The sequence below is a fragment of the Adiantum capillus-veneris genome, chromosome 2 (assembly GCF_014529385.1).
Source record: "Adiantum capillus-veneris isolate H3 chromosome 2, ASM1452938v2, whole genome shotgun sequence".
In the NCBI taxonomy this organism is placed as follows: Eukaryota; Viridiplantae; Streptophyta; class Polypodiopsida; order Polypodiales; family Pteridaceae; genus Adiantum; species Adiantum capillus-veneris.
In genome coordinates, this window is record NC_140932.1 from 147,883,466 (window position 1) to 148,027,644 (window position 144,179).

The following is a 144,179-nucleotide window of genomic DNA, read 5'->3' on the forward strand; positions in this document are numbered from 1 at the left end:
GTACACATTTCGTTGGGTTGTCTCTATACATAGCCTCAATATCCAATTGTTTCCTTGCTTGTATAACCTTCCAACTATTAGCACTTGTGTCTGTGTTTGATGGCTACCTTTCAATCTGTAGTGAACCAATGGTGAGTAGAGGTATGACTGGTACCATTTCAATGTTGAAGTCTGGCAAGTCATCATCAACTCCCTTGGGTGATTTTCCATGAGTCAATTTTCACAAATGGTTAGGCCTCCGGTGTGTGGTTCATTTCTTGACTACTATGGTAAAATCAAACTCGAGCAATATGATAAACCAATGAACAATACGTCCTGTATTGCAAGGTTTTCTCACCAAGTATAGAAGTGCTTGGTGATCTACAAATAGCACAAACTTGTTGGCAAGAAGGTAGTGTTTGAATTTCTTCACAACATAGACCATTCATAATCCTTCTCTCTCTAAGATCGTGTAATTCTTTTCTGCATTGTTAAGCGGTTAGCTAGAGTAACATATGGGAAAATCCATGGAGTTATCTCTAGATTGTGTTAAAATGCATCCGCTTGCATAACCTAATGCATTGACCTGGACATGAAAGATCTTTGACCAACACGAGCTTTCAGGATTGGTATAGAAATCATGAATCCTTTATAGTAACCGCAATGGTCCATGAAGGATTGTATCTCCCTAACTTTCATTGCTCTTGGTAAAGAGACAATCACTTGAATCTTCGCAAGATCAGTGGAAGTAGCTATCAATACTTTCTCTTCCTCCTCCTTGAGGTCAATGGAAATGTATGCCGGCTTTGGTTCCTCACCAAGTTCAGCTAAGTCAATGAGCTTGGCTTTCTCAGGTCCATCACAAGATGTCCATGGTTCTTTATGTTCTTGCATCAGTTGTTCAACCACGATCTTTCAATCCTGGATCGTGTACTTTTTGTAGTGAGAGGGTGTGTCAAATTTGTCTGTCTCCCATCCCTCTTCACACTCTATTTCAATCGTCCAAACTTCTTTCAAAGTTTGCTTCCTTATATTCTTGTTTGCGCTCAGTTTTGCATTTTTATGACATCTCAACCATGTCCTTGATTTCACCTTGCTTCATTTCTTGGGCTTTGTCTTTGTTGAAGTAGGTTTTGTGTATCCTCATGTCACTTTGTCTTTAATATAATCAATTGCTCCTACGAGCATCAAATACTGCGTTTTGTTCTTCATCAGAGGCATCGATTTTCCTTACATATGTTTATGTTTACTCACTCGTTTTGCATTGTATCTTTCTTGTCTTCTAGATTTTTAGTTAGGGAAATTATAGAAGATCACCTCTTTCTCGTTTAGTTTTGTTTCATTGTCAGAGCTATTGATAGCTCGTCCTCTGCTTCTATCTCAAGAACATTGTTAAGTGAGTCTTAAAATTCTCCATCACTTTTGTCATCAGATCTCCGATGGAAACCTCATCAACTATGTATTTACACTCGTCTATTTCCTTAGCGTCGAGATCGTCATTCTCTGAACTTGTTTCCAAAATAACACTCACCATTTGGAAAGTGTTATTTCAAAGCCCTCTTCGTCTCACAGAACTTCTTTGGGATTGCTTTGTTCATGCATACATCTAGAGTAGTCAGTACTTGATCCCATATGTTGGGGTAAATGTGTTGTGCCTTTGCCCGGGGCCAGACGTCCGGTGTCCGATCGCCCGCCCGCGTGTGTGCATATCCTTATTCTTACTATATGAAGAATAAGGAGCTCCTCGCTCACACTTCCAGAGGTTGCTCCACCCACACACTTTCATGCTCCTCTCCTTCCCTGGACGCACCACACCGTGCACACTCACAAGTGGTATCAAAGCTATAGCTTGGTGGTCGACAGTGCTCCCTCGGTGGCGACGAAGTTCGGTGCTTGTCGGCGTCGGATCTGAGGCGGTTCGGCATGGATCCGAGAAGGATCAGTTGCATCAAGAGGAGATTCGGTGCAACCAGGAGTGGATCTCTCGTGTCTGCAACTCCTCTTGAGTGGCATGGAGTCTTGAGGAGAATTAGAGCATGTGCAACGGATGGAAATTTATGTGTTTTGTGTGTGGACAAACAAGCCAGGAGCAGTAGGAGTTGAAATCAACAGCGGTGTGTGTAGCATCCAATCGGGGGCACACTCGGGCTAAAGAAAAGTCTGGCAGCCAGCAGCGAGCCTTCAAAAGAGGAATCGGGCAACGGGTGTGTGTGTGTAGTTGTGTGTATACACACACACGCACACTATGGAGGGGAATTGAGCAATAGATAGCGTGCAGCAGTTAGAGCAAAGGAGGAGCCGTGAGTTGCATGCAATGAAGCGAAGGCAAGCAAAGTCGACATGAAGCTTGTGTGGAAGCTTCAGAGGGAGTCAACGGGTCGGCCAAGAGTTGCAAAATTGAGCAAACAGAGAGCTGACAGCATTTGAAAATTGAGCAGGAGCGCACACACACATACACTCCCCATCCCCCGCTAGTCGATCCTGACAGGCAACATTTTTCAACAGTTGACAGGGTTGCTGGTCCGACACAGAGCAGCAAAAATCGATTATTTTTTAATTTGGTTACACACCTATTGTGTGGAAGGGATCGCTCCCACAAGGGGGGCCTTGAAAACCCCAACTCGCCGCCCCGCTCACTAACACACCCCGAGCTTGGAGATAGAGCAAGAAACCCCAAGAAAGAGTGAGAGAGTGCAAGTGAAAGAGAGAGAGTGTGTGAGTTGAGAGAATGAGAGAGAGAGAGCAAGCTTCGGCAAGTAAGCCCGGGCATTACCCAACATCGGTCCAATTTTCTTGACGTTCTCCTCGGCATCGAAGACTCCCGTCCGACGGTGGGATGCGACCTTGACATTGGCGATTAGAGCCATTTTTGACACGGACTTCAGGGATGTGCACCGATCCACATCTGTTCGGCACTGACGGTCCATTGCCTAGTTGAGGATGCTTCTCCCGGATGATTTTCTTTGGATTTCTCATCTACGGCTTTGAACATCGGCTATTGGCATCAGTGTTCAACACTGATTCGGTGACTTGGCTTTGGCAACAGGCTTTACGGCATCGACTCTCGGTGATTTTCCTCTATGACTCGACATCGGCGGCTGAGCACAAGCTTTGAGCATTGACGGCTCGGCGCATTGGTTTCGACACCGATCAGGCCGCTATTCGGCTAGCGTACTTCCGCCCGACGACAGAAGACGGAATCGACGACGATTTCCCGACCTCAACACAGCAAGAGACCATAGAGAGAGAGCAGCATCGGCTCTCCTCTAGCCCCCATCCGGAGCGGTCTGGCTCCAACGTAATCTCCACGGCGTTTCGAGTTCTCTAGTTCTCCAGTTTCCAGTTTTGACGGCACATACCGACACATACGGCTCTGACGGCCCATTCCGGAGCGGGTTTCTCCCTTGAGCGCGCTTAAATCTTGGACAATGTTTTTGTTCGACGAGTTTACCAAACAATGAGGTACTGTGTGCCAATTTCCTAGTGGTTTTGCTCACTATATTCCATGGTTTTTGCAGTACAACTTATGCGGCACATGTACTGCCATGTACGAGTGTGTGGAGCACTCCAACGATATTTTTGGCACCATCTTGTGCTTTCATGTTATGTATGCATTATGCTGATATAGTTTGAGCTAGATATAGCTCGCAGGTAGTAGGTTCGTAGATTTACAAGTGTTTTTAGATATGTATACGTCCATAGAGCCACTCGATCAAGAGTGAGCTATTTTGCCAGGGTTTTGGCAGTTTTATGTATGCCATTTGTGGATTTTGCTAGTGAGACACTAAGTGTCTATCTTCATGCGTATTTGGTGAGATTTTGGAGTTTTTGCTCAGTTTTCAAGGGAAACCCTGCCATATTTTTCTTAGATTCTTGCCATGGTTTATGCGTATTCGCAGTTGGTTTAGTGGTCGATTTGACCCCCACTCTGGTAGTTATCTGCAGTTTTTTGGCTTACAATTTGCGTTGAGTTTGAACTCATTTTGCAAAGGAAATTCTATTCGTTTTTCCCCGTCTTCTCGGCATAAAAGTTTGCACTGTTATGCCACCTTGTACAATGGTCGATATATTCCCAGTTTGACTGTGATCGAGTGTTTACTCTCACTTTTGACAGGTTTTGTCAGCTTGGACACAGTTTGGTGTTCTTGTACCCACTCTTGTAGGTGTAAGGATTGCATATGCTTGTGTGGCTACACATAGAAAACCACACGTTTCATGGGTTTTTGCAAATTTTTGCAGATAGTTTTTCTTGTGGATGCGTTTTGAGCTAGTTTGCTCTCTACTTGCGTATATGGTTATGCGCTTTATGCTCGTTTGAGCAGTTTGTCCCAGTTTATGCTTGCAGATAGTAGATTGTGGAGTTGTTTTTTGCATATGTGAGCATCGATTTTGATGCAATTGGTCATGGTTTTCACGATTGTGTAGTGGCCGAGTGATCTCCCACTTTGTTGCCATTTTGGCATTCACTTATAGCAGCAGACATGTGTGATATTGAGAGATGACGATCTCGTTCTTGTCGATACGTACGATGTTGGCATTGTGGTCACACAAGGCACATTAGGCGCCATTTTTTCAGGCGTATGAGACATCAGCGAAGATCTATGCATGGTGCACATGAGGTTTTGACACATGCTAGAGCAGTGGCTTCATATGCCAGTGACGGTGATGTCATGCTTGCCTCGAGTGTACCTCTTTGAAGATATGTCTATGGATAGCACACCTTATCCACGTTGGTTGCTAGATGAGGATGCAGTTTTCCATGTCACACCACATCGTGTCTTGTTTAGCACCTTCTCTAGTGGGATTTTTGGTTGTATACACTTGGCTAATAGTTCGTCGTTTGACAGAGGGTGCAGGAGACATTTGTTTGTCTTTGCCTAGTGGTGCGTCATATATGCTATGACATGTGCGCTACATTCCTCAGTTGATACAAAGCTTGATCTCAGTGAGACAGCAAGCAGACTTTGGTTGTCAAATATTGCTTAGAGCAGTCTTTCCATATGCATTGCGGCTCATCAGTGATTGCTAGAGGAGCCCACAACGGCTTGGTATATCCTATGCATGTGTCTGAGGTTCGAGACCACGTAATCTCAATTTTGTTGCTGGCATGAGCGACAGTGCTTTGGTGAGACACATCATGCATTGTCAGACTTTGTGCAGGTGGAGGTAGAGGAGGTCTACTCCCTAGAGACACAGACAGAGCTGACACATGGAGTTCTTTGATATGCTCATGTTAGAGGTTGATGAGTTGGTACCACAACGCACAGTTTTGCCTATGGGTGAGAGGGACGTAGCTTTTCCAGTGTCGATGTTGACACATCCATACGCGATGGGCAGTCCTGATGATGTAGTGATTGTAGATAGCACAAGAGAGGTGAGCACAGCCAGGTTTGCGCATATTTTTTCAGCGTTCGGGCATCTCATGTTTGGATTACTAGTGTCGAGGCCCGACCTAGCAGCTGTAGTGGGAGCATTTGCAGTAGGGATAGTCAATCGTATGGTGACTGACACTAGCATGATGCTTCGTGGAGTTTTACAGACTATACAAAGTAGTTTGTGGGATTTACATGCAGGCTCTAGCGTGGGTACACACACTCGCCTACCCCACCAGAGCCAATGCAACTGCGTGTAAATCGATAGAGTGAGCCAATCAGCATAGGTTGAGAGAGTCTCTCACCTAGTTTCTTGTACATACTAGTAGTTTAGCTAGTAGGTCTCACTTATTGATGCATTGCCTTTAAGTGGGACTTTGTTGGGGTAAAGGCATTGCGCCTTTGCCATGTGTCGGACGTTCGATGTCTAGCCGCCCATGAGCCGCCCGTCCACGTGTGTATATACCCTTATTCTTACTATATCAAGAATAAGGAGACTCTCACTTACACTTCCTGAGGTTGCTCCGCCCACACACTCTCGTGCTTCTCCCCTTCCTCGCATGCACCGCACAACATACGCATACTCACACCATCCAAAAGGCTCAAGTTGACTCTTCTAGAGATGGCTTTGGAATACGGTCTTTGTCCTCCACTAGTCTCTCTAAAATGCAATCTTCTCTAAGCAGGCTCTCGCATTTAGACGCTCCACACATCCAAAGATATGCTTTGGCTTGTAACCATGCAGATATTTCCTTTTCATTAATTGTTGTTGAGTCAAATTCCTCAATAGTAGTTCGGCTAACATCCCTATAGTTGTGGTCCTTTACGCTAATCCTCATTGTAATCTCCTTATGCCGCAAGTAGATGTGGTCATATCCCCAATCTTGCACCATCTTAAGTTGATGCATGAATGGTCTTCCCAAAATGACATCAAAGTTGTTGCTCTTGCCAAAATCCATTATAACAAAGGTATGATCGTACTCTATTCTGCATGAGGACACTGTGATTTGTTCCAACATACCCACTGATCTTTCTAGGTACCCATCCGCAAGTTGTAGTTTCATTCGTGTTTTTTTGAGAGCTGGTCTCCCCCACTTTTCCCATTTCTCTTTTGTGGCAATGGCCACTCTAGCCTTGCTATCTAGTATAGCAATGGTTTTGACCCCTGTGTGTTCTAGTTGCAAGGTGGTGTTTCCCTCTTCCCCTTCACAGTAATCGCCCACCTTGTTCATAGGTACTGGTTTCCCCTTAGGTTTTTTGGGGGATCTTTTACTCCTGTGTTCATCTAAGGGAATGCCTTGATGAGGAATTTTCAACCCCATCTTCTCCAAGTTTTTACCCACTTCTTCCTATAGATGCGGTCTAGTTTGCACCAGTCGAGAGATTTATTGTACACTTATAGGAGTCGACATTACTTCATGAAAGCTATCGGTGTCCATCATCTTTGGATTTGGCTTCATTGAGAGGGCACTACCTTGACCTCCGATTTTGTTTCATGCCGTCCTATGAAAGCCGATAAAGTCTTTAATGTTTCAGATTTGCTCTCTGCAAATACTTCTACTCCTACATCACCGTACAGAGATTGTATATCTCCAGGGTAGAACTCATGATCCATGTTGAATTTGGTGATAGGTGTAGGCTTAAAAGTTGCACTACCATCCTTTCGGTTCCTGATCGTCTCCCATAAGGCATGTGGCCATGCTCTTCCACTTCTGGAATAGGCATCATCACTTGTGACTTGGCTTCATCCATGGTATAAGCCACTACCCTTGTGTCCAATAGTGTTTCAATATAAGGCTTCATTTGATCGATCATTTTATACCCTCTCGGGCTTCCTTCCTTGAATGCTTTCCAAAAACTATCCTCAACCAGCTCCCTGTCCTTTACATGGCATGTGGCACCCTTTCCATCTTCAGCCTCTTTAATCGCACTAGCTCTCCGATCACTAATGACCCCCTTGACCAGCGCCCCTCCTCTTCACGAGCCGGCAAACAACCGCCATCCCTCATCACATGGCTCTCCATATTCTGCTTTTTAGAAAGTTACGTGCAAAAGGCTTTACAATAATACATTTAAAACCCTCCATTAATGGGCCATTCCCACCCAGCTTTGCTCACTTTTGAGCTTTCATGAGGGGATCACATCGACCAAAGGAGGGTAGGAGACTTTTGCTTTGGAATCTCAAGTAGAAATTAATGGGTTTTTAGCATCGTAGACTCAGTAGGTCTGGTCAATTTGGCTTTGCATATCATAAATAGAATTTTGGGAGATGCCTCTCATGACTTTGTGGGAAAAAGAACGGAGATGGCACGTGGAGTAGAGAGGGAAAGGTAGAGAGAGAAATAAACATCATGTGTCAGGACAACTGCGGAGAGAGGAAAATATTTTTTGCAATCTTAGGTAGAAATTAATGGGTTTCTAGCACCGTAGACTTAGTAGGTTTGGTAATTCCGCTTAGCATTTCATTGATGGGGATCTCGAGAGATGCTTCTCATGAATTTGGGGGAAAAAGAATGGAGATGACACGTGGAGGGAAGACGGAGAGGCATAGAGAGAAAAACATCGTGCGTCATGACAACTGCAAAGAGAGGAAGTTTTTTTTTTCATGGCCGTTGTTGCATCAGTAGGTGAGAGAGAGAGAGAGAGAGAGAGAGAGAGAGAGAGAGAGAGAGAGAGAGAGAGAGAGAGAGAGAGAGAGAGAGAGAGAGATGGATTTTTGTCCTTAGGCGATTGTGTGATGGATGTTGTGCGGTGCTCTTTTTCAATGCTATTGTAGAGAATTTTTGCACTATCTTGTCTTGTGGTGCTTGGCCTACAATGGTCCATGCTTTCCTACAGTTAGAATGAGAGTTGAGGGAAGGGGTGCAGGTATCACTCTGCATTGAGGGAAGCCAAAGGGGTTTGACGAGCTTGTCTTTGGTAGCATTGCATTAGCATTGGTCTTTGCCTGAAGCAGAGTCCACTCGTAGCTCAAAGAGGCATACTTCTCATGCCCATTTGTGTGAAGGAAATTGATGGGAAGCACTATGCACGGGGCGGGGGACTTTGCAGAGCCCCTACAAGCGACATGGGATATCTTTTGCTTTCCATTTAATACATTGCAAGAGAATCTCAAAGACAAGTTAATGGGTCTTTTGGAATAGACCGAGTAGTGGGCTATCCACTTAAATCCAAAACACCATTACAATGAACTCATCTAAAACAAGATACTCTAGTATAGACCTAAGCTGTGCAAGAAATCAATCCATCCACACATAGATCTAGCTATTCACTGCCCCAATTCCAAATTCCATATTCTAATTAGAAATCTATTCGTCAAACTTAGTAGGACCTTCAAAATACGATTGTGACACTCCTTAAAAAGTCATCAGAAGAGAGATTCACAACAAATCACCAAGGGTAGTCCACCATTACGCAAAGAAAACATATCGAAAATATCCAATGTCAAGAAAGAGGTGTTTTCAACCTCACAATGTAGATGCAAAATAATCCAAGGCCATGCCAAGTTAACCAATGGTCTTCCACTATGATAAGGTGGCCCCCACACATGAGGGGATAAGAGGTAAGACTTGATGGACAAGACAATTGATGGGACGCTCATTCACACACACACGCAAGATGAAAGGGGGAGGGGGGGGGGAGTAACTTTTGAAAATACAATTGCACCTCTTTGAAGTGCAGTTGGTGAAGGGTGGGCCCCCTAATCGGGATGCCAATTTGCCCATCCATCATAGTGATGCCTCCACCACTATGTTGTACAATTCCTTTAACCTAATACCGAAGAGGTGAGTTAGAAACTGAATTCACGTTATCCATAAAGACAAGTCTCAAACAAAAAGAGTAATTAATTGGAATGTACAAAAATGAAGAGAAAGAAGGCTAACAAAGCAGAAAACTCAAAGATGAAGGGGAGTGACGAGTCCTAAACTAGAATGCTGAACGATGTAGTAAATAGGTGGGGCAAAGTTTTTTGAGAAGTCGAATCTACCAAGATTCCACCTCTTGAATCAAGAAGCAAAGGCAAAATGCCTCCCAGGTGTCGTGCGAGCGAGGAAGGGCCGGAAATGGATAGGTGGTGGGGAGACGCACAAAAAGCAAGGCCTTGCATAGGTGTTGCTTGTCGCAGGGGAGGTGGACTACGTTGTCAGATGCTTCGTGGAGCATGCACGAAGGAGAAAGGCCTCTTGCTTCTTCTTTTTGTATAGTAGGAGTGCACAAAGGAGCATACAACAAACATTATCCGACTGGTTGATGAATGTAACCCTAGGCCAATCCGTGCAAGTTTAGAGTCTACACGCATGTTTGTTGGTCTTGAGAGTCATGAGGTTGAGAGTTTTATTTACAACCTCCTGTGAATACTTGAAGGATTTGAAAGAATCTCAAGAGATTCTAGGTAATTAGAAGTAGAGTGACTAGGCTAAGAAAGAAAAAAACCCAAAGATGAACGAAGGGCATCATACATGCAAAGGATATGAAGATCAAGGCCATCACATTTCAAAAGGCCAAATCAGTATCACCATTACTATAAATAGCTTGCATCTTTCTAAAAAAAAGCAATCATATCGACAGGTACCACTTCAAAGAGAAACCTGTGCTCAATCGAGGTAATATTGTATGTCAACTAGGAATGGTTACCAAATAGCACAAACATAACCAAACCAAGAAGCTAGTACTAACCCACTTTGCAAGACCTTCGATCCATAAGTCGACCTTCATAGAGTAATAACCTATCAGCCACCATCTAGACAAATTCATCGATAGATCTATGGGTGGGTTCAGACAAGAGCGACGACAACTCTCACTCTTTCCCTTGCCTTTCTATGGGTGGGTTCAGACAAGAGCGACGATAACTCTTGCTCTTTGCCTTGCCTTTGCTCTACCTATTCACACAAGGCGACATGGATGGTAGAAGCAACATTAATTGTCAGCACATCAGTGAATCAAGAGCTTCGAGCTCGATAGAGCATAACAGGGTGGGCTCTCTGATCCACCTTTTGCACTAAAAAAGCAGGCGAAAGATGCAAGCTTTTGAGAGAAGGGGGCGGGGGGGGGGGGGGGGGGGGGGGGGGGGGGGGGAGGGGAGGGCTTCGCCCAATTGTCTGGTGGGTCCAAAAGTTCCTCCTCCTTTCTACACCAATGAACACTCGCCACTACCTGCGCACACCCCTTTGAAGATACTTTCCGCCGATTTGTCTAAACCCATCGTATGAGAAATATAACCCATCGATCATACGATGGATGCACCAATAGGACAATTCAATAGGTACCCACACGTGAAGGGGTAATTGTAAACGATGGACCGAATAGATTGATTCTACGTGAGAAGCTTCACGTACATGCGTCAAGAGCGGGTAAAAAGATTGTTTTGCAACTGCACCTCAAAGAGTGGAGAGAGGAGGGGGTAACTTCCCTTGTGGGGGTATCCATACATGCAACATCTATCTTTGAAATCTATTGGACAAGCCTTGAACTCCATAGCAAGAGCCAACGTCAATGCCCAACCCACAACTCCTCATTTGGCTCATGACTACCTCAACCGAAACAAAGAACACAATGGATGCAAAGTGCTCGAGTGCTTGCGACACACTCTGCTATAGTAGAGCTGGCGACTTAGAGCTACATGTGGACTTGGTGTCTTTTCCCTAGATTTGATGTACGTGCGACATGTGGAAGCCATCACCAGTCGATTAGCTCATCGATAATGTTGGGGGATGCATGCGTGATAGCAAAACTAGTATGTGACCCGCGCGTTGCTGCGACTACATGTGCGTCAATTGAAGCAACCCTTGTTCTCCTTCCCTTCATAGGAAGGGCAAATGTGGACATTTGCCTATGATTTTCATGTGAGATTTTATAGCTCTTTAATACACTTGTGCATCAACCACCACTATAACTACTTTCTAGATGACAATGTATGACAACACACAAGGTGTAAGTGCCCTCCACATTTACATCAACCAAGCACAAATCTATCTTTTGGATCAACAATATGTCTACCTTTTCAAGTGTAAGATCGAACAACTAATGAAGTGTAGTTACTCTCCACATTCTCGTGGATTGACAACATGACGACTTGTTGCCAACAATGTTTGGATTGGATTAGGTTTGCCTAAACTTAATAGTTGAGAGTAGAGATTAGTCGGTCTCAAGATTAACAGGTCTCAAACCACGTCACTAGGAAGAAAAACGTCTCTCTCTCTCTCTCAGGCTACATGTCTAGTTTGGAGTATTAAAATAAATCATGTGAGAGGCTAAGAGCCTGGTTGCATGTACCAGCGAGCCTACTTTTTTTCTAGTTATGAGCCGACTCTTCTCTCTCTACCTATCTAATCATGGTAGTTAAGAGCCTCGAAACGGGCATAGCCTTTCACATGGTTGACTTTTGAGGCCCTCTTAATTAGCAAGAACTTGCTCAAGATCTATTGCATCACTCAGTCAAATCAAGCATTAATCTTCCAAGCCACCATTTTTCTTGACTTGCAAACAAAGCTGGAATTTTATTTAGCCGTTTCAAAGTGACCATGCTCTAAATGTAAGCAAAATGACATGGAGGCAGTCCTACAATGGAGGCACATGCATGGAGGTAGCCCTAATAAGAGACCAGACTCATCATTTCAAGGGGGAGGCAAAGGGCTCACATTAAGTATGCAACACCAAGGAGGATCCAAATGAGCAAAGGATTGCTAACTCCAAGACCAAGGCCAATACCCTCCACTGGCAATGATCATCCTCCAATGCAATCCATCAGTGTTTTGAAAAAATTATTTTTCAAACATACAAAATTGCTTTCCTTTAATTTTCCAAGAGGAAATGTAGAAAATTAGGTTTATGTTGCAGGTTTTTACTCTATTTTTCTCTATTTTGGGGTGGAAATTTTCCTTTTCCCCTTGCTCTCAACCGGAATTTTTGAAATTGAAAACGGCATGATATTAAGCTGAGACACATTTTTCCCAAACACTGAATCGAAGACTCGCCTTGCATGACCGTTGCCGTGAGCACTGTAGTAGTAGGCAATGCCACATGTCCCCTTGCAGAACCCCTTTTTTCTTGCCTATGTCAGGAGTTTTGAGATGTGAAAACTTGGGAAAGCTAAGAGGCTTGGATGGTCACACTGGAGCTCTCAACATTGTAGCATCTGTTGATTGGCCTAAAAAAGACGAAGAAAGTGTGGAGACGGATGTGGGACTCTCTCTCTCTCTCTCTCTCTCTCTCTCTCTCTCTCTCTCTCTCTCTCTCTCTCTCTCTCTCTCTCTCTCGTCTCTCTCTCTCTCTCTCTCGGTTGGAGGCCCAAACCTAGGAAAAATGAGCTCGGTGTGAATCAAGGTGCGGACGTGCAAGGTAAGGTAAGTGGCTCAGCAAGCCTTGTGCGAGTGGAAATTATTGGATCCAGACTCTTGGCATCCGGCCACAAATGATTGAGATTGTATAAGGGTGTGGCTCATGGCAATCGTTTTAGCATCCAGGAGTCTTGATAGAGCAGACTACACGAGGCATGTTGCATCAATATTTGAGAAGTTGCACATGAAGTAAGTGGTGGGTTGCGTCCATGATCGAGGTTGGGGGAGGAAGGGAGGGGGGGACATTCTTTTTTCAAGCGCCAAGGCCAATCAATGGCTCTCTCTCTCTCTCTCTCTCTCTCTCTCTCTCTCTCTCTCTCTTCTCTCTCTCTCTCTCTCTCTCTCTCTCTCTCTCTCTCTCTCTCTCTCACACACACACACACACACACAACACAAACTGTAGTAAATAACGAAGACGCCTCTCTCTCTCTCTCTCTCTCTCTCTCTCTCTCTCTCTCTCTCTCTCTCTCTCTCTCTCTCTCTCTCTCTCTCTCTCTCTCTCTCTAAGACCTGCGACACACACGGCGATGCCATAGAAGATGAAACATGATCTCTCTCTCTCAAACCTGCAATGTGTCTCTCTCTCTCTCTCTCTCTCTCTCTCTCTCTCACACACACACACACACACACACACACACACACACACACATACACACACACACACACACATTCGAGGCGTACCAACTTATCCACGCGTGGAATAACTCGTTGCAAGTTATTTTTCCAAGGTGTAAAGTAGAGCCACCCTTTACAAAAACAAAAGTAATCACCCTTCAAAATTGAAGGCTGGAGTGAAACTAGCCTTGCTAAAGAGTTTAAATAGGAAGAATCTATCGAGTGGTCTAGGAAACATATTGAATGGTGCCACTCTTTTAACATTAAATGTTGTCCGTCTCTTGCCTTCTTTAACATGATGAGCTCTAAGAGAGAGGTTCAGCAATGGAGATAGGTTAGACGCAGAGCCGCTCAGTCCTTCACCCTGGCGAGGCCATGTCCTTCCCCGGCTTCCCAAGAGCTTCTCTCGCTCATCATGCCCAGTCTTCACAACAGCTCAATGCATGGATCACCCACCCTCATCTCTTCTGCGTGACAATGCATTCGCTGCCCTCCCTGCCCCAATGCCCCCCATTCTACTCGAAGCTTTTTCCTCTGAACAAGCTGAGCGTATTCATCAAGCATACCTTCTTCACCAAACTTCCAACCCTCTTCAGCATGACAGGCAAGCTTCTGTCCCTGGAACATCAAGACCACTTTCGAGCCCTGGTGAAGGCTGCCAGGGGCCCAACCCCGCGAGTTCCGCTTCGGTCTTCAACACCAACTGCCAAAGCCATCCTCAAGCAGCCGAGTGCAGCAACCATGGAGGTAAGCCTTCCGTCATTCTCCCTGCATCTCAGATATCCAAGCTTGAAAAGGACCTTGAAGCCAGGGCGGTGATAGGACTTTTGGCAGGGCCTAGGCCACCTACTGAGACTCTCAAAGGCTGGATCAAACAACACTGGGGGTCAAGGGGTGTTGTCCTGGAAACCATTCAGTCTTTGCCCAAGAACCATTACCTTTTTGTTTTCCAGACGGCCGAGATGGCCTTTGACATCATCAGCATGGGTCCCTGGCTAGTCAGGAGCTCCCCCCTTCTTCTCTCCCGATGGAATAAGCACTTCAACCCCGAAGTGTCTGCCCAGAAGCACTACCCTGTCTGAGTTGAGCTACCCAATTTCCCCCTTCACTACCATCAGCACCTCAAAATGATTGCCTCGAAGTTAGGCAAAGTACTTGGGGGAAGACCCAGAAGAGAGTTTAGTCCTTCGTGGCACCCACAAGTTCTAGTAGAGATGGACATCTCTGCTCCCTTGCCCTCAGCCATTGACATTTTCACAGATGACGGTCAGGGTTTTGAGCAGCCTCTAGTGTACAAGTACTTACCCAAGGCTTGCTTCCTGTGTGGTGTGGAAGGCCATGAGAAATTGTCCGGTTAAGAAACCTACTCCCGTTCCCCCCCCAGGCCCTGCTCCATCACCTGCTGCAACCTCTCCTGGTGCTCCCACTCAGCCTACCTCTGTTGTTTCCCCTCAGCAGTCCAATGCCCCTAAGCCCTCCCTCACCCCCGCTCATAGATCTATTCAGAGAACCCCTCCTAGGCCCAATAGATTTTTTGTCCTCGCCACACTCTCAGACTTTGCGGATTTGTCTGACTCTGAGAATGAAGAATGTATTCTCCCCACTCCTTCCAGTCCCCCCCCCCCCCCCCCCCCCCCCCCCCCATTCCCCCCTTCTACCCTTGAACAACAAGTCAACACTCTAGATAACATTAGAAAAAATGATTCCAACAAGGAAAATTCCCCTAGTGTGCCCTCTTCCTCTGCTTTGGTCTCGGTTTCGAGCCCTTCCCCCATGGAAATCCTTAAGGATAAAAAACGCAACCATGCTAATGTCGCTCAGACTCCTCCAAGGTCTGATGGTGCTGGTAAACACCCCCAACGTAGTCATAGATGAAGTTTGTCTCTTGGAACATCAAGGGGCTCTCTGACCCCACCAAGGCTAAGAAAGTAGCCAATTGGCTCAGAGATAAGCGATTTGATGTGGTGGCTCTTCAGGAGATCAAAGTTACAGGAGAGGATCTGGACAGACGCCTCTCTGAGGTTACCAAGGACCTCAGATGGATCACTACTGACCACCCTAGAGGTTCAGGGGGGCCAGCTCTGGGTTTTCCTAAACACTGGTCCACTTCTTCAGCTAGAATGGGTAAGTATTGGTGCTCCATTTGCCCCCCTCAACCAGTCAACTTTCGAATCATTTCTATTTATGCTGGGGGCTCTACTGCTGACAGAGCAGAGCTTTGGGTTGAACTCTCACAATTCAATGGCGCTTGTGTCTTGTTGGGGGACTTTAATATGGTTGAGTCCATTGAGGACAGTTTTCTTAACAAAGGTATGTGCATTTCTGGGAGGGAAAAAGGTTCCTGGACATCCCTCAAGGACTCTCTTCAATTGTGGGACGCTGGCACTCCAGGAGAGTTCACTTGACAAAATTACAGCACAGGACGATTAGCTAGGAAGGCTCGCCTTGATCGCTGTTACTTGAGTCTTCCTCTCGCGAATCTCTTTGATCGCATCAAAGTCAAGCCCATCCTCACTAGTTGTCTCTCTGATCATTATCCTGCCAGTATCACTCTAGATGATAAGGCCAAGAGGATCATGAACCATTGGTTTCACACCGACCCCGAGTTGTTTAAACTCCTCGTAGTGCAGGAAAAAATCTCTCTCATCTGGACAAAGTGCTTCTCTTCCTACCCATCCCCGGCCAAAGCCTGGTCTACTGCTGTCCAAAGGTCTCAGCGGCTGCTAATTCAAACCAGGAAAGATGTTACCTCTATTCGAAAGAGACGGAAAGAGGCTATGTATGCTGAACTCATTGTCCTTGAGAACTCCCCGCCTGATCTGCATCAACAATCCCTCATCTCAATTCTTATAACTCAGATTAGAGCTAAAGAAGATTTAGCTCTTAAACACGCTTCTCTCTTCTTTAAAGAGTGGTGGGCAGGCAAAGTAGACAGACCCTCCAAAAGCATGTTCAAATCCTTGAGGAGGACAAACTATAGGGAACTCGTCCCCTTGTTTGTCGACCCTGTCAGGAAGGTTTCTAACGACCAGGAGAACTTGGAGTACGCTAGAGCTCACTTTGAAGGTCTGTTCAGTACACCAGAAGTCATCTCTTCAGAAATAGAACTGGCGAGAGCCCAAGTATGGGTTGCCCACAAGAGAGTCATCCCGCAGGAAACTTCCCACCGGCTTGAAGAACCTCTGTCTGAGACATAAATTCAGGTGGCCATTGAGTCGCTTAAACCTAACAAGACACCGGGTTTGGATGGACTTCCTGCTGAGTTTTTCCAAACGTTCAAAAAGCTACTTGCCCCCTACATCCTCAAAGTTTGGGAGGAAGCAGTCTCTCATGAATCTTTGCCTTTCTCGATCAACATTGGCATTATCAAGCTTTTGCACAAGAGGGGTCCTAGGGAATCCTTGTCTAATTGGCGTCCTCTCACGATGCTCAACACAGTTTATAAGATCTTTGCCCGGGTTGTAGCAAATAGAATTACTCCAGTTCTGATGCAATGGATTTCCTCAGAGCAAAAAGGATTTATAAAGGGACGTAAACATTATGGAAGCAGTTATTTCTTTATGGGAGGGCATTGAATATGCCCAAGACTCCAATCAGGACTTTGTATTTGTAAAAGTGGACTTTGATAAGGCATATGATAGACTCGAGTGGTCGTTCATCCTCTTAAGTTTGGAAAAGATGGGATTTGGGCCCCTTTTGGTCAGGTTTGTACGAACCCTGTTTGGACACACCCGGGCAAGGATTGCATTCAATGGACTACTGTCCAACTACTTCTCTTTCAATCGTTCATTAGACAAGGCTGCCCCGTAGCACCCCTATTGTTTGTAATAGCGGCTGATGGCCTCAATTGTCTTGTCAAGACCAGGATGCTGGAAGGTAAAATAAAAGGTATACAACTTCCCAACTCAGAAGGACAACAATGTCTTTCACAATTTGCGGATGACACTAATGGGCTCTTGGCAAATGCAGAAGAATCACTTTTGGAATTTTGTACTTGCCTCCAATTGTTTTGTACAGCCTCTGGCTCAAAGATTAATCATTCTAAAACAAGGGTGAAACAAGGTGCTGTCCCTCTTCCTCAATGGCTCTTGGCCTCAGGATGCAAGTTGATTCTCCCTCACAGCCATTTCGTCTGTTGGGTATCCCTATGGGTTTTGGGATCACCTTGAAGGACAGATGGAAGTGGGTCTTAGAACGTTTTTAGTCAAAACTTGAAAGATGGAAAGGATTCCAAGGTTCTCTCATGGGCAGAGTGGTTGTTATCAACCATTTTCTCATAGCTTATGTTGTCTTCTTTCTCGCTTGTTGGAGGCCCCCCGATGACCACCTAAAGGACATAGACAAAATCTGCCGCAACTTCCTATGGTCTGACGACCCTCTCACTCAAGGTAGAGCAAAGGTGAGATGGGACATCTGTTGTCTGCCAAAGGACAAGGGAGGACTCGGCATCATTCATATCCCCTCTCTCGCCGACAAGATGGTTGTCAAATTGGTGGTCAGAGCTATTCACCATCCTCATGAGGAATGGTCGGTACTGCTTCTCAGGACCACAAGTAGATTCAGACTCTCACACGCAAAAGGTTGGGTGAATCTTCCCTTTATCACCCTCTTCTTCATCCCTCACCTCTCGCTGGCCACAGGATCTGACCTAATGAGGTCCTTGGGGAGCATGAAATAGACACAGGTTCAGATTGAGCCCTAACTGGAAATCGAGCCATAGCCAGCCTTTGTTACTGAATGACTCCATCTAGCTGCCCTGGGTCACCTGCAAAGATGTTCAGGTGGATACTTCTAGACTTGCCCTCACCATTCACAACAAGGGAGTTCGCGTTTGGGCTGATGTATGGTCACCGGCAGCCTTTGACTGGCTCTCCGACCTGGAAATCTCTCTCAAATTTCAATTGAGGCCTTGGGAACTTGCATACCTTTGCAGGCGACTAGCCCTTCTTCCTACTTCCTTTCATTGGCTTCTTAATTGCTCCTCTGTCCTCTCCCTCAAAGGTATTGTGTGGTCAGGTGGTTACCTTCTCTCCCATCCTCAGGTCGTACCTAAGCCCCTCTCTCCCCCCCTCCACATCATCCTGAATCAGCGATGGGGTCTCTCTCTCTCTCTCGACAGGAGGCAATGGAACTTTAAATTTAGGACCCTATGGTCAACTGCATCTTCCCCAAAGAAATCCGCCCTCCTTTGGCTGATCATCTACAAAGCTGTCTGGACTGGCTAGAAACTTAGGGACGTCGGCCTTGCTCTTGGAACTTGCCCCAGATGCAAGAATTGTCCTGAAGACCTTCCTCACCTCTTTATGAACTGCTCTTTCAACTTTTCCTTTTGGAAACTAGTTCTGAGTTGTCTTGGCCGCACTCTTTCACGCAAAAATGTTATGTTAGGTGATAATGTAGGCATCCCATCCATTATCTAGAACCATATAAGGAGAGAACTCATGTGGGCTATCTGGAGGCAGAGGAATTGCTATATGTATGAGGAGGCTTACCAGGTCTCAAACCTGAGAATCTTCTTTGATGAAATTGTTTTGCAGATAGAAAAACTTCCCATTACTGAGTGCAGAATCTACCGGAAGAAGCACAAGATGCTCGACACTTCGGGTGATTTTTTTCAACGTGCTGGAGTTGATGAGGAGCTCTGCCACATGAGAGACATCATGGAGGAAGAGATTCAGGAAGATGTGAACTCTCAACTAGAAAAGTGGCAATATGCCATAACCCTACTTGTAAAAATTAGATGTGAGCTTGATGCTCTCAAGATCTAACCCCTTGATGTTTAAGCTAGCTACCAACTCTGTCCCCAATCTGTATGCTCCCTCCTTGAGCATGTCGATGTATCTTTTTGTCTCTTTCTAATAAAAATCTCTGCTTTATATTGGTTTTTTTAAAAAAGAGTTTAAATAATATAAATATATATATAGTACTAAGTATTGTGACTTTTTAACATACTAAGAAGTCAAAATATTTTTACTATCACACTTCTCAAAACTAAAGTCTTTTCATTTTCTACCATCAAGTACTTCTACTTACCCTTCACTTTTACATTTCAAACCAAATGTTTCTTAAGGTTTTTGAAATGAAGGAGAGAGTGACACATGGATGCCCTCTCTTTCCTTGAAAATTTAAAGCTCAATTATATATAGTACTATCTCGTGCGACCCGCCTACCGACGGATCTCGTCGCTCTTAAAATGACACACAAACGATCAACACTATCACCAATAACCTACGGATACTTTTTTACCCATAGTACAACGGTGCCGCTTTCGATGGCGACACCTCTAGTAGTGCTACTGTGGCCCTCACCACCAGTAGCATCTTGTGTAATGCCACATGCCTTCAAGGTGCAACTGTATGCTCCTACCCCCCCTCCACCACGTCCTTGCACCCCTCGTGTCCATCGCTCCCAACCCTTCCCTGTTATTATCATTGTGATAGAAAGAGAGAGAGAGAGAGAGAGAGAGGGAGAGAACAGGGCTCCTTACGTCTTGTTCACACGCTCCACCAGGTAGAGAGAGAGAACAGGGTTCCTTACGTCTTATTCACACGCTCCACCTCCTGGCCTTCTTGTGCAGTCCTCTGTGCTTTTTTCTCTAGCGATGATGCAAGTCGAGGGACACCGTGATCGCAGTTGGGAACAGAGCAACGCACTAACCTCGGCCACAACAATAAAAAATTTGCTTCTCCTCATGCATTGCTACACAAAAAATCTATGCCCCACTTCCAACTCCTGCTGACGCCAGTCCACCCTCTCAACACAGAGATGTATTGGCACAGAGAGAGAGAGAGAGAGAGAGAGAGAGAGAGAGAGAGAGAGAGAGAGAGCAGCCTGCAATTTTGCATCTTCTGAGGCAATCCACATGCAAGCAAGCAAGGGAAGGTGCGAAGGCTTTCTTTCTATCCTTTCATGGGAGTGCAAGCACCTGCATCTTGAGGAGGCAGGGAAGCTTTGCCCACTTCACAAGGAGGAGAACTGCAACCTGAGGAGGCAAGGCTTCTTTGCCTGCTAAGCAAGGAGGAAAACTTGCGTGGCAAGCCCGCGCCTGGCAGGTTCCTCAAACTTTGGCAATCCAAGGAAGGGGAAACGAAGACAGAGCAAGCCTTCGGTGGCCTCTCTCTCTCTCTCTCTCTCTCTCTCTCTCTCTCTCTATCGCATGTTGGCATTTAGCCTTCATCTCGCAGATATAGACACGTGTAAAGGGTAGATACCTCCGCCATATTATGTTTATAGATTATTGGGATGTAACTTTTAGTATGGTAAGTTATTTTGGAATTGATTCTTAGTTTGCTTCTTTCCCTCTCTCTTTCCCTATGTGGTTCATCATGGATGTATCCTTTTTGTGTTATAAGTTATTTTGGCCTTTTGCAGAATTTAATATAAAATTCCATTTCAATTCCTCTCTCTCTCTCTCTCTATCTCTCTCTCTCTCTCTCTCTCTCTCTCTCTCTCTCTCTCTCTCTCTCTCTCTCTCGTATATATATGATGCATTGGAGACCCATATGTCCCACTCACATCCAAACATGGTATCAGATTCACCAAATTGTAATAGTTTGGTCTCGATTATATTGTAGAGGACGCCCATTGTACCAGTGATGACACACACCCCACATCTATATGTAAGTAGCAACCCTATATTAAAAATAACATCTCTTTTGTTTAAGCGCAGACCCTCTTTTGTTTACCAATATGCAACGGTTATGTTGCATTGGACACCCATACAATAGGTGATCGTACATACCCCACACAACTATACATGGTATCAGATTCACCATAGTGTACTCGGGCTGCTCTCTCTTTGGTTTTTTATAATCTCTCTCTTTTGGATAACACACACCCTACATAATTTCTGTTAGTAGCAACCCTAGATTCATTTTAGGGTCTTTGTTTGTTATACGCAGACATGGTATCAGATTTACCCTAGATTCATTTTAAGGTCTTTTTTTTGTTATACGCAGACATGGTATCAGATTTAGTGGATTCACCAAATTGTAATAGTTTGGTCTCTTATATTGTAGAGGACACCCATTGTATCAGTGATGATGATGACACACACCCCACATAGTTCTAATAAGTAGCAACCCTATATTAAATATATCATCTCTTTTGTTTAAGCGCAGACATGGTATCAAATTCACCATAGTGTACTCAGGCTGCTCTCTTATATTGTAGAGGACACCCATTGTACCAGCGATGATGATGACACACACCCCACATAGTTCCAATAAGTAGCAACCCTATATTAAATATATCATCTCTTTTGTTTACGCACAGACATGGTATCATATTCATCATAGTGTACGCAGTACCAACCCTAGATTCATTTTAGGGTCTCTGTTTGTTATACGCAGACATGGTATCAGATTTACCCTAGATTCATTCTAGGGTCTTTTTTTGCTATACGCAGACATGGTATAAGATTTAGTGGATTCACCAAATTGTCATAGTTTGGTCCTTTTTTGTTCGCAAGACGTTAATATATCATTTCATTTCTCTCTCTCTCAAGATTCACCATAGTGTAACTGTTTGCATTCTCTTTGGTTTTCAGTATCAATGATGACACACACCCCACATATTTCCTACTAGTAGCAACCCTAGATCCATTTTAGGGTCGCTTTTTGTTCCACGCAGACGCGGTATTAGATTTACCAGGTTAATTGTAACACGTTAATATATCATTTCATTTCTCTCACTCTCTCTCTCTCTCTCTCTCTCTCTCTCTCTCTCTCTCTCTCTCTCTCTCTCTTACGACATTGGGCACACATTGTATCAGTGATCACACATACCCCACACAATACCATACATGGTTTATGATTCACTAGTTTGAAATGGTTTGGTCACCTAGGGCGCAACACCGACTCCTTCAAAATGTTAATATATCATTTTGTTGCTTTCTCTCTTTCTTAATAATTTTTAATCTCTATTTTCATTTCTCTCTCTCTCTCTCTCTCTGTGTGTCTCTCTCTCTTATACTCATTAATATGACATTTCATTTCATCTCTCTCTCTCTCTCTCTCTCTCTCTCTCTCTCTCTCTCTCTCTCTCTCTCTCTCTCTCTCTCTCTCTCTCTCTCTCTCTCTCTCTCTCTCTCTCTCTCTCTCTCTCTCTCTGGCTTCGCCATTGTGTAGCCTACATCTTGTCGCAGCCTCTGCCGCCCCCCTTGCCACCCTCCTTTCGTTGCCTCGCGGCTGTCCTCACCACCTGCCCCTTCCCCCCCTCTTGCCACCCCAACCCCTGCCACCCCCACTCCTACTGTCTCTATCCCCACTCCCGACGCTCTCTCTCTGGCTGTGCAATAAATACATGTGAACAGGCTGGTGCAGTGAGACGGTGCATGCGGATGGTGCAGTGATGCAGGTGGCCGGCGCAGTGACGATGTCATGCAGTTGGGGCCCGATGGCGGAGCTCCGGCAAGGCAAGGTGTTCAAGCATGAGGCAGTTGCAGCCCAGCTGCCCCCCCCCCCCCCCCCCCCCCCCGTTGTGATCACGTAGCTTGATGAGAAAGTAGGGCCGTGAACAGTCGTAGAAGATCTCGAAGGAAGCGGGAGGCCGTGGGCCGATGAGCTCCTAGCACATAGAGCTCCCACCCCTTCTCCCGTTGCCTCGCCCGTGTCCTCACCGCCTGCCCCTTCCCCCCCTCTTGCCACCCTGACCCCTGCCACCATCGCTTCTTCCCCAGCGCCTCACTCACACACACACACCACTGTTGTTCACCTGCATGCACCTGCCGATGGAGCTCTCTCTCTCTCTCTCTCTCTCTCTCTCTCTCTCAGGTTCTCACAGAGATGGCTATGGCTCTCTCTCTCTCATAGCTTCTCACTCACTGGCGATGGAAGTTCATGGAACTCTCTCTCTCTCTCTCTCTCTCTCTCTCTCTCTCTCTCTCTCTCTCGCTCGTCGAAGTGACTGCGAGGCCGCGAGGAACTATTACCTTGGCTAGAACTGGCTGGAGCAACGAGCCTTGAATCTTGTGGGCTCCAATCATTAAACGCGGGCGAGCAGCTGGAGAAGGCTCCGACGACGATGGTAAATTTTTTTTGTAGTGTAGCCTTTAGGTCGCAGCTCTTGACACCTCTAAAGGGCTCCCCCTTCCGCCATATTATGTTAGGAGATAGATGTCACGAAAATGTATTGTTTTGTTATACATTTTCACATTCATTATTTTTATTTTATAAATATGCTTATGCTTCTGAAATTATGATTTGTAGAAAGAGAGAGTCGTCTGTGAGAGAGAGAGAGAGAGAGAGAGAGGGAATGCAGGGAGAGAGAATGGGAGAGGCGTGCACGAGGAGCCCACATGGCCATAGGTCTGTGAGCGTAGAGAGTCGCCCACGGTCTCCTGACAGGAGATGGTGTGGGCGACGAGAATATGCGAGCAGGCCAAGTTCTGCGAAAGCGAGACACCGCCTGAGTCCTTTCTCCCCCTCCTTTTGTGTGCTGGGCGGTGCTAAGGGCGGTGCCGGGCTCTTTCCGACGCCCACGCCCTCACGTTGAAAGTATGGGCGGCTCCCTGCACATCGGTGCTCAGCTCCGGTACTCTCTCACTCTCTCTCACACACACACACACACGCGCGCGCGCGCGCGCACAGGGCGTTCTTAGTCCTTCCTGCTTCCTCGGAGGCAACCTTTCTCTCTCCCATCCATTCACTCTACAATAAGCTGAATCTCCACAACCCCCCACACACACACCCATCGTTCGTGTTGTCCAAAATTCAGATCTTGTCATCCCCGCCACGTTGCGCTTCTGCCAAGGTCTGCACTATTTGTGGATTGGATCTTTGCGCGGTAAAGTCTTTATGTCTTGTTTTGGCTGTCTACTGCTTCGTTGCACAGGATACTAATGAGTTTGCTAACAGAAGGGGAATGCATGGAGTCCGATACCTGATTGGAAATGTGTAAAATCACATCCTACATTTGTTCACCGTCACAGAATGAAGACACGCACAATATGAAGACACACAAGTATAACGACAATATGAACAATAGGTATTGGCACACTCATGGCATACAACTCTACAGTAGTTCAATTCTTAATGCAGCAGAAAACAGCATTAGGTTGTGTGTCGTGAATTTTGAGAGTGGGTTCATACATCTTTTCAATATATCCAGAACCACCGACTTTACTGTAATAGTCGAACTCTGATGCTCCCCTTGATATATATTCAGAAATAATTGCCATGCAAAGAGACTAACTAGGAAGGTTGCTAATAAAATATCTTCACCTTGAGGCTTAGGCGCATCATTTCTCAGCTTGTGCAGCGGTACGCTTCTTTGAAAGCCAGTACATATCCTTTGCCCCCCAGGATCTTGCCGAAATCTCAGATAGCCCTAGCACATCTATGGCTTAGGCAGCAAGCAGTTGTTTGAAAGCTCTGCTGGCCTGTTGAAATTGAGCAGCTTGAGCACAACAGGAATGGCGGCCTGAAGGTGGATGGTTATTGTTGTGCCACCTAGAAAATGCCTCGCCAGGAAGGGTGCCTCGATCTGCGGAGAGAGAGCCTCCAGCTGGAGGAGGTGAGGGTTGAGCTACACCGGCCGGCCAGCCAGCCAGCCAACACACGGCCATGAAAAGTGCAGGACACTTCAGCCTTGGCCCCTGCGCAAAGCTTTTGGCTGGCTGGCTGGACCCTTGTGCTCACTACAAGAGGTAGCCAATTAGAAAGCCATTTATGTAGAAACATGTAGCGCTGTCCAAGGCTAAGGCTATCCGCCGATTCCTTTATTGGGTCGCATAACAGACAATAATTGTGTAGTTCCTATTTATCCTCTAATGAGTTCATCAAGTCTTTGTTGCCAATTTGTTTTTTAAGTGCAAATTTAATGGGTGAGAATGCTAGTGGCCAGCACTCGTTTTATGCTTTCACATGCAAATTCGTCTACTGCAGGTAGTAGAGTCTAAGCCATTGGCAATCATGGGCTGCTTCAGTTCTAAACCCTCAAAGCAAATTGCAGGATGCGACAATCCCGCTGACCTTGCGCTTGGGACATCATGTGAGTAGATGTCGATCATTTCATTTGATCAGCCTCTTATTAGCATTGTCCTTCCTCTCTCTCATGCTACTCCATGACTCACAGTTAGTGTCAGCGAGGTGGAGGCTTTATATGAGCTTTTTAAGCAAATAAGTAACTCTCTTGTTAACGATGGCTTGATACATAAGGTGCCTATACTTGCTAGTCCTCTAGTATGTGGATTTTCATCAGGAACTTGTTATCAAATTCATAAGGTGATGATCTTCCGCAGGAAGAATTTCAGCTGGCTTTGTCTGAGAACAGGAAAAGGGAGAACTTTTTTGCACAGAGGGTAAGTAATCGATTGGCTTTGATGTGTGCAAGAATTTGCAAGCATTTGGAATTGCTATTCGTTTGTTTGCCTTTCCATAGAACGTTTTGAGTCTGGATGTCCATGGCCGGCCATGTCATATTCTTGCAAGCATTTGGAATTGTTTTTTTTTTCAGTTGCCTTTCCATAGAACAGTTGAGTCTAGATGTTCATGGCCTGCCGTCATCTTTAGACTTTCTGGGGTAATTGGGGAATTTCTAATTGTGATTCAAAAAGCTCGAAGTAAGGGCTGCACATGGAGCTAGCTGCACACATTACCTGACCAGGGAAAGAGTTTCTGCTGCTTTCTAGGCTATGCATATCTGTCATGCCTTGTCTGAATATTTGTACCATAGTTTTACTTGAATGGTGCGAATAAGGGTGGCATTGTCCCCACAGGTTTTTGATGTCTTCGACTTGAAAAAGGATGGTGTGCTGGAATTTGGCGAATTTGTGAAAGGATTGAGTGTCTTCCATCCAAATGCTTCCGAGGAAGAAAAGATTGATTGTAAGCTCACCAGATTTTTTAAATTTTGAACTGAATGTTACCTAGATATAAACTCACCTGGATCTTAATACACTTGGGCAGTTGCGTTCAAGCTTTACGACTTCAAACACATTGGCCATATTGGACGGGAAGAGGTGCTTTTATTTATATTGCTTGATTTTTGTTAACCTCAACTCTTTAAATGTGATAAATTTTCTCTATGCTCGTCTCATATTGCCAGGTTAAGCTGATGCTCATAGCTCTCTTGGCAGAGTCAGACGTGAATCTTTCGGATGAAGTAATTGAAACTATTTTGGAAAAGGTATGCACAGGGTTCACATTCATCGAGTTTTAGTGCTCATTGATTCTTGAGAATGTATCAATTAAATGGTGGCTAGAAAGCAAATGTGTTTTAAAGGAAAGGGTTACTCCTTAATATATGGTTAGTTTTGTTGAGGATTTGCATTTTGTGATCATGAAACGATAAAGTCTTGTAATATTGTTGGGCTACTTCTTTGAAGATTTGAGGGATACCTACAATTTTTTCCACTAGATGGAGGGACCTGTACTTTCTTTTGGTCATTGTTAAGGAGTATCGACAAAATGCAGCATATTGCTACCATACTGGCTACATGGAATTCACACCCTCACCCCCATTTGGCATTCTGTTTCCTGAGTTCCCGTTTCCTTATTTCTTGCTGTTTTCTCCCTTCTCTCTTCCATATTTCCCGTTTTTAGGTGCAGTAATGTGCCATCCAATTGTGTCCGGTGTTCTCCTTTAATTTACAAAAGTTAGGAAGGTTGTGGTCAAGTTGGTCAGTCAGTTTAGATAGTTTTGGACACACTTTGCACGGCATGATGTGGTTATCATTGTCACACAGAAATGTGTTACTTTTAATGGCACCTGCTCTTTGCCTATTGTTTGGGTTATATGCTAATCTCATTATGGGAATATGTCTGCCACAGACATTTGTGGATGCAGATTTAAACAGAGACGGCAAGATTGACAGGGATGACTGGAGAAATTTTGTATGTCGGAACCCTGCCATGATCAAGATGATGACATTACCTTATCTTAAGTGAGTCTCTTTATCTTGCACATTGTTAAAGCCGTACACCACGTTCCAGCATGTCTAATAGAATTTATTGGTTTTCTAAAACAAGCCTTAGCAAAGAAGGGAGTTATGCATACATTTAATATCAAGTATTCAATCATTGAAATTTTCTTTGGATATTTTAGTTTGTAAAAGAGTCCTCCCATTTAAGAGCCTCATATGGGTCCGTTTCATTAAATTGTTTTATTATTTCCTATGCTGATTCGACCTACTTTTTCATGTGAGAGCTTTAAAATCTTCTCTTGTGTTAGTTTGGTAATGGGTTCCTTGCTTTAAGAGCCTTAGATGACTTCACTTCCCTTTCCTTTCATTGTTTTAGAATGCTAATTTGAACTTTTTCACCTTTGTTTTACACGGTGGACCTAGCTGTGCGTGTGACGCATTGAAATTTTCTTTGTTATATTTGTTTTTAGAGTGCATAGGACCCTTTATAAACATTAACTGTACCGTTTGACTTTGTGTTGTCTTATAGTGCCAACGTGAGTCCTTACCTCGTTCGTCTTTGCTGCAGGGATATCACAACAACTTTTCCGAGCTTCATTTTCCACTCCAAAGTAGATGATTTATCTACATAAAATCGAAATGATCATTTCCAATTCTTTGACTAACTCATGTGCATAAGCAGTCATTTTTGGTGTGCAAACAGTTGTATCCCGGCCCCGTCCATGGGCCTGTGGATTATACAAAACAATTTCTTTGCATTTGTCGACGAACAATAGGTTGCCTTTCCTGCATGATACTTGGTGCTGCACAGATATCTCAAAATAGGAGTGGGGTGTGAGTTTTATGTTAGGAGATTCTTGACAAAGAAAAAGATGAGTTGCTGGCATTGTAAGCGCCCGCCATTTATTTCGCTTGATGTAATTTGGATTGCCTTTATGGAAATTGTAATTAAAAATTGTTGATAAGCTTTTGGTTTTTACTTACCTGGTTATTTGGTGTAAGGTGATTTTAATCACGTAAATTTTTCAATATATCATTTTGGCTTTCAAGGTGCATGATTGTGGTACGATGGGACTTGTGGAAGGAGGATGAATGATATTACCAACATATTGGAGTTGCCATGTTTGTGTTTTTGTCACCGGTGTACGACTAGTGTCTTGCTACCCAAGTGTACATGCCTCTTGGTAACAAGATTATAACATGACTATCCAAGGAATAAGAAATTGCCTTGCCAACTGTAAGATGGCTAACAAAGTTTGCTCAAAAGTTAATAAAAGGTCACAATTAACTCTTGTTACACAACAACATACAAAAATGAAGGAAATGAGGGCCCCACTGCGCAAGATCTTATTGAAGGAATCATTGCACCTTGTCATTGAGGCAAGGAAGGGCATACAATGGATGTAGTGAAGCTTGGGGTTTTGAAAGTCCAAAAAATCAATGTAATTACTAAACTAGGCTTTTAGTGACCATATAGGGCACCTTGGTAAAGAAGACTCCACTCTTATGACATTTCATGGAAAGGATCACTTGAAAGAGAAAAGCACCCTGTCATTTAGGCAAGACAACGGCTTGAAACAGTCATAGTATAGCGTGGTACGATGATATCTGGGGTAGGGCGACCATTCCCCATAATCCTTAGACCCCTTGGCGAGCGATTGACGGATGCTGGGAGCCATGGGGGAGTAGGATTGTGGGGAATGGCCGTCACTCGGTGGGAGGGGGGCCAGTATGTATTCTAGACTACATGGACGGGTGACAGTCGAGTGCATGGATAGGCGACAGTTGGTAACAGTGCAGAGATTACAGCTATTGCTGATTTCTATTGCATGTTATCTGCACGAGGTGATGGCATTCAGTGCGTTGATGTATCCTAATGTTGGAGGGCATTGTAAAAATTTTGAATGATTATTCTGATTGCTAAGGTGGCCTGCATCCGGCAGCCCTGCAAGCTCATTCGGTTCAGTAATGGGGAAGGATGGATGGCCCCCCCCCCCCCCCCGACCCGTGACCTTGACGATTATTATCATCCAAATATTTCGTGTGATTCTATCACAAAAAAATTTGGGTCACTAAAACCAAGTTCTAGAATCGCTAAATCACAGTTGCGAACATTGAAGTAGAAAATCCTAACTTCTTTGGAAGGTGTCGGGCAAAGCTTTCATTAATTGTTCCTAGTCCACTCCAAGAAAGCTGTTTATGTTGGTAAAATCAACATAAACAGATTTCTTGGTCGTGAACCATTTATTGAGCATGACAACCATTTGTTGAACTTTCTTAGTTGAAAGTGTCGGTAATGTTTCAAAGTTTCCTACTACTGTGTGCAAGGCTCTTCGCATTTATTTACTTGTGCTTTATAAGATTATCATTGAAGGCGGGAGGAGACTTAATAGGTATTTGTGTAGAGCAAGATTGGAGCTTATATCTTCTCTTTGGGCTTGCAAGGTGCATTCACAAGAAGCTTTGGACGTATTCTCACAATAATTCCCACATTGTGACTTACCTCAACATCATGAGCTTCTGTGAGGGAGGCACCGCATACCTAGCTAGGTACGATTGGGGGCAGGGGACCGCCGGCCCCGCTAGGTATGCGGTGCCTCTCAAGCAAAAGCTCGTGATGTTATTCATTGTATGAAAAACGTTGGAAAAAACTCCATTTTCCTACATGAGAAAATTTCTATATCTTCTTGTGATTGTTGTGGCACAATGTGCCTTCATGTCAAAATTTTGTAGTGTGGTGTTCATGATGTTGCGGAGAAGTTCAAAAGGAGGGTGAAAGTTAAGTAATGTCATCGGCTTGCCATTTTGATCGGAGTAGATGGATAGTTTGCCATGTTTGCTTTTGCATTGTGTATGTTGCATGAATCTTTTTGATGCTAAGATTCTAGTAGTAACTTGCTATATTCAAGTGTACATGCCTCTTGGCAACATGATCATGATCTGATTATGCAAGAAGTCACAAGAAATTGCCTTGCCAACTTCATGCTGAGTAACAATGTTTGCAGAAAGCCATTAAGAGGAAACAAATTTGGTTACACAACTTACATGCAAAAATCAACTTGAACACACCAAGGCAAAGAAGGCCCCACTCTGCAAGATCTGATTGAAAGGAACCACTTGAAACAAAGAGAGCACCCATTATTATTGAGGCTCGACAACAATCTACAACAGTGTTTGGGAAAAGTGTGCCTCAGCTTAGCCTTGAGCCGGTTGCAAAATCAAAGTAGCCGGTTGAGGGGAGGGCAAGAAGGAGAAAATTCCACTTAAAATACATGGAAAATAGTGTAATTTTACAAAAATACTAGCTAGCATTGTAAAATTTCCTGTTGAGATTTGTCTTGGAAGGGATTTTGTATGTTTGTGAAAATGAACCCTGATCTACAACAAAGGTAGCGTAACGTGGAACAATGATTGATTATAGGAGTCCAAAAGTTCAATGAACGAGGCCTTGAGTGGACCATAAAGCCTAATATAACAAAGAAAAGTTGGGTCTCAAGTCTTGAAACAAGGGGAAACGAGTGCTTTATCGTGGAGCAAGCCAAGCCAAACTCAATCATTGACATGGGAGTAGAAAATCCTTAGCTTATTTGAAAGGGTTTTATATTTCTTTAACGTTTAGTCAGTTTGTAGCTTTACCTCACGATTAAGTAACACATAGCATTAAAGATTGTGTGTGTGTGTGTGTGTGTTGTTGCTTTAAGGGGATCAAGGGCCAGGACGTCTACGCACGAAGCAGAAAAGATCGCAATCGTTTATGTCAATTTAAACATTAAACCCGACCACAAATTAAACCCGGACAATGCACATGTTTTTATAACCTTATAAAAACGGCCCAAGATTACACCATGTGCGTGCGGGTGAGACAATTAGCCCATGCCTCTCAATCCGGGCCGTAGGGTCCAAGGTTCAAATCCGGTCGACCGGAGGGGGAGCATTTTTCGCGTTGATCGGGCCTCATTTTGCCTCGATTCTCACGCGTCCGAGTTTAATCTCCCCCCGCCTCCCTTGCTATGTGTCACTTAGTGTCATGGGTAGCCTTACACTAGAGATTTGAGCATATGTAGGTCAGATGTTGTGTAGATTATTAAAAGCATCAAGTCAAAGAATGGTTAAGCATGTCCTCGTTCATTCGATAGGAGGAGGAAGAAGAACCCGGTTGTGTGTGTGTGTGTGTGTGTGTGTGAGTGAGAGAGAGAGAGAGAGAGAGAGAGAGAGAGAGTTAATTCAATATGAGAGAGAGTAAAGCAGTAGTACTTGGACGATTAACGCTCTGTGTGTGTGTGCGCGCGCGCACTTTGCAACTAGAGAGAGAGAGAGAGAGAGAGAGAAAGTTCATCCGATAGGAGGAGGAAGAAGAATCCGGTTGTGTGTGTGTGTGTGAGAGAGAGAGAGAGAGAGAGAGAGTGTTCATCCGATAGGAGGAGGAAGAAGAATCCGGTTATGTGTGTGTGTGTGTGTGAGAGAGAGAGAGAGAGAGAGAGAGAATTAATTCAATATGAGAGAGATTAAAGCAATAGTACTTAGTCGATTAACGCTCTGTGTGTGCGCGCGCGCACTCTGCAGAGAGAGAGAGAGAGAGAGAGGTGTTCCTACCAATAGACTACCACCTTCGCACAATCGCCTATCACCAATTACAATGCTTTCATTGCACCATGCATAGCTGGTGTCCACGGTTCCTTCGCCGCTCTCACTCTTTCAATGCTCTCGGGTTGCGGGTCTTTCCTCCTCTTTGCGGCCACCTCCCAGACTCCAGTGCTTCTCTCTCCGTGTTGAGCTGGCCACTGGCCATAGGAGACCTCATCCTCACCACCTCTCCCCACCCCGCCAACGTTCTTGGCCACCCTATGAAGCTTCCCCCGGGCAACATAGCTGCAACTACTTCTTGCCATAGCTGCAACTACTTCTTGGGTCCTTCAAAACTCTCTCTAGTCCCCAGCTCTACAACACGCTCCTAACCAGCTCATGAAGTGCTGCTGCACCCGGATATATTGTGCACGAGGCAGGTCCCCACTCACCCTGCTCTCCTCGGCCTGAGGCGGCCTTCCCCTCATATTACCCCCTCTTCTGGTCTTTGGTGGGGGCTACTCGACGTCCATATTCAGCACCTAATAACTAGCCCAGGTTGTTCATACACAAACTTATAATTCACACCATAACGTACTCCATGCACTCTGTTTGCGAGGTGGAGGGGGCAGTAGCGTGGACAGGTTCTGGACAAGGCCGACAATGGTGGGTGAGGCGCGCAGGGAAGACGTCGTGTTGTTTGTGTGTGTGTGTGTGCGCGCGCGCGAGAGAGAGAGAGAAGAGAAGAGGGGGGGAGGAGGGGGAGGGGGGGACACAGGGCGATGACTTGGGCAGAGTGAGAAGGAAGTGTACAGAGACTGGAGGATGGCTCCGTCAGGGCTAGATCAGATCAGTAGTGTGCCTCAGCTGCTATAGGCGAAGGTGTAGTTTTGCAAGGCAAGGCACATGCGATGGGAGAGGGGCGGGGGGGCGCCTCTGCATGAACTATGTAGCATGCTCGAATATGTGTGTCTGTGCGTGTGTGTGTGGAGAAGTAGCAACGCCACGCAGGAAGGCTGCACGAGGTGACAGTTTGGGCAGTAGCACGAAGAAAGTGTACAGAGGCCGAGGGATGGCTGTGGCAGGGCGAGATCATACCAGCCATGTACGTCAATTGCAAACGAAGTCGCAGTTGTGCAAGGCAAGGCACATTCGCTCCGGGGCCGTGGGGGTTTTGCCTCTGTTCTGGCGACAGGGTCTCCATGACCATGACATGGAGCTCACAATGGGGTGAGGGAATCTGAAGAGATTCCCGTTAAAAGAGCGAGTTGCGTTAAGGATTCAAGTAGTTAGGACAATGAAATGAAATGGGTATGGAGATCAGTGTGGAGAGAGATGTGTGTGTGCGTGTGTTCTTGGCCTCGTGCTCCCATCCTCTTTGTATCCCTGTCAGATGAGCTCCACCCCTTGACCACATGCATGCACAAGCATAGACACACATGCTATTGCAACTTGACAAATTTTTTTCTTAGTCTCATTTCAAGTATAGAACTTTGACAACAACTTATGATTGATAAGGAGTGAATGATTACTCATGATTACCCGATCGAAAATCGCATCAAAGCCTCCTTTGTTGTTGAAAGAGCTTATATCATATTTTTTAGATTTATATGAGAAATGAAAATTGCACCGGGATCATTAACATCGAGATCAGCTACCAATTAAATATAGAGTCAATATTAAGCTACCAAAAAAGCTTGTATCAAATTCTACAGGTTTATAATGGAGAATTTCATTGGGCATTTTGACAATCGTATTTATCAATCAGCTTCCCATTACATACCAAGCCACCATTTGATCGCATAAAATTCTACCCCTTACGCAATGCAAATATCAAACTATGATGTCTTTGGTAGTCCCAATAAGCGCAACCATATAGGACTACGGGGAGCACCAAGCGCCCCATGATGATTCCTTCATATTAGTAAATGCATGGGCTAATCTTTTTCAAATCATAACTTTGTCTGCTTTCCAATACAAAAGATCACAAGTTTGTCATGAATCTATTTTCTCAAGTCTACTCTTTGGATTGAGTTGAACCAAAGCAATGCAAGCATGACATTTTTCTCCCAAAGCCCCGGACAAACCATATCTTTAAGGATATGTTTTCCTATGTCAATCTTGCATAAAGCCACATGCTTTCAAGATGCAAGCATATGAGAAGACAAACCATCTCTTAATATTCATTGGATATAGCAAGTGCTTCATAGTCTTTCCTTGCCAAACTTATCCTTCAACCAATGCATTCTCAGAGACACAATCCGCACATAAAGTTCATCAATCAACAACCAATCACAACATTTTGTAGGAGCCCATAACTACCAATCTTATCATGAATTTATATGCCCATGTCAAGTTCTTGCTCGATGACACATATTTTTGCATTTGCCTAGATCCTCTCATTGCAATCCTTGAAAACAAATCTATGTGCCTCCTATATAGCAATACCCTATTGGGAAAAACCATTTACTCAATGGACTTCAAGAGATGGAAATTTGAATGCAGAGCATTTTTTGTGCTTTGGGACGTTTAAATTGCATGCTAAGAAAAGCAATTCCAATCATCACGTTTTTGGACAATTCTGTGACCAAAAATCTCATCTTGAAAGCCTTCAAGTCTCAAGGTGACAGCGTAGGTGATTGCATTAGAAGATATACAATCACTTCAAATTCTCTCTCAACAGTAGAGTGATTCCTTTTGTGCCATACTTGGCATAACTTGTCGTTAAATGCACTTGAGGCAGAACATTTACTACATGAAACCCTTTTTTGTGAAACTTATATGTGGAATCAATGCACTCCAAGAGATGGAATTTTGAATGCCGAATACTTTTTCTGCTTTTAGAAGTTGACATGCATGCTACAAAAAACGATTCCAATCATGATTGTTTTGGAGGACCACACTTGTCGATATTGCCGTTGATCTAATCGATCTTGCATTGTCTCACCTTGAGAGTAAACTTTCATTACCTTTATGTACATTATTCTACTTGGCCTACTGCAATACAAACCAACATGATTGCATAGCACTTTATCTCCCACCATCCATATCATTTAATATTTACCCTCAAAAGAACTAGCATCATCAAACTGCACTCGAAAAATGGCCCTGCATTAGTTAACACATGGGTGTCATGGCTTTGACTACCTTGCCTTCAGCTTTTCAAAGTCGATGATGGCCTCCTACTCTTCATGATAGCCAAAACAACACATTGGCAACACATAGGAAGCAGATGAGTGCATTACTCCATGGATTCTAACCAGACCCCAGGTCCCTGTGTCTCAAATTGACCCTATTGATAGTACATTTGTACATTACATAGTGCAAAGTAGCAGCTCATGACAGCAACATGCAAGAGGTGATGCAAGCACAATATGGGGGAGGTAGGAGAGCGATAGGGAGAGCTGGTATTGCAGCCGCAGGTCCAACACGTTTGCACCACACCAAAGGATGTCCAATGAGGGTTTCCACCCAATCTTTGACACACTCTTTCACTTCAGAGTCAAAGGTCTCCTCTTTTAAAAATGAAATATCTGCTCACGTTTATAAGTACTGGCAATGCCCCTCATGTCAACTTCTCTATCCCTCAATGCCCCTCATGTCAACTTCTCTCTTTCTCTCTCTCTCTCTCTCTCTCTCTCTCTCTCTCTCTCTCACACACACACACACACACACACACACACACATTTGTGATATATCTAGCAAAAATGCTGACCCTCTTCACGTGGAGGGAACTGGGCATTGGTGGCGATTTTCTCATTTGTGTCCACATTTGAGAGAAGCTCCCTATATGTGATGCGTGCAAGGCCTCAGGGCTCAAGTTTTTTTCAATTTCCATAAAGAAGTAGAAGAGTACATTTGGTGAAGGGTTTTAATTTTTAATTATATCCAATTTGAACCAAAAAATGCAAACTTTTTTTTAGTAAAGGCAAAAAGGACGAGGCAAGTTAAGGCAATGCCCTTTGTACATGTCAAACATGGGCTAATGTCAAATTTTCAGCTTCTATTGTAAATGTTAAACCAAACATCCTTTTATAAAGTAGATTTATAATCTCTCTCTCTCTCTCTCTCTCTCTCTCTCTCTCTCTATATATATATATATATATATATATATATATATATATATACACACACACACACACACACACACACACACACTAGTTTTGAAAAAATCTCTTTCAATATGTTTGGTTGTTTTTGGCCTACTAAAGGCCTTAGTATCCATATGGGTGAAGGTCGTTCAAAATGTTTTGCATTAAGAGAGAATATTCTCATTCCCCCCTCCCCCCCCCCCCTTTTCTCTCTCTCTCTCTCTCTCTCTCTCTCTCTCTCTCTCTCTCTCTCTCTCTCACACACACACACACACACACGACGTGTGTTGCAGGTCTCTTTTTCTCCCTTGCTTTGTCGTCTACAATCCTCTCTCTCTCTCTCTCTCTCTCTCTCTCTCTCAATATCTGCATTCTAATCGTCCTTCTTCAGGTGAAAAGTTTTGTAGTGGGACTATAAAGCGCGGGGTGCACAGAGGGGCCAGTTGTTTTGAAAGCCTGAGAGAGAGAGAGAGAGAGAGAGAGAGAGAGAGAGAGAGAGAGAGAGAGAGAGATGAAAAGGGAAAGAATGCCCCATTTCCATGTGGCCTACCTACCTCCTCGTCTTCCCTTTTCCTTCCCTGAGTCCCTTGTAAACCCTTCTTTTTTTCATATCAAATTAACACCACCATTTTTTCATTTTTCTCCAACCGGTATCCCTTTTTGTAAAGAGTCCTTTTATTTAAAGAATTCACAAAGATTCAATTTATTAAATTATTGAAATGATTTATTACATCGGGACATACTGGTTCGACATTTTAAAAAAAACCCTCAATAGTCAAAAGATTAGGCGTGGTGAGGAGCAAGTGGGCAACAAATCCTTTATTGCAGGGGACATTCTCCTTTGTTTCTATAGGCTGAAGTGGTAGGGAGCACCTTGGCCATGAACAGCTTTGCTGCTCTCCATTCTTCACCTTCTCCTCCGTCGCCCACTTCCACCTTCACCACTGCCATGCTCGCTCCTGTTAGTATGCGAGCAGGAGCAATCCACAAGAATTATCTGCCAATTTTTGAACTCAAGACGTGCTCTTGAGTTGTAACGGATGCGCTGTGGGAAAAAAAACTCCAAAAAGGTCGTCCTTTTGTTTGAGAGGATGTGCCAGCTGCCACCAACATGGTAGTTAGCAGAGAAGCATCCTGTTGCAAGGAGGTCATAACCTTTCACCCTCAGCCCTCTTTTGTCTTTGTTTTGTTGCCATGGCCCAATTGTGGAGAAAACCCAATCGCGGAGAGGCAGAGAGAGAGAGAGAGAGAGAGAGAGAGAGAGAGAGAGAGAGAGAGAGAGAGAGAGAGAGAGAGAGAGATAGATAGAAAGATTCAGTTTCTACTGCCCTCTTTGCTCGTCGCCTCTTCTTTCCCTTGCTAATTGATTAAAGAGGGTATCTTCAATAGATTCTAGCTAATCAGTATTTTCTAAAATTTGTAGGACGTACTCTACACTTATTAAATCTATATTTTTTAATGAAAGCATTAATATATATTTTTGTTGTAGTTTTTAATGTATTTTATATTTTATTGCTTTTATTTTAATTTTTTTTCATTTTATTTTGTTTTCAAATAATAATGTGTAATGTGCACCTTTCACCTTATTATTTAAGTGGAGCCTTTTGTAATATATAACAATTCGAGATTATGGTTGGGTTCACGAGAGCTGATGAAAGACATGCAAAATGGAATGAGCCTTCACCATGGAGGGTGTTCATTGGCACAAAAAGAAATTACGCTTCTCTTGACCCACAAAAAAAATAGCAAGCCTTCCCCCCCTCGGAAGAGCAGTTCTACCGTTCACTTTCTAGCACAAAACGTGGATTGGTGTGATTGAATGGAATCCAACAGGTACGTATTCAACAACAATACCACTACACTACAACTCATTGAATGTCAAAATCGTACAGTTAAATTTTATAGAGCTACCTCCGTCCCTTGTGAATGAAGAGAGAGGTAAAAGAAAAAGTACAAGGTTTTTGTCGTCAACTCTTTTGAATCTAGCTTGTTTATGCACAATGAATAATATAATGTATATATATATTTTAATTTTTTTTCAAATGATAATGTGTAATGTACATCTTTCACCTTATTATTTAAGTGGGACCTTTTCTAATATATAAACCATTTGTGATTATATATGTATAATGGATAATATAATTCTATATTAAAACATGATAAAAATTTCATGTGATTGTAGGCACTCATTTAAACATACTTTTCATAAATCTCACTCCTCCCTTAACTTAAATTAGCAGGCCTTCATGCCTCTTCACCTTGTTCTGTGAAAGAGTATTTTTATATAGTGACATGCATGATTCTTTAAGGCTCCAATCTCTCTCCATGGCTTATGAGATAGAGCAAGATGTATTGTAAGAAGGCATGATTTTAGAGCCCTTTTAATGAGGTTCTTTAAGAATGCATAGGCAAACAATTAATAGCTCAAACTTTTTTGGCCTTTAGAAGGCCATAGGAGAATGGGTGGAGAATTGGTGCACTGTTTGGACCGTTGATTAAGAATCACGGATTGGCGACACATGTCAGGTGAGCTTGTTTTATATAATGTATATGGGTCTTTCCATCACTGTAACTTGGTTCTTTTTTTTAATGCTCAATTGACTTCCTTGGGTTTTATAATGTAAATGAGTCTTCCCATCATTGTAATTTGGTCCCTTTATTTAATGCTCACTTAACTTTTAAAAAATCTTTGTTTAGTTTATAAGTTCTATAAAGGTTATATTTTTCTTTTATAATGTAAGTGGTTCTTTTCATCATTGTAATTTGGTCTCTTTATTTAATGCTCACTTACTCTTTTTTTTTTGGCTTTCTAAAAGAAGCCTTGCAGTTGAGTTGGGTTAGTCATACTTTCATTGTTTTTAGTGATGATTGAGACTTACATTAAATGTTATTTCAATTTTAAAATAGTATATGGATCTTTTTATTTCAATTTCATTTCATATCCTGACATGTCTTTACTTTTCTTGCATTCTATTGTTTTAAAATATTAAAGTGAAACTTCACTTGCATAATTCTAGTAAATCCTATGGATACACATACACACATATATTAATGAGTTTTTTTTAATTTCACATTTCATTTCACAGCCTCACATGGCTTGACTTTTCTTACATTCTATAACTTAATTCTAGTCAATATTCAAGGAAGTCTTTTTTATTAAGCGGCTGTCGACTGAGTTTCCTCCCCACCACAAAGAAGCGAATCGAAAATACTATCATAAATTTAAAATTTGCTGTATTTTTGAGCTATTTTCTCACATATTTCACCGCTTTTTCTTCCCTTTACCATGGTTTGCAACCAATTAGTCTCCATCTTCAACCGGTTCAAAACTAAGGTGAGGCAACTCTTTCTTGAACACTAATTCTACTTAAACTCAACCTAATGATTTTATCACGTTCTAATTGTTTTGGAAAGCATCGTGATTCTTTCACTTGTTAAATCTTTGTTTAGTTTTTACATGGGTCTTTTCATTTAAGGATCTAATGACTTTTTTGTCAACTTTTTGATTTAAAACACACTTTTTCTTGTAGATTTTTTTTTCTGTTACATATATTTCTAACTAAAAAATAATAAATTCCCCTTAAATGAAAGAATTTCTTCACCACTAAGAACTTTTTTTCAGCTTTTGGTTTTGATATGCAAAATTCACCTTATTACTTTAATACATGTATTATTATTAGGGATTAGCTTTAGAATTTTTTCACAGCTAACATTTTTTTTTAAACTTTTTGTTTTGATATGTAAATATCACTGTGTTATGTTAGTGCATGTATTATTATAAGGGATTAGGTTTAGAAATTTTCAATATTCATTTCTATCCTAAAAATATTATGGATTTCTTTCATTTAATAGCATGCATAATTTTATTGTGTAATTTATTTTATTGATATATTTATAGAAGAATTAGATCAATTCCTAAACTCTCACAAATACTTTATATGCTTTATGTTTTCATGAGGTCAATTAATATAATACGCATACATAAGAAAAAGCGAAGATTTTTTGTGCAATTCCTTTACCATTGAATTCAAGTGTTGGATGTTCTCCATGTGGCATTTGAACGTTATTGGATTTTAATGCGTGCATATGGGAGTGCCCCCCCCCCCTCTCTCTCTCTCTTTTGTAGGCCGCCAAAAATCTTTACCCTGTTTAAATGTGAATTTCTAAGCTTTGTAAGTAACTTTTTCATTAAAAATGATAATTACTTATTTTTCTTGATTGTTAGGGTGAAGTTTGTGCACCTTTAATCATAAATAGCAATTAATAACTTAAATTTTGTAAATCTACCATTTACATTAAGGACTATGTAAAAGGTTTCTTTTAAACCCCCCCCCCCCCCCCCCCCCCCCCCCCCCCCCCCCCCCCCCTCTCTCTCTCTCTCTCTCTCTCTCTCTCTCTCTCTCTCTCTCTCTCTCTCTATGAGATCATTATGAGCTTTAACTTTTTTTAAATAGAATTTAACTCTCATGACCCCTCAATAGTCACTTTTTGGCCTTTTGAAGCCCCTGTGAAGACTTCACCTTGTTTTCCTGAGGGCTAGTTTTTGACACATAGGATTGTACTTGGTTCTGATTATCTTTCTTTTCTTTAACTCGAATTACTCTACACCTAGGTTTTTTGAGCAATGATAGGATTCGTGGCAGTTGGTACAGAGGTCAACAGCAGGAGCTTGCGCAGCTTAAGATTGCTGGAGCACGACGAATCTGAGAATATGAGGGGCACGACGTGCTGATGTTTTTTGCTTTACTGGCTTGAGTGGTTTCTTGAGCAGTAGACAGAAGGTACGGTCATTACTTTAATGCGCAAGAGACAATTGAGGGGGTAATAAACAGAAAGTCTGAGTATAGATCTACTGGCTCGCAAGAGGTGTCCACTGTTGAGCGATGGTATCGCGGTGCCTTTAAGGTAGAAATTCATGATAATAAGCACATTGCTATCACTTTGCGCTTGGGTCTCCTGTGAATCAAAATGAGAGAGCGCTTATTGTCGTGCTGCTCATATACCTAAGCTAATAATCGTTTATGCTCTAAGTTAATAATCGGTGGGCTCACCTAAGTAAATAATCGTTTGAGTTCACTTTTTGACCTTATACTTGAGCACTTTGTGCTATTTAGTGTTAGTCCTTATTAGGTGTGGTTATAAAGGGCTTTAGAGACTCGTTGCTCCTACAGGCTTGAGGTTAACCAAGTCAACGAGGGTAATGGAACCCGATATCATCGAATTTTCAAAGATGCTAGCGGAGGGTAAAATACCCGAAATGGAGCTAGCCGTGCTGATGGAGGAAGGTGACGGCTCGGTCTGGAGACCGCGACAATGTCGAGCCCCAATTCGCCAAAATATTCAACCACGGAAAAAGACAAAAGTGTCTCGATCGAAAAAGTACCCTTTGAGGAAACAAGGGAGAAAATGGCCTCAGCGCAAGGGTTCAAAGTCGAGGTAAATACCCTCAAATACGGGGTCCCTTAGGGTCCCATCAGTACGAACGTTGATAAGGCGTCAAGTGCATCTGCAGCTCGTAGGCCAGGCATCTCGTTTGTTAGCATTCTCAAAGGGCCTAACTCTAAGGATTATGGAAAAGGCTCATTAGAAGGGATGTCGAGTGAAGGAGATATAAAAAAACTGCAGAATACAAGAGCTAGACTTCAACAAGAGCTCATGGAAGTCAACAAAAGGATAGAGTCCGGCCCTAACAACAACAAAAGAGGCTGCTCCCATGCAGATCACAGTGGACTGATTGAAGACGGGTTGGCAGATCAGGCCTATTCTGCTTTAAGAAAGTCTTTGCCACAGCAGGTGGAGGTTGCCGAGGCTATTACTGTAGCGATTCCACCAACACTTATCAAAAAACAGTTAGCCAGACAAGCTCAGCTAACGCTGGTATTTGGGTTCAGTGGAAGAATCCCGAATAGGTTTGAGATTATTCAATGGATTCAGGGCCCTCAGATTCTTGGTCATGGAGGAGCAGTTGAAAGTACTTTTTACCTATCTAAAGGGTTTTGTTTAGTGAGATTCAAAAAAGCCTCAGATGTGGAAAAGATCCTCAACAAAGGGCTCTTAGTATTTAATAGGACTACGGTCTATGTGGTGCCTTGGGAGCCAATGTTCGACTCAGCTGAATCTTCACAAGGGTTTCATCCGGTCTGGGTTGAGTTTGTGAGACTACCTAGCTGGCTGTGGGATAATCTCAAGATGATCGCTAGTCAATTGGACACTCCCTTATTTATACCTAGCAAGAGAGGCTTGGCAGAACCTCAAAACAGGGTTTGTATAGGCTGGGATGTGTCTAAAATGCCACCTAAGAGCATGGTTATCAATGTCGGAGTTGGGCTTGTTACTATTCCGCTCAACTTTGGAACATACTTTGGAGCATGCTTTGAATGCAACAACTTTGGACACTTCGCCAAGGATTGCCCCTTGAAGTGTAATGGTACTACAGCTCTAGCAGCACAGGCCACCAGCGACATGGAAACCCGGATGGAAGGGCTAGAGAAGCAAGGAGGTAGTAACGAAGGGGCAAATGCAGGGAAGGATAAAGAAGGTATGATGGATTTAAAAATGCAGGAAAAGGTTGTGGAGGAATCGATTCCCAAACAACGAATCTTCGAAGGGGCATGCAATAATAATATCATTACTCCCAATGCTACCCCGAAATTTATAACAGTGACAACGATGATAGTTGTTCAAGTCCCTGGTTTGAAAAGAGCCAAAAGGGTGAAGACACGCAAGAGACTCCAAAGTACTTCAAGCCGTAAGAACACTTGAGGTGAAAGGAGGGGGGTTCACTGTCCCACTGCACAATCCATTTGCAACACTACAAGAAAAGAAATCCCCAGATTCTCCTAAGACCAAGGAGAGGGAGGGGGGAATGATTCGGATGCTGAAGAGTTCGTTCCTCTTTCCCAATGAACCCCTCATTCATGATGGAGTCTCTCACTATCCAATCTTGGAACGTAAAGGGGTTGAAAACCCGTAAGAAGAGTACCATATTCTGGGAGGAAATTAAAAAGGATAAGGCAGTCAACGGTTGGGCCATCCAGGAACACCACTTAGATGCCCATAGCAAGAGAAAGTAGGCGCTAGGAAAGAAAGTAGTATTCTATGGAGAAGGAAGTAACGGTTTCAGTGACGTCCTCAGCATTGTAGACAGAGAATTGGAGCCGAAGTTGGTTATAAACCACCAATCCGGCAGGATCCTGGGGATTAGAATTAGATGGGAAGGGTATCCCTTAACCATTGTGAATGTGTATGACAAATGCAATGCAAAAGACAAAGCTAAACTATGGATGCATCTTAGAGATACTCCTATTGAAGGTGAGTGGTTGTTGGTTGGCGACTTCAATATGGTAGAAAAGAGCAGGGATAGAACAGGATCCTCCAGTATGGTGGTTGGCTCGGAAAGGTCTAAATGGCAAATTTTGTGTGAAAAATGGGCAATGATCGACTTATGGGAAATCGGCCCATGGAACAACACGCCTAGGTTCACCTACACAAGCCTCCAGTATGCCGCACTGCCTCCAGGTTGGACAGATGCTACTGCTCACACCAAGCGGACTGGATACCGTCGTTGATGGAGATGAAGGTAGTCCCAACAAAAAGTCTATTGAATCACATACCTCTGCACATTCATTTTAAGAAGAATACAAGGGAGGAGCATACCCCAAGAGGTGGAAAAAACTGCTAGTAACAGGGGCACACCTATTCAAAGACCCTCTTTTTAGGAATATAACCATGAAAGCACTAGGTAAGCTCAAAAAATATGTCGACCTCAACAAACACAATGCGTGGGGCCTCTTTGCTCAGAGCATCTAGAAAGCAATCAAAACCTTGTACCCTGAATCAAGAAAGCTAGGGAGGTACACCTTCTACATCTTACAGCAGAGGTACAGGTGCTTACCTCCAAAAAAGCCAATGGGCTTGCTACTGAGGATGAGCACAAGCGATGGCTTGAAGCCAAATCTAACCTTGCTAATGAGCAGTTAGAAGATATCAGAAAGGCAAGGCTTATCTCCAGGGAGACTTCCCTGTAACCTGAAGCCTCTACTCAAGCACACTTTTTTAGGGCTTTAAAAATCAAGAAGAGCCGAGGCCACGTCCGCTCGCTCGAAGATGAGAAAGGGACAACAGTTCATAACCAGGATGAGATGGCTGGTCTGATGCTGAGCTATCTTAATCAAATCATTGGACGGCTAGAGATCCAATCCAAGAAGTGGAAGAAGCCAGAGGGTCCTTACTTCAGAGTATCAAGAAGAAGATTCCCCACTCAGAAGCCAATTTCTTGGAAAGGGCATTTTCTGAAGACGAATGTTCACTAGCATAGCAAGCCCTTGGCAAGGAAAAGTCCCCTGGTTGGGATGGGATGATGGTGGAATTCTATAGAGAATTTTGGGACGATCTCAAGGTCCCAATCACAAGGCTGGCCAATAAAGCCATTGTCGAAGGGTCATTGGAGAGAAGTGTAAAGAGAGGGCTTATCAAACCCATCCCCAAATAGATTTGTTGCTCTCAACTGAAACACTGGCGCCCTATAACGATGATGTCGGTGGCCCAAAGTTATTGCTAAAGCTGTAGCCCTCAAACTAGCCCCCTTACTAACCAAGATCATCTCTCCCAATCAACATGGGTTCATCAAAGGAAGGTCCATTTACGATAACATCTTGGCAGCAATGGTGGGCATCGAGTACGCAACTGTCATAAAGCAAGAGTGTGTACTGCTACAATTGGACCTGGATAAGGCTTATGATAGAATAACATGAACATATATAGAAGCCGTCATGGAAGCTCCGGGCTTTGGGCCGCGCCTTTGTCGTCTAGTAAGTGTACTGGGAGTTGGAAGACAGTCAGAGCTCCTATTCAATAATAGAGTTGTGTGCTCTTTTGAGGTCAAAAGGTCTATTAAGCAAGGATGTCCTCTAGCCCCCCTACTTTTTGCCATAGGATCACATCCTATAATCATGAAGCTCGAAGCTAGTGCGGAACGAGGGGAGTTGCAAGGCCTGGCTTTGCCAAGAAATAGCCAACTCCTAGCAAAACTTTTTGCAGACGATTCTCTCCTCTTCTTGAAGGCGTGCCCCCAGGTCATCAGGAAAGCTCTAGAGATTGTACAAATATTCTCAGTAGCTTTGGGGTCCCGGTGTAATATAGAGAAGTAAAGGCTGATCTCCCTATCGAAAAATGACTCATTTGACCCTGCTGACTAGTCGGGGGAGATTGTCACAAAAGGGAATATCTTCACACATCTGGGAGCCCCCTCGGGGGTAGACGTAACTCACAAGCAGAGATTTGAGTGGGTGCTTGAAAAAATCGAAACAAAAATGAGTAGGTGGAAGTATGCTATTCTCCCATTCCCAACCCGGATAAAAGTGATAAATGCCTTTATGATTCCTTATATTGCCTTCACTAGCCCGATTCTCAAGATGGCTAAGTGTCACTGGAAAGAGTTCTTAAAACCAGTGCAAAGGTTTTTATGGAAAAACAACACGAAATCCTTTAGGCCATGACAATGGGCCCGTTGGGAATCAGTTGCTCGGCCGGTGAATCAAGGAGGCCTCGGAATCCTCAACCCTATGGACCATGCAGAAGCTTGTTGCACCAAATTTGTTGTTTCCTTGGCTAAACAGGATCAAGTTTGAACTATCATGATCAAAGATATGATAGAAGTAGCTAAACTTGGCTCGAAAGGGGAAAAGTGGAGAGGGGTGGAGGTTCATGACAAGTTGTTAGCCCCGACGTGGACTACCCTAAGACTGGGGGGTAGCACAGTAGAATTGGTAAGAAAATGCAATAGAACAGCAGGAGTCTTAAAGTGGGAGGAAAAAACCAGATACTTCAAGAACTCCATTTTGCATTGGTCCCCCTGGCTTTCCAAAGTTGTAGATCCGCCACAATTTCCCTATTGGATAGAGACAGCCAGGAAGCTGAATAATAAGGGTCTGAATCGACTGGGACACTTCTGGGACAGTGACAACAAGAGTTGGAAAACCATTGACCTTCTAGTTACCCAATACCAACTGAATAGCTTGGAGGTCTTGCTGGTCCACAAAGTGAGGAAAGAGCTTGACAATATAGTGATGCCTATCTGTGATTCGGAGTTTGACTGGAATGCCTAGAAATGGCCCGGAAGAAGTCTCTTCTCGAAACCCCATCCTAAAGGCATTTACCAGACAATGATCCATAAGAAATTGGTCTAGCCCCCTAATTAACAAGATATTGAAAAAACAATAACCGGAGGAAAGGTGGGTGCAAGTAATGGAGAACATCTAGAAGCCAAAGGTTCCGCAGCACATGAAGGTATTTTTGTGGAAGGTAATTTGGGGTGCTCTACCGACGAGGGTAAGATTCAGGAAAGAGGGATTGGGTTAGATCGATGCTTGGGTGGCTAGTGAAGATCTGGCTCACCTCTTCATGGATTGCCCAACTATCAAAAGGCCTCGCAGGAAAAATATGTAAGTGGGTCCAAAGAACATGGAAAATTGGTTTTTGCAAGACTGATCTTTTCCTTGGATGGAAGAATTCAGGTGGTCCTGCCATCCTCATCAACACTCAAATCGTCAGGTACGTCTTCTTACATAATGTATGGCAGACAAGGAACCGCCGTGTGTTTGAAGGAGGTCTTAAGGTGGCAAGCTTCGCAAAAATTATACAAGAGAGCAAAGTGCTAATATGGACGCTCGGACGCAAGCAACACTCGGAGGATTGGTCTAGGACTACTTGTGCCTTGTTGACAGCAGAGGGCATGCCTAGGACGGGGGAAAATCTTGGCTATCGGTAATTAAAAGATCTCAGAAGAACATGATAAGGGACCCTATGTATCAAGGATAAGGGGGCGAGTTGGGTGGGATGGCTGCCCTGAAGTCGATGTAATTATGGTCCCTGGATGACGTCATGGCTCAACACGAGCATGAAAAGACCTTGTAATTATTTGGGTTGATAAATATAATTCACTCACAATTGTGAGTTTTGCTATTAAAAAAAAAGAAAAAAAATAAGGATTGTACTTGGTTTCCTTCATTAGGGCTACACCTTGTCCACCAACACTTGCGCATACCCTACTTATCTCCACTCTCATAATACTTTTTTCTTCCATTAATGGTTTTCTTTTCATCGACCACTTTTAATTTATTACTAAATAATAGGGATCGATGCTTTTAAGACAGTGACAAAAGTGAATAGAGGCATCCTACAACTTGAGAAAATTGTGTCTTAGCATACAACTCTTCGAAAATTCAATAATCAAAGATTGGATCAAAGGAGAGAAGGAATTTGAAAATTATTGAGAAGTATCATAAATTTGGCAAAAAGATGTTGAGTAGTCTAGGTGATGCAAGCCTTATATGGAAGTAGGTGTGCTTAAGAGAAAAACCAAACAAATCAAATGCATGCAAATCAATCTGCAACTACATCCAATGGTAATCTTCCTATACATTGTCTCACAAAAGAGGGGGCAAGGTCCTCAACAATGCATTCAACTCATTTGGTTGTCTCATCATTTGTCAAATGTCTCAATGATCATCGGCTTATTGCCACCTTAATCCCATGGGGTCTATCTCCCAAAAATCACATAGAGCTTTAGGTCCACATTAGAGAAAATGTTAAAGCTTTGCACACTGGAGCTTCATCTCTATATCTTTGTGGCTTACATTGCTTGTGTCCTATGTCATGGGCCTCCATTCACTACTTATTGGTCCTCATTGCATTACTATTTGCACAATTTGCAAGAAGGAGACGATAGTAGTGCAGGAGGAGGGAGGGTGGTCCCAATGTTAGGGTTTGTAAAGTTGTGTTCACAACAAGACATATGGCTTGGGTTATGATTTTAAATTAGAAAAAGTCATGTTTTTGGCATTTTCAAATCAATGCCCATTGATAGGTGGTTGTGTGAATATGCTTGCATTACCTTAGGTGATTGCATCAATTAATTGCCCATTGATAGGTGGTTGGGTGGATATGCTTGCATTAATCAATTGCCTTACGTGATATCTTGCCAGTTGGTGAGGAAATGCAAACTAACGAGAGAAGCCCTTGATATTGTAAGGATTGTTGCATCTCTCTTAATGTTAAGAATGCAAGTTTATGAAAGACCATGTGTATGTGGGGTTCAAAGACAAGTGCAACTCCGTAGTCCTTTAGGTGCATTGTCCATTTTGACATGCAAGTAAGCATTGCCTTCTTGCATCTTCTCTCTCTCTCTCTCTCTCTCTCTCTCTCTCTCTCTCTCTCTCTCTCTCTCTCTCTCTCTCACACACACACACACAGACCTATGTCACTAGTACGGTAACAACGAAAGCATGGAGCATCTACAAAATAACGAGCGCGCGCGCGAGAGAGAGAGAGAGAGAGAGAGAGAGAGAGAGAGAGAGAGAGAGAGAGAGAGAGAGAGAGAGAGAGAGGACATGTGCACCTCCGCAAACAACTGGAGTGCTCTGCGTGTGCACGAGTGAAGATGAGAGTAGGTAGAGGAGAAGAACGACATGAGCACTAGACCCACCAGCTCCCCTCGTGAGGAAGTGAACCTCTTTTGTCTGCATGTATTTTATTTATAGATGAAAAGTGGAGCTCAAAATAAATACAATCCACTTTGGATAAAACTAGGAATATCCATAGACTCCATTTACAACAAGTAAACCTGGTCCAATAATAATAGAATAATAATTGGTGTACACCATCTGCATAGAAGTTGTGGACTTTAAGCCATCAATTGTTTATCTATCCACAACTCATCGATCTATTGTACATCAACACTATAAAAATTCATTATACCATTAGCAATACAAAAAATTCCAAATACACAATATTTAACTACATTGATGGGTGTGTTGACTAAATTAACAAATGTGCACTTGTGCTACCTTAATAGGCGAATCTACATTATGGTCCAATGATTTGCTTTGTGGTTGTACTGCCTAAACTAAAAAATATGCACTAATGCTTCTAAGAATAATTATAATGATTTCCAAGGAATGGTTTTAAAATTTTATTAAGTAGATTTTTTATTGATTACCCATGCATGTAGTACTTACATCATGGTCAAAGAGTGTTTTGGGTATCAAAATTTCTTCATCATCCTCAAAACGGGGTCGAGTATGATAGGACCTTAGCTATGGTGATCTATGGTCTTCTAGGATAACTTCTATGTCTACTAATGTGAGGGGATGATCCGTTACTTTCTTAATTAGAATATGCATGATGTCTTGATTTCACACTTATAATTATTACTTAAATATGTATCTTTGCTAGACGTTGTATATATGCAAAACCAAAACATAAACATAGAAACAACAATAATATTATAGAACAAGATGCATAATTTCAACAATAAATACAATACATGGACTATAGGGAAACTTATCATTTTTATAGCTTCAAAGATGGAAGCCTCTCAACTGAAAAGCACAATCAATAACTTTCTTAATAAGAACATGCATGATGTCTTGATTTCTTTGCTAGGCAGGGATTACATATAAGACATAAACATAGTGCATACAACAACAACAAAAACTTTGAAACTCATGCATATGAAGTAGTAACAACAATGATATTATACGTCTATATATATAATGAAAACTTATAAATACAATAGATGGAGTACATAGGAAATTATTATCTTACATGTTCAAAGAGGGAAGTCTCTCATTGGGAGATTCGCTTGATATTTTTTTGGCCTCTAAAGGCCTTAGCATCCATATGGATGAAAGTCGTCCAATTTTTTGTGTTTGACAAGTGTCCCTCAAAACGTCCTGAAAGCCTTGAAGAGCATTGAACATAAAGCCTTTCACATGATCTTTCCCAATGCTACATTTATTTTATTTTGGAAAGGATACAACAATTGATTTGAAGTTTGAACATAATAATTTCTAAAAAACTTTTGATTTTTTTAAACCACAAATCATTTTAAGCTTAATAATAGAGCTTGCCAAAAGCATTTTTCCTAACCAAAGAAATTAAGAGCACACTTGAAAGTTTGCCGATTATTAGGTCAAAATATTAAATTGGTTGATTTTTACATTAAAACTTATAAATATTTACAGGTGTTTGTCAAGGCCATCTCATAATCTAAATACGATTTTGCGAATCTAACTGGTTAAAAACACACTAAAAACCTCGGGTTTTTTCAAACACTACTTAAGAAGTAAACTAAATTTCACAACTTTACATTAAGGACTAAATAAAAGGTTTCTTTTAAATATACCTTCTCTCTCTCTCTCTCTCTCTCTCTCTCTCTCTCTCTCTCATAGTTATGAGTTTTTACCTTTTTAAAATAGATTTTTAACTCATGACCCCTCAATAGTCACATTTTTGCCTTTTGAAGGCCCTGTGAAAACTTCACCTTGTTTTGGATAGAGTATACATGTACTCATGAGTGTTGCCCCTTGTTCCTAATTGCCTTAGCTTACTCACATACATGAGCACACAATATAACTTGACAGCAAACTATTTATGGTAATCTTTATTCTATTAAATTGATATACAATTCTATGTCTTAGAGAGATGGTTTGTGGAGTTGTTCTTTGAATTGCATAGAAATAAAAATGCTAAGAAATTGTAAAATTTACATCTAGATTTACACATCTAAGTGTATTATAAACTCACAAGTAAAAGGAAGTCATCACTTCTAAAACTTTACTCTTTCATAAACAAAGAATCGAATGAAACCATCATAGGCTTACAAGCACTTGGTAGAAATTTCATAAAAATTTATATTTGCTATTTTCACGCACAAAAATTAATCCATTCAACAAAAGTTCCTTATCGAGAGTTTTGATATTAATATGTGCAACAAGCTTTTCAGTTGTATCAAAGTGCACTATCTATCATAAGACAAATGGACACCAAATTAAGATCCAAACTTCACAATTAGTGAAGCAATTAATCTTCTTAATACGTATACACCAAAACTAAATTTTAGAGTTTTTTATTAACTTCACAGTTAGTAAACAACTAATATTCTTACACACACACACACACACACACACACACATGGCTGATTACAACGTGTTGCTATTTTTTTGGTATAAATTTGCTAGGATTGTTGGGCTGGGGTACCTTTAGTGAATAACTCGCTTAAATTCACTAAGTATTGTATATACTGCTACTGACTGGTACTACTGGATTATATTGGTACTTGTACTGGCACTCTACACTATTGATATTGATACTGTTATACTAGTACTGGTAGTTCTGGTGTACTGGTATTGGTACACACATCCATACACATGACTGGTTATTGTCTATTGCCATTTCCCTAATATTATTCATTGGAAATGTTGGCTTGGGGTACCTTTGGTACTGACTGGTACTATTGGACTATACTGGTACTGGTAATGGCACTATACACTACTGACACTGACACTACTATACTGATAGGTTATACTGGTACTGGATATATTGTACTAGTGTACACATACACACACACATGGCTGGTTATTGCGTGTTTCCATTTTCCTGGTATAATTCGCTAGAAATGTTAAGCATGGGGTACCTTTGGTACTGACTGGTACTACTAAACTATATTGATACTAGTAATGGTACTATACACTACATATATTGATACTTCTATACTACTATACTTGTACTGGTACTACTGGACTATACTGGTATTGGTACACACGCACACACACTCATATGGTTGATTTTTACATGTTGCCATTTCCCTGGTATAATTCACTGGAACTGTTGGCCTGGGGTAACTTTGGTGAATAATTGACGTAAATTCACTAGAAAATATTTTTTTTAGGTGGTACCTTAATGGTACCTAACCTTTAGTTATTAAAGGATTTATGGGCGGGCTACTTGGCTCTAGAATTTAGAGTTCTTCAATCGAAAAAGTTTTTTAGCTTTCATGATGGGCAGCCTAATGAACAAGCTTTATCACAAATTTCATAAGTAATTTGTTGCCAAATACACTAACCTTAAAGCTATGCAACACTAACAAGAAAACCTCCTAAATGAGAAACCTTTGGACGCGCATGCACATATTGAACAAGATGTCCAATAGTGTAAATAGATATTTATCAAAATCCATAGCTAAAAATTAGCCTCTTCAATAGAGGCCCAACTATGTTATGAGTTTGATTATGCCACACTCTCCTTGCTATTGATGGAGGGTTGCATGGGGAGTTAGAGGAAGTGGTACCACTCCTATACTAAAAAACAACATCATAATCAATAACTCCATGTAACTGCTCTCTCTCTCTCTCTCTCTCTCTCTCTCTCTCTCTCTCTCTCTCTCTCACACACACACACACACACACACACACACACACACACACATCAAAACTAAAATTTAGACAATTTTAGTTTCTTGAAACAGTTTTTTTAGTTTTCATAGTGGATAGCTTAATAAACAAGAGCACAACTATTATGATCAATTTGTTGCTAAACATACTAATGTTAATAAAACTATACACCACTAACAAGCCGGATTCCTAAACCAGAAAGCTTAGGAAGTGCATGCACAAATTGAACAAGATGTCTAGTAGGTGTAAATAGATATTCAATAGAATCCATAGTTAAAAATTAGCCTCTTCAATAGAGGGCCAACTATGTTATGAGTTTGATTATGCCGCACTCTCCTTGCTATTGATGGAGGGTTGCATGGGAAGTTAGAGGAAGTGGTACCACTCCTCTACTAAAAAACAACATCATAATCAATAACTCCATGTAACTGCTTACTCTCTCTCTCTCTCTCTCTCTCTCTCTCTCTCTCTCTCACTCACACACACACACACACACACACACATTCATATCAAAACTAAAATTTAGACAATTTTAGTTTTCTTGGAACAGTTTTTTAGTTTTCATAGTGGATAGCTTAATAAACAAGAGCACAACTATTATGATCAATTTGTTGCTAGACATACTAATGTTAATAAAACTATACACCACTAACAAGCCGGATTCCTAAACCAAAAAACTTAGGAAGTGCATGGAAAAATTGAACAAGATTTCTACTAGGTGTAAATAGATATTCAATAGAATCCATAGGTAAAAATTAGCCTCTTCAATAGAGGGCCAACTATGCTACGGGTTTGATTATGCAACACTCTCCTTGTCATTGACAAGGAGAGTGTTGAAAAAGTTGGATGCGCATTGAAAAAGGCGTCCAATAGGTGTAAATAGATATTCAACAAAATCCATCATTAAAGATTAGCCTTTTCAATAGAGGCCCAACTATGTTATGAGTTTGATAATACAACACTCTCCTAGCCATTGATAGAGGGTTGAAACCTAGCTACATCATGTGCAACCTAACAATGGATCCTAGGTTCGGTGGTGAGCATGTTGGTGCGACCAAAATACAAATCATATTGTGGTACCACCTAGAGAGAGTGAACACTACACCTACATTGCAGGTTTCAATGGGATGAAGAAAAACCTTGGTGCAACTCAAAGGGGAGCAGTGATGGAAGAAGCTAATAGTGAGAGGATAGAATGAGTAGGAGACATTGCTTGGAGAAATAGCCTTTTGACACTTAAATAGCAAGCCTCATGACTAGTTTACTTCATCATTTTTATACTTGCTACATACTACTTACCATGTTTATACTTGTGAAAAAGGTTATTTTCTAAAGATTCTATCATTTTGCATTCACTACAATAACAGCCTTTCAAAATTGCCAAGTTGGATGTGGCATATAGAAACGGCCTAATGTAATGTTGTCTCAACTCATATCATGGCTTCCCCCATATGGTGACTTGCTCACTATTGCCTCCATCAAGTTGCTACATAATAGAGGCTAGAGTATCCATTTAGGCTAGCACATTAATCTACGATATGAGTAAAAAGTACCCCCTTTCTCCTTTCAAATGAGTGATGTCAAAACTCTGGCCATTCTCACATTGCAATTATACACACATGCCGGGAAGTGACTCTCTCTCTCTCTCTCTCTCTCTCTCTCTCTCTCTCTCTCTCTCTCTCTCTCACACACACACACACACACACACACACACACACACACACACACAAAAAAAAGGAAAATTTATGTATTTCAAATATCAGAAAATGAAGCGTCAAGTTAAAGTAAGATCCGCCAACAATAACCAAGAATTAACATCCAAATCTTACATATTTCATGGATTTATAACGAGTGATAAAATCACAAGGCCTGCAAAAAATGCACCAAAATGAAATTCTATTAGTTTTTATTTATTTTTAAATGTGAACCTCCAGAAGAATGTTCTAAGTAAAGTTTCTTCCTTTAAGCTAATGCCACTACAAACGGTCTTCTTCGACAAGTCATAAGTAGTGTCACATAGGAATGCACCTTATATAATAGCGCAAAAAAACACATTTTCTCTACATACATCACACTGGATTCATGTCTCATTCATGTACATGCATGTTTCAAGTGAATATTTTCATTTACATACCAAACAAAGACATCACAATGTACGTTCAACTATACGGCATTTATTGTCTTATGTGTATACTATTGTGATATCATAGCATTTGAATTACATTAGTTTAAGCTATGGGTACATCACCTCACGTTAACATGACAAAACTTCAACTAGGACTCCGACTAGGAGATATGAAAAACCCTTTCAAAAAATTATTATTTGTAAGTATAGAAAATACATCATGTGTGCGTGGTCATATGTGACTAAAGAGGTGTGGAAGAGAATACAAAGAACATGAAATTTTCAACTATGCTTTCACTACCCCTTCTAAACCTTCTTTAACCTTCATTTGTAGAGGGTCTTTACTTTAGAAGTAATAATACTTTCAAAGCATGAGATCATATACCTTCCCTAGGCCCAATGATTAAAAAAAACATCATATTGAAATTGGTAATTTCTTACTTGGTACTAAACAACATAGAATTTCATGTATCAACCTCAGTGTACATGATACATGATAGTACCATTCCTTTTGTCAAAGAGAGGATCATGTACAAACTTGAATATGACAAATCAAACACTTTGCTTATGATATCTCTACATTAAAGGCTCTTTTCTTGAATTGTTGAGTGCATTTGTACCCTTGTACTATTTGGGGGTTAGAATGTCCCAAAAAAAACCTCAAGATGGCTCTCTACTTTGTGTCTTATGTGATTCTTTCTAGCTTTGATGGGTTTGAATCCGACTATGAGATACAATAAACCCTTTCAAAAAAAGTATTATTTGTAAGTATAGAAAATACATCATGTGTGCGTCGTCATACGTGACTACAGAGGTGTGGAAGAGAATACAAAGAACATGAAATTTTCAACTATGCTTTCACTACCCCTTCTAAACCTTCTTTAACCTTCATTTGTAGAGGGTCTTTACTTTAGAAGGAATAATACTTTCAAAGCATGAGATCATATACCTTCCCTAGGCCCAATGATTCAAAAAAGCATCATATTGAAATTGGTAATTTCTTAGTTGGTACTAAATGACATAGAATTTCATGTATCAACCTCGGTGTACATGATACATGATATTACCATTCCTTTGTCAAAGAGAGGATCATGTACAACCTTGAATATGACAAATCAAACACTTTGCTTATGATATCTCTACATTAAAGGCTCTTTTCTTGAATTGTTGAGTGCATTTGTACCCTTGTACTATTTGGGGGTTAGAATGTCCCAAAAAAAACCTCAAGATGGCTCTCCACTTTGTGTCTTATGTGATTCTTGCTAGCTTTGATGGGTTTGAATCCCACACTCAGACTCTTTTGTTAATGGATAATTAAAATATGCAAGTTGGTCAAGGTATCCCAAACTTTAAAAAAAACTAATATTGCACAAAAATATGGAACACAAAGTGAGAGGGACACCTATAGGAAAGAGGGAGGAGGTAATCACTTGCGTGCATCGTACTCCCATGTTAGAGTAGTGATGTGAACGATGGGAAGCGAAGCCCTATATTCTCAAAAAAACAATTAAGTTTGGATAATGCTAGCAACATTCAAAATGCATTTACATATTTAAAGGTATCCATCAAGCTTTCAAATCAAGCATGAATGCAGAAATATAGTTTTGATGTGGTCTAAAGTTGGATTATCTATTGAAAAGCTAAGTGCCATCCATCCACATCTCAAAAAATTGATGGTGTTATGCTAAGGTGGGTCCTTCAACTTTAAGGTCTTAGGATTCAAAGTATTGCCAAAGTTTCCATTGCCTTGGCCCACCACAAAGAAGCCATAGCCATACAAATGAAAGAAAAAACCCAAATCTACTCCCAAGATGGTGGTGCCTTTCAATACTAGGTGGGCATCAAAATGGAAGGGACTAAGCAAAAGGCATGTGTCCCATTCTTATCACAAAGATAAACACTTGATAGAGGGGTTTTTGTGTAGTAGTGGGGCCTTGGGGGTTCATCACAACAAAGAAGGCCATGGACAAAGTCTCATCACTAGCAGTGAGACCATTGGGAAGAATGATTGCAGCAAGTTTGTAGTGCTAATCAAGATATATTGAGTGAGATGCTATTCACTACCACCACCCACTTGCTTCAAAATAACGGTCCACGACATATTTGGCCACTAGCCATGTCATAAAATCTAATATCTAATATCTAACCAACCCAAATGATTTTCTCATATTAAATTGATCACTTAATGTGGGAGAATAAACGGGAACAAGTGTTAAGATATAGACATGTGCTTATAGATCTATCTCAACACGGGGCCAATGGTAAAGGGGCCCAAATGAGAGATGGTCTATCAAAGAGAAAAGCTAACAAATGGAGCATAAGACCTTAGGGTTAGCTTCATTGAAGACCTCCAATAATGTGTGTAAAAGGCCTTTGACCTTAGGTAAGCTAGGGCTGAACTTGAGGCACGGGAACCCGACCCAGCTCGAGGTGCTTGTCCTCCTTGTCATGCTTGATGACTAAGGTGCTTGAGGTGCTTGATGATTGAGGTGCTTGAGGTGCTTGACATGCTTGAGATGCTAGGGTTGCACTTGAGGTGAGAACCCAGCCCAAGCTTAAAGTGCTTATGAGCCAAGCTTGTGGTGGGAATTGGGCCTATGCATGAGGGGCTTGAGGTGTCAAAAAGTCAAAGATTCAATCCCTACAAGGAGGGGGCGAGCCCTAAATGAGGGGGGATGAGAGAGAACACCCACACACTCACACAAGGCATGCATGGTACAAAGAAAGCAAAAGGGACACTTGTCAAGTTCCTCCTCATGTTGCCCTCATGGTGTGCCTGAAGCCTATTGGTTGGCCACCCGAGGGGTCCAATAATAATTTAGGAGATTTAATTAATTGATTTAGCATTTATCTAGCCCTCTCTCTCAAAGGGGAAAGGGGGACACTTGTCTCAAGGCTACCCTTGCTGCTTGTAATGCCTCCTGCTTGTGATTGGCTAGGCCTGGAGGGGTCCAATGAGCTTCAAGCATGAGCTACAAGGGGGGGTCGACCCAAGCAAGCTAGGGGGTTTCTTAGGGGGTATACTCACCCACACACACTCACAAACACTCTCATTGTGTGCTATGCAAAGTGCACGAGCTCCCTCTCCTTCTCCAAGCAAGTAGAGGTTGAGAGCCTACACCAACACTCTTGGATATGGAGTGCAAATCCAACCAAGAGCCATGATTCAATGCTTAAGCTTGCCATCTCCTTCTTCTTCATTAATATGCTATTATGTATGCTAGCAACAAGAGTTATGATAAGTGAGGAACTAATTCTTTCTCCTACGAAATGTTTCTTCTTCCTCTTCCCTACCCTCATTCCCTGCTAGCTCTCTCCACCTTCGAAGGTGTTTGAGGTCTTGGGACTGAGGCTTGGGATAGTTAAAGCTTTCTTCAATTTTATGTTATGTTTGTGATGCATGAAGCTTTCCATCTTCATTGCATCACCTAGGTCACAAGGAACACAAAGATTGTATTGTAACAAGTCTCTCTTAATGGGAGAAATCATAATACAAATGCCTATTGGAGGGGGGACCGGCTCCACATAAATCCGGCCCTCAATTGTTGTCATGTTCTCTAAATTCTCTCTCTTGCAAAAGTATTGTTCATGCCAAGTTAACTAATTGCTAAGATTATGTTGCTATCTTCAATTATGTTCACCCGCTATGCTCACAAAGTCATTTCTCAAAAGTACTCTCATTAATTTCCGCTACTCTCAAATTAAATAAGCCAATTTCACTACAAGCCATACCCAGTATGTAAATAGATTCCAATCCACCTACATTAGAACATGGGTTAGCACCAAAGTTGGTGCCCAAGGTAATTTCATCAAGTGTGGAATGGTTGGCACAATTGCAAAGAAGAATTCAAAGCTTTTACACTCAACTATCGATCATTGTACCTATAGTTCAATCTATGGAGGGTAGCAAGTCCACATTGTCATATAATACTCACATGTAGCTTGATCCATGGTAAGTAAGGCACAAGTGTTTGGCCTTGGAGGAATGACAATGGTGTGGCTAGAATGGCTTGATGTATACTGCATCAAGCTTGATCCATGGTAAGTAAGGCACAAGTGTTTGGCCTTGGAGGAATGACAATGGTGTGGCTAGAATGGCTTGATGTATATTGCATCAATCTCTACCGCAAAGAGGAGCTCACCGTTTAGATTGGAACCACATCTAGAGCAACAACATGAGTGTCAGAGTATTGGGACTAAGGCGCATCAAAAAGTTATAGATTAACTAGAGCAATTAATCAATTGTGTAGCATTGAGCATATTCGAGCATGACAATTGCAGAGCATGCATTAACTTAGATTCAATCACACATAACACACATGTATAGAAACTGTAAGAAAAAGAGAGAGAAGAATTTGACACCAGTTGAGGGCCGGATTTTTTGGATCCGACCCCCCTTCTGAAAGGACTTTGTTTTGACAAATTCTTCTTCTTAGAAGAGCTTCTGATCACTACAAATGAATGATCGCACTTTTGTCTCCACAAATTGAAGAGATGAAAGCTCTAGAATTTGGTAGAGTCTGCGATTAAAATTTTCACCTAAAACACCTAGTGGAACGAAATCCCAAGGCCCTAAACACCTCGTGGGTGATAGGATCTACGGGGATTAAGCAAGAATCAGGTTGAAAAGAAGATATGTAAGCATTAAGAAGTAGTAACCTGCATATTTAAATAGTATAAACTTGAGCAGCCATAGCTATAGAGACTTGTGTGTGTGTGTGTGTGTGTGTGTGTGTGTGTGTGAGAGAGAGAGAGAGAGAGAGAGAGAGAGAGAGAGAGAAGATAATGAGCCTTGAGGAGAGCATGGAGAGCTTCTTTTGGATGATTGCATAGAGCTTCATGAGACAGGAAGACAGAAGTTTCCATGCTCTCTCCAACGTAGCCCTGCAACAAACACAGAAAACTCCTCTTGCGGTCCTCAAATAAAAAAAACTATGAACTACAAAGTTGTTCATCTCGTCGCTTCCACTAAGCCTCATGGGCCCTTTTTACGAAAACACTTCTTTTTAAAGTTATTCCAAAAATACTCACCCTAGGTTCTGAAAAAGCAATTTTCTATTTTTTAGAGCCACTCCTCTCATCTTATCTTTTACACGGGAGGCTTGTGGACCACATCCCTTATCTCCACATAGCTTAAGATTGACAAGTGTGGATAGTAACACCTTGGCTTTCATTCCCACCTTTTGGTTATCCATATTACTTTCGGAGGCTTTCAGGATCCGTTTTGGTTAATATCCCGTCTTCGCCCCATAAGATCCCGATTGAATCCTTATCAAATTCCATTGGTACTTGTGAAGAATGCATTTAAATTTTGGAAATCTCTAGTTCACAAATACATTCCTTTTCTCGTTGTACATAATTGGCCTTTCTACTATTTTTATTTTCTCTCACTAGACTGGCCAATTCTAGCAAGAGAAAATTCATTTAAGTAGACCAAAAATGAAATTTTGTGACATGAGCATGAATCCATTTGGAGATTGGGTTTTCCTTTGCTAGGATCCAATTTCCTCTCATCTCATGCACTCCCTCTCTTGGCCATAACAAGCTCAGCCATGCAGCCCTAAGCCCTAAGCGATGGTGGTAGTGACAACTAAAGAGGTTCAGCTTGCATTTTTCTTCAAACTGGTACCCGAGAAAAATTCAAGACAGAGAATATCATGCAAAGCGTGTCGCAAGGGAATGATTATCAAAAGCCAATAAATATTTTACCATATCAATGTAGAGTGTAGCAAAGTTGGTGAAGATACGATTGCAGGGTTGCACCTACAATTGGAATTACCAATTCAGTAGCATCTAATTGTCCATTAGATTTTTCAGTTGCTAATTCTGAGGCAACGCAATAGAAAGCAAAGGGAGATGAAAGTAATTCTGCTAATAAAAAGTTTCTTCTATGTAAAACCAATCAAGACATCATGAACAAGTAATCAAAAGTCAATAGGACCATGCGCGGCTTACAATCAAGTTCCATTACGGCTATTCTTAAGCTTCCATTCCAAACATGGACATCAACTAGAAGCCAATATTGATGCACCTAGCTTCCATTCATGTTCCAATGCATCTATTTCTGGGGCAATAGATGAGAAAGCAAAGGCAAATGGTATTTAAAATACTAACCAGAACGCCCTTGTTCATATCACCAGTATAAAGACAACATCAACAATCTAGTTAAAGATGATGGTAAAAGAGCTAATAAGAAATCCCTTGTTTTTGAATTCAGTCAAGACATCATAAATGAGCTGTTGGAAACCTATCGACATAGTTACATCTAGCTTTTAATTTCTTTCATAGAAGTTAGTTATGAGGAAATGGAGCAAAAAACAAAGACCTACGATATTAAAACTGCTACCTAAATTTTCATACTTGATAACATCAGTCAAGACATCAAGAACAAGCAGCCAACAATAAGCAAGACTAGACAATCAAGTGGTTGCTTGAACTAAAACCTTATCAACTCCTTGGGGTTGGTGGTAGTAACAATTGCTGCAGCCAAGCTAATTGTTCTATCATCTAATTGGTTATGCTTTGCTATATGAGCTTGAAACCGTTTCCAACGAATCCTCCTACGCTTTCAATGCCTCCCACCAAGCCAACGTCTGTGCCTCTCCAGCTAATTGTACCTTTTGATGGGCAATCTAGAGCGATTTGTAATGTGTCCTCATTCGTAGAGCTAGCCAAAGCTAGTGAGGCGCAATATAGGTGAGGCACAATAGGTAGGTAGTTAGAAGAGCGGAGGCATTCAAGGTGCTTGGGAGTGCTCGTGTTGTTGACGAGCGATGAGATTGCTATTGTAGCCAGTAGCTACGTTCTCCATGGTGGCCTCTTCATCTAGTGTTGAATCACCTTGATAAGACCAACCGGTGGTTGACACCATGACAAGCAGCTTGCTGAAGTTAAGGCACACCAACACATGAGTTCAACACAATGTCAAGGAGCATGTTGGAGTCCACGACCTCACCTCCCAAGGAGAAGGGTTTGAACGTGGTATACTCGAGCAAGATTATGCTGTCTCGCTGGCCTTGTAGATGTTAAATGTATCCAAAGGAAGCATGACCTGAGAATCAGTCCGAGACAATAAGCTGAGCATAGGCTGTATGAGTTTGTTGTTGAGGGACTTGATAAAGAAAGCTTGGGAAGGAGGAGATGACTCTAGAATGATCAAGGAGCACCAGAGAGCATGACCTGCTTGTGTAGATTGTTGGCCAAAAGGGCGAAATGGAGATAATTAATGAGGGCAAGTAGGATAATAAAGGCGGCATTGGGTAGGGGCAATGGAGATGATGTTGGTGTTAGGCAGGATTAAGGGAAGCATGTTGCTTGCATGTTGGGAAATTTCACATTCACTTCCACTCGCATCCCACCCAACATTTTCAAAATAGAGTTGGCATCATGTAGTGTTGTGCACCTTCACTTTAGGCAAATGCTCTCTCATGATCCTATGTATTAATGAGTGCAACAATCCAACCCACTCATTGAAAAGACCCTCGATCATTTCTTCTCTGTCTAGTCAATCACCAATATTTTCATTTTCAAAACTAGCCTTTCCAAATTAAAAATCTAACCTATGGTTCCCCTATCGGTAGTGCCATGCGGCTCCTCAGCTTCCTCACGTAGCCGCACCCTCCTCTCTTCATGCGCTCCTTTCTCAACAAGCTTACAACGGGAGCATTACGACCTCTAAATCACTAGTTCGTAGGGTGGCCTAACCTGCTTGCGCAAATGAACTATGAGGCAAAAGAGAACATGCATGGAGGGGCTCATATCGAGATGTGCATGATGCTCATTATTAAACTGGCCTTTTCTCCATCTTGCGCCCCATGGCCCCCTCTGTTGCTTGACGTGGCATGCCGCCTTGGCCTCCCACCACCGCTATCCTATGAGCAAGCCCAACTAGTGCTCACATACAACATAGCATAGCACAGCAAGATGCACATGCCAATGTGATGCAAGACATGTAGCCTACGAACTCCAGCAAGAGACAAATATGTCTGCAACCTCTGCGACACACAAAGTAGAGAGAGGAAGAGAAATATCTACCACCTGTGGATGTAATGTGTGTGATAGAGAGAGAGAGAGAGAGAGAGAGAGAGAGAGAGAGAGAGAGAGAGAGAGAGAGAGAGAGAGAGAGCACAAATCGTTTTGGTGTGCAACAAACAGACACAACCAAGACAAGAAGAAACATGTTTTTTTTGGCCTTTTCCTTATCGTTCTCCTTGAATGGGGATCTTCCTAGTCTATGCCGTATATTTTCAAGATCTCATTCGCCATGGAAATTTTCATTGCTTTTATTGAGGGTTCCTATCCCATTCAACCAATGAAATATTTACTTTAATTAAATGATCCAACAAAAATCAAGCAATTTTAAAAATAAAAAATATATTTTTAGAATTATCTTCCTCGGAGGACATTGACACAATCATGCACCGACCTTTTTTCATTAGCAAAAAAGGGGAGGCATCATTAAGGCCTTCCCCTTTTGGGACAGGCCAAAAAAGGGCCCTTTAGTGAAAAGCCACTTTAGAGGGCCTATGGGGGAGGGCTCTTATAAATAAAACGAATTGCGGACCTAGTAGTTTTCTTTAGCACGAAACCAAAAGGAAACAAGTCTTGCTTGGTAGGCGTTGCTATAGAAGTTTGCTCGGATTGCTATGTTTAATGAAATATACATGAAAAGAAGACATTATAACGATGAAGAATTTAATAGACATGAGTTTGAAGACAGTATAGTGACAAACAAGCAATTCAAAATTTTTAATACAATTTAGAAATAGATGTGCTAGTCGTGTATGGGTATCGTCTGAATGCAAAGTTGAGGTCATTGTTTGTGTTAAGCTACATGAAAACAATGTGAATAGTTAAACATTTCATAATGCAATGAAGCTTAGAGTGAAAACGTTGAACATATAGCACACGCCATGTAAAAGTGCCTTACAAAAGTATGGTGGAGACTCGGCAATGTGTCTCCCTAAAATTTTAAGGAACAAAAGCTGTGCCCTCCCTATATTTTTTATGTGTTGTCCAAGCAAACGTATACGCATACGCATGGAGGTTTGTATATAGATTTTGTCAAGGTGGAGGTGTGTTTGGGAGTTCGAAATGTCCATTGCTATGAATATATATATGCAACATGCATCACAAGAATTAAAACAAATATAAAAGACTTAGAATACAAATTTAACTTAATGAAGAGGAGAGTACTTTAAATATGAGAATATGAAACCAGCTAGAGTGCAAGGATAGCAGCTACGCTTCTATACTAAATGTTCAAAGGTGTTAAGAGAGCAAGGGATTGGCATTGCGAAGATGTGGAGGAATCAGAGCAGGTGCCATATTATTTGCAACATCTCATCAATGAGATGCAATAGAGAGCGATTGCCCCCTTTGAACAATCTCATGTGCTTCAAGTGGGGCTCATAGCAAGTCGGATGAGAAGCTTGCAGCTTGTATACTTGGAAAACACAGGTGTGGTTTGGCCTCAGCTTCAAATTTTCAACTCTTATTATTGAAAGCATATGGAAATCCAATGGCTTGGACACACTTCCCTACTCGCTCCTCTTCAATTTTATTCCATTTCTTTCAAGATTCCTCCCACTCATCATCACCTACCTTTGAAACATGGGAAGGCCTCATCTCCCATCTTCCAAATACAAAGACAGGCACCGAACTCAATTCGTTTGCTTAAAGGCTCTGCGAACCATCTCGTAACCAGTAGCGCTGGCACACAAAGTTGCCGACTCAGATTCACTTCATATTATTACAATAAACTGCTGCCGCCCCTTCGCTCAACTGCTGTTCGTCGACTGCTACCGCCAACTGCTTGTCACAACTGCTGCCGCCCCTTCGCTCTCATGGCCTCATCTCCCCCATCATGGGTCGCCACCTCCTTGCGAGCAATCATTGCACTCCGGCACCTTTCGGCTCTGCAACCCTTCGCTTTCACAATGGGCATCTTCCGTTGGTTCTCACTAATAAAATATTAAAAAAGATCGAAAGATCGTACCACCTACTGGGCTTGCCAAGTTAAAAAAAGAAAATCTCTCCTTGTGGGACTATTATATAAAAGGCACTCTTCGCACATGCTTTTCGTGTCCTTAGAAGGAAAGCTCCGCGTTACAGCAGCGATGGAGCGGGAGGAGCTCTCCATCTCTGCAGGTCCCCCCGAGGATACCTTTAATTTGGCATACTGGATCTTCTTCTTGTTGGGCGCTGGCTATTTGGTGCCATGGAACGCATTCATTACGGCAATCGATTATTTCGAGCTTCTGTACCCATCAGGCCACATCGATTACCTCTTCTCCATCGTCTATATGATCCCCTCTGTTGTTTGCATTCTCCTTATGACATTCTTTGGGCACCGGATTCCCGCCGCCCTCCGAGTGAACACAGGTCTCGTCCTCTTCATTGCTATGCTAGTTCTCGTCCCTGTCATGGGCGCCTTCTTCATCGACAATGCCAAGGGTACTCAAGCTACTTATGTCATTACTATCTTTGCTGCTGCATTAAATGGAGTTTCTGATGCTCTCGTCCAAGGTAGCATTGTTGGCTCTGCTGGTGAGCTTCCACCTCGCTACATGCAAGCTGTTATATCTGGAACTGCTGCATCGGGTAAGTCTCATTCTCTGTCACCTTAGCATAAATTAACACAACATCACACTGCGATCAGTCATGCAAGCGAGCACATTTCTCCCGTGGGAGAGGGAGTTAAAGAAATAGGCATTCGAGGATATGATTGCCCCACCTAATCTCCACCTAAGAAAGACGTCTTTTCAAATTTGAAGTACATCCGTGTTGGCATAGGTTATAGGATAAGTGTATGTTTGCTCAAGCATATTTCAGTATACCCATACTTTGTGCTGGTATGTCTCTTGAGGTCATACTTGGCCCAAAACATTGTAGTGCATACCTTAACGTAAGAAAAGATATGTAAGAAAGAGTGCAAGAACAGACAACGGACCTTATTGTTGAGTTCTTGTAGGCTTGCAATAAACTAAACAATGAGATGTTCGTATTTGTATGGTGAAATTAGACCACAAAATTAGGCTCGCTTGTGATTCTCTCCATAGAATCTTACTATGGTCATTTTATATTTCCAAAGTTCCCATTGAGTTAGTCATCCTCCTTGGAGACTATGGAGAAGCACGCCTCAAGTGTCTTTCTACATCTCAAGTGGAGGACTTTTCCGATCCTCCTTGGAGAATGTGCAGAAGTGCTCCCCAATTGTTTTTCACTATCTCAAGTGGAGGAGTTTGTGACACTCAAATGCCTATGCATTGATCTCTTTGAATCCGCGAAGAAGTGATGCTGCCTATCAGTTCTTGATGAGTCGTTTTGGCGTGGCCAAGGTTTGAGGTATTCGGCTACCAATTGTACCAATCCTCTTGTCAGTATTGCTGAAGTGTTGTTCTCCAACTAATAATCTGGAGCAGGGTCATAGACTCATATGAAAGATCTCTTGGTGGCTGTCATGTTCGTTGAGCACACGTGTTAAAGTTTTGTCAAATGATGTGCTAGGGCCCTAGTATTTGTTAGAGTTCACCTCCTATTCGATGGTGACTCTGGTATCTCCTAGGAGCAGATCAGGGAGTTGGGGCTTCGTGGTTGTGCTGGCCGTATGTGAGGTAAGACATGTGCACAAGGCTTGTTGAGCCATATATTTGCCTGCTTGATAGGTTGGTTGGATGTAGGACCTCTATTCCAAGGTAATTTGAGAGTTAGAACCTCAATTTCAAGCATCTCATGCTATGGCCTATGTTGCCATGTCACGTGTGGCACTTACGAGGCTACCCACCACTTATCCATGGTGGAGGGCTTTGTGTATGAGTTCCTCTATTGAAGCTCTCTCTCTCTCTCTCTCTCTCTCTCTCTCTCTCTCTCTCTCTCTCTCTCTCTCTGTGTGCATGTGTGTAGATCGCAGCTTTAGTTCGGGGCTCGTCGGAGGGAGATTTGGAGCCAGTTGCTCGAGGCTGTGCAATTGTCATTTTAGAGAGGGTTGTTATCAATAGTTGCTACCTTGTTCATCATGTCATTCACCTCCTCTACTGCCAATTTGATAGTGATAGAACTGTGGTGCTCAAGAGTCGGATCACTGATGAAAGCCTAGTGGAGGTGTCACGGGCACATTGCACTTGAGCCACGTGGACAAGCTATTGCTGTAGGTTAGCATTTGTCTCAGTTAGTATAGCTTAGGATCTAGCTTGGCAACTTTGTGAGCCTCTGGGCCGTGCATGATCAGGCATGTCAATAGTTGCATACCCTCTCTTGCACATTACAGTTATAAAGTCACTTAGCATGTAGGCAAATGAATAGTCACTAAAATCATTTATTAGTAAAAAAAACCTCTTTAAAGGAAGTTGTGAATTCTAGAGCACTAATCGACCTACTACCTTTTTTCCTACATAAGCAAGCGTAGGGGCTTCCTAGTGGGCATAAGAAGATTACCAAAACTAGGGGGGATGTCACAAATTGCTGACATGAAGCCCATAGTTACCCGGAACGTGGAACGGGAACGTCGACGAGATCCTCGGGGAATGGGGAAACGGCGAGGGGTCCAGAACGGGAATGGTGCGGAACGGGAGGCATAAAAACACTCTGTGTGATTGAATAATAGTAGTGTCAGAGTGCTTTTACTCTAATACTCACAAAAAACTTGATTTGAAGACCATGCAACCTTACTATGGCAAACGTGTCGTATAGACTTGAGAGCTTGAGAGAGAGAGAGAGAGAGAGAGAGAGAGAGAGAGAGAGAGAGAGAGAGAGAGAGAGAGAGAGAGCGCTTGAAAGTTGAGAGAGGGAGAGAGCTTGAGAGAGAGTGGGAGAGGGAGAGAGTTTTGTAGACTCTAGAATCTAGAGTCTAGACTAACGAGGCTAGAGCTTGAGAGTCAAGACTCGAGACTCGAGAGGGTAGAGCTTAAGCTTTGGCCCTTGAAAGCTTGTGTGCATGGTGAAGGTAAGGGGTGGGGGAAAGGGCATTTAATAAGGGGGAGTCTCACAAGATAAAGCACATAAATCTGAAAATTTGCCCATTCCCAGCCGTTCCGGGCCGTTCTAGGCCACGGAACCCGTGCGGAACGCCGTTCCGGCGTTGCCAACCTACGGGGTGGCGTTCCCCGGTAACTATGGTCAAGCCACTGAAGACGTGGGCCAACTTGTAGATCCTGGCAGAGGGGCCTAAATCCTAGAAGCAGTAGAAGAAGAAGAGGTTCTCACCAACCGGCAGTTCCTCGTCGAAAGGACCAATTAAAAAAGCTTTACCAACTTATGGGTACCTCGTGTCACAAAGTGATGACATGGCTACCGATAGCAAAAACCCTAATTTTTGTCAGAAACCCTAAAATTCCTGCAAACCCTAATTTCTGCCAGAAACCCTAATTTTTTAGAAACCCTAATTTCTGAAACCCTAACCCTAAATGCTGGCTGAAACCCTAAGTGGCTGGAAACCCTAAAAGTAGGCGCTAATGCCTCGTGGCAGCAGTGTACGGACTTCCGGATTTTACGGAAGTGAAAAGCAGCCCCATGGGCGACGCAAATTGGCCAAGAAAGAGAGGGAAATTGCTTTATTTTAGAGAGAGAGAGAGAGAGAGAGAGAGAGAGAGAGAGAGAGAGAGAGAGAGAGAGAGAGAGAGAGAGAGAATTTTCATTGCTTTTATTTTGAAAGCTTTTGGGGCTCTGCTTTTGGGCATCCCTTGTAATCTTTATATACGCGGTGAGGCCTCACTTCTCAGAGCATCTGGACGCAGATTCTGAGAGTGAAACCCTAACCGCTCTTTGTACTCTGACATTGATTTTAATACATAAAGAAATACCGAAAGGGGTGCCAGTTGGCCCCCTCTCTAGGCACGGAACTCCGCCGGGCCAGTGCAAATCTATTGTGATCTGTGAATTGTTGTGAAGTGGTTATTTGGTGCTGTGGTGATTGACTCTTGACTTGAAGTGTCCAAGTCTGTTACAGTGGTATGAGAGCACGGCCGATTTCTCTTCTACGGGAAATCCGATGCCCAATTTTTTTTTTCCCGTGGCACCTATGGCTTCACGCAAAGATCAGTCGACTCCCTCTGCATCTGGAGATGCGTGCAGGGATCACAACGAAGATTCCGGCGGAGAGTATGGCCCGCCTCGGCCTACTCAGGCGGAGCAAAGAGAGATGAAGCGTCGTCAATTGATCGGCGATGCAACAAAGATGATGCTCAGTTTTGCGAAGGATCCGATTTTGGCAAAATATATGAGCGAGACTTCTTTTCAGGAAGTGCATGCGTAGTGGCAGAAAACCACTACACCACCCCTGAAACCCGCTCTCAAGAAACCTTCTGATCACAAACAGAATTCAGAGAAGGAATTACAAGAGGTAGTTGATGCACGGATTGCTCAGCTTTTTGATGCGCAAAAGAAAACCAAAAAGCATGGCAAAAAGCAGAAGAAAGGCATTGACTTCCTGGGTTATTTGGGTCGTCAGTCGACATTTGACAAGGCAAAGAAACAGAAGAAGCGTGTTCGATTTGAAGGAGTACCCAATTCTTCTTCTTCTTCTTCTTCTGACAGTTCTTCTAGCTCTTCAGATTCGAGCGAGGAAGACAGAAAAGGTAAAAGCGAAGCAAGAAACAAAGCTTCGGAAAGGGCAAGAAAAAGGCAAAGAAGGCTAAATCTCGCCCAAAGACTGACAGTTCTACTGAGGACTCGGCTACAGACAGCTCAGATTCCGATGACGTAAATCATCGGAATCTTTTATGCGAACAAGAAGAATTTTTACAAAGCCAACCAGTATGACTTTCTCGAAGATAAAAGCAAGAAAGTCCGAGAGTTTAAGGAAGGTGGCCACTCAATCAAGTTTGATACTTTCTTAGGATACTCAGATGCTTCGAAGGCTTTGTCTTTTATACAGCAGTTTGATATCGCTTTCGCGGGAGGACGCTACTCAGAGCACTCCAAGATTCGGAGAGCTGCCTCTTACGTTAAGGAAAATGCTCGCACTTGGTGGTCCACGCTTCTTTTAAACAAGACTGCGCCAGTTAAATGGCTGAAATTTCAGAAGCTTTTTATTTCTTCTTGGTTGACGCAAGAGTATGAACGAGATATACGAGCTGCTTGGAACCATCTTCGGATGACCAAGAAAGATACAATCAATGTTAGGTGCAGCGGAATGAATGTTTGAACTTTGCTCAAGATGAGTGCTCCGAACTGCGCTCAAGGTTCCTTTTGTTCTGTCACGTGACACATCCCAACCCTATGTGTCCGTGGACAAGCTACACCATAGCAGGGTTTCCGTCAAGTCCAGTCAAGTTAGATTAGAAGTGATCTGGCACTTTTGTGAGTCTATTCGTAGACCGTGCATGCCCAGTCACTCAGTGTAGATGCATATCCTTTGGTTGCACATTGCATAAACATAAAGATTCCATCAGAGTCAATTTGGGGATTTTTCAGATGACTTTATCCCATTTTTCCCTATTTTTGACATTTTTCACTTATTTATTCAGTGACTTTTGTTGGGTACTCAGTAGGGCAAATTGGGTAAGTTAATATATAAGCAAACCCAAGTTAGCACAAATTGGCAGATGAGCAAAGGCACAGCAGGCTTCCCCAAGCAACAGGTGTCCCTCCCTCTCTCAGCAAGACCCTCTCCAATCCCTTGGCGAGGCCACTCCTTCCACCAGCGTTTTCAGCCATCGCCATAAGGATCCCTCCCTTGGCGTTTTCCAGGGCCAGCCATCGCCATCCCATATCCCTTCTTGCTTGGCGTTTTCACTCTCCACTGGCAGCAGCACAAAGACTTCACTAATGCTAGCATTCCCTTGCAAATCAGTGGCGATTCCAGCACCAAAACGTAGCAAGGATTCAGCCTTTAAACCTGCAGGAAGACCAGCGTTTTGTCATCAGTTTCAGCCCTTCAAAAACGCAGCAGATCCTCAGCGTTTTCAGCTGGCAACAGCCCCCTTCAAAAACGCAGCATTACCCTAGAATCCAGCGTTTTCTTTCAGCCTTAAAGCATCAGCAGAAGCAGGGAATTTCAGCCACGATATCAGCCCCCAAGATCACCGATTCTCAGTCCTTAAGCTCTTGGTGGACAGCAGATAAAGAAGCATCAAGATCAGCCCTAAAGTCATCACCATCGTCGTCATCGGCATAGTCCAAATTGCATCAGTCCATTGCATTCGCACTGTACACTTTTGTGCAATCAAAGTAGACCACTCTCGCCGACGAGAGTGGGGCCTTCGGAGGAGGGTTTTACAACCTCTCGGGTGTCGTATCTCTTCTCTCTCCTTCTCTCAGTCTCGTTCACTTGCACGCACAATATCCACTCACTTTGTTCGTGATCATAGCACCCTGCATAAGACGGAAAGCTCTCTTTCCCTAAGAACTAAAAGGAACCTTGAGCAAATAAAGATCACTAATCTTGAGAAAATACAACATTCATTCCGCTGCACCTTACATGTTCTTATACAAGGAGGAGCCTTCTGTTCTTAATGAGAGAGTGCAATGATCACAAACAAAGTGAATGGACACTGTGCATGCAAGTGCATGAGACTGAGAGATAGAGAGAGAAGAGAGATACGACACTAGAGACGTTGTAAAACCCTCCTCCGAAGGCCCCACTCTCGTCGGCGAGAGTGGTCTACTTATGATTGCACAAACTGGTACAAACTGAATGCATGTGACTGATGCAAGTCTAGGCTATGACGGCGATGACGACGGGGATGGCGACACCAACCTAAGGGCTGAAATCTGCAATCTTTTATCTGCTGTCCAAAAACGCTATTGGCTGAAATCTGCTGTTGTCGAAAACGCTAAGGAAAACGTCGATTCTGCTGGTCTTTAGGGTTGAAAAATTGCATCTACTGTAGGGCTGAAAACTGATGATCTTTGGGCTGAATCTACTACTCTATTAGGGCTGAATCTGTAGGTTCTTTATGGCTGAAAAACGCTGCATGGTTGAGGGTTCATCTGCTGAAAACGCTAGGTCAGGATCTGCTTGGCGATGAAGCTTTGGAGAAAACGCTCTGGACTGGGAGTGTGTGGGCAATGACCATCTTGATGGAAACGCTAGGGATGAAGCTAGGCGATGATGTCTTTACTTGGAGGGGAGACTCGCAAAGGTTTTGCTTGAGAAGTTGCTTGTTGAGCTTGTCTCCTGTTGCCTCTTCTGCTATTTAGTGCTAGCCTAGGTTTGCTTATATACAAGCTTACTCAATTTGCCCTATCTCCTTTCCAACAAAAGTCACTTAAAAATAATAAGTAAAAAATGTCAAAAATAGGTAAAATAAGCTAAATGCACTGGAAACTTTCTGCCATTTAGTGCTAGCCTAGGTTTGCTTATATACAAACTTACTCAATTTGCCCTACCTACTTTCCAACAAAAGTCACTTAAAAATAATAAGTGAAAAATGTCAAAAATAGGTAAAATAAGCTAATTGAACTGGAAAATTCCCCTTAAGAATTCCCATGAATGCTTATGATCATGCTGTGTGGAACTAGAGGATATGCATCTACACTAAGTGATTGGGCATGCACGGTCTACGAATAGACTCATAAAAGTGCCAGATCACTACTAAATCTAGCCTGACTGGACTGACTGAACCCTTGTCGTGCTGTAGCTTGTCCACGGACACATAGGGTAGGATGTGTCACGTGACATCCCCTCCTTTTCAAAGTGAAGTACTGGTACTGAACTGTATGGCGTCGAGGGAGATTGCCAGTAGCATCCGGAATCTTGGAAGGGACTCTTCGCCGGCCCACTCTGATGTGTGGGTCGTGCGGTACTTGAACTTCATAAAGGTTCTTTGGGCCGCGCGGAAAGCGACACAAAGTCTTATGTGGCTCCTTCGATGCTTCAACTCCGTCTAGAGTCCTGCTTCTTTCTTCTTCAAGAATCTCCATGGCTGAAAATTCCTGAAACCACTTCCAACACAAAACCATGAACATACCTATTCCATGTAAAGTGAGTGGAAAAAATCTTGTCTTCCTCAAAGACTGTGCATGCAATGTAGATGAAAAAATAGATGGAGTGCCAAACGGTTCACCACACACACTCAAACAATGAGTTTGAATCTTCTGATCTAAGCAATCAATTGTGGAAATTCACAATGGAAATGCCCATGCTTGGTGCCTATACTTTCATGTGCTCTTTCTACAAAAGTGTCAGGCCAAGGAAGAGACATGGAATGTGACGTCCTTGAATGCATACTTTTCAGCTTTTCATGAACAATCCGCATACATTCGAGCTCATTCATGAGTGAAACGTGCTCAACGTACAATATGTCATGCCTAGGAAAAGGGATCACATAAAGACGGTGACTAAAATGCAGGAAACGATCACGAATGAAACACTCGAACAATGTGTGCGTATCAATCATGCAAACACATAATACTTCTTGTAAGGGCTCTTTGGACCTAGGCTCGAGAGCCAAGATCTGTTCTTCGGAATCTATCGAATCTTCTTGTGGGGGATGTGTGGACCTCGACTTGAAATCCAAGATCGATTCTTCGTGATTGATCGAATCTGTAATGATGTTAGCTTCGCTAGCAAAAGCATCAACTAATACATCTTCCTTGTGAACAATCACATCATCTTCATGTATCTCCTCATGCTTGTGAGAAATCACATCTTGATCATGCAAATCATCATGCTTGTGAGAAATCACATCTTGATCATGCAAATCATCATGCTCATCATTATCATCAAAATCATCATGCATTTCATTGGCATTCAAATCATCATGCTCATCATTATCATTCAATTCATCATGCTTCTTATAATCATGAAAATCCTGTGTGTCATGCTTTGGAGAAGAAGAGACTGAGAGAGTCTCCGTCTCCTGAATCTCTTGCATCTGTGCCTGCACTTGAGAAAAGAGTCTCAAGAACTCTTTCATGTGTCGGTCGCTCTGTTCTTGTCTTGCTTTGGCTTCGCAATGTATGGCTGCCACTCTTTCTTCGTGTTCACGCTCTATTTCTGCTTTTCTTTCTGCGTGTTTTGCATCGCGTTCTAACCTCCTTTCCATAAACATCTGCCCCAACTCCTCCATAGGAGTTAGTGAAATCCTTGATGTAGATGGGGAAGGGGGAGGTTCGGAAAAACCTCCTGGTAGGGAAAATTCTTCTTCGCCTCTCTCATGCTCATCAACTCCAAGCGAAGTATCCATTCCGCTTTGAGTGATGACCATTGATTGAAGTCGTGGGTTCTTGTGGTCTTGGTTTCTTAAGTTCACGAGGACCTTGGGGTTCTTGGGGGTCTTGGGTTCTTGAGATTCTTAAGGTTCTTGAGGTTTTCTTTCGCTTGCAAACCGTGTTTGAGAAGGATCTTCTCTTCACCCGAATTCTACTCCTTCCCGCTTGCGCACCCCTTGGCGGCCTTGCGCTCACACCAAGGTTGCTTTTTCCCACCTCACGTCGAGTGGCCGGCCGCTAAGTGCACGGTCCGCTCTCAATGAGTGAAAAGAGACACAAGGGGAGGTTGGACAAGCCCTTCTTTCTTGGGATTCCTGTCACTCTTCAAAAACACGATTAGGAATCAACACGCCCAAGCGAACTTGGGTTCGTGCGATCGCAACAAGCAAAAAGAAATTCTTGTGATTCTTGTGGTTCTTTCCTTGAGTGATACAGAACACTTCCACAGCTCTGATACCAATGTTAGGTGCAGCGGAATGAATGTTTGAACTTTGCTCAAGATGAGTGCTCCGAACTGTGCTCAAGGTTCCTTTTGTTCTTATGAAAGGGGGAGCCTTCCGTTCTTAATGAGAGAGTGCAATGATTACAAACAAAGTGAATGGACATTGTGCGTGCAAGTGCATGAGACTGAGAGATAGAGAGAGAAGAGAGATACGACACCAGAGACGTAAAACCCTCCTCCGAAGGCCCCACTCTCGTCGACGAGAGTGGTCTACTTATGATTGCACAAACTGGTACAAACTGAATGCATGTGACTGATGCAAGTCTAGGCTATGTCGGCGATGACGACGGGGATGACGACACCGACCTAAGGGCTGAAATTTGCAATCTTTTATCTGCTGTCCAAAAACACTATGGGCTGAAATCTGCTGTTGGCGAAAACGCTAAGGAAAACTCTGATTCTTTTGGTCTTTAGGGTTGAAAAACTGCATCTACTGTAGGACTGATGCAAGTCTAGGCTACGACGGGGATGACGACACCGACCTAAGGGCTGAAATCTGCAATCTTTTATCTGCTGTCCAAAAACGCTATGGGTTGAAATCTGCTGTTGCCGAAAACGCTAAGGAAAACGCTGATTTCGTTGGTCTTTAGGGCTGAAAAACTGCATCTACTGTAGGGCTGAAAATTGATGATCTTTGGGCTGAATCTGCTACTCTTTTAGGGCTGAATCTGCAGGTTCTTTATGGCTGAAAAACGCTGCATGGCTGAGGGTTCATCTGCTGAAAACACTAGGTCAGAATCTCCAAAAACGCTAGGTCAGGATCTGCTTGGCGACGAAGCTTTGTTGCAGAAAACGCTATGGACTGGGAGTGTGTGGGCGATGACCACCTTGATGGAAACGCTAGGGATGAAGCTAGGCGATGATGTCTTTGCTTGGAGGGGAGAACCGTCAAGGTCTTGCTTGAGAAGTTGCCTGCTAAGCTTGGCTCCTGTTGCCTCTTCTGCCATTTAGTGCTAGCCTAGGTTTGCTTATATACAAACTTACTCAATTTGCCCTACCTACTTTCCAACAAAAGTCACTTAAAAATAATAAGTGAAAAATGTCAAAAATAGGTAAAATAGGCTAAATGCACTGGAAAGTTCCCCTGATGGATTCTGATGGGAATGCTCATGCTGTGTGCAACCAGAGGATATGCATCTACACTAAGTGACTGGGCATTCACGGTTTACGAATAGACTCACAAAAGTGCCAGATCACTACTAAATCTAGACTAACTGGACTGACTGAACCCTTGTCGTGCTGTAGCTTGTCCACGGACACATAGGGTTGGATGGGTCACGTGACAATCAATGCTTACTGTGAAAGATTCTAGAGCTCTTTTCTACCCGTCTCTTCATTCAAGATCTTGTTTAGAGAACAGATTGAGCGGTTCACCTTGGGTCTACCTATAGAGATTCGAGATCTTTGCTTGGAGCAGAAGTCAGCTTCTATTCAGGAGTTGATGAGTCATGCGAAGCGGGGCTTTGCCATTCACTCTGGCAGTCTGACCTACCCCATAGATGAGGCCATGACACAACGAGCCGAACAGACTTCTGGGAATGAAAGTAGAAAGAAAAAGAGCAACCAGAGAAAAAGGATGCACGACCCAAGCTTACTCCTTAGGAGCGAGCTCGATTCATCAAAGAGGGGAAGTGCTTTGGATCCGGGGAACATGGACACATCTCCGCGAAGTGCCCTAAAAAGGCACAGAAAGAACAGAATGATAACGACGACGACAGGCCTGAGAGTTCGAGAGCAGTTGAGGAACGTGGATGAAAAGGCAAGATGAAAACAATACTGGTTCCAGATTGTGTGGGTACTGATCCTGATACCATGGATGAGAGTACAAAACTTTGTCGAGCTTGGGGCAAAGTGAAAGATCAAGAGGCCCTGATCTTCTTTGATGGAGGAGCCAAGGCCAACTTCATTTCACCGGAATTGGCGACGCAAGCTCGAGATCACTCCCGATCGGATGGAACCACTTGCGGAGGCAGTTCTAGCGGCACCCGGCAGGGACGTAGCCATTATACATGTCATTGGCAAACTTCGGTTGCATTGTCAGGGGTATTTGGGGCATGAGGACTTCTTCATAATGCCTTTGGAGAGTTGTGATGTTCTCTTAGGGATTCCCTGGTACCACAAGAACAACGCCATGGTCGATTATCGGGCGAGAAAAGCGACTTTGACTACAGAAAATGACAGAACAATTGTACTTGATATTAAACTAAAGGGCGAGTCTATCCCTATTGTATCGGCTTCGGCCATTTCAAAATTAATGAAATCCAGTTTGTTTGTTTACTCGATCTTTATGAAAGAATTGAGCGATAAAGATAGGACAAATATGTCTAAACTTGATAAAGAATGCCAAGATTTTCTCCACTCTCACGCCGATTGCTTCTCAGAGGGCCTACCAGGAGAGTTACCACCTGCTCGTCCTGAAGATCATACCATTGATCTAATACCTAGAAGCACACCACCGAGCCGGCCACCTTACCGTGTGAGCCGAGCACAGAATGAAGAGATTATGAACCAAGTGAAAGACCTCTTGGAAAAGGGTCTTGTCCAGCCTAGTACTTCATTGTATTGCTCTCCAGTGTTGTTTTGAAGAAAGACGGATCTTGGAGGATTTGCATCGATTATAGAGCTCTCAACAAAATCACCATCAAGAACAGATTTCCGATTCCTAGGATCGATGATATACTCGACAGGTTACAGGGATCCTCCTGCTTTAGCAGGATTGACTTGAAGAGTGGATATCATCAGATCCGAATCGCGCCGGCAGACGTCTACAAGACAGCTTTCGGACGACTTTTGGGTTATTTGAGTTTTTGGTGATGCCTTTTGGCTTAACCAATGCTCTTGCGACATTTAACCGAATGATGGACAGGATTTTTGAGAGTACAGGCTATTTGTTGGCACTTTCTTTGACGACATCATTGTTTTCTCCAAGAATGAGGCAGAACATAGAGATCATTTGCTTCAGGTCTTTCAGGCATTACGAGATCACAAGTTAGTGATTAATGCAAAGAAAAAAAGTGAAAATTTCCTACCAGAGATACACTTTTTGGGACACATTGTCTCAGCAGCAGGAGTGCAAATGGATCCGGCCAAGATAGAGACTATACGTGATTGGCCCGATTTGAAGAATGTCCATGATCCAGAGAGGTGATTGCCTTTCAGACATTGAAAGAGAAATTGACTACGGGACCAATTTTGACTTTGCCGGACTTGAAGAAGTCATTCGAAGTATATTGTGATGCTTATGGTCGTAGTCTGGGTGCGGTCTTAATGCAAGAAGGCCATGTCATTGCTTACGAGAGCCGATTGTTCTCTAGGCTGGAGATGACAGCACAAATATATGAGAAAGAGCTTTTGGCGGTTATCCATGCTCTTACTCAGTGGCGGCATTACCTCCTCGGAGCGATTTTATAGTGTTTATAGACCATCAGAGTTTGCGCTACTTCTTCTCACAGAAGCAGCTTTTGGAAAAGCAGATGCGGTGGACGAACATCTTGTCACAGTTTCACTTCTAGATTGTCCATGTGCAAGGACAAAAGAATGTGATGGCAGATGCTTTGTCTCGGAAGCCGTTGGTTCTGGCTATTTCCGTGATACATCATAGGAGCTTCGAGGATATGGTCGATCAGTATGCCACAGATACAGATTTTGCAGATGTTTTCACACAGATACGAGATGGGGAGACAGTAGCAGGATACTCCATTAGTGAAGGCTACTTGATGAGAAAAACCATGTTGTGCGTTACACAGCCTTTGAGGGAAAAGGTTATGATTGAATGCCACTGTCCACCTTTTATGGGTCATCGCGGCATTGCTACCACCATGAAGGGGGTAGAGAGATACTTCTTTTGGCCGAGACTCAAAAAGGATGTGGAAGCGTTTGTGCATAGTTGCTTAGTATGCTAGAAGGTCAAGTTTGACAGGCATAAAGCACAGGGATTGTTACAGCCTTTACCCATACCCACCCACCCCTGGGAAAGTATTGTGATGGATTTCATTTTTGATCTCCCGAGAACACAGAGTGGTCACGATGGTATCTGGATTCTGGACTGTTATTGACAGATTTAGCAAACAGACTCATTTCATTCCAGTAAAGAAAACAGTCAAGCCGGATCACTTAGCAAGACTGTTTGTGGCCCAGATCACATGGCATGCCTGAGACGATTGTCTCCGACAGAGATCCCAGCTTTACGAGTTTGTTTTGGAAGGCAATTTGGGAGAACATTGGCACGCGGTTGCAGTTCTCGTCATCGTTCCACCTGCAGACTGATGGGCAATCTGAGATTGCAAATTCAGTGTCTAGATTTATTGAAGTCTTACATCTCTGATCAGAAGACTCAATGGGAAAAGTACTTACCTTTGGTGGAATTTGCCTACAATAACACGATACACTCTTCGACGGGGAAGGCGCCATTTGAGATTGTTGAAGGTGCTGCGAAGGTTCCACCCTTCCTAAGCACGAAAGATAAGATCTTTGAAGCGGATGAATATACGCGAGATTTGAATACGGCTTTTGCCAAGGTTTGCGAGACTTTGCAGAAGTCTCAAGAACGACAGAAAAAGGCAGCGGATCGCCATCGTCGCGACTTGAAATTGAAGGAGGATGATTGGGTGCTCTTACGTTTTGAGAAGGCATGCCTTAGAAAGAAAAAGGGAAAGGAGAGGCTTTTTCTAAAGCTTAGTATGCGATACTACGGACCTTTCCAGATCACTGAAAAGATAAATGATGTCTCCTTCCGATTGAAACTGCTAGATACTTGGAGGATTCACAATGCATTGCATGTGAGTCTCTTGAAACCTTTTAAGGGTGATGTACGTGATGATGGGGAGCCTGATGAGCAACCCGAAGTGGAAGAAAATGAGGAGATCCTTGGTTCCTGAACAGATTTTGGCACATAAGGATACGAAGACAAAAGGTAAAGTCCGAAGGCGGTTCTTGGTTAAGTTCAAGAACTATCCTACATTGGATGCGAAGTGGATGGAGGAGGAGGACCTAGCAGATACTCCTCAAATTGTGAAACTTTATCTCGATGCTTTTGGTTTAGCATAGCCTACTCCAAACGGAACCCAGAATTTAGCTTGGCCGAAGATTTGGTGCAATGGGATATACAAGAGGGGAGTCACTCCACTCCTTTGTCAACAGATGCCTTGATTTAGATACTAGAGTCACTGATGTCTCTTTGAGCTTCAGGGATACTGAAAGCTGACAGAATTCTGCTGTATGACTTTATGAAATGGAATTCCTGATTATGCTACTAATTTGTCTTGACTTCTTTTAAGTGTAGGAACTGATAGACGAAATGACTGCAGTATTTTGGTATGATATGATCTCGAATAAACATGGTTGCAATAGGGTTTAGTCAATCGGACATCGATGAGGTCTCGATTGGACCTAGATGCGATTGCTAGCTACATTGCCAATAAATCATGGTCTAAGATCCGAATGAATGTTGAATGTCATGTGATGTCCTATGATGTCGTGTGATGTGACTGTCGATTTGGTACATGTGCTAGATGTGTGTTCCTAGTACGTAGGTACTAACAGTCAGTGTCTGCTAAGACGGTTTTTTAGGCTTTTGTCGGTTTTACAGGCGTAATCGCGGTCGATTACAATGCTTTCAAGAGGGGGGTATGTCAAAGTGATGACGTGGCTACCGATAGCAAAACCCTAATTTCTGCCAAAAACCCTAAAATTCCTGCAAACCCTAATTTTCATAAACCCTAATTTTTAAAACCCTAACCCTAAATGCTGGCTGAAACCCTAAGTGGCTGGAAACCCTAAAAGTAGGCGCTAATGCCACGTGGCAGCAATGTACGGACTTCCGGATTTTACGGAAGTGAAAAGCAGCCCCATGGGCGATGCAAATTGGCCAAGAAAGAGAGGGAAATTGCTTTATTTTATTCTCTTGAGAGAGAGAGAGAGAGAGAGAGAGAGAGAGAGTTTTCATTGCTTTTATTTTGAAAGCTTTTGGGGCTCTGCTTTTGGGCATCCCTTGTAATCTTTATATATGGGGTAAGGGCCTCACTTCTTAGAGCATCTGGACGCAGAGTATGACAGTGAAACCGTAACCGCTCTTTGTACTCTAACATTGATTTTAATACATAAAGAAATACCGAAAGGGGCGCCAGTTTTTGGGGCCAATATCTCTAGGCACGGAACTCCGCCGGGCCAGTGCAAATCTATTGTGATTTGTGAATTGTTGTGAAGTGGTTATTTGGTGCTGTGGTGATTGATTCTTGACTTGGAGTGTCCAAGTCTGCTACACCTCGTCCAATGGGGCCTATAACAGTGTGACATAAAAACGCGTTTCATGCAGATGAAACCCTGAAACCCCGAAACCTATGAAACGTTTTGCCGAAACGCATGAAACGAACATGCATTTTTTATCAAACGTTTAAAATTGGGGCTTTTTTTCCAGAAACCCAACGCTGTTATGAGAGAGACGATGCCATCTGATGAGAGTGGTACTTCTTCTTCGAGTGGTCACATTGAGATGGATGCGACTTCAGACTCAGATTCTACATGATCCTAGTGATGACTTTATAGTGGATAGTTAGCGAGTAGCTACTATGTTGGATGGCTTATGTATTAGAACTTAGTTTTCATTGGTCACGATTGCTATTATGGAGTCTGGACACATTTTGATGTGGTTTCATTGCTCGTTTTGATTTTAGGCTTCGGTTTTATGCATTGGTTTTTCATTAAAGTTTGAGGTCTAGCTCCAATTAACAGATGATTGTGGTCCCTAGAACTTATGGTTTGTGACATTGAATTAAGTTTGAACTTTGATCAATACAAGTACTTTGCTAAATGAATCAATGATGCATCAGTTATGATTCATGAAACTAGTGGCTGTGTTTTAACTTCCACCAATACTGAACATCTCTTTGATCGTGCTCGCTTGAAGTCGCTTCTAAGCAGTGAGCACGTCTCTCTCTCTCTCTCTCTCTCTCTCTCTCTCTCTCGGACATTAAAGTCTAGAGTCATGTGTGCTACTTTGTACACATATTTATCATATTTTATTAATATATAATTTAATGTTGTTTATGAAACCTGTTTCATGTTTTTGACGCTATGAAACGAAACGTTTCAAAACCTCGAAATGCCGAAACGACCGAAACCACGAAATGTTTCATGTCACAGTGGCCTATAATAAAGTAAAGCAGGACTCCCACACAAACACACAAGAAGACCTTGTGTAATTGCTGATGACGTGGTAGGGCTGTACGAACGCTTCGTAATTTGCTTTCATAGGCTGATGATGTGGCAGTTGTAGGAATGCCACCTTTTGCGTTGGAGGTATGCCTGATGAGGAGCATATTGCTGGTAAACCCTCCACCATAGAGGTCCTAACAGCCTCTTGAAGCTGCTGATAACATAGATGTCGAAATTGTGCATGCCATAGCTTTGAAGACTCCGTAGTCCTAGATAGAAGAGCAGTGGGGCGGTATAGGGAACCATCGCGCTCACCGCGTGCAAGTATAGTACTTGTCGTAGAATGAAAATTGGTGACTGTGCCACTCGCAAAGTGTATGTCAGCTTCCCAAGATTCCAAACTCAACACAGAGAGGAGGCTGAAGGCCATGTCCGGAACGTAATGCGCCTCCACTGAACTGAACTTTGGGTCTAAGGTAGAACGAAAGAGGGTAATCTGGCCTGTGCGAGACACTGGAATCTCATGGTTGTCACCCATAGTGATGGTCTGCCCGTGAGTCTCCCTGAGAGCGCTAAACCATGACTGTGGGGTCATGTGAGTGGTGGCTCCACTATCAACAACCCAAGTACTTGACTGTGATGTAGCAAGAGCGTGGTCCGTCGTCGCGACAAGAGCGGTCCCCTCCGTCTCGTGAGGCTACAAGTGCAATCGAGGCTGTCAATTTCTCCCTGTTGGCCTCGTTTTGCTTCTTCTTTTTTCCTTCTGACTCTTTGTGCCCTTTCTTGTGGCAATGGTAACATTCGATGTGTCACGAGGACGTGGCAACTGCCAACCTTAGTTGTCGGGTTCTTTCCAATGATTTTTGTTTAATTTTTGAGACCCTCTTTTTGAAGTTGCAAATGGTCGGACATTGTATGGCCAATGTGAACAGTAGTTTCACTCGCAGACGGGAAGTTGGTCGCCCCTGGAACTCGCAAAGTAAAAGGATATCTAGGCTCAGTTCAAGATCATGTAGGTCCCCCGTCGCACTTAGCAAGTTGGTGGTTACTAGGAAGTGAACTCAATAAAAGTACAATGTCAAGGTGGGGTCACCAAAGGAAAGTACCCGACAGCTGGGTTATATTGCATTTTTGGATGCGGTCCCAGTGGGGATTGATGGTCAGATAAGTAGTGGGAGTCCAACGGAAGCATTTCCTAAAAATTAGGGAACTGCTATTTTGGGTAGTGAAATGTGTTCGCGTCATCACCTTCGGTATGACAAGGGGAACATTTTATCATCTGATGCCTTCCAATGCTGAAAATGAGCTCCTTGGTCCTAGATAAAGTCATGGGAAGCTAAAAAATGGAGAGAAATGGCTGAAAATCATAGCTATCAGCCTCCAAAACTGCTCCAAAAAGTCAATTACGAGTTTTGTTCTCCCATACTTATAAATTGACCAAAAAGTGCCACCTTGCACTCATATACATGCAATTTCTCCGCATTGGACTTCCTGCTTAAAAATCTCTCAATTGGTGCATCAGTTGACTTTGCAGCAGAGTAATAAAATGTTCCCCTTGTCATACGAAGGTAATGACGCGAACACATTTCACGGCCCAAAATAGCAGTTCCCTAATTTTTAGGAGATCCTTCCGTTGGACTCCCACTGCTTATCTGACCATCAATCCCCACTGGGACCGCATCCAAAAATGCAATGTAGCCCAGCTGTTGGGTACTTTCCTTTGGTGACCCCACTTTGACATTGTACTTTTGTTGAGTTCACTTCCTAGTATCCACCAACTTGCTAAGTGCGATGGGGGGACCTACATGATCTTGAAGTGAGCCTAGACATCCTTTTACTTTACGAGCTTCAGTAACTTCCCGTCTGCGAGTGAAACTACCGTTCACATTGTCCATACAATGTCCGACCATTTGCAACTTCAAAAGGAGGGTCTCAAAAATTAAACAAAAATCATTGGAAAGAAACCAACAACTAAGGTTAGCAATTGCCACGTCCTCGTGACATGCCCCCCTCTTGAAATCGCAAACGTCCTCGATTGCATACCATAAATACATGCCACTGATGATCTTGTGTTGTTAGCACTCTTTTATCATCACATGTATTCGCAAGAAAGGTTGTAACACATAGATACAAATGACTTAATGAGATCTTCATACTTTTGTCATTTCCATTTATTACACTGAATTCACATGTACATGTGATGTGCTAGCTCTATCATTATCCCTCCTTTGCAGACATTGGGTTGGGGCATAAGTAGGTTGTTAGTTCTTGAACTTCACCACATTTGCAACCTGTCCCTTAACTTTTACTTGTGCAAGAGACTCTTGCCTTTGAAACAAGCATAATTCCACAACACTGTAGCGTACTACCCACGACCAAGTAAGCTCAAATTTCAAATTTACCAATGGGTCAAAGAATCCAAGCAATCGCCTCAGAGAATCGGCGAGCAACGTGCCACCTAGCAGACCCACATCACTCCCGTAAAAGATCTAGTGGCCAATCTACCACCGGGAGACCTCTCCCTATATCATCTTGGTTCATACTTGCAAACCCTAAAAACACAGTAGAAAATCAATCCTAATTTGATCACTTTTTGGAAGGGCGAACATGCGGAATTTCGTGTTTGTCCAGTGAAGAAGAACTCTCTTCCATAATGCCCTTCCCTTTGTTGGCCCTAGTATAATCCCGCGTTCCTGTACTCTGTGTCTTTACCCAAAACAACCGAGGCTCACTTCTTGAGGAAAAAGTGATTGATGTCCCGACAACGGAACCATGAAACCGGCCCGTGGGGCGGTAGACTTTAGCTTTCACCCGATCTTACACTTGGACTTTACGACACAAAGCAATGACTAAAAAGGATCCTCTCACAAAGTGATGACGTGGCGGGCAACAGAAACCCTAATTTCTGCCAGAAACCCTAATTTCTACCAAAAACCCTAATTTCCGAAAATCGCGGAGGCTTATTATTATTTTATTTTTTTTTGAAAATGATGAGTGACGCGAATTTTGCTTTTTTTTTTTATAAAAAAAGAGAAAAGACTCTCTAAGAGAGAGAGAGAACTGATGCTTTTTATTTTAAAAGCTTTTGGGGCTCTGCTTTTGGGCATCCCTTGTAACCTTTAAATTAGTGGTGAGGGCCTCACTTCTCAGAGCATCTGGATGCAGAGTCTGAGAGTGAAACCCTAACCGCTCTCTTGTACTTTGATGATTGATTAATACAAAAAGAAATACCGAAAGGGGCGCGAGTCTTTGGGGCCAATATCTCTAGGCACGGAACTCCACCGCGCCAGTCCAAATCTATTGTGATCTGTGAATTGTTTTGAAGTGGTTATTTGGTGCTGTCGCGGTTGATTCTTGACTTGGAGTGTCCAAGTCTGTTACAGTGGTATCAGAGCACGGCCGATTTCTCTTCTACGGGAAATCCGATCCCCGATTTTTTTTTCCCGCGGCACCTATGGCTTCAGGCAATGATCAGTCGACTCCCTCTGCATCTGGAGGTGCGGGCTGGGATCACAACAAAGATTCAGACAGAGAGTATGGCCCGCGTCGGCCTACTCAGGCGGAGCAAAGAGAGATGGAACGTCGTCAATTGATTGGCGATGCAACAAAGATGATGCTCAATTTTGCCAAGGACCCGAAGATGGCAAAATATATGAACCAGACCTCTTTGGAAGAGGTACAGATGGAGTGGCAAAGAACCACAACACCACTCCCGAAACCCGCTCTCAAGAAATCTTCTGCCTCTAAGAAATATACGGAGAAGGAACTGGAGAACGTGGTTGATGCATGGATTGCTCAGCTTTTCGACGTGCAAAAGAAAGGCAAAAAGCACGGCAAAAAGCAGAAGAAAGGCACTGACTTCCCGGGATATTTGGATCGTCGGTCGACTTTTGACAAGGCAAAGAAACAGAAGAAGTGTGTTGGATTTGAAGGAGTACCCAATTCTTCTTCTTCTTCTTCTTCTGACAGTTCTTCTAGCTCTTGAGACTCGAGCGAAGAAGACAGAAAAAGCAAAAAGCGAAGCAAGAAACAAAGCTTCGGAAAGGGCAAGAAAAAGGCAAAGAAGGCTACATCTCGCCTAGAGACTGACAGTTCTACTGAGGACTCGTGTACAGACAACTCAGATTCCGATGACGGAAACTTTTATGCGAACAAGAAGAATTTTTACAAAGCTAACCAGTATGACTTTCTCGAAAATAAAAGCAAGAAAGTCCGAGAGTTTAAGGAAGGTGGCCACTCGATCAAGTTTGATACTTTTTCAGGATACTCAGATGGTTCGAAGGCTTTGTCTTTTATACAACAGTTTGACATCGCTTTCGCGGGAGGACGCTATTCAAAGCACTCCAAGATTCGGAGAGCTACCCCTTACCTTAAGGGGAATGCTCGTACTTGGTGGTCCACGCTTCTTTTAAACAAGACTGCGCCAGTTAAATGGCTGAAATTTAAGAAGCTTTTTATTTCTTCTTGGTTGACGCAAGAATATGAACGAGATGTACGAGCTGCTTGGAACCATCTTCGGATGACCAAGAAAGATACAATCAATGCTTATTGTGAAAGATTCTAGAGCTCTTTTCTACCCGCCTCTTCATTCAAGAAGATCTCGTTCAAGAAACAGATTGAGCGGTTTACCTTGGGTCTACCTACAGAGATCCGAGATCACTGCTTGGAACAGAAGTCGGCTTCTATTCAGGAGTTGATGAGTCATGCGAAGCGGGGCTTTGCCATTCACTCTGGCAGTCTGACCTACCCCACAGATGAGGCCATGACACAACGAGTCGAACAGACTTCTGGGAATGAAAGTAGAAAGAAAAAGAGCAACCCACAGAAAAAGGATGCACGACCCAAGCTTACTCCAGAGGAGAGAGCTCGCTTCATCAGAGAGGGGATGTGCTTTGGATGCGGGGAACATGGACATATCTCTGCGAAGTGCAAAAAAGGCAGATAGAAAAGTAGAACTGGTACCACATGGCGTGGGACTTGCACCGAATCAAATGAATGAAAGTACAAACTTTGCCGCTTTTTGGGGCAAAGTGAAGGATCAGGAAGCTCTTTTGAAGGAGCCAAAGCCAACTTCTTTTCTCTTGGAATTGGCGGCTCGATTTGGAATTACGCCCGACAAACTGACGCCACAGGCAGAGGTAGTTCGACTGGCACCCGGATGGGATGTTGCCATTACACCGAGCATTGGCAAACTTTGTTTGCAATGACAGGGGTGTTCAGGGCACGCGAGTGACGTTCTACTCAGGATCCCTTGGTACCACAAGAACTACGCCGTGGTTGACTACGGGCCGAGAAAGCGACTTTGATAAATGAAGGGCTTAGAGATTGTACTTGATGAACTTCAGTTTCTTAGTCATTCTTTTGGGAGAGAACTGAACGTTGGATATAGGTTGAATATGTTTTGACCTGATCAAAAGAACGCCAAGATTTTTCTCACTCTCATGCCGATTGCTTTTCAGAGGGCCTGAAGATCAAACCATTGATCTGATACCTTGAAGCACACCACCGATTCGGCCACCTTACCGTGTGAGCCGAGTACAGAATGAAAAGATTATGAACCCAGTGAAAGACCTCTTGGAAAAGGGTCTTGTCCAGCCTAGTACTTCACCGTATTGCTCTCCAGTGTTGTTGGTTTTTGAAGAAAGACGGATCTTGGAGAATGTGCACTCTCAACGAAATCACCATCAAGAACAGATTTCTGATTCCTAGGATCAATGATATACTCGACAAGTTACAGGGATCCTCGTGCTTTAGCAGGATTGACTTGAAGAGTGGATATCATCAGATCAGGATAGCGCCAGGAGATGTCTACAAGACAGCTTTTCGGACGACTTTTGGATTATTTGAGTTTTTGGTGATGCCTTTCGGCTTAACCAATGCTCCTGCGACGTTTAACCGGATGATGGACTGGATTTTTCGAGAGTACAGGCTATTTGTTGGCACTTTCTTTGACGACATCATTGTTTTCTCCAAGAATGAGGCAGACACAAAGATCATCTGCTTCAAGTCTTTCAGGCATTACGAGATCACAAGTTAGTGATTAATGCAAAGAAAAGTGAATTTTTCCTACCAGAGATACACTTTTTGGGACACATTGTGTCAGCAGCAGCAGGAGTGCAAATGGACCCGGCCAAGATAGAGACTATCCGTGATTGGCCCGATTTGAGGAATGTCCATGAAGTTAGAAGCTTCTTGGGATTGTGTTCGTACTACAGGCGGTTCATACGAAAGTTTGCAGAGGTTGCTTCCCCTTTGCATACCTTGACACAGAAAGGAGTACCTTTTTCGTGGGGACCCACAGAGGTGACTGCCTTTCGGACATTGAAAGAGAAATTGACTACGGGACCTATTTTGACTTTGCCGGACTTGCAGAAGTCATTTGAAGTATATTGTGATGCTTGTGGTCGTAGTCTGGGTGCGGTTTGATGCAAGAAGGCCATGTCATAGCTGACGAGAGTCGTTTGTTCTCTAGGCCGGAGATGACAGCACAGATCTATGAGAAAGAGCTTTTGACGGTTTTATCCATGCTCTTACTCAGTGGCGGCATTACCTACTCGGAGCGGATTTTACTGTCTTTACAGACCATCAGAGTTTGCGCTACTTCTTCTCACAGAAGCAGCTTTCGGAAAAGCAGATGCGGTGGGCGAACATCTTGTCACAGTTCCACTTCCAGATTGTCCATGTGCAGGGACAGAAGAATGTGGTGGCAGATGCTTTGTCTCGGAAACCGTTGGTTCTAGCTGTTTCCGCGATACATCATAGGAGCTTCGAGGATATGGTCGATCAGTATGCCACAGATACAGATTTTGCAGATATTTTCATAGGGATATGGGATGGGGAGACAGTAGTTGGATACTCCCTTCGGGAAGGCTACTTGATGAAAAAGACTATGTTGTGCGTTACACAACCGTTGAGGGATAAGGTTATGACTGAATGCCACTATCCACCTTTTACGGGTCACCGCGGCATTGCTACCACCATGAAGGGGGTAGAGAGATACTTCTTTGGGCCGAGACTCAAAAAGGATGTGGAAGAGTTTGTGCGCAGTTGCTTGGTATGCCAGAAGGTCAAGTTTGACAGGCATAAGGCATAGGGATTGTTACAGCCTTTACCCATACCCACCCACCCCTGGGAAAGTATTGCAATGGATTTCATTTTTGATCTCCCAAGAAAACAGAATGATCACGATGATTTTCCGATTACATGGCACGTCTGAGACGATTGTCTCCGACAGAGACCCCAGATTTATGAGTTTGTTTTGGAAGGCAATTTGGGAGAACATTGGCACGCAGTTGCAGTTCTCGTCATCGTTCCACTTGCAGACTGACGGGCAATTTGAGATTGCCAATTCGATGATTTTAGATTTATTGAAGTCTTGTATCTCGGATCAGAAGACTCAATGGGAAAAGAACTTACCTTTGGTGGAATTTGCCTACAATAACACGATACACTCTTCGACAAGGAAGACGCCATGTGAGATTGTTGAAAGTGCTGCGAAGGTTCCATCCTTCCTGAGCACGAAAGATTAGATATTTGAAGCGGATGAATATTCGCGAGATTTGGATACGGCTTTTGCCAAGGTTCGCGAGACTTTGCAGGAGTCTCAAGAACGACAGAAAAAGGCAGCGGATCGCCATCGTCGCGACTTGAAATTGAAGGAGGATGATTGGGTGCTCTTACTTTTGAGAAGGCACGCCTAAGAAAGAAAAAGGGAAAGGAGAGGCTTTTTCCAAAGCTTAGTATGCGATACTACGGACCTTTCCAGATAACTGAAAAGATAAATGATGTCTCCTTCCGATTGAAACTACCAGATACTTGGAGGATTCACAATGCATTGCATGTGAGTCTCTTGAAACCTATTAAGGGTAATGTGTCTGATGATGGGGAGCCTGATGAGCAACCCGAAGTGGAAGAAAACGAGATCCTTGTTCCTGAACAGATTTTGGCACATAACGATACGAAGAAAGGTAAAGTCCGAAGACGGGTACTTGGTTAAGTTCAAGAACTTTCCTGCATTTGATGCGAAGTGGATGGAGGAGGAGGACTTAGCAGATACTCCTCGGATTGTGAAACTTTACCTCGATGTTTTGGTTTGTCATAGTCTACTCCAAACGGAACCCAGAAACTCAGCTTGGCCGAAGATCTGGTGCAGTGGGATGCACAAGAGGAGAGTTACTCCGCTCCTTTGTCAACAGATGCCTCGATTTTGATACTAAAGTCACTGATGTCTCTTTGAGCTTCAGAGATATTGAGAGATGACAGTATTCTGTTGGATGACTTTATGAAAAGGAATTCCTGATTATGATACTGATTTGTTCTTGACTTCTTGTGAGTGTAGGAACTGATAGCCAAAATGACTGCAGCATTTTGGTCTGATTGATCTCGAATAGACATGGTTGCAATAGGGGTTAGTCGATCGGACATCGATGAGGTCCCGATTGGACCTAGATGTGATTGCTAGCTACATTGCCGATAAATCATGGTCTAAGATCCGAATGAATGTTGAATGTCATGTGATGTGACTGTTGATTTTGTACATGTGCTAGATGTGTGTTCCTAGTACGTAGGTACTAACAGTCAGTGTCTGCTAAGACGGTTTATGGCTTTTGTCGGTTTTGCAGGTGTAATCGCGGTCGATTACAATGCTTTCAAGAGGGGGGTATGTCACAAAGTGATGACGTGGCGGACATCAGAAACCCTAATTTCTGCCAGAAACCCTAAAATTCTTGCAAACCCTAATTTCTGCCAAAAACCCTAATTTTCGAAAATCGCAGAGGCTTATTATTAAATTTATTTATTTATTTATTTTGTTTTTGAAAATGATGAGCGACGCGAATTTTGCTCTTTTTTATTATAAAAAAAGAGAAAAGACTCTCTAAGAGAGAGAGAACTGATGCTTTTTATTTTAAAAGCTTTTGGGGCTCTGCTTTTGGGCATCCCTTGTAACCTTTAAATTAGTGGTGAGGGCCTCACTTCTCAGAGCATCTGGACGCAGAGTCTGAGAGTGAAACCCTAACCGCTCTCTTGTACTTGATGATTGATTAATACAAAAAGAAATACCGAAAGGGGCGTCAGTCTTTGGGGCCAATATCTCTAGGCACGGAACTCCGCCGCGCCAGTGCAAATCTATTGTGATCTGTGAATTGTTTTGAAGTGGTTATTTGGTGCTGTCGCGGTTGATTCTTGACTTGGAGTGTCCAAGTCTGTTACAGATCCTGTAACTGAGACTGGAAATTACACTTCAAAACAAAAGCACGGCCAGGAAGCTAGAATGCTCCCAAGCAGACAGTGACACCTCTAGGCCCCAAAGGTTGGCGCCCCTTTCGGTATTTCTTTATTACTCTTCAGGAATGAGGAATAAGCTACAAAACCCAATTCCTTGAGACTTTCATGTGCATCCAGCTAGATGGCACCTGTGTAGGCAAAATTTTGGCAGCAAACGGCCCCAAAACTTGCCCTGAATAGTCTCCCAAGCTCCGACTCGTTTCCAATAGCATAGACCCCCTGTTTCCTGCGCAAAAACAGTAATTACAGTACGCTGTAATTACTGGTTTTTTGACAACTGTTAACTATGTCACGAGACGTGGCAACTGCTAACCTTAGTTGTTGGTTTCTTTCCAATGATTTTTGTTTAATTTTTGAGACCATCTTTTTGAAGTTGCAAATGGTTGGACATTGTATGGCCAATGTGAACGGTAGTTTCATCCTTAGACGGGAAGTTGGTCGGTACTGAAACTCGTAAAGTAAAAGGATGTCTAGGCTCAGTTCAAGATCTTGTAGGTCCCTTCGTCGCACTTAGCAAATTGGTGGATACTAGGAAGTGAACTCAATAAAGGTATAATGTCTAGGTGGGGTCACCAAAGGAAAGCACCCGACAGCTCGGCTACATTGCATTTTTGGATGCGGTCCCAATGGGCATTGATGGTCAGCTGACCAGTGGGAGTCCAACGAAAGCATCTCCTAAAATTTAGGAAACTGCTATTTTGGGCCGTGAAATGTGTTCACGTCATTACCTTCGATATGACCAGGGAAACACTTTACAACTCTGTTGCGAAGTCAATTGGACAACCGGTCGGGAGATTTTTAGGTGGTAACCCCGAAACGGGCAAATGCTTGTAAATGTGCCAAGTGGCACATTTCTTTGCACTTTCCTTCTCCATCAAGAAGTGGCGCTGAATTTTATGCTGGGAGGCCTTATTTGCAAATTATAACAGGTCAAGAGCTATGGAGTGCTTCCTTTCCTCTATGTACAGTGTGGTGCTAGGAGTGATGACCTGCACACTACACACTGCTCTCTCTCTCTCTCTCCCCTACGTGCAGTTATGTGATGCCCCACAAGAGGGCTCTTCATTTGACTGATGTACAGCTGTGTGATTTCATGCTTTTGTGTTGAGGCAAGAGCCTCCTTGAGTAGGAACTGGAGTAGTTAACTGCTACTCCGTAAGCAGGCACCGGTGAGGGTCATAACCTCACCGTACAGGTGCATTTTCAGCGCTGTGTATGCGCTGTAAATTGACTGTTTTTCAGCCATACGGACGCCAGAACCATTGAGAATAGTGCCCCACTGGCAGAGGATAGTTAGGGGACTGTTTGGGGCTGAAAACAAGGTAAAAACCAGTAAATACAGCGTGTTGAATTTACTGTTTTTGGGAAGGAATCAGAGGGTTTATGCCAGTGGAAGTGAGTTCTAGCAAGGGAATTGATTTTGCGCAAGTTTTGGGGTTGTTATGTTGCCAAAATTTGGCCAAAACAGGTGGTATCTAGTGGGATACTGGTAAAGGATTCCCAGGACTCTACTTTGTAATTTACCCTCTCAAAGTATAAAGAAATACCGAAAGGGGCGCCAATTTTGGGGCCTACAGGTTGTCGGCGTCTGCTTGGGGCATTCTAGCTTCCGAGCCGTGTGTGCGCGTAAGTGTTAATTCCCGTCGCAGGTTTCCTTTGCACGTTCTCTCTTTGTGTGTCTAAACTTTAAAGTAAAGAATTTCGGGTGAAAGCCAAAGCCTACCGCCCCATGGGCTGGTTTCATATTTCCACTGTTTTGCAGCCGTCTTGATGCCGGGAGCATTTGGAACAGTGCCCCACTGTTAGACGACAGTTCGGGGGCTGTTTAGGGCTGAAAACTGAGGAAAAACCAGTCTGTAATTATTGTTTTTGCGCAGGAAACAGGGGGTCTATGCTATTGGAAACGAGTCAGAGCTTGGGAGACTGTCTAGGACAAGTTTTGGGGCCGTTATGTTGCCAAAATTTTGCCTGCACATGTGCCATCTAGCTGGATGCACATGAAAGTCTCAAGGACTTGGGTTTTGTAGCTTATTCCTCATTCCTGAAGCGTAATAAAGAAATACCGAAAGGGGCGCCAACCTTTGGGGCCTACAGGTGTCACTGTCTGCTTGGGAGCATTCTAGCTTTTTGGCCGTGCTTTTGTTTTGAAGTGTAATTTTCAGTCTCAGTTATAGGTTCCTTTTAAGTCATTGCTTTGTGTTGTAAAGTCCAAGTGTTAAGATCGGGTGAAGCTAAAGTCTACCGCCCCATGGGCCTGTTTCACTATGTCCTTGTTCTTCTTCTTCTTCTTACCTTTACCTTTCTTGTTACCTCCTTGAGCTATCAAAGCTCCTTCTGCATCAATAGCATCTCCGGCTCGGAATGCGAAGTGCCCCTTAATCTGTCTAAGGGAAGGGAGAATCTCGTCCAAAGTGGGAAAAGAGGTACGTCCAGATGTGAGCAAACTCTGAAAGTAGGGATCAAAGCGTTGGGGAAGCTTGAATGGTAAGAGGCCAGCCATGCGTGCCGAGGTGATGTCGCCTACGGCAGAGACAATGTCGTCCCAGAGTTCCCGCATGTGTCGGGTCAACCCATCAAGTGAGGTGAAATCTTTGAACTGGAGGTTGTACAACTCCCGTTCAAGTGTGATCTGTCTTGCAAACGAGGTCTCCTCAAACTGGTCAAAGAATCCGTCTCCACAATGGATGTGCATGCTCCTCTTTGGAAACTTCCTTCGTGATGCGGTCAAAGAGGTTCATCATAAGAAAGGCGAAGACTCGTATCTCTCGATCCACCCACTCGTCGATCTGGGCCTGAGTGGCGGTGGGAAGGGAAGGTTGAGTAGCCGAATGGGTGAAATCATTCTACCATTTCTAGAGTCGATGGTAGGCAATAATTGTGCGGACTCGTGTCCTCCACTTAGAATAGTTGTGTAAATCCAACTTCTTCTCCTTAGCAAACTGGGTGAGGGCATGATTGTTGGATGTAGCGTTGGCAGATGCGGAGGTAGTCGCAGAAGTGGAAGTGGCCGTAGTCACAAGAGACGTAGTGGCCCCCTTCTGGTACTGTTGTTGTTGTCCCTTCTACTTTGGAGTCAACATGTCGCGTGCTCAGAGAGAAGTCCCAAAGGTAGATCGATAAGATCGCAAGTTGTCGATGAAGGGTACCATTCCCAAGGTTGTAGCAATCCAAGATAACCGCATGGACAACCACCGGATGGTGTCGTGACGAGCAAGAGATGGTTCAACCACTCAAGAGGTAAAAATTCAGCGTGGTGTCCACCCAAAAAACGCTGCAAAGGGTGCTGAAAACGCTACTCTAATAGAGATTTCAGCGTACTTGTACGCCACCGATCGGTGCGGGAGCGTCGCAGAGTGTGAGAGGAGAGGGTTCTTGCACTTTTCAGCCGTCAAAGGGCTGAAAACAGAGAAAAAACAGCAAGTAATAAGTACCAAAAATGTTGCTGATTGGGTGTAGGTACTGTCCAAGGTGTAGATCTGCAAGTTCCAGGCAGTGTAGAAGACTCCTAGGTGTTCCTTGGCCGCTCCCTTAGGTGCACAAGATCAATGTTTTGTGGAAAATGCCACAAGTCACCAAAAATGCTAGCAAAGCACGGAAATAACACAGCCATATCTGCAAAACGCAGGTTTGTCCAAAAACGCTACGTGTTGCAAAAACGCTAGCAGATGCTCGGTGCCGGTTTGGTGCGATTCTGCTGCAAGAGGGAAGCGCTAGGGAAATTGATACCAGATTTGGGCCGCAAGTGTAAAAACGCCAAGTTGAACCAAAAATGCTAGCACATGCAAAAAAAATGCTAGGTTGAAGTTGCAGTTTTCTGGGACGGAAGTGTCCATAAATGCAAGCGCTAGCCTCAAGAGGAGGGATCGATGAAGATTCTCCGCGTCTTGGCGACTGATACCATGTGAGAGTGAGCAACGGAAAGATTGTGAAGCACGCGCGCCGAAAACGTTAGAGAGAGAGAGAGAGAGAGAGAGAGAGAGAGAGAGAGAGAGAGAGAGAGAGAGAGAGAGAGAGAGAGAGAGAGAGAGAACACAAGTTGTAAGGTGCAACGGATGTGAATGTTAACTTTGCTCAAGGTGAGTGCTTTGGATTGTGCTCAAGGGTTCCTTTTACTTACGGAAGGGAGAGCTTTCTATTTCTTTAGTGAGAGAGTGCAAATGATCACAAACAAAGTGAATGACACTGTGAATGAAGGTACTGAGATTGAGTGATAGAGAGAGAAGAATACGACACCAGAAGAGTTGTCAAACCCTCCTCCAAGGGCCCCTCTCTCGATGGCGAGAGAAGTCTTTGCTATTGATTGTACAAATCTCTACATGGCCTAAATGCAATGGTCTTGCCGACGATGTCGACGACGAGACGGGCTGAAAACTGAAAACGCTAAGGGCTGAAATCTGCAAATCTTGTATCTACTGAATTCGGACTCTATGTCGATGACGACGATGCGCTGAAAACTCAGATGCTGAAATCTGCGAATAGCGGGCTGAATCTGCAAACTCTGGCTGATCTGACCGTGCGGCGAGGATCTGCTGTGGGAACGTGAGATCTGCGAGGTTTGGGGACTACGGTATGGAGTCTAATCGCTGAAAATGCAAAATGCTGATGTTGTGGGCCGAACTGTCGCCAAGAAACTGCAAAACACTAGGTGATTTGCTGTTCCAAAAAACGCTAGGCTGATGTTGATATCTGCTGCAAAACGCTATGGAATCTTTATCGCTAGGCTGATCTGCAACTGTTGAAAAGGCTAGGCTATTCTTGGTGGCTGAAAACGCTAGGTTGTTCCGCCGGGGATCTTGCTGAGAAGGTGCACTGCCAGACAGTTGGTACCTGCTGCCTCTTCTGCGAGAAAACACTAGCGCTAGCTTTTCTTATATACCTGCTTGGTCAAATTGCCCTACCCAGTTTCCCAACAAAGTCACTTATTAATAATAAGTGGAAAATGGCTAAAATAGGGAAAATAGGTCTGTGCACTGTAAAAATGCCCTTGATGGGTTCTGATGATAATGTGATGATCATGCTGTGTGCAACTAGAGGATATGCATCTACTGTAAGTGTCTGGACATGCACGGTCTTTGAACAGACTCACAAAAGTGCCAGAACACTTCCTAAGCTATGCTGACTGAACACTTGTCATGAAGTAGCTTGTCCACATGCACATAGGGTTAGATGTGCACGTGACATCTCCTCCTTTTTAAAGTGAGGTATTGGTAGCGAACTGCATGGCGTCGAGGGAGATCGTCAATAGTGTCTGGATGAATCCTAGGAAGGACTCTTCGTCGGCACTCTCTGATGTGTGGGTCGTGCGATACTTGAACTTCATAAAGGTCTGCAACGCTTGCTTCTTTGGGCCACGCCGAAAGCGGCACAAAGTCATGTGTAGCTGCGTCGAAGCTCCAACTTCGGCTATAGTCATGGATCTTCCTTCTTCAAGAATCTTCGAGGAGGAAAATCCCTAAAACCACTTCCAACACAAAAACATGAACATACCCATCCCATGTAAAGTGACTGGAAAAATTCTAGTCATCGTGAAAGACTCTGCATGCAATGTAGATGAACAAAGAGACGGAGTGCCAAACCGTTCATCAAACACTCGCAAAACTTGGAATTGAAACTTGTCATTCTGATCTAAATCTATCAACTGTGGCAAATCACAATGAAAATGCTGATGCTTGATGCTCAATCCTTCTTGTGCTCTTTCAGATACTGTGTCATGCCAAGGAAGAGACATGGAATGTGAATTCCTTGAATGCAAACATTTCACCTTTTCATGAGTAATTCGCATACATCCGTGCTCATTCATGAGTGAATCGTGTTCATCGTACAATATGGCATGCCTATGGAAAGGGAGCACATAAAGGCGGTGACTAAAATACAAGAAACCGTCACAAATGAAACACTCGAAGAATGCGTACTGACTAATCATGCGCATACACAATACTTCCTGTGGCGGTTCTTTGGACCTCGACTTGAGAGCCAAGATCGGTCTTTCGTGATTGAATGAATGTGCAATGAGGTTAGCTTCACTAGAAAAAGCATCAACTAACCCATCATCCTTGTGAACAATCACATCTTTATCCTGCCAATCATCATCATTGTGAATAATCACATCTTTATCATGTAAAACATATGTTTCGTGCTTTGGAGAAGACTAGACTGAGAGAGTCTCCTTCTCCTGATTCTTTTCAAGCTTCGCCTGCACATTAGAAATGAGAGATGAAGAATGAACAACTTCCTCCCCACGAATGACAATGGGAGAGACGTTTGGCATTGAAAGTGAAAGTATTGCCTGCCCAATCAATGAGAGGGTTATGCTTACGAAACCATCGAATGCCTAAAAGCATATCACATCCTGAAAGAGGAGATACTACAAATTTTCTACGGAAGGACACTTGTTGAACCGTGAATAACACATCAAGGCCCTCTCCTGTAAAAAAGTCTATACTGGGAGCGAAGCCGGATACCTCGGAAGGAGATGTCTTGCGAACCTCCAAGTGGGCTCTTTTGACAAAAGAGTCACTTATCACATCATGCATACTACCAGAATCAAATAAGACCACCATGTGTTTACCATTCACATGACCATAACACTTCATGAGAGACTCGTCAATGATAGGATCATGAGAAACTTGGGACACATGAGTGTTCTTATTTATGGCATTAACAGAGGATGTGGGTTCTGTGGGTTCTTTAGATTCGTTAGATTCAATCTTAGGACATGTTTTCTTTATATGACTCTTGATGTGACAATGATAACATCGACCTTCCTTAGCATAAATGACTTGTTCTTCTGCAGTTATGTATGCTCCTATAATTCCTTTTGCGGCTTTTTCATCCAAGGTTAGCTTAGGTTTAGTAGGTGTTTTAGCTTTACCCTTAGATTCATTTTGTGAGTTCTTTTCCGAAGGATTAGAGGAAGATTGGCTAGAAGAGTTACCGTTCTTACCATTCTGAGGGTTTTGAGAAGTCTGAGAGATACTTTTGAGACGACTTGTTCTCCTTAGGCTTTCCCCTGTTGTGCTTCATCTCTTGGGAGAGAGCAATTGCTACCGCCTTGTTGAGATCCGCGGGGTCGAAGACTTCTACATCAAACTTGATATATTCGTCCAACCCAAAAAGGAAAGCCTCTTTGCGCTCATCATCCGTTTTGCGTAATTGGGTACCTAGCTGCAAAACACGGTTAGAAAAAGACATAACTGGCATACCATTCTGCTTGAGATTACGCCAATCTTCTTTCAACCGCGCTAGGTACTGAGGAGACATAACCCGCGACTTGAGTTTGTCTTGGAAGTCGGCCCAATTGAAGGAAAAGGGCGTGTCTCCGTCGGCTTCCTCTAGGTGCGCGGCCAACTGTGCCTCTTGTCATGCATGGTACCAATTAATGGCATCACCGGCAGGGTACATAGCTGCCGTTAAAACCTTGCTATTCCTTGTCTCCTTAGTGGTCGCAAAATAAGTATTAAATTGATGCAACCAAGAATGAATAACACTAGCGTCCATCTTACTGTCATACTTACTAAATGTCAACTTCTTAGTGACGAGGTTGTTGGAGTCCGAACCTCGGCTTGTGCCACTTGATGAACCACCAACATCTTTGGCCCGCTCGGGTTTCGAGGTGAGTACCTGTAGGACCAACGCTTGCATGCGTTGGTCTCTTTGCGCCTCACGCTCTAACTCCAAGGCCGCTCGTCTATCTTCGGCCGCCAAGCACGCTTGCTCATGCTTGTGCTCCAAGGCTACCCTTCTATCTTTGGCCGTCAAGTACGCTTACTTGTGCTCACGCTCCAAGTTGGCCTTTCTTTCTTCACGCTCGCGTCCAATTCTGCTTTTCTTTCTTCGCGCTCGCGATCCAAGATTGCTTTCTTTCTTCGCGCTCGCGCTCCAAGGCAGCACGGTGCACTTCATGTTGTAACATCATGTCCATTATCGTCTTGACCAAAGCCTCCATAGGATTTGGTGCAATCCTTGGCATAGATGGGGAAGGGCGAGGGTCGGAAAAGCCTCCTGGTGGGGAAAATTCTTCTTCGCCACCTCCATGCTCATCACCTCCATGCGAAGTATCCATTCCGCTTAGGGTGATGACCATACACGGAAGTCTTGAGTTCTTAAGTTCCTCACGAGGAACTTGGGTTCTTGTGGTTCTTGGGTTCTGGAGGTTCTTGAGGTTCTTCTTCAGCTTGCAATCTGTGCTAGAGAAGGATCTTCTCTTACCCGAGCTCTTCTCTTTCCTGTAGCGCACCCCTTGGCAGCCTTGCGCTCACACCAAGGTTGCTTTTTTCCCACTTCACGTCGATTGGCCGGCCGCTAAGTGCACGGTCCGCTCTCAATGAGTGAAAAGAGAAACAAGGGGAGGTTGGACAAGCCCTTCTTTCTTGGGTTTCCTGTCACTCTTCAAAAACCTGATTAGGAATCGACACGCCCAAGTGGACTTGGGTTACGCGAACGCAACAAGCAAAAAAAAATTCTTGTGGTTCTTTCCTTGAGTGATACAAAACACTGCCAAATCTTTGATAGCAATGTAAGGTGAAGCGGATGTGAATGTTGAACTTTGCTCAAGATGAGTGCTCCGAACTGTGCTCAAGGGTTCCTTTTACTTACGGAAGGGAGAGCCTTCCATTCCTTTAGTGAGAGAGTGCAAATGATCACAAACAAAGTGAATGACACTGTGAATGAAGGTACTGAGACGGAGAGATAGAGCGAAGAATACGACACCAGAAGAGTTGTCAAACCCTCCTCCAAGGGCCCCTCTCTCGATGGCGAGAGAAGTCTTTGCTATTGATTGCACAAATCTCTACAATGGCCTAAATGCAATGGTCTTGCCCATGATGTCAACGACGAGGACGACGACGAAGAGACGGGCTGAAAACTGAAAACGCTAAGGGCTGAAATCTGCAAATCTTGTATCTTCTGAATTCTGACTCTATATCGGTGACGACGGCGACGACGACGACGTGTCGTGGATGTGCTGAAAACACAGATGCTGAAATCTGCGAATAGCGGGCTGAATCTGCAAACGCTTGCTGATCTGACCGTGCGGCGAGGATCTGCTGCGGGAAGGTTAGATCTACGAGGTTTGGGGGCTACGGTACGGAGTCTAATCGCTGAAAATGCAAAACGCTGATGCTGTGGGCTGAACTGTCGCCAAGAAACTGCAAAACGCTAGGTGATTTACTGTTCCAAAAACGCTAGGCTGATGTTGATATCTGCTGCAAAACGCTATGGAATCTGTTGTCGCCAGGCTGATCTGCAACTGCTTGCTGAAAACGCTAGGCTGTTCTTGATGGCTGAAAATGCTAGGTTGTTTTGCCGGGGGATCTTGCTGAGAAGGTGCACTGCCAGACTCTTGGTACTTGCTGCCTCTTTTGCGAGAAAACACTAGCGCTAGCTTTTCTTATATGCCTGCTTGGTCAAATTGGCCTACCCAGTTTCACAACAAAGCCACTTATTAATAATAAGTGAAAAATGGCTAAAATAGGGAAAATAGGTCTGTGCATTGTACCAATGTCCCTGATGGGTTCTGATGGTAATTTGATGATCATGCTGTGTGCAACCAGAAGATATGCATCTACTCTAAGTGTTTGGACCTGCACGGTCTACGAACAGACTCACAAAAGTGCTAGAACACTTCCTAAGCTAGGCTGATTGAACCCTTGTCAAGTAGCTTGTCCACATGCACATAGGGTTAGATGTGCACGTGACACAAGTGCTCTGCAAATGATGCTCTCAATACACAATCTGAATGACTACAAGACCCTAAGCATTCTATTTATAGAATCTTAGGTGGCAAAATGTATAACAGGTGCAAAAAACATAAAACGCCCAAAAATGGCTAAAAATGTGTGCACCAAGCCGGGCGCAGAAAATGACCGGCCATACACGTGCTAAAAGTGTCTACCCATGCAATCTACATGATGTGCATTGGGTGGCCATCCCGGAAAAATTACTAGCCGTACAAAATGGCGAAGCAACGGTGGTGTAATTCTAACAAAAGCAGGCTCGTCATACGAGGATCACGATCACTGATAATAGATTGTGGCATACCATGGTACTTGAACACATTGTACATAAACAACCGTGCCATCTGATCAGATTTTATCTTCTTCCTGACAGGAATGAAATGGGCTTGCTTTTTGAACCTGCAAATAATGGTCCATATACCATCATTCCCTGTCGGCGTTCTTGGAAGATCAAAGATGAAATCCATAGCAATGCTTTCCCATGGCTTATTTGGAATAGCTAGTGGCTATAACAATCCTGGTGCCTTTTGCCTATCAAACTTGACCTTTTGGCAAATCACGCATGCTCGCACAAAGGCATCCATCTCTTTCCTCAAAGTAGGCCAATAAAAGAATGTCTCAACGGCTTTCACTATCGCATCTATACCATGATGCCCTGCATACAATGGGACATAGATTTCTAACATAACTTTATGTCGCAATGGCCTAGTGATACATAGTCTGCCATGCATCATTATAAAACTATCCTTGAGGAGGTAGTGCTCATGGCGTTGCCCACCTTGCAACTGTTCAAAGATCCTTGCAAAATCTTCATCAATAGCTGTCATCAAGCTCATGATGATAAGGAATTGACACAGTGACGACAAAATCAACACCTAATAGGTAGTGCTTCCAACTAGAAATCGTATGAATCACAACCAGTAGCTCTTTCTCATATATTTGCATAGTCTTTTCTGGCCCTTGCAAGATTCTGCTCTCATAAGCTACTACCCGACCATCTTGCATTAACACTGCCCCAATACTATTGCCACATGTATCACACTGGACCACAAACGACTTCCTGAAATCTGGTAAGACAATCATTGGATCCGAAGTCATCTTTTTCTTTAAGAGATTAAAAGCTAAAATCTTTTTTTGTGTCCACTTGAACGTGACCTCTTTCTTTTGTAGAGCATGAAGGGGTCAACAAAGTTCTTGATAAACCTTCCGTAGTAAGAGCATAAGCCCAAAAAGCTACGGACATCATGCACAGTCTTCAAACGTGGCCATGTCTTGATTGCTTCAACCTTGGCAAGATCCATTCGGACACCATTCTTTGACACTATTTGGATTAACAAGCAACCTGTGATTGCGTAGCTTTTCGTAGACAATGGTCAAGTGTCGCCTATGGTCTTCTTCATTCTTTAAGTAGACTATCGTGTTGTCAAAGAATGTGCCAACAAACTTGTGATGTGGGCAGACGATCCGATCCATCATTCTATTGAACGTAGCAGGAACATTAGGAAGACCAAACGGCATCACTAAGAACTCATACAGATCAAATGTCATCCTAAACGCAGTCTTGTGCACAGCCTTTGGCCTGATACGAATCTGACGGTATCCATTCTTAAGGTCTATCCTACTGAAAATTGCAGCACCGCGGTCAAGAATATCATCAATCCTTGGGATAGGAAACCTATCCTTGATGGTATTCTTATTCAACACATGGTAATCAATACGCATGCGCCAAGAGCCATCCTTCTTCTACACTAGAAGCACTGGGGAGCAAAAGGGTGAGGAACTAGGTTGAATCAGTCCCATCTCTAACAGCTCCTCTACTTGGCCCATAATCTCTTTCTGTTGAGCCGCACTAATCTTGTAGGGAGGCCTATTTGGTGGGCTACAACCAGTGTTGCCAATAAACGCGTTTCTTCACTCATGAAACGTACGAAAAGTTTCAGAAACGTTTCTGTATGAGTTTGGACGTCTCAAAGGTAACGTCAAGGCTCATGTTACATGTAAACCTTGAAGCCTCCTGTTCTTTGTTTCAGTCTTGAAATCCTCAATGCCATGAATGTAGCTTCTGTCTTGCTTCTAATGATGAAAGTTAGTCCTATTCTCCCTCTTTTTCGTGTCTAATTGTAAGATAATGCTTAAAACATAGATCTCAGCTTATACCACTTAAACTTACGTACATTTCTTAGTTCGCACGAAACTTTTGTTTTGGCGTTTCTTTCTCGGACGAAATCGTTTCGAAACTTCTAAAACTCGATTCAAACGATACGTTTCGAAACTCCATGGAAACTATGGCTAGAACCTGGCACCAAATCTATCGCATGAGTCTCAAGCCTCTCCGGCGGCAACTGAGACAATAATGAATCAGAAAAACAATCATTAAACTCTTGCAAAAATGTTGACCTTTCTTTATCTAACACATATAAATTTGATTGACAATTATCAGAAACATCACGTGCAAAAATCAAGTACGCAGAAAAATGATTCTTAATTACAGAAGTGATAGCCGAAAGAGTTACAATAGGGACAGACTTCTCTTTACCCTTTACATCAAGGGTGTGAGTTTTGCCCCTACGTTGAAGGGTGATCTTTTTGTTGAAGACATTAAACACTCCATGTATACGAAACATCCACGGGATTCCCAACAGCGCATCGCACTGTGAGAGCGCACGCGCGCGCGCGAGAGAGAGAGAGAGAGAGAGAGAGAGAGAGAGAGAGAGAGAGAGAGAGAGAGAGAGAGAGAGAGAGAGAGAGAGAGAGAGAGAGCCACAAATGCAAGATATGGTGAAGAGGGGGCGATCAGCCCCCCATGACTACCATGAGCAGAAGACCCAATACACAATAACCAGATGTGTGGAAGTGGGTATCTCCCTGGCCCCATAAATAGGTGCCTAAGGGGAGGTAGGGCAAAGCCTGAAAAAATCCTCCTCAACCCAACAAGAAATAAATGAAATATGAGGGCACCAGAACAAGGTGGGCGGCCGGCCCAGAAGTGGGTGGCCGGACAATGCAGTCTAAATGCATATTGAAAGGGTGGCCTGCTTGGAGGCACCAAAGGTAGCTAGGTACGTAGTGTTTGGTACAAATTCGGTACGTAACACAGAATGGATTGAGTTTTAAGCTATGTAAAAATTCATCCTTTTTTTCAAAAGCCTAAAACTGAGAGTACTTCATACCTTTACTTATGCATTCACAAAGACTTCAAATAAAGACTAGAGTCAACGACTCTAACCGAACAGTGAAAACACAAAGATGATCAATGTCTATAGCCAAATAGTGTCAAATGTCTCATGTCATGGTCTCATAAAACTAAGAGCATAAGAAAAAAGTATATAATGATACTCCAAGATTGAAGTATGAAGTCCCGACTGTAATAAGTTACGCAAACCTCACGATGCACAATTTTTTCCTTTGGTGAAAAAAAGCATCCGTACGGATCCCTATCCATACGTACGGATCTGTATTGTACGGCTGTATTGTACGGACCTATCCGTACGTTGTACGGATGCAACCTTGGGAGGCACACTAGCCGTACATGCATGCCCTAGACGTGTGAAAGAAGCAAAGTGGTGTAAGCCTAACACTCCCTCTCAGCACCGAATGCTGAACAAACCGCATAAAGCCGAAGATGTGAGACAAATGATGAAGATGTCTGTTGCGATGTTCACTGAAGGACAATACTTTAGCGAACTCGGCAGGCAACAGTCTGGGGTGTCCCGACCGCCAAGAAACCTCCATGGTAAAGTTCTGTCACGAGCAGTGCAACAAACTGCTCTACACGTGCCGATACAAGGTCAAGATACTGCGTAAAGGTCTCGAACTGAGTGGGAAAACAACTCCTTGTCGTAAAAGAAGTGCCAATAGACCTGCAAGTGTCCTACCCAGCAGGATCTGTGGTGTCTGTAGTCAAACCGTCTTGAGAAAATAGGAAGCCCAAGAATAGTCATGAGAATGACCAGAAGCCTGTCAATGCATGAACCTGCAACCCAGTGTGGCCAGGCGGCTTAGCTGTGTAAAACTCTTGGAAGGCTAAATGTAGCAATGTGTGACGTAATCGTCCTCCGAATCAAGGAAAGCCAGTCTAAGCAGTTTGCACTGTAGAAGCTACTGTAAGCTGCAGCAGTCACCGATAGACCGCCCGGACCACAACCGGATAGTGTCCTGTTAGTAGGTAGGGTAATCCAAGATGAGGGGAAAGCCAGACTCAACAGTCTGCGTTGTGAAGGGCCTCTGAGAAGAGGTCTGGTTAGACCAAGTTGTCTGCACCGTAATCATCCTATAGAAGTAGGGAAGCCAAATTGGGCAGTCTGCACTGTGAATATCCTCTAAGAAGAGGAAAGGCCAGACCAATCTGTCTGCGCCTTGCCTGTATCTCCTGCCTCCAATCCTCCGATGTCAACCAAAACAAAATCCACGCCAACAACGCCACCAAACCGCATCTCGGTGTGACTCTCAATGTGAATGAGTTGGGAGTGGCCTATTGCCCAGGTTGGGGGAAAAGGCTGTTGTAAGGTTACCGAGGGTGAGTGTAAGCAACTTTGAAGGTAGCAATCCAAAATATCAGGAGTGTAGAAGAGAAACTGCACTAGCATCCAAGCCAAGCTCCGGGTGACTCCGGATGTAGTCGCGTAATGATGCCTGATCTCTCGTATCTGGCAGGTAAATAAACTCTCCAAGAGAGTCCAAAGCGCTAAAGTCCCACTTTAATCTGTAGATCCAAGCAATAAACTTGTCCAAGAAGAGATCCAAAATCCTCTTCCTAAGTCCATGTAGATGCTCCTCTGTAAGCAACTGATTTGAGTTGTCCAGGTCAAGTGGCAAGTGTCTGTCCACCCAAGATGGTGGTGCCTTCTCTGGGAATGTCGGAATCCCATATACCATGAGCATGGCCATATCTCGTGTGAACTCCTTTGATGAGTGCATAGGTGTGTCCATGGCAAACCACAAGTCACCACCCCCTTTGGAGTGCGCAACCGCCGAATGATGGCTGGAATGAATGGATCTCCCAAGGATCGTACGCCCGTAGATGATCAAGCCGATGTTGAAGATACCATGTACTGAGCAATCACTGAGAGACCGCACGGACCACCACCGGATGGTGTCCTGGCAGGAGGTAACTTTCTCCTCTGTGAAAAACATAAGCCAAGAGGCTGCTGTCCACCCGAAAAGGCAACTGCGAGGTGATGAAAACACTGCTGTCCAGCGATTTTCAGCGTGCTCGTACGCTCCCAGCAGGGTCCGGAGCGGTGCAGAGGAGTATGGGAAGGGTGGTGAATCATTGTCACTGCCCAGATGGGCTGAAAACAGAGAAAACAGCAAGGGGTAATGTCACAAAGTGATGACGTGGCTACCGACAGCAGAAACCCTAATTTCTGCCAGAAACCCTAAAAATCCTGCAAACCCTAATTTCTGCCAGAAACCCTAATTTCTGGAAACCCTAACCCTAACTGCTGGCTGAAACCCTAAAATCTGCCACGTAGGCCAGCGTACAGTGATTCTGGAATTTGCGGCGGAAAAAGCGGAGCTGAAAAAAAGCTGCAAGGGCAATGCAAATCCAGCTTTTGGGCTTTTTTTTGTGGCTATGCTTTGAGAGAAAGAGAGAGAAAGAGAGAGCTTGCTTTATTTTTGCTCTCATTGAGAGAGAGAGAATCTGCTTTTGATTTTAAGCTTTGGGGCTCTGCTTTTGGGCATCCCTTGTAACATTTAAATATGCGGATTAGGGCTCACTTCTCAGAGCATCTGGACGTAGAGTCTGAGAGTGAAACCCTAACCGCTCTTGTACTCTGACATTGATTTAATACATAAAGAAATACCGAAAGGGGCGCCAGTCTTTGGGGCCAATATCTCTAGGCTCTGAACTCTACCTGGCGAGTGCAAATCTATTGTGATCTGTGAATTGTTTGGAAGTGGTTATTTGGTGCTGTCGCGATTGATTCTTGACTTGGAGTGTCCAAGTCTGTTACAGGTAATGGCTGAAACATGAAGAAAATGGAGAAAATGCTCGCCGGCAATGCACCGGATGCAAAGCGGGGAAGAAAGGCAAGCTCTTCAGGAGTCATGCTAAGCACTGCTCCCTCTGTCCTAGCTGAAGAAAAACGTAGGTCCATTTCCCAAAAAACGCAAGGGGCAGCAAAAACACGTAGAGTGGAAGGGTTTTCCGGCGATGAAAAGTCCCAAAAAGTGAAGCACTGGCAGCTTGATGCAAACACGATAGTAGTTGTTGATCTTGGGAGAAGCTCTTGGTGCAATGTAGTGCCTTGGAACAGGCAGAGCCTGAAGTTTCTGATACCATGTGAGAGTGCACGTGTGTGGAAGCGTGAGAGAGGGGAGAGAGAGAGAGACAGTAGACCACAAACGCAAGATATGGTGAAGAGGGGGCGATCAGCCCCCCACGACTACGATGAGGACCCAATACACAATAACCAAATGTGTGGAAGTGGGTACCCCCCTGCCCCCATAAATAGGTGCCCAAGGGGAGGTAGGGCAAAGCCTGGAAAAATCCCCCACAACCCAACAAGAAATAAATGAAATATGAGGGCGCCCGGACAAGGTGGGCGCCCGGACAGTGCAATCTAAATGCATATGCAAATGGTGGCCAGCCCGGAGGCACACTAGCCGTACATGCATGCCCTAGACCTGTGAAGCAACAGAGTGGTGTAAGTCTAACACGCACCCCTCCAGTGGCATGATGTAAAATTCCTTCGTGTCCACATATATCTGAATATGCAGACACAGCTTTCCAATGATAGGCGTAACACACTTGGAATGCCTAGGACATGCTAACCCTGCCTCTGTTGTGTACCCCATCTCTTCAGCTTTGATGCCCAGCTTAATGGCCAACTCTCGTGAGATAAAGTTTGCTTTAGGACCTGGATCAAAGAAGATAAGTGTTCGTCTTGTCTCTGACTTTACCCCGCGCCCTGCATAATTCACCGGCATCTGAACTTGGCCTATCTGGCACTAGACCTGCGGTGGGTTTAGGCTTCTTGCCTTTCCTGTCCTCTAAGTCAGCTGGCCTCCTTCTCTGGGGACGATCTTTAGCAAAATTGTTAGGCTGCTAGCATATAAAACATTTGTTCTCACCCATTACAGCCTTCTTTTTCTCGAACGACTTGCGCACAAAAGGCTTCCTTTTCTTTTTCTTGGCCTGTCCTTCAGATGTCTCGGTTGAGTCCTTGCCTTTGTTTGCCTTTTCTAACCCTTGGGATGCTTGTGGAGTCACTTTCATGACATGCTTCTTTGCTGAATTTTTCTCTTTCTGACCTCCTTTCACGTTGCCCTGAAACCCAATGTCCTCTCCCTTCAACAAGGCAAGACCAGTGTTGGCAACTTCCATAAGCTGAGTGAGGGTAGCCACTCTGTTCTTTGTACAGTAATCTTGAAGCCCTTCAGGCAACCCACAATAATACTTCTCAATCTACTCTTGTCAGTGGCACAAACCTTTAGGAGGTTACTGAGAGCAACGCTTTACAAAAACTCCAATTGTACTCCTGTAGGCTCTTGCAAGTATCCGTAGTGAGTTGGTGCCAATCCGTCATGACATCGGCTTCAAATTCATTTGACAGCCATGTAGATGCAAACATTTGCTTGAAGTATACAGTTGTCTTAACCACCTGCTCGTGGACAGAAGGAAGTTGTCTTGGAGCCCCAACTGACTCCGCAACATGAGAGTGCTCCTTGCCCTGCTGAGACGCACAAGGGACCTAAGATTGCAGAAATTCCATAAACATAGGATTTTGCACCAACCGAGAAAACACATTCACAGTGGCAACCAACTCTGTCTTGAACACATCCTCATCTAGTTGCCCAGTCATATACCCTTGATTTTGTGGAGCATTCAAATCAACAAAAGGTACAGACAGGGGTTGCCGTGAACTCTTGCCATGCTCGAACACTGGAGGAGGAACAGCCTGTCTGCCGTGTGAAGAGGAACCCTCTTCCCTGGCGTCGTTCGTCCTGTCAGCCATAGTGTAATTCCAAGTTCCTATTCTCTGTGTCTTCGCCGCAAACCAACCAAGGCTCACTCTTTAAGGAAAAAGTGATTCTGTCTCGGCGACGGAACCATGAAACCGGCCCGTAGAGCGGTAGATTTCAGCTTTCACCCGATCTTTACAAATGTTAATTTTATGACACACAGGAACTTCACGAATAAGCTTGTGACTGGAATTAACACTTCAAACAAACCACGGCCTGATAGCTAGAGTGCTACCAAGCAGATAGTGACACCATGTAGGCCCCAAAGACTGGTGCCCCTTTTGGTATATCTGTCACAAACGGGAGCGCATAACAATATAAAATACATTCGGATAAATAGGATTTATCACTTATTACTGAAGCCAGAGGATAAAGAGAGAAATAAATAGAGAGTGAGAAGATCGAGACAGTACTGGGACCAGAAGATGGGATGGTCCCCCTCCGTAATAGTATCTTTATTACTGAGGAGAAGTCTATATAAGCACTTGAACCGAACGTATTACCACATTCGTTCTAGAATAGGACTTGATGGTTCTCGGAAGCCTCAGCTTCCGATTCCTAGGGCAAAACCCTATTCCAAGGAACTTCCGTTCCTTATTCCAATTCCTCGAGAATCAAGGTTCTCGCCTCTGGATCTCACCTTCCAGACTCAGGGCATGGCATCCCTGCAACTCTTTTCCAACTCTCTTTTTCCTGCATAACAACTTTGCTTTCCCGGACACGAAGTCCTTACTTGGGAATCCCAACTTCCGGATCACAACTTGAGAGACTACCTCTCTCCAATCCGTGGATCTACTTCCCAAACTCGGGTACGAAACCCTTGGGATGATCTGGCTCTAGTTCCTCAGAGCGCTTTTCTCCTGCAGAGGCTCATACCTTCCTGTGCTCCTACTCCCTCACTAAGAGGAAGTACACCTGCAAACAAATACTCAGAGTTCATAACATGAAAATCGTTACCTTCAAAGTCTCGACGCTCGAAACGCAACTCCGTTCTCGAAAAGCAATTCCCCGGAAGAGATCTCTCCATAGAAAATCCTCTCTTCCAATCCTACACACTAAAGAGGTGTGATCTCGGGTTCCTTCTCGTAAATCAGCCCCGTCTACGACGTTTATGGGCTGAAAACAGAGAAAAACAGCAACTTGTCGCGATGGAAACACGCTTCGTAGGCACTTCTTCGTGAGGGAACTCGCGCACTGGGTCTTGGCGACATCTGGTACACTTGGGGCAGCCATGGGCATCACCGGCAACATCTTCTTTACGGCTGAAATCTGCAGCAGCATCTCCTCCTTGCAAAGATTGGTCCTCCCCTCTAAGTGAGGGCATGTGATGCTTTTATAGCTCCCAGCCACGGGCACGAATAGCTGCTCGCGTAGAGATCGCGGCCGTTTTTTTTTTTTTTTTCATTTTTTTTTCTGTTCCGCCAGAAAAAAGAGAGAGAAAACGCTGGCTGATCTGTTGCCTTATTTATCAGATGGCTGCCCACTTATTAAGTGGGCGGCCGACGTATTTTAAAAATAGTCTGAACCTGCCCAAAAACTCAATAAAACCTTATAAGTTAAAAACAATGCTTTCACAGCACTTCCCAGGCGTCCCTGGATGCAATCACATGCACAGTTGCAATGCAGACATAGACTTCCTCGCGGGAAAGCATCTGCTTTCCCGAAAAGCAATCCCGCTTTCTCAAAAAGCATCTGTTTTTCCTCAAAGTTTCCTTTGAACCCATCTTCATTCAAGTGCTTGCTTTTTCCTTGTGCACAATTCTAACACAGTTCGGAATTTCCTCTCGACTATGGATAATACCCATCACGTAGTCCTTTCCTACCGAACTTACGGTACAATCTCCTTCACGATGCTTTATGTCACCCATCCTATGATGCATCAGAGATGTCTGTTCCCGGATGGTCAGATACTTATTCCCGCTGCTCCCTGTCACCCATCCGATGTGACGCATCAGAAGTACCCGTTCCTGGTGGCCTTACAGATATTCCCTTTCACAGTGCTCCCGTCATTACTCTGAATGACGCACTAGGAATATTCTGTACTTGGATGTCTCCAGTGAGAAAAACCCTCTCACTTAAAATTCCAATAATTCATTTAGAATTATTTTCCTTGGTGTTCCAAGCGAGAAAATCCTCTCACTTATAAATCCAATAATTCATTTAGAATTATTTTTCTGTCAGATAAAGCCAATTTGGCAACAATATCTTTATTCTTATTGCAAGTAGACGATCTGAACACTTTCACCTAACTCTCACCAAGCTGTCCAAACCTGTCCATTGCTGTAATTGCAGATTTTTGACCCAATTTCGCCAACATAATGGCACAAAAACCTCTGTAGGTCAAAATTACACGTCAAGGACACTTTCCCTTGCGATTTGGAAGCTTTCCAGTGAGCTACAGGCCAATTTTAGCGTGCTGTAATTCCCTGTTTTGTCATTGTCAGGTGCCCAAAGACTTGTTTAAGCATCTCAAGGCTTTCCTGAGGCTCTCCTGGTAATGTCGTGCAGTTTAGGTGCGAAACCCTAAACCTGCAGAACAGGCTGTAATTTTTTGTTTTGGATCGTTTGGGGCGGAGCGAACATGTCTACATGTGTCTCAGGTGCCCCCACTGTCATAGGCTTGGGCACCCCAAGTCGGAAATCTCGCATGACACACGAGAGAATCACTTAAAATACGTCACAACTTTATCACACTTTAAAATTAGAGTCGACACGGCCCGGCGTAGTTCCGCGCCCAAAGGTATTGGCCCCAAAATCTGGCGCCCATTTCGGTATTTATTTTTATATTAATGCTTGAGCAAAGTTACAACTTGTGAGGGGCCTCTGCTCTCAGACTCCGCGTCCAGATGCTCTGCAAAGTGAGGCCCCAAGGGTCTTATTTATTCTTACAAGGGATGCCCCAAAAGCATTGAACTCAAAAGCTACTGGCCCAAAAGCTGCTAGCGGAATTCGCGGAAATCCGTACTGCTGCCACATCAGCATGTGTGAGTGCTTTTTATGGAAATCCGTGCCTTCATTAGTACTTCCTCATACTTTTTCTCCTGCCCATTGTTGTTGATCTCCCTTCAATTATCTGTTGATGCTGAAATTAGCTGTCCGATGTAGATCGGATTGCCTATAGAAGAGCAATCAAGTGTGCTCTATACCATTGTAACCAGCTGGCCTACTGCCCAAGCGGTAATGGACAGCAAAATCAGCCTTTAATAATGCATAAGAAACTGAATATTCAGGCCACAGATAATAGAGAGAGCGAGAGAGGAGAATTAGAGGAGAGAATGAGAGATAGAGATGGGATAGGGAGAGATGGAGAGGCGAAGTTCCTCTCCTACACAAGACTGGCCCCTCAATAGGCGCCCCTTTTGGTATTTGTTTAATTAGATAAAATGTAACAATAACAAGCATCTTGAGAGAGACAGTGCCTTGCTTATGGGAGAGCAGATGGGGAGAGAATCTGTAAAAGATCCTTACGTTTGTCTGTTCATCCCTTTAAATGAAGGGGTTTGTGTGTGTGTTTAAACATAGAAGATGTGGCAAATGTGTGCACGTTCCTCTTCTAACTGTGCTGGGAATAGGCAGGTATGGACATGTCCACCTGCCCGGCCGCCAGTGTCTGTGCGAGGAGGCGCCCTGGCTGAAAATCCCCATTCTTGGCTGTAGATGAGTCATTCAGTTCCAAGTGTGATTGCCTGTGCACTTGCGATGCATGTGTGGCCACCTGCCATGCATGAATTGGCCCTGCCTTGCATGATCCACCGCCTGCCATGCGTGCACTCTAGTTGCCTTGCATGTGCTGCCACGTGCCATGCATGAACTCCAGTGGCCTTGCATGGACTGCAATCTGCCATGCATGAACTCGAGTTAACTTGCATGTGTCAGCACCTGCCATGCTTGGGCTCCATTGTAGGGCTCTAGTAGCCTTGCATGTGTCACCAAGTGTGCACATTCCCTGCATACTTTGTCAAAATGAGGATTGCCTGTAGATTGTCCACTTTCTCTGTATACGTTGGCAGTTTGAGGGTCGCCCTGCTTCCGGATGCATTCCATGTTCTCTCTCCTAGGCGCCCTACAACAGTCCAGGCACCTGAAGCTTCTCAAGCATCAGAAGCTCCTCAAGTTGCTCCTGCAAAAACTCAGCAAGTATACAAATGCATTCAACAATTGCAGATAACCAGCTCTGTTCATGGCTATGGGCCAAATCGGTGACACATCCTTGCCGGTGTAGCACGACCAGTTAGCCCTCTTGCTCTGCTGCTGCCTTTGTACCTACAAACCTCGCTCTGGTGCCGTGGGCGTTTTGGTCCTTGTGCAACGTACTCTGGCGCCACTGCCATCTCGCAGAGTAGCTGCCACCTCTTGAAAGGCCTTTCCAATCCTCCTTTTGGCAAGGCTGCAGTGACCCTTGCAAGGAATGGAGCGACGGACTTGGAGGTTTTCTTGGCGTCAAAGACGGCTATTTGCGTGTTTGTTTTGTTTGCTTCTGTTTTTTGATTTCTGCATGCACTTCTGCTTTGGTTTTCAAGTGCTTTAGTAGCTCTTTTAGCTGAAATGGAAATTTTAACAAGAACTTGTGCCATGGGAGTCTTTGCTTGTTGTGTTGTCGATTTTTGGATTGGTGGCTTGTTTTTGTGTGCGCAAGCAGGAGCACACATCCAAGGAGGCATTTTGCACAAATAGAGAAAACACTTTTGTTCTTTGTTGCAGGGGTTCTTATAAGCGTTCTTCGGCTTATTTCAAGAGCAGTTATGCCACAAACGCAGTCGGGTATTGAGGCAAGCGCATATCTGTATTTTATAGTCAGTACAGTGATAATGGTACTCTGCATTGTCTGCTATAACTTAGTGGGCAAGCTACCAGTTCTGCAATATTATGAGAAGCTCAAGAAATCACCTTTGGAGTCCATTTATCTTTTAGGCCCCGGCGGTCTCTCTGATCAAGTGGACAATCAGCCAAAGGCACAAGTGTTAACAGGTTCCGAAACCATGGAAAATGTCTACGATACTCTCAACGCTAAGAAATCCGTATCTTATGTGCATGTTTGGAAGAAAGTAAAATGGTTAGCGCTTGCTTTGGCATTTATTTATGTGGTAACAATATCCATATACCCAGGCCACATAACAGAAGACCTTCATTCCTCTTATTTTGGGGATTGGTATGCGGTAATCTTAACCCTGGCTTACAATCTTTTCGATTTTATTGGCAAGTTTCTTCCAGGTTCCTCGAAATTCATGATTCAGAGTAAGTCATTTGCGATCGGGGGGTCTTTAGCAAGGGCCTTGTTCTACCTATTGTTCTACTTATGCCTACATGGACCTAGCTTCTTTCAGTCGGATTCCGTAGTCATTATATCAACTTGTCTTCTTGGTTTCACTAATGGGTATTTGACTACAGTACTGATGATCATTGGTCCTAAATCTGTGCCTATTGAAGAAGCTGAGGTAACAGGCATCCTTATGGTTATGTTTCTAATTTTGGGGCTTGCTTCAGGCTCCATTTTAGAATGGGTTTGGGTTCTCTGAGGCTTTCCCTGCTTTCTGATGCTTAGGAACGCCCACACACACCCCCTTGCCCTTTCCTATTATTCATTGGCTACCCATAGATGGGCATCAAAAGCTTTCTTGTGAAGAAAAAAAGCTGGGGAGTGATTGTTGTACAATACATTTGTGTTTGACACCAGGGAATGCAGCACGCCTTTTTATTGTCAGAAATTTGGCCTCTGCACTGCTAACAAAATAGCAGCCTGATTGATTGTAATCTTGAGTATTTCATTGCAACATGTTGTCATTGGAACCTCTCTCTCTCTCTCTCTCTCTCTCTCTCTCTCTCTCTCTCTCTCGTCGGATAGATCTTTAAGGTCTCTTAGGATAGTTTCCTACGACGTTAAGATCTTCTTCTTCTTCTCTCTTTCTCTCTCTCATGTCGGGGGAAACTTATTTGAAGCAGGATCTGCTTGCCATTTGTTTAATACACCTTGCTTGATATGACAAGTAACGTGGTTATAAATGTAAGCATTAATATAAGTGGTTCATGTCATGGGTGCCCTTGGAAGACAAGACGCTTTTAAGATGGATTTTTTTGTACGTAATAGTTGGAGAAGCTAGTATGATGACACCCTTTTGCTATTTTTCTCTTTTTATCTTGATAATTTCAACATAATAGCAATTGAACTTTTGTACTAATACTACGCAAAAGCTAGGACCCTACTTATGGATATCCTAGCCAATTAAAATTTTGCTCGGCTGGTCTACTTTTGCCCTCGTGAGCGGAATGGCTTCCGTCACATCCAAGATGATGTGATGGTGTGTTGCATGCTTGGCTTGAAATATAGGTTTGAAATTCTTTGCTTTCTCCTTTTCTTTTGTTATGGATCCCCACCTCATGCCTAACCTTTTTTGTGATCCCTCCTTTGTATGAAATGATTACTCCCATGAGGTAATTACCAAGAAATGAATACTTGTAATGTGCATGAACAACCTATATGTTTACTCAGCAATTATGCATTTTACAAGAGTCAAAGTATCGACATAGAGAAGTGGAGAAGCACTTGCAGCCTGATATTATACCATCCACTTTATAAGATGTAAGCTCTAAGATACTAATCTCCATCTATAAATGAAAGCCATTGTACACACTAAATGAAGCTCTTGCAATTTCACTTCTTTGTGATCATGAGTGTCGCATTACTTCCTCATCCATCCATTGAGTTGTTTGATTAATCAATTGTGGAAAAGCATCTCCTAGCATAGAGCCGACAAACTAGAGATGTCACATGCAAATGCAAAGTGGGAGCTTTGCATTGTCCCCGGTGTATTCCTTGTGGTATATTATGATCTACAAAATAATAGTAAAGCTAAAAATTTGTATTGGCAACTTGTTCATTGGCCTCTTCTTAAGCTTCTTTGTAATGCGGTGTTAGTCGAGCTTTCATTCTCAAGTTGCATGAGCTTTTTTCGTCATGCCATTGGTTAATTACAAATGGTATCTCTTTAGATATAGCCATTAATAGTTTGATGGCACTACTCAATGATTAGAGAGAAAATCACATATTTTGAGCGTTATTGTCTTTACATATTTGTCGTGAAGCTCTTTCACCCTTCTCTTTTGCGCATAAATACTTCCTAATGCTTTAAGTCAAACTTCATACAACTCTTCCGATTGGTCCTCACGGTTAGCTTTTGCTACTCGTATTATTGATATTCAAAATTCATTGGGTAAGATGGCACTAAGTCCAAATACCATGCATGTTAAATAGCACTTCACCTAGTACCGTCTTCTATGCAACTTTGTCTTTTCATAACGTTGCATGTACTTTTGATCTTTATTTGATTTTGAGTCACTCAAAATCTTAATCAACACTACATATGTCGCCTTATTTGTTTGACTAGCTTGGTTTCTACAACAACTGTGTTATTGTTTGTGTGTTATTCTACGAGTAGCTTTTAGCTTTTGCCTCCATTTTGTTAAATATTCCATCGCTCTCATCATGGTCATAGTGGCATTTCACCTCTCTTAACTAGTTCTTGGTGCATTGGCTTCATCACATTGTTTACGCAATCTTCAATATCCATGAAAAAGAGTCATCCACCAACCTTCGACCATGTGACATTGCTTATTAGCGATCTGCTGAAAAATGGCCTACATCTTAGTCTGCATGTGTTTGCTCAAAGATATGGAAATATTCACCTTCAAGAGCACAGAACCTCCGTGCTTCAATCTTGATAGCTTTGATGCAAGGCTAATACATGCTTTCTAGAAAGGTTTACTGATTTAAATATTCAACAGTGTAGTTTTTGTGGGACACAAATGAGACATGAAATAGCATTGCATATTTTATCGATGGATTGGCCTACATTCAACATATTCGCTAACACAAACATGTACTTCTCCTTGCCTTGGCTTAGGCTAACAAAAATCTCCAAACATATTCGCTAACATATACTTGTACTTCTTGCCTTGTAGGCCAAAACACTGAAAGTCTCATTAATCTTTGATAGGATTGCATTTCTGAGCAATGGAATCTAGATATTTGTAGGTGAGTTGCTCAAGGCACAATTGTAGAACACCCTTTGATTCCAACTTGTATATTCTTCCAATTGAAGCAAGTTAGGTCTCTCAACTGATTGTTTTCCTTTGCTCCTTGTACTTCAACTTACTCAAGGCACAATCATACAACACCCTTTGATTCCAACTTGTATATTCTTCCAACAATTAATTGAAGCAAGTTAGTTCTCTCAACCAATTGTTTTTCTTTGATCCTCGACATTTCTCTATTGAGGGTTTCAGAGGTTTTTATATATGCTTAGTATCCACCTCAAGGGCATTTTATGGTGACATATTTCCAGTAATACACCCTTAAGCTCTTGTATGACCATGCAGTGGACTTATGTCAGTTGCAATGTCTGTAGGTTTTAGCTTCTCTCTAGGAATTGCTAGATCTATTTTGTTATAAGATGTTCCAAGTTCTTTCTCAAGGATCATCATAGGGACACCATATGTCTAACTTGAACTGTGTGTACTTTTTGTAATGAGATGGTACGATGATTTTTCCCTTATCCTCACTCGTATTACTTTCCATCTAAATTGTCCTTGCTGAATATACTTCTTCTTTCTTTGGAATTTGGTTATATGAGTTGCATCATTTTTCTTAGGGGATTTCTCCACCTTGATCTTTGACTTAACTATTTTACTCTTCTTTTGTTTGGATTGTTTAATAGCAATGGAGAATCTTCCAAGTGCTTTATTTTTTATACAGTCATCAAACCTAATAGAAAATAACGTGTCTTGCATTTTGTCCTAGGCATGGGATTTTCTTGTTGCTTGGTAGCATGTTTAGCTCGCTTGACCTTGTATCTCCTTTATTGTTTTGATTTTTTAATTGAGAAGTCAAAGAACTTCTTGCCTTTGGGATGCATTTGATTCTCATCCTTTGATTCACTTGACTTCACATTGTTCGCATTTTCTTGAAGTTCGAGTTTCTAAAGAGCCATAAAAGAACTCCTCTTATGCTGATAGGTCTTGAAGAGAGATTTCATCTCTTCTTAGTAAACACTACATTCTGTCCTCTAGCTTAGTTGCTTCATCCTCTTGTTCTTCTATTGAACACATGACTCTAACCATGCATAATTGCACAATGTCATCAAAAAATTAAGTACAGGTTGTTGACACAACTATCATATTTGTGTTCACTACGATGGTTCAAATTGATGTTTTGGAAATGGCTATGGATTATAGGCTTCATTAATAATAGCTCTCTCTAAGGCACAATCTTGTTTCTACAAGCTTCCACACTCCGAGGCTCCACGTATCCATAGATGCACTTGCAAGTATATTTGACCCAACCATGGTTGTTGAAGAAAAGTCTTCCCCGTGTGTCTTATTTATTGATGTAACTATGGTTCCACAATTTTTCTTATGTAATTGTTCCCATATGGATTAAGTAGAGGTCATCATAACCCTAATCTTGAGCCATTTCGACTGTCACATGAACGATCATCCAAAAATGACATCATTTTTCTTTGTCCAAAATCAATTGAGAAAAAAGTATATTCATAATAGCCACCTACCGATTGGATTTTCATTCTTAAATTAAGTAAGCAATTTTTTCCTGTTTCTCCCAAGTTTTGATGGTTTGATGGCAACTCTTGCTCTACTACCAAGTATAGCTAACATTTTTGTCCCTTGGTATTTAATAGGAAGGGTCATGCTTCTATCATCACCTTCTTAATAATGTGCAATAATCCCCCACCTTGTTGATCGACACAGGTTCAACGCTCCTTTTGGATTTTTATAAGCCTTCGATTTCAACTTCTAGACTCTTGACTAGATTTTTGATGCCCATGTTAATACTTGTCTACATCAATATATAATGTGGTTTGATCTTTAGAAATTACATACAAGTGATGGTACATCTCACTTGTGCTAATAATAACTCTTTAAGACCTTTCTAGTCCAATGTTGCAGCATAGGTCTTTCTTTGTGACAACACTACTTTTAATGTTTTATTTAGCCTCATATTATCCTAGATATGATGGTAGCTTTCTCAACATCTATGATCTCCTCTCCTCAAACTTGCATGAACTTGCATCACCATATAGTGATTAAAGTTCTAAAGGCTAAAGATTTGTAGTCTAACTCCACTTCCAAGATGGGACCGGATTCAAATGATTTACTACATATATTTGTGTTTCTCTTCTCCTTTATTTTTTTTTTAGCGTTTTCTTCTCTTTCAAGTGTCCTCCCCTCTCTCTCTCTCTCTCTCTCACACACACACACACACACACACACACACACACACACACACACACACACACACACACTCTCTCTCTCACAAAGTTGTATCCGTCATTTTCATACCCAACTCATATTGTTGCAAATATATGTGCTTCGTCATTGCATGTTGCTGCGTGCATAGACTAGCGCATCGTTTTTGTTGTTATTGAGGGAATCTTTGAATTAGGAATACCTTTTACTTTTTTTGAAGCCATTAGGAATACCTATTAATCATAAAGATAGTGTCTGACAAAAATTTAGCTAGCATCATTGGTCGCCATGACAATATCAAGGGAGCTTCTACCCAAATCGAAACACCTCAATGTGTATCAAAAGTTGTGTGATGGTGGGCCTTGAACATTCACAATGCCTAATGTTTTTTCTAGAGAGCTTTATTTGTGAGACCTTTGATGAATCATTGGTCCACTTAAATTGACAATTGAATTTTTGGTACTCCTAAAATGGTTTATTTTTTCTCACTGGTGGTAGAAATTGTTGTCTTATGCTTAATCCTCAAAAATCTTTAACACTTAGGTTTGGTAATGTGCCAAGATGAGGCAAGAAAGAGAAAGAGAGGAAAATGAGGAGAGAGAGAGAGAGAGAGAGAGAGAGAGAGAGAGAGAGAGAGAGAGAGAGAGAGCATAATAATCTATATTGTGTTTCTTGTGTGGACGCACCTATACCCCTCTATCCCTTTTTATCTTTAGTCTATCATCAAAGGCCAACAAACCAGTTGGTTAGCTGATTTGGACACCTAATTTTGTCTAAATGGTTGTCACAATAGCTCCTCAACTAAAGATCACTGGGTCCATGTGATCCATAAGGGACTCACAAATAGGAGCATTTTCTTCTGCCTCCATTCTCCTCGTCCACAAGCAGAGGAGGCACACTTGAATCTCAAAACAATGAAGCTCATGATCAAGCAACAAATGGTAGCTTGCACTACTCCCTTGACCTGCATTGCTCACATATCATGATAAAAAAGGTCGGAACAATTTCTTATGTAACATGTTCAAGGGGGGGAGGTGTCGCCTAAGAAGTGGTGGGTACATAGATACATCCTATCTTTTTTACTAGTCCTTGTGCGCCTTGGGGGCACGCACATGTTTCTCCCTCTCTATTGCCAAGTCATCGCTTATTTTTAGGGTGTGACGGCCATTAAAGGTGGAGCATACCGGTCTTCAAATCTATAGCACAAATGTAAGATATCGACCAACATAAAATAGCTAGTATTTAATATATGCATATTATAACGCTAAGGCCACAAATGATGTTTGAGCTAGGCGGATCTTGATTAAAAGTGGGGAGAATAGGCCCTTCATTCAACCACCATGAGGGCTCGGGGCTAGCCATGTCCCTTGCAAAAGACAAAGGACATTCTCTAACATGGCTTGTATGGAGAGAGACATGTGGTCATGGGTGCTTGGTAATAAGCCAAAGACATGACAAAAATGTTTGGAACGTAAAGATAAAGCTTGGATCCTTTTTGGTGCTCTTTGATGAAGTGCCAAGTGCAGAACCCCGAGGCTCATATAATAAACTAAGAAAAAGAAGTATAAAGGGCAGGTGCCTTTCTCTACAAAAAACCAGAAGTCATGCTGCCACTTGGCTAGCACAGCAGGAGGTTCAAAAGGCATTCAATGCAAAAAAAAACAGGGAGCAAAAGTAAGCAAGGTGTAAGTCCATTCACACACAAACTTTTTTAGGGCATCATCATGCATGTGTACGTGAATGCCCTCTTCTAACCGATAAAAAAAATTAAAGATACAGTTTGGCCAACGGAAAAAGGAATGAAACTACCAAACTCATTTAATACACCTTGCGTTGGTGAAATGCTATTCTCTCATATACATACAAATACAAAATACACACAGATGTAAACAATTTCACCTTCAATTGCAACACCCTTCCTTCCCCCACCCGGGCTAGTGTTAGGGAAAAGTGTGCCTCAGCTTAGCCTTAAGCAAGTTGCAAAATCAAAGTAGTCGGTTGAGGGGAAGGCAAAAAGGAGGAAATTTCGCTTAAAATACATGGAAAATAGTGTAATTTTGTAATAAAAAATTCCGGTTCAGATTTGTCTTGGAGAGATTTTTTATGTTTGTGAAAATGATTTTTCCCGAACCCCCCCCCCCCCCCCCCCCCCCACAAAACCCCCCCCAAAAAAATAAAATAAAATAATTACAATGGGGAATAGATTATATATTGACAACCATATTCTTGCCATACTCGTGCCTTAATTAATTGAGCATTGTAGTTCGAACTCCTTATAAAATCCCCCATGTTCAATTAGTTTTCCCCTCAAAAAATAAAGGCTTCAAATGTGACACTACATGTTGACTAATATGCAACCCATGCTTTGTTGTGGCCAAGACAAAAGCGCTCTCCACACCACATGACGCATGGATGCAATCTCTCTCTGCGTCTACTGCTCAATCTGTCCCCCTTATATAGTTAAAGAAAAGATATATGTATGTATTATTTCACCCCATGCTTGCGTGAATGTGTGTTCAACCCAGGGTTAGAACTGGGCATGCACCCTACATTATTCACACATAGCATGGCCGAATCTGCTGTTGCCATTCCATTTTTCATGTTTTACATTGGCTTGGTGGATCCCCTTTATAAGATGTATAGAAACATCTTGTTTTGGTCGAGTAAGCAAGGCTAGCCGCTAGTGCACTTCAACTAACCAAATTCACAAATTTTTGCTTGTTGGAGTGGACAAGCAACTTTTTTGTTTGCCATACGATTGGTGTTCCGCTCTAGACATGTGGATGGCCATCAAATCTTAACGTTGGTTCAACCTATCGATCGATGAGCAACTTGGTAGTGCTTGACTATATTGCGCTATTGCTCGCATGGAAGACTCAAGGCTCCTTCAAATAAACAACATTGCCATAAAATATGGAGTTGTATATATAAATATCTTTAAAGTGTAGAATTTAGATGTACGCATGGGCCATACCCTAAAGACAAAGCAAAACAACATACAATGGCGACTTTCTCAATGATTCTAACGCTCCATCACCAAAGAATACACATTATTCATATGTAAGGACTGGTTGAATATTCCTTTGTTACATGATTTTAATACTTGGGAGGTTGACATGTCCCCCCTTTTCTTTCAATTGTTGAATATTGTTGGTGAAGTTTGGCATGCTTATTAAAATATTAATATGCTCAAAACATGACTGTACCAATCATGTGCACCATTCATAGCATTTTCCATTTCTAAAACTTTTGTTGATTCAAGTGGCTATTGTGTGTGTGCGCGCGAGAGAGAGAGAGAGAGAGAGAGGAGAGGAGGAGGAGACATTTTAATTCGGAACATTTCCAAGAGTCCTCATAGACCTATCCAACGAGTCTTGAACTAAGACGTCTTGAGAGAGAGAGACACACGGAGGCACGAGAAGGGGGGGGGGGGGGGGGGGGGGGGGGGGGGCACGGACATGGGAGGGTGAGATCTACGACATGGACATTGTGGGTCGTAGATCTCAGTGGCAGCGTCGAAAGTAATGTAGGGTACTTTAGATTATTTTTTATTATAAAAAGTAATCTACGATATCCTAAATTATTTTCGATTGTCGCCCTTGTGCATACATGTTCTAAGTAGATTAGGGTCCCCACATTTTAAAGCGTGTGCATGGCGTAGTGGTTAGGGTATGCGTCTCTCATAGGTGAGGTCACGGGTTCAAAACCCACATCCGCAAAAGTGGGTACCTTAGATTACTTTCGAAACACGGGTACCTTAGTCGTCGATCCCACCCTCTCATACCTGTGCCACTTAGTCCCGAGCGGGGGGGGGGGGGGGGGGGGGGGAGGGGGCATGACTAAGGCCTTTGTCAGATACATCCGGACGCCCGTATATGCTACTGAGCTTGACAAATCTCCTCTTTCACCTTGCACGTCGACTGTCACACAGAGCGGTGGACAACTCTGTTGCTTGGTGAGGTGGAAGCCTGGTCGACGGCCACGTTGATGGGTTTGGTGTCCGAGGGGCCTGAGCTACCCACCCTCGCCCATCTTGCAAACGAGCCAATCAGCGTCAAGCTTTTCGTATGAATTTTCTAGAAGTGTGGCCGCCTTGTGTGACTGCAATGAAGGACACAACTTTTTTAGCTCAGAATGGCCGCCGGTCACTCTACACCACATAGGATATGTCCACCGTCCTCTTGTGACACGGGCCTTAAGTAACTCTGGATATTGAAGGAAGTGTGAGCGGTGGGATCGACGCGAGGGAAGCAAGACACAAACGCACAGTCATTAGATTGGGTTTTTTTTTTTGGTGGGGGGTTGGGGGGGGGGGGGGGGGGGGGGGTGTTTTGTTTGGGTCCTTTTATCGAGGTAGAACAAATTTCTGTGCTTTGAGATGTTGCTTTAGAAAGAAAATGTCTTTTGTTATGGGCACATTTGACAAAACAATCAAATCAAGCTCTCTTTTTCATTGGAGATGCTCCCTTTTGGGAAGCTATCCAAAAGTCACTTTTGATCCACTCAACAGATGTACTTCATGTGTTTTATGAGAGAGAGAGAGAGAGAGAGAGAGTGTGTGTGTGTGTGTGTGTGTGAGAGAGAGAGAGAGAGAGAGAGAGTAAGTATATGATAGATCTTTGTTACCTTTTTGGTAGAGGATAATCTTTCTCTTGGAAAACCACATGAAAAGAAGGGGGGGGGGGGGGGGGGGGGGGGTTGTTGTGGTTTGTGGACAATACATTCGCCTTGAGATCCATGCAATTATGTGTCCATCATCGATCCACCTCTCGTGGTTCATCTAAGATCTAGTGGGAGATAGTTACATTTAAAACCCCAAAAGAAAATAAGATGGTTTTTGGTCGCGATGAAACCCTAGGCAGTTGCGTTCTTTGTCGGCCTTGTCTTATATGCATGGGTCAGGGATACCTTCAGTTAATGTAACTTTTTTTTTTCCTTTTTGGGCAAAACTCAAAATTGTGAGTGAGGATTGGACAAAGGAAAAGAAAACATCCCAAGATTACAGCTCTCCTTGGATTGCCTAAACGCACCTCTCTCCGCAAGGTTGTTTTGTCAGTGCCATCTCGACAAATTGCTTGCCTTTTGGCAACTTACACTCTATAGACGCATTCATGATTCAAGCTTTGGTTAATGGGATTCGAACTCGAGCTCATATAATAGAGACACCAAACCCATTTCGACTAAAGTTATGTCTCTTCTTTTGTGATGCTCTTTCGTAAGCTTGGTTTGGGAAGCACTTTTGTGATGCGGATTTGTAAGCTTGGTTTGGTGAGCTGAAGAAAGTGTCCTTTGGATGGGGGCCTAAAAGTTATTATCATGCTTTCCACCACCTTTGCACATGGGGAGCCTCACCACAATTGTACTCCCTCAATGTTACACTAGCTAGGCCTACTTACAAGGAAAGGCTCACCAACAAGCTTTGAAGAATCCAGTCGAGCATCCTGTGGTGGCATGGCAAGCTAGCTTTTGTGAAAGAGGCACAAGGAGCTCTCTTTTGTCAAACCATGAGCTAGCACCCCCGTTGTGCGCGATTGTACTAAGGGTGCTTTCATGCTCGTTTGTGTGGAGAGGGACCCCAACTCTTGTCTTATTGGTGCTCAAGCTCAATTCTTCGAAAAGAAATATTGTGCAAAAATGCTATTTCAAAGAAATTAAGCACCAATGTAGCTTTATGTGGACATAAAGGATTATGGATCTAACAATTTACAAACTATGGAGTACTACTGGCATTCATCCTCGCTCTTGTAGATGATAAATTTCACGAGCAACACTCAAGCAAGGGGAAACTCGAAGATCTTCCTCTAAAGGCTTGTATGTTAGAAGGGTGGCCTAATCGAAATAGCTATGGGAAGAAGAGGAAGTAAAGCTCTTTGTAGAGTTATGCCATGATCTTGCGGGGAACTTTTCCCCTTGGCCGTGTGGCCTAGTCAACAAGCTTAATCCAATGCTCCACAGTGCACACTAGCCACAAGGGTTTGAAAAGTCTACTAAGATCTCGAGCAGGCCAAAAACATTTCATTGCATGAAAAAAGATCATATGGTGCACACAATAGGTGAATCCTTTGATGGCCATCGCTATTTAAGACCAAAATGCACTACAAAACATGAGGGATCAAAGAGAGAGAGAGAGAGAGAGAGAGAGAGAGAGAGAGACCTGCGATAGGATTTGATGCCCATCCGCCCTTCTCAAGCCAATTTTTCTGTCGTATGATAATCAAAATTTTCATGAGTTCGTCATTAAAAGGTCTTGTTTATAATTACCCTTCTAAGTTAGAGACGCTCTGAGGAGCCCTAGGTTTCGTGCTAAGATCATCAGTTCTGCGTAGGATTGCATGAGCTTGGGGGGACTTGTGGACAACTGTGGCAAGGGATGGGAGTAGTGGGAGATGATAGGGGTCTCCTAGCCTAAAGACGTCGTCGCATGCGAGGGAGAGAATCTGCGCTGTAGGCAGGCGGGGGTTCTCCTTGAGTATGAGTAGCTTGGTCACTCTTTTCCTCTTGACACATGCGATCTTCTCAGCCAGATCATTTTTTGACTTGGGGTTTGGCCGCAACCCCCCCCTTAGTCGGGGAGAATCCAGCTCGCCTGGCCTGGTTCGTGTCCTCGTCCTGTGGAGGTTTGACAAGATTGAAGGTTTGGCAATGTCGGTTCGGTTCCGTATTTGGTTTGGGACTATTGTATGTGCCTGCATGGATTTGGTTGCTCCCGCTGGGGCCTGTGGATGGTGTTATGGTCCATTGAGTCTGTTGGTTCTCAGTTCGTGCTGGTTCGCTACGGTCGAGGCCTGGCTGGTGGAGACCTAGTCCTGCCTGGTTCTATGGCGGTTATTTCCAAAGATCTTTGGGTTGCAGGCCTTATTCATTCTGGCCTCTTGAGGCACATCGTGCTCTAGTTGCCGAAGAGCTCCTGTGGTGGCACCTCTTGAGTCTTGGTAGGGTGATGGGGACTTTGGGCCCTGGTCCCTTCTCGGCAAATATTTTTTTCTGTTTTGGTATCGAGGGTGGCACCCTATTCAGCCATGTACTTTGATTTTGTTCGGTCGACGGGGTGGCTCCCCATATTTAGCTGATGTATTTGATCCATTAGGAAGAGGATGGGGTCTAGAGGGTCTCTTTATTTGCCATGAGATTATGGAGGTGATTAACATTTGGACAAATAGATACATACCATGTGTGCAAGAATGGTGGGTGTGTAAGAGAGGTGTAAGAGTGGTCAAAGGATGCACTTTTCTCCCCAAAAAGGGTAAGGATCTGTTGCTGAGCCGGACATGTCCTTCACCATTTTCATCCCTGTTAGATGATGTACTAATGTTTACTGGAAGACGTCATGGCTCGTCATGAGCATGACTAGTATTTGTAATTCTTTTGGGTTGCTAATATAATATACTCATGTTCGTGAGTTTTTGCACACACAAAAAAAAGATTATCTATGAAAGGCTATGCGCTGCGGAGGAGTGGATCATTCACCTCAACAAAATCTGGTCCAAAAAGTGGATTGCAAGCAAATGGAGTCAAGTTCTTGGGAACATTTGGAGGGCCAAATGTGAAGAAATGGACAAAGTCTATCTTTGAGACTTCTATTTGGCATAATCCCGAGCGGAGACAAAGCCAAAGGTAGAGGTCTTGCCCAAGCACTAGAATGACTCCCTTTCGCACCTACTTTGAGTTGTCAAAAAATTAGAGATGTCACGAGCGCGATATGGAGAAAGGTGCATACACTTTTGGGGATTCCTTTCTTTAGGAGCGGCCATGCTATGGGCTCTAGGTTCATCAAGGATTTGGATCTTATGATGGACATCTGCATTGTAAGACCTGTAATGTCAAGAGCTATTTGGCAGTCCAGAAATGCGCTATTGTTTCAAGGGAAGTGTGAACCCTTGGACTCAAAGGGGGATCTTTGTAATTTTCTGGGTTTTAAGCAATTCAAGCTCGACTGCGCACTTTTAAAAAAAAATAATAGTAGAGAATGTTTTGACCTACACTAAGGTTTGTAAATAAAAGTTCTATCTATATTGTTCACCAAACATGCTCCTTATTATATTCTTTGCCAAACATGTAGCCGCGACTTATAAAAATTGAATTGTAATTTTTGTGATATTTCATCCTTAGAACGGCAAAATGAAATTAACCATATATAGAGAATGATACCTTATGAGTGCCTTTTTTTCTTTTCTTGAAATGCTCATTTGAGCTAGATTTGAATTAACTCAAAATAATCCATGTAAACCCTGGCATATTCTTTGCATAGGGACATCTAAGCATATACAAAAAAGTCAGCTCAATGGGCGCAAAGTACTCTAGAGGATTTGAGACCATTGATCCTACACGTATCCTTAATGCATGTTACAAAATTGCTATATTTTTGTCAAGGAATTATCTTCTTCTTCTTGGCAAGTTGCTTCCTCCTGCTTGCCAAAAGCCATTCGCAAGTTTTCAAAACTAGTTTTGTATCCAACATTCCATTCTTTTTTCGGAATAGTTGCTCATTTCTAGAGACCCATATGGCTTTCAAGACTACAGCCTTGACTATAAAAATTTATGTCCTCAACTCTTCATCATCCAAGCGTTTGGAGCCCATCACTAGGTCTCATCTAAAGAATGGTGTGCCAAGCTAGAAAAACACCCATTTGCAAACTCTTCTACTGATGCTCTTGATCGTTGGGCATCCCCATATGAGGTGGGAGATGATCTTAGTTTGCTGATTGCATCTGATGCAGGTTCATCGCTAAGACCCCTTCCTTTGGCCTTCTCCCTGGTTGGTAGAAAACCAAAAAGCAGTTTCCAAAGGAAGAGTTTCTGTTCATCTTCCCATTGAGAGTACCATATGTTCTCGAACAATTGACTCCATTTGATCTTGCTCCACTTTTTGGACCAACTTTTATTAAGATGCCCAACCCACTGCCAGCTTCTCATAAATGCTCTTTGTCGAGGGAGAAAGGAATGACCTTCCCTCGGGCCACTTCCATGCCTTCCACTCAATTGCCATATAGAGCAAGTTAGGACCTCTTCTTGTAGGGATAGGCTATTGACCTCTTTCAATCGTTTGAGAGATTGCCATCCTCCTTCCAATGGTTCCACACAGAGGCCAGGGTGCCAAAGCATTTGTGGTTGAGTCGTCTTGCAATCTCGATCCAATGGTGATCAAGAACAAGACCTTGCAAAATGGGGCCCCATGGAGACCAGTGTAGAGAAATGTTTTTCCAGTATCTAGTCTCTTCATCCCAGATGAGTGCCTGTCTTTTGAAAAAAATAGGGCACCCTTGAAATCCCAACATTGGTGTGGGCACACGTGCAAGTCTACGGTGAGAGAGCAAGCAAGCAAAAACAAGTAAGCTCCGTTGATTTGCATAGCCATCACACCAATTGACAAATTGTAGAAGTCATTCTTGCTAGTTTATCTATTGTGTGATCACATGCCATGCAAATGTCTATGTGTGATGCATCACACTGGAGTCCCGACAAAAACTGCAATAGTTACAATTTTGGCCTAATGATAAACTAAGGTACGTCCCCTCCGTCGTAAAAGAGAAGCCGATTTGATTGTTTGGACGCGATACACCTCATGCGAACGCGTAATACATTCGTTTGGCAATTGTAGCTCCTTGAGGTGAAGTTAGTTTTTTTTTGGGGGGGGGGGGATTCAAAACAATCTATCCCCCTATGTGGAGACCCCTCCTTGACAAGAGGAGAAGAGTTTAAAATCTATATGAATATTCTATAACAACAGAGCGAGTGCCCTTTACACGTGTCAAAAGCTGCAATATGAAGACTAAAAGTCCAAACGAGAGAAGCTCCTCTGCATGCACGATAAAGAGGGAGAGAGAAAGAGAAGAGTTCTATAGTCTTCTTCTTTCTTCTTTTTCTTTTTTTTTGGGGGGGGGGGGAGGGAGAGAGAGGGGTCCAGCTCCAACTTGCTGAGGAGAAACCATAGTGATAGCCCACAAGGGAGGTCTTTCAAGGCCCTCTTATTGCTAACATAGAAAGCAACACAATCCGTATGGCTCAAAAGTCAAGCTCAGGCGTGCCCTTGTAAAGTATATATTCAAATCAGTGAAATCAACTCTCCTAAAGACACACAACTCTTAACATCGGGAAAGGGTGCATCAAGTGTGCTTCCATCTCTCTTGAAAGGGAAGCCTCCTCCTCCTCCTGTTGTGCAATGTGTTCTCGAATAGGCCGGCATGCACGTTTCTCCAAATTCAACCTTCAAATGCACGGCAAAAAAATTTCAAGTCCTCATCAAAAAACGTTCCTTGGAAAGGACACACACACACACACACATATGTTTATTTATTTATTTATCTTTATTTTGTTTATACAAATAAGTAATGCATACACATACCCACCCCCTTGTCAATAAGATCCAACTCATGATTGTGAAGGAGAAAATTATTAACTGTTGCTAATTTGCAAAGTTGCAAGCCTTTAGGAATCTTTCTTTCCATGTTTTGACCCTTAAGAGGCATAGTATCCCATACTTCTCCTACTTTTTGCAGAGGTTATAATACCAAAAGTTGCTGTTGGAAAAGGAGGGTTTGCTTTCTCCAAAAGCTGTTGAATTTTAGGAAGCCACTGATGAGAGGAGAGCATGGGAAAGTTGATGCAGCTTGTGTACCTCTACAGCATCACACTTTAAACAAACCAAATCCAAATTGTATCCCTCAACAGGGTAGGTAGGTGTAAACGGTAGACCCCACTCAAGGCTAAGTGTGCCACAAATTCTTGAAGGGTTCACTAAATGTAAACCCTCCATATATCACGTGCATTCAAGGCCTAGTTTTAGCACCCATAATTTGAAGATTTCTCATCTATTTAACACACCCTTTTCCTATCAATCTGTTCTCCCTTTCAAATTGGGAATATGCAATATATCACTCCCTTTATCCTTTTCAGTCTGTCTCTCCCTTCCAATTGGTACCCTTCTGCATGATAAAAATGTGTAAAAATATGGGGCTAGATAACCGCTTCTGCTGAACTTACATGCTATGCTCCTGCCCCTCAGCGATTGCAGATTGGCAACAGCTCATAGTTCTGACTGAGTTCTGACCCTCAAATGTCAAAAACTCCCGAAAATTTGCACCTTTGCCCAATGCACCCTGCATGCCATAAGGGATTTTGCTTGTGCTTCATGTGTTTAGATGGTTTATACTCAATTCCTTTGGACTGTCATTCCATTGGGACGTGCTGTGGATTTACTCATGCAAATGGAACCCACTGGGGCATTGGAACTGGCATTTGCCATGGCCACAACCGCAGCTTTCGGCCACCACCACGGCAGACTTCCCAAAGCAAGAAATGGGATGATGCATCCCTCCCTTCCAAATTAGCTTCATTGGTTGTATTAGTGCTTGTTGCCCAGTAGGGTGATACATCTTACACAACAACATCAGACTTTCAACACAAGGGACAGCCTCCATACCAATGAGCGGCTTCCTATACAATTAAACCTTCTTGCAAAGCAAATTATGGACTCGTACAAGGCATGCAGGGCAAGCCATAACTAAAGTGTCTTTAGACTCTATTGTATGTTCTTACTATGCAGGACAACTCCACAGCGACATGCGAACGGCCATAATCGGTGTGCACTAGGATACAAAGATGGAAACCCCCCCCCCCCCCCCCCCCCCCCCCCCCGGGGGCCCGTCTATGAATGCACGCGCGAGAGGGAAGAAGAAGAGAATTTTAACGTTGTAGGAAACTATCCCAAGAGACCTTAGAGAGAGAGAGAGAGAGAGAGAGAGAGAGAGAGAGAGAACAAAAATTAATGCATTCTGCAATAATGGTCAGCCTAGTGTAGAAGGCTCTCATTAAGCAGTAAGCAGGAACAACAGAGCACCATTCCGGTAGCCCTCTTGCTTTCACCAACCCCTATGGATGAGACAACCCTTACTTCACAACATACACTTGGAAGTTCTGTTCCTTGACATTAAGAAAGGAAGCTGTATACACAGGAAATTACTCTCTAGGATTTTGTCGGACTCCATGGCAGGTAACATAGAGTGAAGCAGAAGAGCCCAGTGCATGCACAACAAGCTAAGGTCAAAATTTTGCATGCACTCTGGACATATAGACAAAGACGGTCGGATGAACAATGTTGTCTGCTGCCCTTGCCGAAGCCAGTGGCAAAGATCCACCATGTAAGAACACATGTATAGACACTAAAGATGCACAAACCCATGTAAGGAATCAAAATCCCTCATCCATCTTTGTTCAAGTATTTTGCACAACCCCATCATTGCCATCAACATCATCATCCTCGTCATCTGCAGCTTGGTCATCATCGTCATCCACCTCTGCTTCCCAATCTGCAACCGGTCGGCAATGGTATTTATGCCTCAACTTCCAATCAAGTGCTTGACATGCTCGTGAGCAGTAATTGACAGTGCCACATGCTGAGCACCGTCGAAACTCATGCTTTCTTGTCTCCGGCCGCCCACAATTGGCATGCGAGCAGAGTCGTAGACCAAGCACAGGGGGGTATGAAGAGAACCATTCCACCAAAAACTTATTTGCAATATGAATTTTGGGGGGTGGCACATTGCATCCGAAGTCACTTAGAAGCGAGCATCCGCCTCCATGAAGAAGCCGATAGACGGGATGGCGATGGAGCGAGAGCGGGGCCTGTACAGCTATAGCCTGCTCACCTGTTCCTTGCCTGGCCACCATCACACCCGGTTGGCCCAAGGTCTGAATTGCCACAGCTGCCGATATGGCTGCCTGGTGAGCTGCCTCAAGCTTATGAATCGCTGCTACCGCTGATCTGTGATGAAGGCCATGTTGATGGTAGGGGTTATAATGATGATTGTGAAGGCACCTTGACCGTGTCGTATGCGCCAGCTGCAAGGCTGTTTCTAGAAAGTCACGGGGCGATGCTGCAACAGCTGCCGCCGCCTCGCGTGCATTCGCCTCAAGCAATAGGCGCCGGCCCTCTGGCACATTCTTTGGCACTCCATATCCATCTTGCAAACAGTGCCCAAGTTCCCTCATCGCATCCACATGCGCGAGTGCCGCCGCTTTGGCACACAGGGAAGCCCCATTCTTGAGATTCTTGTCCTTTCTGGTTGCACCACTTCCATTGAACTGGATGATTGCAAGAGAGTGAAGGGCTGGAGCATGCGGTTTCATCGCTGCTTGTGCCATGAGGGCTACACCAGCCTCACGCTCATTGAAGCAGTAGAAACGAATCTGAGGAGTCAAATCATGACATTACACTCAAGCAAGAGGAGAAGAAAAGATTACAAAGCTGGAGAAAAGCAAAGGAACTCAGAATAGGTCAGCACTCACCATGCCCAGAGTGTAGGCAGCCTCCACATTGCCAGAATCTGTGCATCGTTGCAAAAACATATGTGCACCATCACACCATTTACCAGCAGAGCCAGTAAGTGCAGAGGGAGACACATTTGCAAGCACTTGGCGATGGGTAGCCGCTGCGCAAAAACGCTTGCATCTGTGGACACAAAACAGCAGAATAACCTAATTTGATTCAGGTACTGAACATGTTTACATGCTACTGGTATGTGCTAACCACAGCGCAGACATCACGGGATGGCTCTAAGCACACAGCAGATTGCAGAGATGTACCCCTTGAAACATCCAAAATTGGGTATAAGATAACAAGACAAGCACACGAAGCACATCAGAACCTCTGCAATTTGCACTGCAAGTATATGATCCATTAAACGCATTTATGGCGCATGATGCACACCCATAATGATGCACTACAAATCAACCTAAAAGACACAATGTCAGGCAAGAATAAAATGCATGTAGCACATTAGCGGCACATGATGCTCACCCTTACTGCATCCGATAGCCATATGGGCAAGGCAGCAAAAAAAAAATTTGTCAACTTTAGCAAGCAGATTACAATATCACAACAAAAGAGAGCAGGAAACATACATCAGCATCGCATTTATGAGATCAGCAGGTTCCGTTGCTGAAGAGCTCAGCGCCACCATTACCGAAACCACAAGCTCATCATGTAGTTTGTCGAAAGAGGAGGAAGAGCAGGGAGGAAGAGGTTGCACTTCCGTCTCTGATCTCTGCGCACACAGCTTTCTCCGCTTGTGCGAGACCAGCCTTGGTCTGATATAGAAGGTGATACCGTCGGTAGGAGAAGGGTACACGCTTGCCCGCGTTCGCATCTTCTCTCTCTCTGTCTCTATGCCTATATCTGAGGAGAAGGGAATTCAAATGGTTAAAGAAGAGCTCTATTCACAGAAGAGCAGCAAGTCCACACCCATGCTGGCGAAGGGAGCTTGGCAGGTTAATAAATGCGAGGGGACATGGAAGTGGAAGAAGGCGGGAGGTGGACGAAGAACAGAAGAAGACAACGGCGTGTATGTGTGTGGGTGTGTGATTATACATGTGCTGGTTCTCACACACTGTTTACAACATTGAACAAGCTCTCTCTCTCTCTCGCGCGCTCTCTCTCTCTCTCTCTCTCTCTCTCTCACACACACACACACACACACACAACAAACACACAAACGCTAGCTCTAAGCTGACCGCTTACAAATACATGTGCCGCGTGCTTCAACTTCTTTGGGCCTTTCTCTTCCTTCTTTTCTCAAACTCCCTCACTCTCTTTCTACATTCCTTCTCTCTCTAGACCCACTGCACATCAATAGGCGCCAGGCGGTCTTCTCACAACACAACCCTCCAGGTCCCTCCTCCCTCTCTCTCTTTCTAGAATCTTAGGATCCTAGTATCTCTCTCTAGATAGTAATACTCGCCTTTAGCTCATACCCAAAATATTTGAATTAACTTACCCTACCATCTCTTAGGGACGTTCCACATAAACCTCTTTCTTGCAAGATCATGCACTTCTATTTCTTTTGGTATGTTTTGATAAATAAGCTTCGTGTGACCATAGCCTTAGTAGTAACCACATTGCCACCCCGGGTTTAGAAATTACAGCAGATTACATCAAAATAAAGCATCAGATCAGCGATGGTGTTCACGTACTCTTGCAACGAGTTTATCTAACAGAGCAATATTTCTCCACCGATTCACAGATCAACAAGTCCTCGGCTTGTTCATATAACTCCACTTGCAAATGGATAATAGGATTGAGACAAGGCTCTGCAAACCGTATGCTCTCTGATTTGCAGCAAATTTTCTCGTTCTTAGAATACTTCTCTAGATGGTTGATAGGTATGCACTATCATCTCAGCCCGGCTACTTCCTTTTGAAGAGGAGGCATCTATACTATATACAAAGCGGGGAGGAATTCTAGCCTCTCCCCCAGCCACGTGTCAAAAGCAACTTCATTCGGCTAGAGTGGCCTGAGCGAAACAGAAACATAGGCAACAACACTCGCAAGACAGGGAGAGAGAAATTGTCGGTACATCGAAAGGGGAGAGAGAGAGAGAGAGAGAGAGAGAGAGGCCGCATTGGACTGTACTATATAATCAAATGCGGCCACCAATTGCAAGGCTTTATATCGAGTCCACCTAACAAGCTGGAAGCAAGAGCAGATGTAAGCGCAGTGCCCACATGCTAAAGAGCCACCTTTAACGGAGGTGAGTTTGCTGAGAATGATGAGAGAGAGAGAGAGAGAGAGAGAGAAAGAGAGAGATACTTGGACTCTGACTCTTGAGGAGTCTCAAGGTTGTAGCATGCAAACAGTGGCCTTTGCAATGCTAGCACTTTGAAGGCCATGAGGAGCGCCCTCACTAACCGTCAACATCAAGAGGCACTGTTACCTATAGTAGTGTCGAAGCATGCGCTGACTCCCTCTCTCTCTCTCTCTCTCTCTCACACACACACACACACACACACACACACACACACACTCACTCACTCACTCACTAAGCTACTTGAAGTTGTTGAACATCATTGGCACACACTTTGAATGCAGGCACGCATGCACAAGCATGTTGAACCAAGGCGGCAGCTACTTGCAGTCAGCTTCACCTATTTTGTGCTCACTAAGTGGCTACAAATCCAGGAAAGAAGCGAGACTGCTTCAAATTTTGAAGTTGATTGAAATGGTCGCGTGTGATTGAATATACCATCAACACCAGCAAAAATAGTTGGGTGCACCCACAAATCCACGATGCCTACTTTTTGTACACCCTACATGTGCCCTCTCACCGTAGCGCAACCTACCTCACACCCTCACCTTTATTATTGGAAGTCTAGAGAGATTTTGTTTGTAGTGAAATGATCTAGGAAGGGACAATGCTTAAGAATTATAACCAACCTGCTGCACCAATCTAAAAAGATCTTAGTGAAAGCTTTGATAGCGGATGGTTTTGGAGAACATATATTTTCTCTCTCTCATCTGGACCGAAAGAGGTGTGAGGTGAAATAGAATTGCAACATACAGTGGGTGTTTTCAAGAGCTAAAAAAGATCTATTACTTTGACACTTGAACGTTACGACGGCAAGTTTGTGGTGGCAACCGTGGAAAGAACCTTCATGTTGCAAACATCTTATATGAATTAGAGCCTTGCCATTTTTGTAGGCAAGTGATGCAAATAAGGCAAAATTGTCTTGCAAACAATAGAAGCCCTAAGGTGAAAAAAGAATCCTCACCGAGCAAAGAAACACGCACAAAGTCAATGGCATTAGTACACGCCATGTTACAGCATTAACACAAGAACATTTAAACCTTTTGTGCAAAGCCATGGAAAATTTCTTAATGTTCTAAGACTCTACTCACATTGAAAAAAGTCTTGTGTCCTCTCCCCCGCTCTCTCATCCTCTCTGTGCCCGCTCCTCGTCAACAAGTGGTATTAGAGCTAACAATTGTTCATCTTAGCATTACAGCTTTGCAATTTACAAATTCCATCATGAAGAGAAAACTGGTCTTGAAAAAGCTAGCATTTAAGTTTGAAGTAGAGAAGAACTTGTGTGAGCGGCATTAGATTATGCTTGCCTGTGGCTTTGGCAAAAGGTTGAAAGATTCATGTGATGGAGTTTGAGTGTGATACATAGTATAGAGTGTGTGAGTGTATATGAGCACAGAATTGTGTGTGTGCAACAACACTATCTTGCATATTATATACTTCCTTAGAAAATGTCGATGTCTACCCATGATGCCCACCTATATCCATGAGATCTACAACTTTGCAAAAAGAAAGTCTCTCTATGTTTTGCACACATTTTTAGATAATTTTCACAGATTGGTTTAAAATTTTGTGTGGAAAATAGATACATTTTTTAACAAGTTTCTTGTTTGAGACATAGTCTCTTGAAATACTCTAGTACTCTACTTATATGTATGCATAGGCTTGTTGAGTTGATTCGGATGAGGTTGATGCCGATCTTTAGTAATGGTTTTGACGCATTGACATTATGGTCTATGGCCAAGATGATGCCCTTGTGCACTATTAACAAAGTTGATGCTACATTTTTTAATGTGTTTGTGATTGCTTACGCTCTTTTTATGTCTCTACATTTATGCCATTATGTTGGCTTATTGTTGGGATATCAAGCTCAACACATGGTATGCATGGATGACTCTCACCTACATTTATCAGTGGTAGGAGTTAGTAGACACGAGGATCATCACCAATGGTACTACAATTGGATTGGTTACGCTCTTTTTATGTCTCTACATTTATGCCATTATGTTGGCTTATTGTTGAGATATCAAGCTCAACACATGGTATGCATGGATTACTCTCACCTACATTTATCATTGTTAGGAGGTAGTAGACATGAGGATCATTGCCAATGGTACTATAGTTGGACTTCATTGACATGGTCTAGCTACCAAGAGTGATGGCCACTTATTTGGGTAACTCACTCACTAGCGGTTTTATATCGACTCTTGTACATAGTTCTTATAATTAGATATTACTCACTTTTGGTTTGTAAACATTATCATCATTTTAAGTAGTGAATAAGAAGAAGCAGCTTGGTGCCTCCATCCCCATTGCGTGCTTGCTAGAGCTCAATCTCTCTCCTTCTGTGTGTGAAAGGTTAAATTGGGCTAACAAGACTAGTATTCATGTTAAGAGAATTGATAATTACACTAATAAAGTCAACGCAAGAGAGAGAGAGAGAGAGAGAGAGAGAGAGAGAGAGAGAGAGAGAGAGAGAGAGAGAGAGAGAGAGAATGTAGACACAAAATGATAACTTGATTAGAAATGAACTAACGACATTTGGAAAGTGCATACAAATGAGAGGCTACTTAAATAGTAGCACCATTTAGCTACATGCACCTCTCACGGGTCACATATGTATCTTTCCCAAGGGTCACGGAACAACTCCCATAGGGCAAGAGTGGCTCCATAGAGTGTGGAAATCCATGACTATCTTTTTACTCACTACCATGTGTGCTAGGCCATATGCGCTCACATGCTTATTCAATGGGTAAATAGACGGTTGATTGTAGAAGAGGTCATGCCCATAGTATTTGAGAGATCTAAGCCAAAGGCCATAATCCCAAAAATTCTCCCCTTGGACTTTGGACTCTACTAAAGTAAGTTGAATGGAAACTCAATGCCACACAAGCTAATAGTCACACAGACTGGGGCAATCACACTGATTGTAGTCACAGAGACTAAAATAGGTCTCGATTGATATGGTGTCACATAGACTAAAGAATCCTCTCCTCAAACAAAGAAGGCGGAAGACCATCCATATCTACAGTACATCAATATATTTGCAAAAGTGGTTAGGGGTGGCATAGGGATGAAGGCAGTTCTCGTCCTCTTGATCTTGATCTTTAGATTTGTCCTCTACAAGGTAGAGTTTTCCTTTGTCTCTGTTGTTGTTGCTGCTATTGTGGCAATTTGTTGGTGGATGACCTTTGATGCCACATTTGCTACAAAATTTGTTCTTGTAGCAATCTTTAGACAAAAGCCCTGATTTGTCGAGGATTTGCCACATTTGTAGCACTTCTTATTATTGTTGATGAAGATGCATTCCCAGCTGAAGATGCAATGTAAACCACTCCATTGGTTAAAAACTTCTTTGCTTGCTTTTTCAATGTGTTGATCACATGTTGCAAAGCTGGTGTAGGGTCTTTTGTTCTAGCATTGTGACAATGTTGTCAAAATTTTCTCGGAAAACACTTAGAGGACAACAACGGATGAGGTTCCCTCACTTTGTGCATCCTTAACACTGCTTTTCTCATTAAAAATCTCAAAATTGTTTCCCAAATCAATTGCATCTAGGTTGTATGCTTCCTAAGTGGTGTGTTTTTTGCTATACAAAATAGCATGCAAGTCGTTGTTTAGTAATCCTTCTAAAAACAGTGAGACAAGCCTCTTCTCAGTTGGAATTTCCAACTTCGGGCATCTGTCGATATATTGTCTCATTCGACTAACACAATCTCTTATTATTGCTCCTTGTTTTTGTTTAAGGTTGTAGATTTGTGCCACGTTGCTAATCTTCTTCAAGAATTTCACACTCGATGTAGGTTAATTCAGTGATGATACTCACCAACCTATTCATGAAGCTGAAATATCCTCCCCTTGAATCTTTGTGAGTTTATCAAGGTTCCTTTTAAGGCTTTTTTTGCTCATTTTATGCTTGGCACCAAAAAAATCTCTAAGATGGTCCATGCTTGAATGATCCTGGTGCAATTGTTAGTGATGTGCACATAATTATCATGCAATGAAGTGATAATTATGCCAAGAGCCTGTCACTTTGGCTTGAATTTGTGTGATCTAGGCTCTGGTGAGTGTGCCTTCAATTGTGGATGTTTCAAGTGTACGTGGTTTAAAAACAGACCACAATTACTTGCGCATAAGGTAACCTCGCAATTAGGTTTGTCAGGTATGGAAACCCTCCGCAATGAATTTTTCCATCCCTTTATCTCCCATAGTGCTGATAGAGGAGTCTTAGACAATTGAAAAATTAGCAAAAGCTAATGCCAATGTCTAGCCTCTATACAAGTGCACTCGATTGACCCTATTCCCGTAGGTGAAAAAGTAATGCATACAAATCAAGTGTTATGCCCAAAAAAATTACTCCTTCTTGGATTTCTTGATGCCTTTGAATGATCTTTTTAACAATTCCCTCAAAGACTTTTAGTTCTAGGGAGAGCAAGCCTTGGTGTTCATCTCCTCTAAGTGAGAGAGATATACTCCGATCTCTTCGCAAGAAATAGTCCCTTATAAGGGTGAAAGGGCGGTTGTAATGCGTGTGCTAGTCTCCACCCAACCGTGCTATCTTATAACCTCCCCCTAGCGTACACACTGTTCGGTCGTGCTGGTGGCCTTGCCCATAGGACCCATATCCTTACATTATCCCCCCCTTGGAGAATCGTTTTGGTCCTCGAAAACGAACGCAGGAAAACGTTTCTTAAGTGCGGAGACATTCTCCCGTGTAGAACCTTCTTCAGGTCTATCTAGCCATTTTACCAACATCTGTCGTCTGCTGGTGCGAAGCTCATCAGAATCCAAAATATTTTCGGGCTCACGAGGAATGCTTGGCGGTTCGATAAGTTCAACTAACACACCTGTGTCAATGACATTATCATTCTATCCTAACTGTTTTCGTAAATGGCTAACATGAAAAACAGGATGAACTCGTGAGTGCTCTGGAAGAGCTAACTTATAGGCCACTTGACCTATACGTTGAGAATGGTAAACGGTCCACAATAGCGTGGTGAAAGTTTAGCAACTTTTCCTGTCTTCAGACTTTCTGAATGCTCCAAAACTTTGAGGAAAACCTTGTCTCCTTCTTCGAAAGTAGCAAGACGACGATGCTCATCTGCGTACTTCTTATATCGATCTTGAGCTTGCTTAACATTCTGTCGAGCAACTCGAAGCATGTCAAAATGATACTAGAGAAAATCCTTCGCTTGTTGTATCTTCTCCTTAGTCAACCCCACCGTAACGGGTGATCTAGGTTGAAATCCATTTAAAAGCATAAATGGACTAAACCTTGTAGTCACATGCTTTGAACTATTATAAGCAAATTCCAATATAGGTAAGTTGTCTTCCCAATTGGTTTGCTTCTTGCTAATGTACGCTCATAGCATATCCTCTAGCCCTTGATTGACTCTTTCGGTTTGACCATCCGTTTCTGGATGATCACCCGTACTTAGATTAAGTTTAGTTTCCAACCTTGGAACATAGCTCTCCAGAAGTGATTATCGAACTTTCGATCTCTGTCACTAATGATACTAGTTGGAAGACCGTAGAGTTTATATATATGCTCTACAAATAACCATGCTAATTCCGATGTCTTAACCGTAGTCTTAGTGGGAATGAATCGATCCATCTTTGTGAGACGGTCTACAATTACCCATATGTCATCATGTCCACGATTTGTAGTAGATAGTCCTACTACAAAATCCATAGAGATACTCTCCCACTTACCTTGTGGAATCTCTAAAGGATGTAAAAGGCCACCTACCTTGAGGCACTCTGCCTTATTAACTTGGCACTGTTAGCAGTTTAGTACGTACTCTTGAACATCATGATGTAAGCCCGGCCAATAAAATTGCCGTCGAACTAAGGCATACGTCTTATGAATACTTGGATAATCAGCACTTGGACTATCGTGACACTCAAATAAGATTTGGCGCCTAGTGTCTGAGTCCTTTGGCACACATACTCTACCCTTGTGGAGTAAGTAGCCATCATCAATGGAAAAATTCTTCCATCGCTTAAACTCTTCCCGAGTAGGGGTGGAGCTCTGTGTGTTGGAGTTTTTATCTGCACGTGTAAAGACATGTTGATTTGGCTGTACAGAGACATGTGAGTGTGAGGGATCCCTTTTCAAAACTACACTCCACACTTTAGTATATGATTGATCTTGTGCACACTTTCCACGTAATGACTCCAAAAAGCCACTCTTTATTTCCGTGAGAGCAAGTGAATGAATATGAAGCATTTGACTTAGTGCATCCGCTACTACATTATATCGCCCCTTGCGATAGCTTACAATCATAATCTTGAAGGATTTCTGCCCATCTAGCTTTACGACCCTTCAAGTCCGTTTGAGTAGTAAACCATTTGATACTCTCATGGTCAAAAACTACTTCAAACTAGGTACCATATAAATAGTGTCGCCACTTTTATAAAGCGTGAATTATGGCGAAAAGCTCTCTCTCATAGACAAAATAATTCTGTTGAGCTCTATCTAACTTTTTACTTTCAAAGGCTATAGGTCTTCCCTCCTGGAGAAGTACCGCACCAATTGCTTTATCACTAGCATTAGTCTCTACCACAAACGGCTAAAGTGGGTCAACAATTGATAGGATGGGAGCAGTGGCTATAGCTACCTTGAGCTGTTCAAAACTCTGTTTTTGGGCTTCTTCCCAAGAAAAGGTCTTAACTTTTGCTTTAAGTTGATCACAGATATACTGACGATAAAAGGTCTTACCTTTTGGCATAATCACAGATATACTGACGATAAAATCCAGCCATGCCTAAGAATATTTGAAGCTCCTCAACCGTGTTGGGATGTGGCCATCGAAGAATGGCAGCGACCTTGTCAGTGTCCATTTTGATGCCAGAATAAGAGATCATAGGATCGAGGTAATGTATCTCTGTTTTAAATATCAAGGAAAACCACAACAAATTTTCCAAGATAGGGACATAAGACACTATCCATGAGTGTCATAAATATAGTTGGAGCATTGGTTAAACCAAAAGGCATAACCAAAAATTCAAAATGCCTGAACCGTGTTCTAAAGGCAATTTTGGAGATATCTTGCAAAAGGATACGCACCTGGTGGTATCCTGAACGAAAATCTATCTTTGTATAGTATCTTGCCCCATGGAGTTGATCAAACAACTCATCCACTCTTGGCAGAGGATACTTGTTCTTGATGGTTATGGCGTTTAATCCACAATAATATACGCACATGTACATAGTACCATCTTTCTTTTTTACCAATAGAATTGGTGATGTCCAAGGCGAAGTGCTAGGTCTAATGGAACCATGGATGAGGTAGTCAGCCAACTGACTCTCAACCTCCTTGGCTTCTTTTGCACTCATACGATAAGGTGGTTTACTCACCGGTTTAGTGCCTAGCAAGACGTCTATGCCATGTTGCACATCACTTGTAGGGGGTAAACCCGACGGTAAATTACTTGAGAATACATCACTATACTCCGTGAGTAAGTGAGTCAGCTTTTGCCGTGAAAAAGGAGAAAGTAAACTAGAGTTATGCTGGGATGGAGAATCTTGTAATTCCTGTAATGTTTGTTTTACAACATCTGCACGTTGCTCTATAGAATCAAAATTGAGAGCACTTTGCTCATTAGATTTGTTAACACGTTGTTTATCATTAGAATTCATTGCACTTTGCATACCATTACTAGAATTCACCTCACTTTGCTCTTGAGAACACAAGACTTGGAGACAAGCAGTAACACAAATAGACTTCATCTGTTAAATCTGCTTTCTGTAAAATAGAAAGCTCGGTTGTACATATAAGAGGTGTAGATGGTATATTTTTCTCACCAAGCAAAAGCACATGTTACCATTGGCCATAAAGGATAAGGAGTTGTGTTCATAACTAGTGTGCAATGTGTTTCCTAAACCATGCAGCCACTACCATCCTAAAACTACATCAGCACGGTCCATGTTCATAACTTGAAAGTCAAGGGTCATCGTATGATCTTGAATAATAAGCTCAACCCCTTGAACTACCATGTCCCATACTTCTTTATCATTGCTAGACATCTGTTCGACCACATACTTGTGAGAGCAGGGAGTCTGTGCAAGCTTCAATTTCTTGACTAGCTTATAGTTCAAGAAGTTATGAGTTGCATCATCATCCACTAGCCACATTGAAGCACACACACAACACTTGTGCTTTTCTTCCATATGAAGAACCTCTACAACACAATATTTAGGAGATGAATCTAATGTGAGGTGTTGTACCGTGTGCATGGCCTTTTCTTTGCCTTGCAAAAGAGGACAATCTTTCTTGTTATGTTGGTCCGAAAGACATCTAAAACACAAATTGTGTTTCTTTGCACGCTCAAAATCAACAGTGCTGAGAGACCCACGTGGAGTATCTCGTGATTGCTTAGGCTTCTTAGCCTCTTGTGGGCGTGGAGAGGTAGATTGTCTCTTATTTCTCTTGGAACGTGTGGGAGATCTACCTCGCCATTGGCTCTTAGCCACATTTCTCTTAGCAAAATTATTCTTAGAGTATGGAACATTTCCTTTCCTCTCTTGGTCATCATCATATCTTTGGGCATGAATGATGGCTTCTTCCAAAGTTTTTGGATGTTGGGTCTTGACATGAAGGCGATAGTCTTTGTCAAGACCCCTATTAAAACCCCGTATCTTTTGGAATTCATCTAAACCTTCTAGTTTTAATATGATTTCCGGATACTTCGAAAGGTACTGTGTGAGAGAGAGGCCAGACATGCAGCATGCATCCCATGCTAACCAATTCTTATCTTCTTCATTGGAGTCCAAAAACTCTTTGGAGAAAGAAGCTTGAAACACAGCCCAAGACGGAGGACAAACATCTATTGGAACTATCATCCACCACTTATAGGCCTTGCTTTTAAGAGATAGACTTGTTTCCATAGCCGTCTTTATATTCGGGTGTGTCTTAATCTATGAATATCACTCCATAGAACGTATTGACCGCATCCTTATTGCGATCACGCTCTTCCCCGTGAAACTCAGGAATGGTGATATTCTTAAGTAATGCATTGCTACCTTTTGCATCTTTTGAAGCACTTGTCTCTTGGACTCCTTGAGTTGTGTGAGCTTGGTTTTCTTGAACCGTGTCACTTGTGGCTCCTTGAGCCGTCTGTGAATTCATAAATTTCATAAGTAACTCCGTAAGATTGGTAACATTTGCATTGAGTGCACAGAGATTGCATTCAAGTACGCTTTGACGATTTTCCAAAGTCTTGAAAGCAGCCATATCTACAAGGCCATGATCTCCTAGATCATCATCGTTATGCATATTAGCGTCAGCAGCACCCGTGGTGCCCTAATTTTGATCTACGTGCTCAAAATCAAAAGTGTGTGTAGGTGGGATATCCTCACTGGCCATGGTAAACACACACTAATGTAAAGAGAGAAAAAAAAAACGTCAACTTGTACCTTTTGAAATTGAAGTCTTTGTGTTATGTATGCTCCGCGAACCTCGCCTTGTAGGAATTGTAGCGCTTCACGTGTCATTCGTCGTAAGAACACCTTTGTTGATCCTTCACAAAAACTTGTCGTTCTTGTGAAGGCTTTTGTTCACTTTGAAGCTACTTCCTTGAGGGAAAAAGAATTTTTGGAGGAAAACTTGCCTTCCTCCAAGAAGTTAAAAGGAAGGGTGAAACTATTTCCTTGAAGTTTGAAGCTTTCCCTTTCCTTCTAGCTTTCTTTTCAACACAAGTATTCTATCTTTCCTTGTTATACACAACAAGCTTGTTATACACAACAAGGGTCAATAGCTTGATGGTAAAGTGTTGGTCTCTTACCCCCATGGGGTGGGTTCAACCCTCCTTCATGCAAGGGTTAAGTGGGCCTTCCTACATGTGTAGCCAATGGAAGCCTACGAAGCCTCGATGTTGTATTGCAGGTCGAGTTTTCCTTGGTCGCCCGCCTTAGTCTTGCATTGTGGAGGGCGGTTGTGCTTGCCTTCTTTTTGCTGCACAGGGGAGACGTCACTGTTTGTGGGACATCGTCGCATGCACATGCAACATGCTTTTCCCCTTCCCCAAAAATAGCTCGAATACTAGTGAAAGGGCGGTGGTAATGCGTGTGCTAGTCTCCACCCAACCGTGCTATCTTATAGCCTCCCCCTAGCATACACATTGTCCGTTGTGTCGGTGGCCTTGCCTGTAGGACCCATGTCCTTACAAAGGGCTTGGGGTTGAGTATGTCCCCTTGGTAGCTCGAAGGGGATGGGTTGTTTTTTTGCAGGTGGGAAGAATCCCCTAATAAAACAAGAGCTTGCTTGAAGCTCCAAAAGTAAGTGCGGGATGTCCAACTTACGGACCTCTGACGAGTTCAAAAGTTGGATATAATGGGGTTTAGGGGTTCGAATTGTGGTTCAAAGGATTAATGC

General features: G+C 43.2%; 4 protein-coding genes and 1 pseudogene across 10 annotated transcripts; 4 read left to right on the top strand and 1 right to left on the bottom strand.

Moving 5' to 3' along the window:
• Positions 1-13,678: 13,678 nt before the first annotated feature.
• On the top strand, positions 13,679-19,071 carry LOC147463823 (uncharacterized). The gene is made up of 2 exons (XM_086529602.1): positions 13,679-14,050; positions 18,841-19,071. The coding sequence occupies exons 1-2, from the start codon at positions 13,679-13,681 to the stop codon at positions 19,069-19,071; spliced, it is 603 nt and encodes a 200-aa protein (XP_086385728.1).
• Positions 17,781-18,811, top strand: LOC147463824 (uncharacterized; annotated as a pseudogene).
• A 4,527-nt stretch (positions 19,072-23,598) lies between the features above and the next one.
• On the top strand, positions 23,599-28,146 carry LOC147463825 (calcineurin B-like protein 1). 7 transcript variants are annotated; one of them, XM_086491415.1, is made up of 10 exons: positions 23,843-24,088; positions 24,160-24,289; positions 25,189-25,294; positions 25,379-25,461; positions 25,545-25,604; positions 26,022-26,130; positions 26,212-26,264; positions 26,351-26,431; positions 27,076-27,188; positions 27,736-28,146. In XM_086491415.1, the coding sequence occupies exons 3-10, from the start codon at positions 25,216-25,218 to the stop codon at positions 27,797-27,799; spliced, it is 642 nt and encodes a 213-aa protein (XP_086347541.1). In that variant the 5' UTR covers positions 23,843-24,088; positions 24,160-24,289; positions 25,189-25,215; the 3' UTR covers positions 27,800-28,146. The 7 variants fall into 7 exon arrangements, with proteins under 7 accessions (XP_086347584.1, XP_086347541.1, XP_086347549.1 ...); XM_086491423.1 differs by having other exon boundaries at positions 23,843-24,055; XM_086491458.1 differs by lacking the exons at positions 23,843-24,088; positions 24,160-24,289 and adding an exon at positions 23,599-23,836.
• A 36,101-nt stretch (positions 28,147-64,247) lies between these two features.
• On the top strand, positions 64,248-113,760 carry LOC147463826 (equilibrative nucleotide transporter 1-like). Its single transcript, XM_086491467.1, has 2 exons — positions 64,248-64,780; positions 112,673-113,760. The coding sequence occupies exons 1-2, from the start codon at positions 64,252-64,254 to the stop codon at positions 113,485-113,487; spliced, it is 1,344 nt and encodes a 447-aa protein (XP_086347593.1). The 5' UTR covers positions 64,248-64,251; the 3' UTR covers positions 113,488-113,760.
• Positions 113,761-130,127: 16,367 nt separating this feature from the next.
• Positions 130,128-132,730, bottom strand: LOC147463827 (F-box protein At1g67340-like). The gene is made up of 3 exons (XM_086491468.1): positions 132,128-132,730; positions 131,513-131,675; positions 130,128-131,413 (listed from the first exon to the last, which is right to left on the bottom strand). Exons 1-3 carry the CDS (start codon positions 132,370-132,372, stop codon positions 130,439-130,441), a joined length of 1,383 nt encoding a protein of 460 aa, XP_086347594.1. The 5' UTR covers positions 132,373-132,730; the 3' UTR covers positions 130,128-130,438.
• Between the last annotated feature and the right edge of the window lie 11,449 nt (positions 132,731-144,179).

Coding starts and splice junctions, on each gene's coding strand:
- LOC147463826 (XM_086491467.1), top strand. CDS start 64,252: ATGCTTTTCGTGTCCTTAGAAGGAAAGCTCCGCGTTACAGCAGCGATG. Junction 64,781..112,672: donor ATCTGGAACTGCTGCATCGG/GTAAGTCTCATT, acceptor TCTTTGTTGCAG/GGGTTCTTATAAGCGTTCTT.
- LOC147463825 (XM_086491458.1), top strand. CDS start 25,216: ATGGGCTGCTTCAGTTCTAAACCCTCAAAGCAAATTGCAGGATGCGAC. Junction 25,295..25,378: donor CCTTGCGCTTGGGACATCAT/GTGAGTAGATGT, acceptor CATGACTCACAG/TTAGTGTCAGCGAGGTGGAG. Junction 26,265..26,350: donor GCCATATTGGACGGGAAGAG/GTGCTTTTATTT, acceptor TCATATTGCCAG/GTTAAGCTGATGCTCATAGC.
- LOC147463823 (XM_086529602.1), top strand. CDS start 13,679: ATGTCCTTCCCCGGCTTCCCAAGAGCTTCTCTCGCTCATCATGCCCAG. Junction 14,051..18,840: donor CGAGTGCAGCAACCATGGAG/GTAAGCCTTCCG, acceptor ATTGTTTTGCAG/ATAGAAAAACTTCCCATTAC.
- LOC147463827 (XM_086491468.1), bottom strand. CDS start 132,372: ATGCGAACGCGGGCAAGCGTGTACCCTTCTCCTACCGACGGTATCACC. Junction 131,676..132,127: donor CTCATAAATGCGATGCTGAT/GTATGTTTCCTG, acceptor TTGTGTCCACAG/ATGCAAGCGTTTTTGCGCAG. Junction 131,414..131,512: donor CTGCCTACACTCTGGGCATG/GTGAGTGCTGAC, acceptor TTGACTCCTCAG/ATTCGTTTCTACTGCTTCAA.